The 110,759-nt window shown below is 38.0% G+C and overlaps 4 protein-coding genes across 4 annotated transcripts; all 4 read left to right on the forward strand.

Moving 5' to 3' along the window:
- The first annotated feature begins 5,925 nt into the window (after positions 1 to 5,925).
- LOC106082044 (uncharacterized) lies at positions 5,926 to 14,673 on the forward strand. The gene is made up of 4 exons (XM_013244351.2): positions 5,926 to 6,099; positions 9,195 to 9,572; positions 9,631 to 9,777; positions 14,441 to 14,673. The coding sequence occupies exons 1-4, from the start codon at positions 5,988 to 5,990 to the stop codon at positions 14,599 to 14,601; spliced, it is 798 nt and encodes a 265-aa protein (XP_013099805.2). The 5' UTR covers positions 5,926 to 5,987; the 3' UTR covers positions 14,602 to 14,673.
- A 141-nt stretch (positions 14,674 to 14,814) lies between these two features.
- LOC106082059 (uncharacterized) lies at positions 14,815 to 27,352 on the forward strand. Its single transcript, XM_013244368.2, has 3 exons — positions 14,815 to 15,773; positions 22,839 to 23,366; positions 27,207 to 27,352. Exons 1-3 carry the CDS (start codon positions 15,365 to 15,367, stop codon positions 27,350 to 27,352), a joined length of 1,083 nt encoding a protein of 360 aa, XP_013099822.1. The 5' UTR covers positions 14,815 to 15,364.
- A 9,194-nt stretch (positions 27,353 to 36,546) lies between these two features.
- Positions 36,547 to 55,900, forward strand: LOC106082057 (uncharacterized). The gene is made up of 5 exons (XM_013244365.2): positions 36,547 to 37,095; positions 51,235 to 51,329; positions 51,397 to 51,688; positions 51,978 to 52,124; positions 55,601 to 55,900. Exons 1-5 carry the CDS (start codon positions 36,888 to 36,890, stop codon positions 55,750 to 55,752), a joined length of 894 nt encoding a protein of 297 aa, XP_013099819.1. The 5' UTR covers positions 36,547 to 36,887; the 3' UTR covers positions 55,753 to 55,900.
- Positions 55,901 to 68,516: 12,616 nt separating this feature from the next.
- Positions 68,517 to 96,122, forward strand: LOC106082046 (serine proteinase stubble). The gene is made up of 6 exons (XM_013244353.2): positions 68,517 to 69,013; positions 89,626 to 90,731; positions 90,792 to 90,826; positions 95,194 to 95,329; positions 95,408 to 95,704; positions 95,860 to 96,122. The coding sequence occupies exons 1-6, from the start codon at positions 68,722 to 68,724 to the stop codon at positions 96,013 to 96,015; spliced, it is 2,022 nt and encodes a 673-aa protein (XP_013099807.2). The 5' UTR covers positions 68,517 to 68,721; the 3' UTR covers positions 96,016 to 96,122.
- The last annotated feature ends 14,637 nt before the right edge of the window (positions 96,123 to 110,759 follow it).

The raw sequence follows: 110,759 nt of genomic DNA on the forward strand, positions 1-110,759 counted from the left end.
TTTTCGAATCTTAAATACCTTTCATTTGAGTCCCATATTGTCGTAATTGGTGTTTATATATATTCGGTAGGTTTTGGGGTAGGCGGCCCCTTAGGTTCCCCATCCGAAATCCAATAAAAAAATACCAACTTTTTGTTCTTAGGTTACTGTAAGACGGCACACAAAATTTAACTTAAATCACACCACCTATCTCCGAGATCTGGCATTTTTGAAAATTAGGGTAAGGGGGAGGCTCCGCCCTCCCCCCCCCCCCCCCCCCCCCTTCAGATATCAAAAAATTTAGTACCCTATTTTTGCCACGGGATCATTATGTGAAAATTTCAAGAAAATCGGCTCAGCCGTTTTTGAGTCTATACGGAACATACAAACAAACACAAATTCATTTTTATATATAAGAAAGATTGGAGAAGACTTTCCACGGATGTTGGAAGTATCATTGAGCCTAAATTTAATTCAGATAGCACTCATTGTCATGAGAGAAGTTTATTCTGTTACTCAATGGAATGTTCATGAGCAAATTTCTATTTAAATTGATCTATGCTACTGGATATCCCAACTTCCATAGGTTTTTGGCTCGTTTTTTTATTCTCACTAATAAACAGCGTTTAAATGGCAATAATCCTGCGCCTTCGTTTAAATCACCTGCATACTACAAAGTGGATACTTACTTCGACAAGCGATCTTGTCAGAAGTGCTACTGCATAATGTATATATTATGCATCGTTGAACAATGCCATGCTTTTGGTTTTAATTGTTTTCTATAGAGTTTTAAGTAAATAATTAAAAACTTGAAATTTAGCAGTTACTCAATACACAGCATAACACAGTGTTCAACAAAATTTGTTATGACCCCTACTATTGGATGGCGGGCGTACTAACGGTGTTATTCCGTTGGTGACTTATCAAAATATTAATCTGAGTCTATATCACGATCGTATTAACATTTTATGTCGCTTAAGTCCGTATGGCTATCGGCCTATTCAGCTGTCCGGCTTTCAAACTGTCGGCTTTCCAACTGTCCGTCTGTTGGACTGTCCGCCTATTGGACTGTCCGTCTGTTGGACTGTCCGTCTGTTGGATTGTCCGTCTGTTGGACTGTCTGTCTGTTCGATTGGCAGTCTGTTGGACTGTCCGTCCATCCGAAAATGTCCATCCGTTCAACTATCCGACCAATCCTTCAACCATTTTTTTCTTGAAAGACACCAGCTTTCGCAAATACTTCTTATTAGATCAATTGGGATGGTAAATGGGCAAAATGGGTTCATGTTTTGATATAGCTGCCATATAAACTGATCTATCTAATCTCTCTCTCTCTCTCTGAACAAATGCGATTAATGGTAGAGGGTACCTAAGATTCGCCCCGTCTGAAGCTTTGGCGCTTTTACTTGTTTCTAGTACATAAGCAACTCATTTAAAACATAACACTAGACAACAAACTACTTGGGTTCGGGCTTAACTACTTGGGTCTAGTTTTTAAATCTACAAAACCATGGTAAATAAGAGTGTGATCCATCTTTATAAAAGTAGAGGTCCATTGCCTTTAAAAATACAATTGAAACCGGATGCAATTATTTATATACTAAAAAATTTGTTTTTTTTTTTTTTATTTTTTGAAATTAATTTTAATCTAAAATAGTATAGAACATTTCTGTCATCTTGTGTAATTGCAATTGTTTCAACAAAAAACTTATATGAAATTCAAGGTCATTGAGTTGTTCGCATTATTTCTATTAGGTTTTTCAATAAAATGAGTTAAGCGACTTTAGATAGAAACGTGCTTTACAGTGGTGCTGTCATAGGATCGCAATCGATTTGAAAATTTGTGTTATAATGTGGGGAAGAAATAAGATTTTGATTTTATTCTTAAATATATATAATCTTTGGATGTTGGCAGCGGCACAAACAACAGCGACAACATCTCCGATACCAAGGGATTTGTTGCAAAATCCTGATATTATAACCAAATTACGTGAGTGAGAAATGAAATGAGGCAAAAAGAAGATATTCATGATGTCATATTTTTCAAATGGTTTTTTTGTTTTGTTGCCCAATGCTGTGGAATAAACTAAATAAAAACAAGTTAAAGCTCTTTATTCCCTGTTCCTTAAAGGAATCTTCTTGGAAAATTTAGTTATAAGACTGTTAAGTACAGCCGGGCCGAATCTTATCTACTATCCACCATACATCGCGTGTGACATGTTCTTTGAATGACTTCTTCAAACATAAAAGAGCTATATGAAGCTTTGGACCGATTTAAGCTATACTTAACACAGCTATTGGAAGTCAAAACGATATACCTCTCCCGAAAGGCTTAAGAAGTCAAATCGGGAGATCGGCTTGCATGGGAACTATATCGGAATATCGACCAATTACTATTGTACTAGGCGTAGTTGTTGAAAGTTATCAGAAAATGCCAGAAAATTTCAGTCAAATCGGATGAGAAATGTGCCCCCTAGCGGCTTAAGAAGTCAAATTGTGAGATCGGTTTATATGACATGATATTTTAAGTCGAACTAGCCGTGTCTGTTCGTCCATCCGTCCGCCCAACCATCCGTCCACCCTACCATCCATCCGCCCAACCATACGTCCACCCCACCATCCGTCCACCCCACCATCCGTCCGCCCAACCAACCGTCCGCCCAACCAACCGTCCGCCCCACCAACCGTCCCTCCACCCGTCCCTCCGTCCATTTATCCATCTATCCGTCCATCCGTCGCAACCATCCGTCCACCCAATCATCCGTCCGCCCAACCATCCGTCCGCCCAACAATCCGTCAGCCCAACCATCCGTCCGTTCGTCCATCTGTCCGTCCATCTGTCCGTCCCTCCACCCGTCCCTCCACACGTCCCTCCACCCGTCCCTCCACCCGTCCCTCCACCCGTCCCTCCACCCGTCCCTCCACCCGTCTCTCCACCCGTCCCTCCACACGTCCCTCCACCCGTCCCTCCACCCGTCCCTCCACCCGTCCCTCCACCCGTCCCTCCACCCGTCCCTCCACCCGTCCCTCCACCCGTCTCTCCACCCGTCCCTCCACACGTCCCTCCACCCATCTCTCCACCCGTCCCTCCCTCCGTCCCTCCCTCCGTCCCTCCCTCCGTCCCTACCTCCGTCCCTACCTCCACCCATCTCTCCACCCGTCCCTCCCTCCGTCCCTCCCTCCGTCCCTCCCTCCGTCCCTCCCTCCGTCCCTCCCTCCGTCCCTCCCTCCGTCCCTCCCTCCGTCCCTCCCTCCGTCCCTCCCTCCGTCCCTCCCTCCGTCCCTCCCTCCGTCCCTCCCTCCGTCCCTCCCACCGTCCCTCCCTCCGTCCCTCCCTCCGTCCCTCCCTCCCTCCCTCCGTCCCTCCCTCCCTCCCTCCGTCCCTCCCTCCGTCCCTCCCTCCGTCCCTCCCTCCGTCCCTCCCTCCGTCCCTCCCTCCGTCCCTCCCTCCGTCCCTCCCTCCGTCCCTCCCTCCGTCCCTCCCTCCGTCCCTCCCTCCGTCCCTCCCTCCGTCCGTCCATCCGTCCGTCCATCCGTCCCTCCATCCGTCCGTCCATCCGTCCGTCCATCCGTCCGTCCATCCGTCCGTCCATCCGTCCGTCCATCCGTCCATCCGTCCGTCCATCCGTCCGTCCATCCGTCCGTCCATCCGTCCGTCCATCCGTCCGTCCATCCGTCCGTCCATCCGTCCGTCCATCCGTCCGTCCATCCGTCCGTCCATCCGTCCGTCCGTCCATCCGTCCGTCCGTCCGTCCATCCGTCCGTCCATCCGTCCGTCCATCCGTCCGTCCATCCGTCCGTCCATCCGTCCGTCCATCCGTCCGTCCATCCGTCCGTCCATCTGTCCATCCGTCCGTCCATCCGTCCGTCCATCCGTCCGTCCATCCGTCCGTCCATCCGTCCGTCCATCCGTCCGTCCATCCGTCCGTCCATCCGTCCGTCCATCCGTCCGTCCATCCGTCCGTCCGTCCATCCGTCCGTCCATCCGTCCGTCCATCCGTCCGTCCATCCGTCCGTCCATCCGTCCGTCCATCCGTCCGTCCATCCGTCCGTCCATCCGTCCGTCCATCCGTCCGTCCATCCGTCCGTCCATCCGTCCGTCCATCCGTCCGTCCATCCGTCCGTCCATCCGTCCGTCCATCCGTCCGTCCATCCATCCGTCCGTCCATCCGTCCGTCCATCCGTCCGTCCATCCGTCCGTCCATCCGTCCGTCCATCCGTCCGTCCATCCGTCCGTCCATCCGTCCGTCCATCCGTCCGTCCATCCGTCCATCCGTCCATCCGTCCATCCGTCCGTCCATCCGTCCGTCCATCCGTCCGTCCATCCGTCCGTCCATCCGTCCGTCCATCCGTCCGTCCATCCGTCCGTCCATCCGTCCGTCCATCCGTCCGTCCATCCGTCCGTCCATCCGTCCGTCCATCCGTCCGTCCATCCGTCCGTCCATCCGTCCGTCCATCCGTCCGTCCATCCGTCCGTCCATCCGTCCGTCCATCCGTCCGTCCATCCGTCCGTCCATCCGTCCGTCCCTCCGTCCCTCCCTCCGTCCATCCGTCCGTCCATCCTCCCTTCGTCCCTCCATCTGTCCTTCCCTCCGCTTCTCTCCTTCTAAACGTTGCAAACAATTGCACAATTTTATAATACCCTGTACTACAGTGGGGGTGTAGGGTATTAAAACCAAGGTATTGCTTATTTTGTAAGAAACAACTTTATTTACCTTTACTATTACAATGATATAACCATGATAATTAGACATCAGCAATTGCAAGACAATGTAACTGTAATTCCATTGATATAAACGTTCATTGTATGTGCCTTAAGTCTTTTGAGTATTGTTCATCGGTACAAGAAAACAAAGACATCAATCATGCGTTTCAATAAACATTGTAATAATAGCTACATAAAGTTCTTGCGAACTGTAATTAATATGTATTCAATGCAATAGTAACTAGAAACAAGGCTGTCTGGTTGCTCAATTTTCGTTTATTTATGTTTGGTAAAAGGCTATAAAGTAATTGGGAATATTTCATAAAAGTTAAAATAAAATAAAATAAAATAAAATAAAATAAAATAAAATAAAATAAAATAAAATAAAATAAAATAAAATAAAATGAAATAAAATAAAATAAAATAAAATAAAATAAAATAAAATAAAATAAAATAAAATAAAATAAAATAAAATAAAATAAAATAAAATAAAATAAAATAAAATAAAATAAAATAAAATAAAATAAAATAAAATAAAATAAAATAAAATAAAATAAAATAAAATAAAATAAAATAAAATAAAATAAAATAAAATAAAATAAAATAAAATAAAATAAAATAAAATAAAATAAAATAAAATAAAATAAAATAAAATAAAATAAAATAAAATAAAATAAAATAAAATAAAATAAAATAAAATAAAATAAAATAATATGAAGTAAAATAAAATAAAATAAAATAAAATAAAATAAAATAAAATAAAATAAAATAAAATAAAATAAAATAAAATAAAATAAAATAAAATAAAGACAAATAAAAAATTAATTGTTCACATATCGTTAACCAAGTTTTTATTATCAATTTTTATTTCCCACGTGTTTTTTCATATGGTTAATTTAATTTTAATTTTTAATTTTTTTTTATACATAACAACACTGGTTCTGAGTATATTAACTTGGCAAGGTGTCATGACTTCTTTTACAGCTTAGTAAAATACCACACCAAAAACTAAGACAAAACATGGCAAAAAAAATTAACATCTTCCGGCGTTTTGAATAACATTTTTTTTTTACTTTGCATTCAATGCATACAAAAATAAGATGTTGCTTTGGTATGGTCGCATTAACAACAATCGGATTGAGCTTCTGTTCAATAAGACATCATATTATATTCGCAAGTAGTTTTTCAAATCAGACACATACGAAACTTGGTTCGAAACGGTTGTGCGGTTCATTTATATAAAAAAATTTTAAAAAATAAAAAACTATAATAATAAAAAAAAAATTAAATTACAAACTTAATAATGTGGAAAAAATCTTGTTCATTTATATTTATCACATTGCTTGTGAGTCTGTTTAATATTTTAGTGGCGATGTCTGAGACAACAGAATCGCCAGAGTATGTGACAAAATTATGTGAGTGAGCTAAATCAATAAACAAAGCTTTGCAAAAATAAGCAATAATTAATGCCATTAATTATGGCTTTAATAATGGAATTTAAATTGTTTAAAACCGACAATACAGCAACATGGAATAAGACGTTAATTGTGTGCTTTGAGTGAAACAAATGGGATTGAAACATTAAGAGCTTTGTATGCTCTCATTACCAGAACAAGTTTGTGTCTTAAGTCTTTTGTTTTTTTTTTCGTCGTTTTCGGTTATTATGAAATCTTAAGTGGAGAACTTTATAAACTAATGTGGTATTATTAAATTCAATTGACTACTGAATTGAAACAAAAATTGCATTGTAATGAATTGAGAAGAATTATTGGATCTAAGCATTAAAAAAATATAAGAATATAAAACAAATTAACACAGCACAAAAGCAAGAAATCAAAAATTTTAAAATGAAATAATACCCGATATCATAATTTTCAATATTGTCAGTTGATGGATCGAAAACATGCCAGGGATGGGGGAAGAAGAAATAAAAAGATTTTTTTTTGAAATAAAATTTCTAAATATTTAAAAAAAAAAATTTTGGATATAAAGAATAAAATAAAATGAAATTAAATAAAACATGCAAAAAGGCATTAAGTTCAGCCGAGCCAAACTTGGGATACCCACCACCTCGGATATATACAATGACGTTCGCACTGAAATTTTGGCTAATCAAAGCATTTTATCTAAAGTTGGGCGAGAGAACTTGGAATTTATTTTATAAAATTTGTGAAAGGGATGCCACTCACTGCTACCAACAACCAAAATTTGCTCTATGTTCTGTACAACGATATCTTTGGTGACTTATGGTGTAAATTCAATATACTATTAGCAGTTTAATGTGGATTACCAGGATAGAACGCCATTAAGTTTTTGCCTCCCTACATCGTTGGGAGCAATAAAGTTTATTGAATCCTTTATGAAATGAACCTTGATACCTCAAGAAGTAATTTTAAAATAAAAGTGGATAGAATACTTTTTTGAGTTCACGGAAATGTTAAAAATTGGTGTTTGCCAGTCGAAAAGATATTTAAAAATCATCAGAAAAAGCGGACGCTGTCAAAATTTTGTTGCCTTAAAAGTATAGACTTTGAAGGATGAACGTTTTTTTTTTTGCAACAATCGGACCAAAATTGTAGTCCAATCTTAAAAGGCCAGATTGGATGAAGGTTTTAATATGGGAACTGTATCTACCTGATCCGATTATGTTCAAAATCATTGGCGTTGTCTTTGGACCAAAAAAGTGACTTGTGCAAAATTTTATGACAATCGGACAACAAATACAACATGTTCCCTGATTACAAGAATACATGGATATACACACAGACGGGCATAGCTAGTCAGGAAGTGATTCTTTGCCGATCTGTATGCTTAACAATGGGTCTAGATTTTCTCCTTCTTAGCTTTGCAAACACATGCACAAAGTTATAATGCCCTGTACTACAGCGATGGTTTAAGGTATAAAATGACAAAATTGAGTGTTCTATGTTCGGCCGGGCATAATCTTACATGCCCTCCACCGTGGATCAGATGGGATAAGTCTTTTGAATGACTTTTTCAAATATAAAGGAGCTCTCTTATGTTATGGACCAACGTGGACCATACTTGTCATGGGTTTTAGAAGCCATTCAAAACTTCAGCCAAATCGGATAGTAATTACGCCCTCTAGATGCTCAAAAAGTTTAATCAAATCAGGTAATGGACCGATTGAGACCATACTTGGCACAGTTATAAGAACTCGAAACGTACCTCCATTTATAGAGATGGATTTTAACGTGGTAAATACCCAACGCTTGGGTTAATTGGGTAAATACCCAATAAATACCTTTTTTGGCACAGTGAGTTCTGGTATACCCCTACCCATTTCTGTGCAGAGTGGTTCAGATCGGACTATTTTTGGATATAGCTGCCCTATAGAACAACCGCCCCATCTCTCGATATAGGGGCCATAAAAGATTCATAAAAGATCCTTTTATTACCCGAATGCGAAGAAATTTGGCAAAGTTTGTTCTGGTAGACCCCTATCCATTCCTGTCAAATAGCTGCCATATAGACCGATCTCCCGATATATTGTTATGCGCCTATAAAAGGAGAATTTTTCGTCCTATTTCGATGAAATTTGGCAAAGCGAGTTCTGGTACCCCTCTAAACCATTTTGTTGAATATCGTCCAAATCGGACCATATTTGGATATAGCTGCCATATAGACCGATCTGCCGATATAGAGCATTGAGCCCATTAAAGGAGCATTTTTCGTCCGATTTTTATGAAATTTGAAACAGTGAGTTTCGACACCTTTGTGTCGAACATCGTCCAGATCGGACCATATTTGGATATAGCTGCCATATAGCCCGATCTCCCCATATAGAGTATTGAGCCCATAAAAGGTGCATTTTTAATCCGATTTCGATGAAATTTGGCACAAATCGGATGAAAAATGCTCTTTTTATGGACTCAATACTCTATATCTGGAGATCGGTCTATATGGCAGAAATGACCAATTTATTGCATCAAGACTTTAAGTCTTGAAATCGGTCAATATAGCGGCTATATTTAACTAAAATCCGATTTTTTGAGATGAGATGCTTAGGTTTATACGAAATCTTAAAATTTTTTTTTGGAATATGTTTTTATACCCAAGATTATAAATACCCAGTTTTTAGGTATAAATGAGTAAGTACCCGGGTATTTACCCACTTTACGGGTACATACATTTTGGGTATTTACCCATCGCCCATCTCTACCCATTTACCATTCCAACCAACTTACACTAATAGGAATTTTAAGTGCAAAATTTCAAGCGCTTAGCTTTATTCTTTCGAAAGTTAATGTGCTTTGGACACGCGGACGAACATGGCCAAATCGTTTCGAATGTTAAGACGATCAAAAGTAGCAGCTCAATATTTGAATATGTTACAAACTGAATAACAAAACTAGTATGCCCATTCTTATGGTAAAGGGTATAGGAATTATAAAAACAAAATTTTTAAAAATTTTCTAAAAAAATCTTGGTAAAATCTCGTAAAGATACGAAGCATTTCTCATTAAACTTTTTTTGAATTTTTTTTCAGCTTCCAACGTTCCCTCTTGCCCCGAAGATAATAATGTCAATGAGTGCATTCAAAACGCCTTTAATTTTATGTTGCGCAGCACCAGCACTGGCTTGCCCGAACTCAACATACCACCCATTGATCCTGTGATGGTAAACAAATTAAATTTTCAATTTTCCAATAATTTGATAAGGGGCAAAGCTGCCGTGCGTCATGTACGGCTGACAGGGCTCTCCAAGAGTGCGGTGCGCAATATTCAATATCAAAGGAATGGTAAGGATATTAAAATGAATGTCCATTATCAAGTGCCATTGATTGAGATCACAGGACAATACAGAGCCGAGGTTTTGGTAAATAATGCCAAATTGTCTTCGAAAGGTGTATTCAATGTTTCACTTAGTAAGTGGTGACAAAGATTTTGGAATATGATTTTATTTATATGGTATGACATTTTCAGTAAATGTGGAGTCCAAATCGGAACATTATGCCGAATTATATGAAAAGGATGGTCATCGGTTTCTGAAACTTACAAAAATCAATTTGGATCCTACACTGGGTGATATGAAGATTCATGCCACTGGTTTGGTGCCAGAACCAGCTCTGAGTATGTATAAATAAATCCTAAAATCTCAAAAAATTTTTCACAATTTTAAATATTTTTTTACTATCTACCATGGAATGGGGCTACACTTATTTCGTCATTTTTTTAAAGTACCTTGAAATAGTCGTCTAAGACCCTATGCAAATGCATGAGGTACCCATGAACATTCTCTTAAGCAACAAGGGCAAAAGTATATATATTAAATTATGCTGTCTCACACTTGAGGTCGAGTGCGAGACACTGCTGCCAGAGGTACTGATATTGCCATCTGGAAGATCTTGCTACACAGAGGGATCAAAGCTAGAGAACAGAGTGGCCCTGGGGGTTTACATTGAGAAACCAGGGACCGAGATCTGTTTTCGACAGCCCGACCATAATACGGTCCTGCAGCAGAGATCCGGGCGATCATGGAATGCGTGAGTTGGTGTGGTGTTAACGCGAGGACGTTGAGTGTGAACATCTTTACAGGCAGTAAGCTAGCCATCAGGGCAATAACAACCAGGACGTTAAGGTCACACACAGTCTTGGAGTGTAAGAAGGAGATTAACGTCTTCTCTAAGGATGGCACGATCCGCATTGTTTGGGTGCCGGAGAACAACGGAGTAAGGGGTAATTATAGAGCAGTTGATTTGACAGAGACCTGCCGTCAATAAACTTGGTTAAGCCGAATTCTTTCGGGTCGACGCAGTCCGAATTAAAGGCGAGGGCGACACGCGCCCTTTATAGAACAGCGAAACGGTCGGAAGGATGGCGAAAATCCTATGTGGAGATGCGTATCATGGGAAGGTCACGCACAGATTGGAGCCTGCTTTGAGGATGGCAAGATCCGCATCGTTTGGGTGCCGGGCTGTAGCGGAGTAAGGGGAAATGGAAGAGTAGACTACTTGGCAATGAAGGCCAGAGGACTGACATCAATAAACTTGGTTAACCCTTTCAGGTAGACACATTCCGAGTTAAGTGCGTCGACGTACGGGCATGTAACACTGTGGAACAGCGAAACAGTCGGTAGGACGGCGAAAATCCGATGAGCAGATTCGAATAGTGGGAAGACGAAGCTATTACTGAAAGGAAGTAAGAAGGAGGTCAGTATAGCTTTTGCTATTTTGCGGCTAGTGATAGCATGTGTTGGACATGCCGCGAAGATGATAAGACGTTAGAGCATTTCCTATGTCGTACCCGGCTTTCGAAGGTAACAGACACCGGCACTGACATGAACCAACTTAGGGGAGTGGTATGGACTTCCTGACTTAGATTTTCTTCTTCGAGATTACTTTTACTATTAAGAGCGCACAGAAAGCGGATTACTGGCTTAGGTGTATGTCCATAGTGGCATGGGGTGGACTGATATCCACACTCTCCACCCCTCAACCTAAGATATTCGCAAAGACAATAACACTATGAAAGATTAGGATCGGCCCTTAAATATTGTGTTGGTAATCAGTACAAACTTCATTTCTTACTCTATGACCAATCGTCACCCATCAGTTCCAGTACCCAACAGCGACCACAATTTTCCGAAATAAAATGTTAACATTTTTACTAATTTCACAATAACAGAAGAATTTTGGCAATTTTCGATTTGAAAACATGTGGGGTAGGCCACCACTCCCCCCCAAATTATAATCCTGGCTACGTCCCTGTCTGCCATATAAACCATAAACAAATTTTTTGATATATTTACTAATTTCACAATAACAGAAGAATTTTGGCAATTTTCGACTTGAAAAATTGTGGGGTAGGGCAACCCTCCCTCCCAAATTATAATCCTGGCTACGTCCTTATCTGCTATATAAACCAATCTTCATATTTTTCTTCTTGAGCTTCTAGAGGGCTCAAGACTTATCCGATTTGCCTGAAATTTTTCATATAAATAAAAACTTCCAACATCGGTGCCAAATATGGTTAAATCGATTACCCGATATTTCAAAATTACAAATTTTGCCCATGAACATGCCACTAAGGAACAGGGGCCAACTTCTAACATATCAAGGAGTGCAGTCCGGTTTAAGTTTAAGCTCAATGATAAGGGGCCTCCCTTTTATAAACGAGTCCTAACGGCGTGCCACAGTGCGACACCTCTTTGGAGAGAAGTTTTACATGGCATAGTACCTCACAAATGTTGCCAGCATTAGGAGGAGAAAACCACCGCTGACATTTTTTTCTGATGGTCTTGCCAGGATTCGAACCCTGGCGTTCAGCGTCATAGGCGGACATGCTAACTTCTGCGCTACGGTGGCCTCCACCCCATATATCAGCCATATAAATTCGTCATTAAATTTTACTTCTTGGGGCTCTAGAAGGCGCATTTACAATACAATTTACGTTTTGTTATGACCTTCGAGAACTGTGCCAAGTATAGCCTAAATCGGTCCATAGCCTGATAAAGCTGCCATATAAACCGATCTCTCAATTTGCCTCTTAAGCTTCTAGGGGTCGAAGATCTTATCCCATTTGGATGTAAATTTTCAGATTGCGTTTTCTTATGACTTCCAGCATCTGTGCCAAGTATGGTCTAAATCAGTCTATAACCTGATGTAGCTGTCATATAAACCGATCCTCCGATTTGACTTGTTGAGCCTCTAGAAAGCGCAATTACCACTCGATTTGATTGAAATTTTGCCCGTTGCGTTTTTTATATGCACCACCATAGGATGGGTGTATACTATTCTAGTCATTCCGTTTGTTACACCTCGAAATATTCGTCAAAGTCCCTATTATGTATATATATTCTTGATCGTCTCGACGTCGTCTGAGTCGATCTAGTCACGTCCGTCAGTCTGTCGAAATAATGATAGCGGTCGAACGGGTAGAGCTAGCTGCTTGAAATTTTGCATAGATACTAAATATTGATGTAGGTCGTTGGGGATTGCAAATGGGCTTTATTAAGATTCAGATTGAGATAAAGCTCCCATATAAACCGATCTTTACTTTACAAGACGCAATTTTAGTCCGATTTGGCTGAAATTTAGCTTGTAGTGTTCTGCCAAGACTCCCAACAACTGTTCTAAGTACGGTTAAAATCGGTCAATAATCTGATAGAGCTCCCATATAAACCGATCTCCAGATTTGAATTCTTGAGGCCTTAGAAGCCGTAGTTGTAACTGGTATGAGTATTGAGGAATTCCTTCCAAGTTTCGTAAATTCTGGGTTAGAAATGCGTCTCATGAGCGTTCAATACATTTAATCGTAAAACAGAAGTATATGGCAGCTGCATACATATATGGTCAGACCTGGTCCAAATCACTCTTGTGGCGGAAATGGGTAGTAAATGCGCATTTCGGGGCTCAAACCCTTGAACTGGGAGATTGCTTCTTCCAAACTCGGCACCGTTGACACTACGACTTTTATAAACTCAAGTTTTCTTATTGGTAAAGGGTGATATATCACAATATAGAGCATCTTTGAACATTAAGCTGTAGAGTGATTTCAATAAACAGATGGACGGACATGTATGGATGGGCGGATCGTCTATGAAAATAACAACGACCTAGTTTATACATATTCATCCCTACAATGTATATAAACTAGGTAGTGGTTATATTCATAGACGATCCGTCCATTCATACATGTCCGTCCATCTGTTTATTGAAATCACTCTACAGCTTAATGTTCAAAGATGCTCTATATTGTGATATATCACCCTTTACCAATAAGAAAACTTGAGTTTATAAAAGTCGTCAAATAAAGCTTTTATGAGCTTCAGACCCTTAATCGGCAGATTGGTCTATAAGGCAGCTATATCTTAATATAGTCCGATCTGAACCATATTTGGGTCCTATGTTGGAAGGCATAAAACTACTTACTGTTTCAAATTTCAACGAAATCGGTTAAAAAATAAAGCTTTTATGGGCTTCAGACCCTTAATCGGAAGATCGGTCTATATGGCAGCTATATCTAAATATAAATATAACTGATCTGAACCATATTCGGGTCAGATGTCGGGAGGCCTAAAATAACTCACCGTTTTAAATCGGGTAATAAATAAAGCTTTTATGGGCTTCAGACCCTTTATCGGCAGATCGTTATATATGGCAGCTATATATAAATATAGTCCGATTTGAACCATACTTAGGTCAGATGTTGGGAGGCCTAAAATAACTCACTGTTTTAAATCGGATAATAACTAAAGCTTTTATGGGTTTCAGACCCTTTATCGGTATATATGGCAGCTAAATGTATATGAATATAGTCCGATCTGAACCATATTTAGGTCAAATGTCGGGAAGCCTAAAACTACTCACTGTTCAAATTTCAGCGAAATCGGATAAAAAATTAAGCATTTATTGACTTTATCGGCGGATTGGTCTATATATTTGGCCCGTTCAAGAACTTAACCAGCCTGCATCAAAAAGACGTATCTGTGCCAAATTTCAGCTCAATATCTCAATTTTTGAAGGTTGTAGTGTGGTTGCAACTGACGAACGGACAGATACGCGGACATTGTTAAATCTTAGAATTTTACGACGATCCGAAGGGTCGGAAATTGATATTTCAATGTGTTGCAAATGGAATGATTAAATAAATGTACCCCCTATCCTACGGTGGAGGGTATAAAAAGTCATTCAAAGAACTTTTCACATGCTATCCATGGTGACGGGTATATAAGATTCGGCCCAGCAGAACTTAACAAGCTTTAACTTGTTTCTTTGTTTACTTACTTTTTTAGACGACGCTCTCCTGGATATTATCAACAGCAATTGGCGTATTGTCTACAAATCTGTTGTGAGTTCGACCAGCTCCACTTGGGAGCCCATAGTTTTAAATTATTCCAATGAATTTTTCTCACATTTACCCTTTGATGTATTAATAACCAATGCCAAGTTATAAACTTGTTTAAGTTATATACAAATTTTAAATTTCATTTAAGTTAGGAGATATAAATCACATGAAATTGAATTGAAATTTAGTTATACTTGTATTTTAATTTTACAAATTTTTTCTAAGAAAAATGGTATTTTATCTCAATTTCTACAAAAATCTATGAAAAATTTTAAAATAAATCTTTTATCAATTTTAAAAAATATTTCTCTATAGTCTGCTTTTTCAGAGACAAAATCAAATGGCCACATCGTTTTTCAAATGACCACATAAACTACCATGAAGAACAAGTTCTTGCTGTACTCTAATAGCATGACATTGGCCTATAGTTTGGAGTCCACACTGCCCCAAATCAAGTGGTTAGACATTGAACTTAGATTCAGATAGGCATAAGACCACAAAAGACAAACAAACACCTAACTAGTTCCAAGAGTAGTTATGTACAAACATTTGGAATTGAATCAAAATCCACTCTTTTTATGTTTATTTTTTAAGCAATCATAGTGAAACCGTCAATTTAACATTGACCCTGCCTCAATTTCGATAAGAAAAACATTTATTGGGCAAAACTGCAACTGCAGCTGCAATGTTTAAGTCAATTGAAACAAGTTTTTCAAAGCTATAAAAATTTACAACAAGAATTTGAAAATGAATTTGGAAATAGTTTCACAAAGAACGTTGAACAGAACGGACACGCCTAAGAGTTAAAATATCCAAAAGCTATAGAAGTGTACAGAAAAAAAAATTTCAAACAATTTTGAAAAAAATAGCAATGTTATCCTTCAAATACGGAGTTGTAGTTATTTATTTATGTTTAAGCATTGCCTATGGTCAAGACACTTCTACCTCTGGTTTGCCCACCACTACGACAACCATATTGGATACTTCTGCAGTAGCTTCTGCAACATCTGGCATTGAAGAATCTACAACTAAAGCTGCTGAAAATATTTCTGAAAATTCTTCAGTAATAACTGTGGATGTTACTGCAACCAGTGTGTCTAATGAAATATCTTCTACAACTTTAAACTCAAATAATGGAGAGGAGATAACAACCTCTTCATGGGAACTTATATATCCTGATCCAAATTCCACTCTGGTGGAGGAAAATACACCAAGCTCTATACCATCGATTATATCTAATAATGATATCAAATCAGGAGCGAGTTCTAAATACTTTAAAGGTAAGTCGTAAGTAAGTAGTTGACACAAAATGATACCAATTTAAACGACCACATTTTTGTGAGTGGAAATTATTTTTTGTCTGCCTGCGTTTTTATTTTATTTTGATACAAGCTGACCCGGGCCCGCTCCGCTGCGCCTTCTTTTACTTTATATGGAACAAAAGTTTCCTTGGAATATTTATTTTCGAAGATCTTTTAGTGACTAAGAGTTTAACAATATAAGTGCCTTTATCTGAATCCCACACGATCTTTATTGGTCTACGAATTTAAGTTTGGATGTAAGGTGTACTCCATTCTTAAAATACTTAATTTCAGCCCGATAATCTCTTGATTTCTGATTTAGTGGTGTTTTCGGGGAAGAGGTGGTCCCCCAGATACTTGGCCCTGAAAAAATATCAGCCCATATTGCCATTGGCTTAAGAGGAGTTTACAGGATGAGGCGTCCCCCAAACACATGGCCACAAAATAGGTTATCAAATTCGTTTTCTAATCTCAAATAACTTTCATTTGAGCCACATATTGGCATGGTCGAAAAATTTTTTCCCTTTGGGGGAGTTTTGGGAAAGGGGTGATGCCCTAAATACATGGTCCTATGTTTGGATATCAAATTCGTATTCTACTCCCAAATACCTTTATTTGAGGCCCATATTGCGGTGGTCACTAAAAAATTGCGGTTTGTGGGGTATTTTGGGAAAGGGGTAGACCCCCAACAAATTGGTCCCGAAAATGGGTATCAATTCTTGCTCTACCCCCCAATACCTTTCATTTAAGCTCCACATTGACATGGTCGGTAGATAAGCCCGATTTAGGGGTGTTTTGGGGATTGGGGTGGTCCCCCAAACACTAAGCCCGGAAAATATATCAGCAACGTGCTCTATACTCATATATCTTTATATCATTTATTTGAACCCCATATTGCCATTGCCCTCAAAATTGGATATCAAATTCGTTTTCTAATCTCATTTAAACTCCTTATTGCAAAAGTCATCAAATATGTCCGGTTTGGGGTATTGGCCCTAAAAACTATGAATATTTAGCTCCACTCTCTTTAGGACCCAAATTGTTTTGGTTATCAAATACGTCCTATTTGGCGGTTGTTATGGTGGTGGGACGTCCGCTAGACAGTTGGCCCCTAATGTTGATATCAGATATGTGGTCAACTCCCACATACCTTCAATTTGAGCCCCCTATTTCCATAGTCGGGAAAAAATTACCGGCTTGAGGGGTGTTTTGGGGGATGAGCGGCCACTCAGTGAGTTGGCCTTGAAAATATATATTGGATTCGTGTTCCACTTTAAAAACCCTCTTATTTGAACCTCATATTGCAATAGTCCGAAAATACTTACTATTTGGGTGGTGCTGTGGGGCTGGCGTGGCCCCATAGACACTTTTCCCGAATATTGATATCAAAGTCGTGCTTTACTCCCAAAGACCTTTCATTTGAGCCCCATATTGCTATTGTCGTAAATTTGTGCCCTTTGGGGGATGTTTTGGTGAGAGGCGGCCCCCAAACACTTGGTCCCATATTTGGATATCAGATTCGTATACTACATTCAAATAGCTTTTATTTAAGCCTCATATTCCCATGGTCAGTAAATAAGTCTAGTTTGGGGGGTGTTTTGGGGAGGGATGGACCCCCAGAAATGTGATCCCACATTTGGATATCAGATTTGTATTCTACTCGCAAATACCTTTCATTTGAGTCCCATATTACCATGGTTGGTAAATATGTCGGATTTAGGGGGTGTTTTGGGGCTTGGCGTGGTCCCCCTAGCACTTGGTCCGACAATTGGATATCAGATACGTTTTCTTATCCTAAATACCTTTCATTTGAGTTCCATATTGTCGTGATTGGCCTAAATATATGTTTGGTAGGTTTTAGGGTGGGGCAGCCTCCCTAGGTACCCCATCCGAAATTTGGATACCAAATTTTTATTTTTAGGGTACTATATGAGAGCATACAAAATTTCGCTTAAATCGCACCACCCATCTCCGAGATCTGGCGTTTTTGAAAATTAGGGTAAGGGGGAGGGTCCGCCCCCCTTCAGATATCAAAAAATTTAGTACCCTATTTTTACCACGGGGTCATTATGAACCATCTGTGAAAATTTCAAGAAAATCGGTTCAGCCGTTTCTGAGTCTATAAGGAACACACAAACATACAAACAAACAAACCTACAAACAAACACAAATTGATTTTTATATATAAGATTTAAAATCTTTTCATGGTTTGTCGAATATATTCCAGCTCGAGGTTATATTCGATGCTTTATATTCAAAGAATAGCATAGCAAAGAATGTTGAAAAGTTAGGCAAGTGTATGCTGTTTTCAAAACACTTTGACAGGCATAGTGGATCGCGCCATCTATCTTCATCAACACCTTTGTCAAATTGATTAAGGTGCTCTACATACCCAACGACTATTGAGTACGGTGTAGAGCACGTTTTGACTTAAAACAGGGCTCAATAAGTCCTCTAACTCTCCTTAGCGCAGTTTGAGAGAAACTAATAAGCAATGCTTAGAACAAAAACCACATCAACATTGCCAAACTTTGCTTGTTCTGCACTTGAACATTCATTGAATGCCACTGCAAGCGCTTTTTGTGAGTTTGAGTTAGAGCACTTCTTAAGCCATGTTTCAAACCAAAAGCGTGCTCTACTCTGTACTCAATAGTCTTTGGTTATCTAGAATACCTTTATTAATTGGACAAAGGTATTGATGAAGATATATAGAGTATCATAAATCGCGTTCCACCATGCCAGTTAAAGCGTTTTGAAAACAGCACACACTTGCCTAACTTTCATAAGTTCTTTGTCATGCTTTTCTTTGAATAGAAAGCTTTGAATACGATCTCAATTTGTAATATGTTCGAAGAATCACGAGAAAATTATTTTGAATTAATTCAAATGACAAAAATTGTGTGGAAGTTATCCAAATTTCCGAGTCCATTCACTTGTTCTGTGCAAGTCTACATTTTGTTTCCATATTGGCTTGTTTTTATACAGACAACCGAGAGAGGGGGATATTCATTTTGTCATTCCGTTTGTATCACATCGAAAAATTCATTCGGATCCAACAAATTATGTACGTTCTTGGTCGTGGTAAAAATCAAAGAAGATCTAGCCTTGTCCGCCCGATTGTCTGTTATAATAACGCTACAGTCTTCAAAAATTAAGATAATTAACTGAAACCTATCACAGATTCTATTTTGTCCATAGGCAAGTTAAGATCGAAGATGGACAGTAATCGACTATATCTTGATATAGCCCCCACACATTCCAATCTCCCGATTTAAGGTCTTGGGGCCCATAAAAGTGGATTTATTACACCCGTAACGAGTATCAGACTATATTTGGATATAGCTGTCGTACACCTAATTTAAGGTCCTGGGACTGGGCAGTTTGATGTGTAGGGCCCCTCGACATCCGACACATGTAGCCAGTATGGTTTGGTCAGGTCGGACCAAATTTGAATACAGGCCCTTATAGATCAATAAATTGTGCTTTCTCATCGTTTTTTTATGAAATGAGATTAATCTTTTTTTGGTGATATATCGGCAATTTGGGTACCCAAAACCTGCAAGTTTATATTACAAATATAAGTAAACTAGCTGGATAGGGCCCGCTCCGCTGCGCCTTATTTCAATCTCTTATTTTATCTGAGCTTGGTTCAGGGGGGGCTAATTAGATGAGTCGTCCCTGAAACACTTGGTCACAAAACAGATATCATAATTCATAAGTATGCCCAGTTTGAGGGGTATGTAGGGTGAGACGGTCAAAAATATCAGCATCGTGCTATTCTGTTAAATTAGTTTTATTTGAGCCGCAATTGTAATTGGTTTATGGGAAGTTTAGGGAGTGATACTACCCCCAAACCCTAAATCTCAAAATTGGACGTCAAATTCGTTTTCTATTGTAAAATACCTATCATTTGAGCCCCTTATTGCTATAGTGGGCATGGCCAGTTTGAAGGGAGTTTAGGGAGCGGGCCCTGAAATGATATAACCATCGTGCTAGAGCACGACTTTAATTGAGCCCCATAATGTGAAGCATTTTGAAGGTGGCGATCAAGATATCCAGGACTACTGGTCCCGTTCAGATCCACACTAATTAATTTTTTTGTATTGGTTATGCACATTCAAAATTATATTTCAAACCAACCACTTGGGATACAACATTTTTAAAGATCGGCAGGTCCTCCTGTGTCTATCCCAACTTGAGAGTAAAAAGTGTATTCTCCTACCAAAGACCTATTATTTCTGTCCTATTCTACTCTGACCGCCCTTCATTTATTATTTTTAATTCCTTTTTTGGGTAGAATAGGGCGAAGGGGATTGCCCTCTAACAAATCCTTTAATTTGAGTACAATATATTCGCGGTCATCCTACATGACATTTTGGTATTGTTTTTATTGGGAGGAGGGGGTCGATCCTCCCGACGCTAAGACCCAAAAGACAATTTATTTCAGCCCTTTAATGTCGGGATCTACATGTCCGGCTGAATGGCAGGACGGCAGGACCAAACCCAGATACTTGAATTCTTTAGCAACGGAATATTCTGCTGTCATAAATCTTTCGTTAAATTCACATATTATCCCGATCAAGCTACACGTTCTATTGAAGGCCCACCCACTAAATGGTTGGGCCGTTCCCAGACTCTGTCCCAAATGTGTATATCAGATTCGTAATCAACTTTCAAAGAACTTTCATTTTATACCCATCTTGTACCGTTGGACATTCATGCCCGTTTTGGGGGGTTTTTGGGGTTGGAAAGGCCCGTAGACACTTTGGACCAAATTCTTTTAACAGATGTGTACTCAACTTCCAAACATCGGTAACTATATCTTGTTGAGGGGTTTTTGGGAGTGATTGGCGCCTTAGACACCAACACCAAGGAATAAATGTTTATGTCAGCTTTTTACTATACTTTTCAATACCTTCCATTTGATATCCATATTGTCCCAATCGATTCATATTTCCTTCTGGGGTGTTTTGGGGGAGTGGAAAAGACCCTCAGACACCAAAAAATAAATTTTGATGTAAGTTTTTTATTCTACTTTTAAATACCTTTCATTTGATACCCATATTGCCCAAAGCGATAAAAGTGTCCTGTAGGGTGGAGTTTTTGGGGATGGGGAACTCCAACGACATTTAGGGTGACATTTTTATGCTTATTTCTTACTCTACTTTCAAATACCTTTTATTTGATACCCATATTGTCCCAATCAGTAAACATGTCCGTTCGATTGGGTTTTAGGATGGGGCGTCCCCCCAGGTTATTTGACCCCAAAGTTTTATACAAATATAAAAACAAAATTTTAAATCGGTGCAAACATCTCCGAGATCGGGATATCATCGGGATATCGAGGGTCGGGATATCAAAAAATGTAGTACCCTATTTTCAGCGGGGGCTCAAACTCTACCATCTGTGAAAATTTCATGAATATACGGAACAGACAAACAACCTAACAAACAAAGCGCAACAATTTAATTTTTATATAATAAATTTTTATTCTGTGTGTTTCAGAAGGCACAGCGGAGCGTGTTAGGGTAGGCTCGCATGAATTAATTTCTGTATGGATTTTGTAGAACCGCAATTTTTAATTGTATAAGTTTTCCACCAAAACATCAAATTAGTCATATAGGTGAATAAAGCAAAAAATTTTTGGTTTTTCTAGTTAAAGCGTTCGTCAGCGCACTTCTGAAAAAATTTTATATAATATCTAATTTTATGTCTTTTTCTATGTGTACGGATGTTTGTCTTAATCGGTTCAGATTTAGATATAGCACCATTATATGGGTTGCCCAAAAAGTAATTGCGGATTTTTCATATAGTCGGCGTTGACAAATTTTTTCACAGCTTGTGACTCTGTAATTGCATTCTTTATTCTGTCAGTTATCAGCTGTTACTTTTAGCTTGCTTTAGAAAAAAAGTGTAAAAAAAGTATATTTGATTAAAGTTCATTCTAAGTTTTATTAAAAATGCATTTGCTTTCTTTTAAAAAATCTTTTTGGGCACACAATATATGCTCGTCCGATTTTGATTAATTCTGCAATAATTTGAACATTTATTAACCGATCCTCAAAAAATTTGCCACCAAAGCTTCTATAATGACTCTTCTTATCACTGGTGAATTTCTTAGAAATCGATTAAGACTAAGATATAGCTCCCAATTTTCAATTTTAGTGCCTTTATATACGCGTTTATCAACCGATCATCTCAAAAGCTTGCACAGCGATTTTCTATATGACGATCACAATATGTAAATATTTTGGTAGAAATTCTATATTTGTAATTTAAGTAAATTTTAATATAGACGTCTTAGCCTGTATACCCAAAGTCTTTTAGGGTATCAAAAGGTCGACTTTGTCCGACTCAGGATTGTTTTTACATTCGACTACAGTAAAGTTTCGATCAATTAAGTTGTAGTAATGGCCTATATTAGACCCTCCAATTTTCGGATATGCTTGCAGAACACAATTTATATAGACCCAAAAATTCATACCACTTTTATATAAGCCAACCACCAAATCTAGCGTCAATATGAGAAAAATGTCATTTCTACTTGTTGTTATCTATATTCCTTAAAACATTTTTTATGCTTTAAAATACTTGCTCGAATTCATTGCCATATTTAAATGACTTATTTAAAGCTATGGTTTCATCTATCATTTGATTGACAATTAAAGTTTTGGTTTAATCTCTAATAATTAGCTGACTTTTCGATGTGAGTCATAACATTTAACTCTATTGTAGTTGCATGAATGTGGTATATGTTTACATAAAAGTACGTGACGGCCTTCATTAACATGACAAACATCGACAAAGAGACGTTCTGCCTTCGACAATAAGACAATGAAATTCCCACAAGTAAACAGAGGCAAAAAACAAAAATTCTTTTAATTGTTTGAAGGAAGTGCAGGCTTTGAAATAGGAACTTAATTAAAAGATTTTTATCTATAATAAAATGTCATGCCACGAAAAAAGCAACGAAAAAAACTTAAAATATCTAACAAAACTGATTTTAATAACTATTCTCTGTTGTTGTTTTTTTTACAATTTCAGTTGATGATGTCTCAAATTGTGAAAAATATTTTGGCGAATGTTTGCGTCAGGTTTTGAGCAATGTCATGCCTAAATTTAGAAATGCTGATAATGATACCCATTCCCTGACTGGCCTGGATCCCTTCTATATCAATCGCACCTCTTTCTTGTACAATGGAGGTCCCCTAAATGGTCGTATCACAGTGGGCTATACCCATGTTTATGGCCTTACCTCAATGAAATTTCGCAAAGTTATATTTAAACGCTCCTCTGTGGGAAATTCTTTCAAAATTCGCCTTTCCACTATAATACCTAAGGTTTTGGCCAAGGGCTCTTATAAGGCCGATTTAAAATTGAATTCTGTGGCTGTTAGGCCCAGTGGAGAAATGAACATTACCTTGTATGGCTTGGCAGTGGAACAATTGGCTCGAGGCGAGATATATACTGAGGATGAGCATCGTTTTTTGAAGTTGACATCGATTAATGTAACCGCTGCCTTGAGAGATGCTAAAATTAATGCTACGGGTTTGGTAGCTGATCTGAGATTGAGTAAGTGTGGAAAAATTTTTATACATATTAAACCTAATTTTATATTAGTTTTTTTTTTTAGAAAAAATGTTTAATATTTTTATTCTATTTTATTTCAATTTGTTATGCCCTCCACCACAGGATGGGGGTTTATCAATTTCATCATTCCGTTAATAACACCTCGAAATCTTCATCAAAGACCCTATATAGTATATATGTTCTTGGTCGTCATGATATTCTGAGTCGATCTACCCTTGTCCATCCGTCTGTCAAAATCTGTATAGCGTTCGAACGAATGAATATATCCGCTTGAAATTTTTTACAGATACTTCCTATCGATGTATGTCGTTGGAGATTGCAAATGGGCCATATCGGTTAAGATTTGGACATAGCCCCCATATAAACCAATCCTCAGTTTTGACTTCTTGAACTCCTAAAGAACTCAATTTTCAACCGGTTTGGCTGAAATTTGGCAAAGACTTCAGTTCTCAATATATCAATATCAGTGCCGACCATGATCCGAATCAGTCTATAAACTGATATAGCCCCCATTCAAACCGATACCCAAATTTGAATTCTTAAACCCCTTATAGCCTCAGTTTTCGATTTGATTGAAACTTGGCACAAGAATTTCTGTTATGACTTTCAACATCCATGCCAAGCATGATCCATACATACCAATCCCTTGATTTGACTTCTTAAGCTCCTGGAGGTTTCGCCTGATTTGGCTGAAATTTGTCGCAAAGGTCTATATACTGATGTAGGCCCCTTAAATGCCGATTCTCCAATATGACTACTTGAGACTATAGGAACCGCAATAAATTTCCGATTTGATTGTTGTTAAATAATTCAAATATGAACTGAGTTAATAAAGGCAAATTTTGAGCGGAATCCATGGTGGTGGATACCCAAGATTTGGCCCGGCCGAAGATAGCACGTTAGGATAGAAGGCATATTCATTTAGTCATACCGTTTGCAACACAACGAAATATCCATTTCCGACCCTGCAAGGTATACATGTTTCTGATCGTCGCAAAATTCTAAGACGTTTGAACGATGTCCGTGTGTCTGTCCGTCCGTCTATGTGTCCGTCAGTTGTTATCACGTTGATAACAAAGTTGAGATATTAAGCTGAAATTTTGCACAGACGAGAATTTTTTCCATTCGCAGGTTAGGTTCTTAAATGGACCAAATCGGACTATATTCGAATACTAGCCGAACCGGGCCCGCTCCTCTGCGCCTTCTTTAACTCTCTCATATCTTTTTAGGGTGGCGACACTTCGCCCTGAATGCGGATATCGAATTCGTGACATTTTAGCCTATGACGCTGAACGCGTTCGAATCCTGGCGAGAACTTCGGACAAATCAGTGTTTATTCGCTCTTAATGTTGGCAACATTTGCGAGGTACAATGCCATGCATTGTCATTTAAAAAATTTTCCCCAAAGAGGTGTCGCACTGCGGTACGCCGTTCGGACTCGGCTATAAAAAAAGGTCCCTTATCATTGAGTTCAAACTTGAATCGGAAAGCAATCATTGATGTGTGAGAATTTGCTCCTTCTCGGTTGCTGGTGGTAATGTTCTTCCTAGGGTAATGTTCTCATTGGGGGAGAGATGGCACCTCAGATATTTCGACTCAATGATGGATATCAAATTCGTGATGCATTTCCAAATCTCTTTAATTTGAGCCACATATTGCCATGGCCGGTAAATATGAACCGTTTGGAGGGTGTTTTGTGGCTGGGCCTGGGGCGGCCACTGGCACTTTGCACTGAAAATAGATATCAAATTCGTTCTTTATTCCCAACGGAAATGAAGTTCAGTTAGGGGGCGCCAAAACACTTGGCGCCAAAATTTGATATCAAATTCGTTTTTTACTCCCAAATATCTTTCATTTGAGTCCCATATTGTCATAATGGGTCAAATAACCCATTTGACGTTTCTTTAGAAGGAAAAGCGCCACCTAGACTTGAACTCAAATTTTAATGTTATATTCGTAATCTACTCCGTAATAACTTTCATTTGAGTCCCATATAGCCATGGTCGGCTAATATGCCCATTTGGGGGTATTTGGTGGTGGGCGACCTCCCATTACTTGTACCTAGTGTTTTATGCCATATTTGTAATCTACTGCCTAATACTTTTCATTTTAGTCCCATATTGACATGAACTTTGAATATATCTGTTTATAGGAGTTTTGGGTTTGGGGTTCCGCTGGGTACTTGGATCCAAATTTTAATACCATATTCGTTTTCTGGTCTCCAATGCCTTTCATTTGATACCCTTATTGTGCCCATCGGACCACTTTCGGATATGGGTGGCGTTTTTGGAGTAAAGGGGAGGGTCCACCTCCACCCGATATCTAAAAATTATATAGCTGATGTTTCCTTCCAGACAAACGTACACAATCTATGAAAATTTTCATAGAAAAAAGTCATAATGGGTCTAATGGCGGTTTTGAGAGTTGGCGTGACTCCCTATACTTCGATGTGATTTTGTATGCCAGAATCGAAATCTACTCCCGAATACCTTCCATTTGAGCCCCCATGTTGAAATGAACTACCAATAGGTCTGTTTGGGGGAGTTTTGGGGTTAGGACGACTCGATGGGAACTTAGACTCAACTTTTAATACCATATTCGTATTATACTCTCCAATAACTTTCATTTGATACCTATATTGTCCTGATCGGTCCACTTCCGATGGGGTAGGGTCCGTCCCCCATCCGATACCCAAAAATTGTATAGCCTATGTTTCCTTCCAGACCAACCCACACAATATGCGAAAATTTCGAGAAAATCGGTTTTGCCGTTTTTCAGTCTATACGGAATAAACAAACCGAGTCCCATATATATCCGTGATTAGCTAATGTGCCCATTTTGGGCGTTTTTGTGGCGGTGAGTGACCCCCTATACTTCGGCATGAATTTGTATGCCAGTTTCGTAATCTACTCTCGCATAGTTTTCATTTGATACCCATATTGTCCTTATCGGTCCACTTTTGATATTGAGTGGTGTTTTTGGGGTAACGGTCCGTCCCCTTCTGTTATCAGTAAATTATAAAGCCTGGTCCTACTTGCTGACCATATTCATAATCTACTCCCGAATACCTTTCATTTGAGTCGCATATTGTCATGATAGTCAAATAAACCTATTTTAAGGAGGTTTTGGGGCTGGGGCAGCCCCCATGGTACTTGGACCCAATTTTTATTATGAAATTCGTACTCTACTCTTAAATACCTTTCATTTAAATCCCATATTGTCCCGATAGGTTCACTTTTTTTTTTGGTAGTACTTTTGGGGTAAGGGGGAGGGTCCACCCCCATCCGATATCAAAAAATTATATAGCCTATGATTCCTTCCAGACCAACCTACACAATCTGCGAAAATTTCAAGATAATCGGTTCTGCCGTTTTTGAGTATATACGGAACAAACAAACATACAAGCATATAAGCATACAAGCATACAAGCATACAAGCATACAAACATACCAACATACAAACATACCAACATACAAATATACAAACATACAAAAAACAAACAAACAAACAAACAAACAGACATACAAACGTACAAACATACAAACATACAAAAATACAAACATACAAACATACAAACATACAAACAAACAAACAGACAAACAAACACACGTACAAACATACCAACATACAAACATACAAATATACAAACACACAAACATACAAACATACAAACATACAAACATACAAACATACAAACATACAAACAAACAAACATACAAACGTACAAACGTACAAACAAATAAACACAAATTGAATTTTATATATCAGATTAAATTTTAATTAATAAAACAAATTTTATTTTTTACCATTTCTATTTTACAGACGATATCATTCTGAATGTGGCTAATAACTATTGGCGTGATATTTTCAACATCATCTTACCGGATACTAAGGACAATTGGTCACCCATAATAATGAATGGCCTCAACAAGGTTTTCTCTATGGTGCCTTTTGATTTTCTAAAATAATTTCTGACAAAAAGAGTCCTCTTCGTATATTTGTATATATTTAACATTTATTTTTAATACATTTTTGTAAATAAAATATTTTTATTTGATTTCGTCGTATTAGTTTTTTTTTTGTTTTAATTTCCAAAAAACTTGAATTTTCTTTATGGATATTTTTAGGGATAGCCAGTTTTATTTTGATCAACACTTTTTATTGATTTTAGTTCGTAGTTTAGCATTCATTGTGGCTAAGCCCATTCGGTAATGTGACATAAAGATATTTTTCACTTGGCGTTATTTTTTAATCCAATTTAATGGGTCTACAAGCGTTAACTGAATATTAAATTATTATCACTGTTTACACTAGAAGAGAGAGATTTATGAATAGTTATAACAATTCTTGTAAATGATGACTGACCATGGATTCAAAGAAGGTTTAAATCACACATAAGGTATTTTTTTGCAGTTTATGTTGCTGATTTATTGGGATATCATGTAAAATACTATTGGGTTGCCCAAAAAGTAATTGCGGATTTTTTAAAAGAAAGTAAATGCATTTTTAATAAAACTTAGAATGAACTTTAATCAAATATATAATTGCCATTTTGTTCGATAACCTTTTGCCATCTTCCTGGCAAATTTAGTATTCCACGCTCATTGAACTTCTGGCCTTTATCTGCAAAAAACTGAACCAAGTGCGATTTTATAGCCTCATCATTGCCGAAAGTTTTACCATTTAAGGAGTTCTGCAAAGATCGAAATAAATGGTAGTCTGATGGTGCAAGGTCAGGGCTATATGGTGGTTCCATCAAAAGCTCCCAGCCAAGCTCACTCAGTTGTTGGCGAGTGACCAAAGATGTGTGCGGTCTAGCGTTGTCCAGGTGGAATATGACACATTTATGATTGACCAATTCTGGTCGCTTCTCCTTGATGGCTGTATTCAATTTGTCCAATTGTTGACAGTAAACATCCGAATTAATCGTTTGGTTCCTTGGAAGCAGCTCAAAGTATACCACACCCTTTCAATCCCACCAAACAGACAGCATAACCTTCTTTTGGTGGATATCAGCCTTTGAAGTGGTTTGAGCTGGTTCACCATGCTTGGACCATGATCGTTTTCGACTAACGTTGTTGTAAACAATCCATTTTTCATCTCCAGTTATGATTCGTTTTAAAAACGGATCGAATTCATTGCGTTTAAGGTGCATATCACAAGCGTTGATTTGCTTTGTTAAATGAATTTCTTTCAATACATGTGGTACCCATATTAAAATTGACGCCAAACAAACAAATGTAAACAAAATTTCGCGCACTTTTTTTCTAAAGCAAGCTAAAAGTAACAGCTGATAACTGACAGAAGAAAGAATGCAATTACAGAGTCACAAGCCGTTGAAAAAAAAAATATAAAAAATCCGCAATTACTTTTTGGGCAACCTAGTATGCATGTAATTTCTTGCAACTCCTACACATTGCCAAGCTCAACTTTGTTTGCATTTTCTATTAACACTCATGCCAGATGTAAGATGCGTTGTATTATCATTCAAAATAAACTTTAGTTCAAGGTTAAATCAGGAAATGCAAGGAAGGCAGTATGAAGACAAAAATGAAGGCCAAAAATAAAACAAAAAGACTTAAGAAACAAACTTTAAATCTTAAGCCATTATGCACAGGACACTTATTAATAACAAAATAATGGGTGATTTTTTTGAGGTTAGGATTTTCATGCATTAGTATTTGACAGATCACGTGGGATTTCAGACATGGTGTCAAAGAGAAAGATGCTCAGTATGCTTTGACATTTCATCATGAATAGACTTACTAACGAGCAACGCTTGCAAATCATTGAATTTTATTACCAAAATCAGTGTTCGGTTCGAAATGTGTTCAAATTTTGTTCAGCGATGAGGCTCATTTCTGGTTGAATGGCTACGTAAATAAGCAAAATTGCCGCATTTGGAGTGAAGAGCAACCAGAAGCCATTCAAGAACTGCCCATGCATCCCGAAAAATGCACTGTTTGGTGTGGTTTGTACGCTGGTGGAATCATTGGACCGTATTTTTTCAAAGATGCTGTTGGACGCAACGTTACGGTGAATGAACACATTTCGAACCGAACACTGATTTTGGTAATAAAATTCAATGATTTGCAAGCGTTGCTCGTTAGTAAGTCTATTCATGATGAAATGTCAAAGCATACTGAGCATCTTTCTCTTTGACACCATGTCTGAAATCCCACGTGATCTGTCAAATACTAATGCATGAAAATCCTAACCTCAAAAAAATCACCCTTTATTATTATATAAAGAAAATCTTCCATAACAAAAAGTTAAAAAGAAAAACAAAAGACTTAAGAAACAAACTTTGTGTTAAGCATTTATGTCCAGAAGTGAAGAAAAATTTTTTGATGAAGAGAAAAAAATTAAAAAATAGAAAAGAAAACAAAAGACTTAAGAAACAAACTTTAAGTCTTAGAAAATAAAAACGAAAGGCTTATGAAACAAACTTTATGTGTTAAGCATATATACCCAGGAAACTCATTAATAACAAAATATTAGTCCTTAAAAAACATTTTGTAGATTCGTAGTAATTTTAAATAGTTTTCAAAAAAATTTTAAATTTTTTTTATTAAAAAAAAGATGCTAATTTTAATTTCTTTAAAAATTTTTATTTCATTTAATATTTTGTAAAAATCTGTTATGTATATTTTTAAGCAGCTATAAATCTGAATTGGAATTTCAAAAAAACCTATGTTAAGCGACACAGCTAATCAACACGTACTCGCAAAGTTTGTGAAATATGTCTCTAAAGCATGTTATTGTATTCGTGCGCTACACATCTTTCCCTATCATGCAAGTCAGTTGCAGTCTTAGGTCTGTATTGTTTTGTTTACCCTCAGCCTATACGTTTTGTCGTTGCCTTGATTAATTATAAAACAATTTTATGATTTAAACAGCCACCAAAAAAAGCGTTAATAAATTAAGATGTCAGTAAATATTTTATTCAGAGAAAAAAAAAACCATAACATATCTTAGAGAACTTTTTCGTATTCGTTTTATTGCATGGTTTTCAAGGCTAAACGTGCTTGACATGTTAACTAGAGAGAAAAAAAAAACAATAATGGAAGATTTTCTTTCATAAAAAACTTGGGTTCCCACAAACTGGGTTGGGAACATGCACGTTGTATTGATAACAACGCTTCAATAGGTTTTATTATTTCAAAGTCTTATTCAAGTAAACCATTAAAAGATTTCAGTACATTTAGTTTTTTATGTATTGTAAGTGGAATTTAAATTCAAATTAGTGCTTAGCTGTTTTTTTAAACATTACACAAAAGAATTATTTAAAATTTGTTTCCCGTTATGTTCCATGATTACCTTGTTTATTTCCAGATTCAGCTCGAATTAGGGTTAGTGGGGTCCGTGCAATGAATTCCATCCCGATCTGCGAGTACCGCTGCCTGCGCCTGGAGAGTGGGCCGCACTTGGAGTATTCCACTGGCTGGTATAGAATGAGAGGCTGCTGAGTTAATGATGTCTCGGAATTTCCTCTCGGCAACCAGCGCATTTGAGGGGGTTTCCGCTCACTGAAGCGGCGATTAGTGTACTCTCTGAAGCCGACCCAATCGGCCTTCCTCTGATTGCCAAATCGGACTTTATTTGGATATAACTGCCATATAGACCGATCTGGCAATTTAGGGTCTTAAGCCCGCAACATGTGTGTTTACTATCCGATTTCGATTAAATTAAAAACTGAGAGTTGTTTAAGCCTCCCAACATCCGACTGAAATATGGTTAGGATCGAATCATATTTGGATATAGCTTTCATATAGACAGATCTGCTAATTTAGGGTTTTAAGCCCATAAAAACAGCAATTATTATCCGATTTCGATGAAATTTGAAATAGTGAGTTGATTAAACCCTCCCGATATCCGTCCCATATATTGTTAAGATCGGTCTATGTTCAAATATGGCTGCCATATAGAGCAACCTGTCGGTTAAGGGTCTTGAGCCCATAAAAGCTGCATTTATAACCCGATTTTCGCCACCACACCTAAATATGGTGCAGATCGCACAAGATTGAAGTAAAGCCGATGGACCGATTTGCCGATTGAGAGTCTTAAGTTCAAAAAAGCCGCAATTATTATCCGATTTCGATAAAATATTAAATAGTGAGTTGCTTTTAACCTGCCGACATCCCACTCAATTTAGATACGGAACTAATCTGCCGATTAAGGGTCTCAAACCTGTAAAGCTGCATTAATTACCCGATTTCGCTGGAATTTGATACAGTGACTTGTATAAAGCCTCCCGTCATCTACCTAGCACATGGTCCAGATCAGACTATATTTAGATATAGACCGATTTACAATGTAGGGTCTTAATTCCATTAAATGCTAATTTGTTCCCCGATTTCGCTGAAACTGTGACTTGTATAAGTCACTAGATTAGTATACCCCCATAGGATGGGGGTATACTAATCTAGTCATTCCGTTTGCAACACCTCGAAATAATCGTTTAAGACCCCATAAAGAGTATATATTCTTGATCGCCTCGACGTTATGAGTCGATCTAGCCATGTCCTTCCGTCCGTCTGTCGAAATCTCCAAAGAGGTCTAACGCACAGATACTTAAAGTTGATGGAGGTCATTGGGGATTGCAAATGGGATATATCGGTTCAGATTTGGATATAGCTTCCATATAAACCGATTTCCCGATTGGACTTTTTGAGCCCCTGGAATTCGCAACTTTTGTCCGATTTGGCTGAAATTTTGCATGTAATGTTTTGTTTAGATTTCCAACAACTATGCAGTGTGCGATACGTATCGGTCAAGAACCTGATATAGCTCCCATATATACCGATCTCCCGATTTGTCTTCTTGAGCCTCTGGAATCCCAAATTTTTGTCTGATTTGGCTGAAATTTGGCATGCAGTTTTTTGTTATGACTTTCAATAACTGTGTCAATTACGGTCGAAATTGGTGTGTAACCTGGTATAGCTCCCACATAAACCGAGCTCCCGATTTGACTTCTTGATCCCTGGCAAGCCGCAATTTTTGTTCGATTTGGCTGAAATTTTGCATGTGGTGTTCTGTTATGGCTTCCAACAACTGTGCCAAATACGGTCCAAATCATTCTATAACCTGATATAGCTCCCATGTAAACCGGTCTCTCGATCATCCTTGTTCGGTTCCTAGAAGCTTTAATTTTTGTTGGTTTAACATAAATTTGGTATATAGAATAAAATTATGCCCTTCAACTAAATTTAGGTTAGGTTAGGTTGAAAAGAGGGTGTAGATATTAATCCGCCTCATTCCACTATGGACATACAACTAAGCAAGTATTCGGCTTGTTGTGAGCTCTAAAAACTGTAAAGTAATCTCAAAAGAGAAAATTTTAAGTTAGGAATTCCGTGCTACATACAAAATCCTTAATTGTTTTCAATACCACTTCCCTAAGTTGGTTCATCTCTGGTGTTGTGTACCATCCTAAGTGTCGGTATCTGTAAGACGCGTGAAAACCGGGCAATGGCAAAGAAAATGCTATCACTTGCCGCACCGATTTTACATAAGTGAGCTCGAAGGCCTATGTGTCCCGTTATGGTACCAATAGCTATACTGACCTCCTTCTTACTGCCTTTTAATGATAGCCACGTCGTCTCACGATCTGGATCCCCCATAGAATTTTCGCTGTCCTTCCGACCGTTTCGCTGTTCCACAATGTTGCACGCGCATTCGTCGCCCACTCCCTTAACTCGGACTGCGTCGACCCGAAAGGCTTCGGGTTAACCAAGTTTATTGATGGCAGTCCTCTGGTCTTCACCGTCAAATCGTCTGTCCTTTCATTCCTCCTTATTCCTTTATGGCCCGGCACCCAAACGATACGGATTTTGCCATCCTCAGAGAAGGCGTTTATCTCCTTCTTACACTGCAAGATTGTTCGTGACCTTACCGCCCTCGTTTTTATTGCCCTTATGGCCATTTTACTGTCGGTAAAGATGTTCGTGACCTTATCGTCCTGGCTGTTATTGCCCTTATGGTAATTTTACTGCCCATAAAGATGTTCATACTCGACGTCCTTGCGTTAGCACCACAACTTCACTCATTTCGTGATCGGCCGGATCTCTGCCTGCAGGACCGTTTTATGGCCAGGTAGTCTAAAACAGATCTCAGCCCCTGGGTTCTTAATGCAGACCCCCAGGCCCACTCTATCCTCTAGCTTTGATTCATCCGTGTAACATGATCTTCCAGATGGCAATACTAGGGTTCCGTCAATCCAAGACTGTGCTGATGGCAGCAGTGCCTCGCACTCGACTTCAAGGTTCATCTCAGGTATCCAATCGGAAACCTCTTCCCTTCCTTCCAGGTTTGCTATCCTCGCCTCCATTATACCGCGATGGTATGGGCTGCTCCCATCTTCAATCCATTCTTCTATCGCCTTAAGTGTCATATCCGCAGTTTCTGCCTCACACTTATTCTGTATGTCAATTGGTCGGATATGTAGAATAGTATCCAGTGCCCTAGTGGGCGTGGTCCTCATCGATCCGCCTATGCCAAGACAACTAAATTTAGTTTGTATATATTTTTAGCAAAATCCATAATGATGGGTTCCCAAGATTCAGCCCACCACGCTTTTACTTGTTTTCCATCTTCTTTACTTCCACTTTTTTGTAGCGTTCCCCCTAACACAATGTTGGTAGTCGCGTGCCCTCCTACCTAACCTAATCTACTCTACTTCCAAATATTTTTTAATCGAAATCCATATGGGCCCAATCGGTCAACATCTTTGTTTAGATGTTTTAGGTAGGGTACCCCCTAGCTGTCTCACTCCAATATTTTTAACAAACTCTTGTTTTTGGAATAATGAAGGGCCAAACATAATTTCGGTAGTTTGAAAATAAAGGTAAGGGGAAGATCCATCCGCCCCACCCCTTCCAATGAGAAAAACTGAAGTAATAATTTTCACAGTTTTATTGTCTATACGGTATGTGTAAAAAAATTTATTGGTCTTGTGTCTTAAGTGGTTTGTTTCTATTTAATTAATAATACATATACGTTATGTAGTTATTTAAGAAAAAACAGTAAGGAAGGACAAAAGTCGGGCGGTGCCGACTGTATAATACCCTACACCTACCCTATAAATACAATGTGGGACCTAAATCCAATTCTGAACCAATTTTGATGGACCTTGGCGAGCAAATATGTTCAAACTGCAAAAACTACGTTTGAAGAATGACAACATTATGGCAAATTATCCAAAATCTGACGAACATATGGGAGCTCTATCTACTTCTGAACCGATTTCGAGAAAAACTTCTCAGATAATGTAGTAGTCGTCGAGGAAAGCTTTGTGCACAATTTTGGCAAGATTGGTCTAACCATGCGCTTGCAGTGGCTCTTGGGGTGAAAAGCTGGCCATATACATATGTGCCAGCTATATCTAAATCTGGGCCGATTTCTATAAAATTCACCAGCAATATTGAGAGTCAAGAGAGAATCCCTCCTGCCAAGTTTCGAGAAAATCTGGTTACAAATAATTATTTTGTTGCATTATTACTGAAAATCGGACGAACATATATATGGGAGCTATATCCAGATCTGAACCGATTTTTCCCAATTTCAATATGCTTCGTCTCTAGGCCGAAAAACATGTCTGTACCAAATTTTAAGACGATCGGATGAAAATTGCGACCTGTACTTTGTACACAAGTAAACATGGACAGACAGACAGACAGACAGACGGACAGACAGACAGACGGACAGACAGATAGACGGACAGACAGACGGACAGACAGACGGACGGACGGACGGACAGACAGACAGACGGACAGACAGACGGACAGACAGACGGACAGACAGACGGACAGACAGACAGACGGACAGACAGACGGACAGACAGACGGACAGACAGACGGACAGACAGACAGACGGACAGACAGACGGACAGACAGACGGACAGACAGACGGACAGACAGACGGACAGACAGACGGACAGACAGACGGACAGACAGACGGACAGACAGACGGACAGACAGACGGACAGACAGACGGACAGACAGACGGACAGACAGACGGATAGAAAGACAGACGGACAGAAAGACAGACGGACAGACAGACGGACAGACAGACGGACAGACAGACGGACAGACGGACAGACAGACGGACAGACAGACGGACAGACAGACGGACAGACAGACGGACAGACGGACAGACAGACGGACAGACAGACGGACAGACTGACGGACAGACAGACGGACAGACAGTCGGACAGACAGACGGATGGACAGACGGACAGACGGACAGACAGACTGACAGACAAACGGACAGACGGACAGACGGACAGACAGACGGACAGACGGACAGACAGACGGACAGACAGACAGACAGACGGACAGACAGACGGACAGACAGACTGACAGACAAACGGACAGACGGACAGACAGACAGACGGACAGACATACGGACAGACAGACAGACGGACAGACAGACAGACAGACAGACGGACAGACAGACAGCACTAAACGGCAATGTCCGTTTCGACTTCTTCGGCATCTGGAGGGAATAATTTTAAACCGATGCCAGAGATGACTTCCAAAAAATTAGCTGACGCAAACAACGTTCTATTTTGCCGCTTCCAATTATATACATCTCGTTTAATTTTTACCTACACTAGTCAATACGCGCTTATATTTAATCTAGATAAACAAATTGAGGAAACTAATTTTTGAGGTCTCGTATGATGTCTCCAATTATTTATTTTATTAGTTATGCTTAAAGATTCAATCCGCGCTTTTATTTATTCTTAATAAACAAATTGAGGAAATATAATTTTAGTGGAAAATTGTTTAATAGTAAACTTTGGAAGTTATTATATTTGAATATCTTTTTCTTGGATTAAATCTCATTATTTGAATCTTTTTGCTTTAGAACAAAGCACAAGCTACGTACCAATTAAAACAATCTACAAGTGCGCTAACTATGGCATGAAATTTAACAATTTAAATTAACGTACATTTATCTCTGTAGCATGAAACTGCCGTCTTATCTTGATAAAGCCATTTTCCCATCAATAAAAGTAGTTTTGTAGTCATGCGACTAGCAAAGAAAAAAGCTTAAAAGCTTTTTTTCAATATGCCAAAGCAAAGTTTGCCAAAAACCATTTTAAAAACTTTTATAACCCAAACAACCGCAACAAAAAGGCCCATTCAAGACCAGAAGTAAAGGCGAAAAACAACAAAAGGCTCAGAAAAGCGAAACTAAAAATTACAAGAAAAAAAAACGTTGTTAATGTTTTTGACTGTTTGCCTATTTGGTTAAGACCTACCAAGTATAAAAACTATAAATAAACGTGGCTAAAGAAGCATTTCAAGATCTGCCACAGAAAAGTGAACAACAAGAGTGCAGAGAATAGAAAAAAAATCTAAAAAAATAAACTAGAAAAAAAATATTTTGTGTTTAAGAAAAAAAAGGAAATTTTAGAAAAAAAAATCGTATTAAGAAGTGGAGTTTTTATTTTAAAAAATTCTTATTAAAAAAAAACTTGCAAGAGAATCTAGAAAAATGCACATGTGTATATTGCAACCTTTTTTGGTCATTATGGCCTTAATTGGAAGTTCCCGGGCAGCTATTGCCTCAGTGCCCAATACTCAGGAATTTGCAACATCAACATCCTCTCAGCTAAATGTGGATGGCCTATTATCATTTCCTAGTGATTTAGCAGCCGGAGCCGCCTCCACCCCTGATCATGCTCTAAGGCAGAGCAGTGCAAGTGAGTGTGGTAATCAGAAAAACAAACAACAAAAAAAGAAATACTAAGAAAACGTGACCAGATTTGGCAAAAATAAAAGGAAAAAGGAAATGTGTAACTCCTAGGCCAGTTTTATGCAATTCATCCTCCCCACTTGAAAGGAAAATGCAATTTTAGTTTTTTACATAATCCCTCTGAAGTTTACATGTTTGTGTGCCAATTTTTTTTATTGTGGAGTAAAATTAAAAAAAAAAATTCAGGTTTTTATTTTGTGAATTTGGATTTGCAAAGTTTGTGGTGTGCAAATTTTTTAGTTTTGATATCTTTAGCCTATACCAAAAAAGAAAACGTAAACAACAACTGTTAGAGATGAAAATCCACAACAACAATTGAGAGCTTGATTTTGGCATTTAAGCCAGTTACGTTGCACATTCATTCAATGTGACAAAAACAGATTTAGTCGTTGTGAATTTGTGTAAGCTTAGATTTGTTGCATATTTCCAATTGTATTTGCTGCAAGTGTTGTGTCGTGTGAGGGAAAATCATATCCAATATGAATCAAAAGCAAAACCATGAGAAACAAGTTTGGGTCTTAAGTCTTTTGATTTGTTGTCAACAACTTATGCGAATTCATAATGATTTTATAATTGTGTAAATTAATAAATTAGCAGTTTTTTTTTTGGCAATTACTCTTATATTACAAAACAAAATCGAATAAATAAGGATTAAAAGTGTGGGAAATTTGAAAAAGTGAAGAATCGCAAATGGCTACAAATAATAATAATAATACAAAAATAACATGAAATAAAATAAAAACAAAAATAAAATAAAATAAAATAAAATAAATTAAAAAAAAATAAAATAAAACAAAACAAAATAAAATAAAATAAAATAAAACAAAATAAAAAATAAAATAAAATAAAATAAAATAAAATAAAATAAAATAAAATAAAATAAAATAAAATAAAATAAAATGAAATGAAATGAAATAAAATAAAATAAAATAAAATAAAATAAAATAAAATAAAATAAAATAAAATAAAATAAAATAAAATTAAATAAAAAAATAAAATAAAATAAAATAAAGTAAAATAAAATAAAATAAAATAAAATAAAATAAAAAATAAAATAAAATAAAATAAAATAAAATAAAATAAAATAAAATAAAATAAAATAAAATAAAATAAAATAAAATTAAATAAAATAAAATAAAAAATAAAATAAAATAAAATAAAATAAAATAAAATAAAATAAAATAAAATAAAATAAAATAAAATAAAATAAAATAAAATAAAATGAAATAAAATAAAATAAAATAAAATAAAATAAAATGAAATAAAAAAATAAAATAAAATAAAATAAAGTATGGCTGCTATATCAGGTTATGAACCGATTTGAACCTTATTTGACACAGTTGTTGAAAATAAGAAAAATACGTCATGCAAAATTTCAGCTAAATCGGATGGGAATTGCGCCCTCTAGAAGCTTAAGTAGTCAAGTCCCCAGATCTGTTTATATGACAGCTATATCAGGTTATGAACCGATTTGAACCATTTGAGCAAAGTTGTTGGTTATCATAACAAAATACTTCGTGCAAAAATTCATTAAAAACGGATAAGAATTGCGCACTCTAGAGGCTCAAGAAGTCAAGACCAAAGATCGGTTTATATGGCAGCTATATCAAAACATGAACCGATCTGGCCCATTTACGACCCCAACCATCCTACACTAAATAGAAGCATTTGTGCAAAATTTCATGTGCCTTTATTTACTCCTTCGAAAGATAGCGTGCTTTCGACAGACGGACATATGGACGGACATGGCTGGATCGACTTAAAATGTCATGACGATCAAGTATATATATTCTTTATGGGGTATTAGACATATATTTGGAGTTGTTACAAACGGACTGACGAAATCAGTATACCCCTCACCCTATGGTGGAGGGTATAAAAATATCTAAGCATTATAACTTAGGTGATTTGTTTGTAACACCCAGAAGGAAGGGATTATTGATAGAGCATTGATAAATATACCCATCGACTCAGAATCACTTTCTGATTCGATTTAGCTATGTCCGTCTGTCTGTTCATGTTAATTTGTGTACAAAGTGCATTTCGCAATTTTCATCCGATCATCTTTAAATTTGGAACGGGCCTAGGGACGACTCCCATTGAAATTGGAAAAAGTCGGTTCAGATTTGGATATAGCTCCCGTATATATGTTCATCCGATCTGAACTAATACTGCAATAGTATAGTCATTTGTTAATCGACTCTCTCGATATTTGGACAATGGGGTTTCTTATGAGTCTCGTCATGTCTGGTGAATTTGATAAAAATCGGTTCTGATACAGATGTAGCTCCCATTGATATCTATCGCACAATTTCAACTTTTAGAGCCTTTGCAAGCGCATGTATTAACTGATCTTCTCAAAACTTTTCACTATGCTATCTTCTACGCTGGAGGCCACCGTAGCGCAGAGGTTAGCATATCCTCCAATAACGCTGAACGCCGGGGTTTGAATTCTGGAGAGACCTTCAATGCTGAGAAAATTTTGAGGAACTATGCCATGTAAAAACTTCTCTCCAAAAACAAAACTTCTCTTCCTCAGCTATAAAAAGGAGGCCCCTTATCATTGGAGAAGCTGTTACTTAGTGGAATGTTCATGGGCAAAATTTTCAGTTGTCTTCTTCGACTACGACAAAACGTGCAAATTTTGATCGATTTGGTTCAGACTTGGATTCAATAACAAGGTCATTTGTCAACCGATTCACATGAAATTTACGCAAAGGATTCCCTTATTACTCCCGACATTGCTGTTGAATTTCATAGAAATCAATTCATATTCGGATATAGCCACTATATATATGTATCAACAGATTTTCACTTTTAAAGCCTTTGTCAGTGTAATTCTTATCAATTTCTCTCTAGCTGTTTGGCTGTCGAACGCGTAAAGCTAGCAGCTTGACATTTTGCACAGATACTTAAAGTTGATGTAGGTCGTTGGGTATTGCAAATGGGTTATATCGGTACAGATTTAGATAAACCGATTTAACTTCTTGAGCCCCTGGAATCCGCATTTGTTATCCGATTTGGCTGAAATTTTGAAAAGTTCTGTTATGACTTCAAACAACTGTGCCAAGTACGGTTCAAATCGGTCTATAACCTGATATAGCTCCCATATAAACCGATCTTCCGATTTGATTTCTTGAACCGCAATTTTTGTTTGATTTGGCTGAAATTGGGCATGTAGTGTTCTGCTATAACTTCCAACAACTGTTCCAAGTACGGTACAAATCGATGTATGACCGATCTCACGATTTGACTTCTTGAGCCCTTGGAAGTCGCAATTTTCCGCACTTCCAACAACTATACTAAGCAAAGTCAAAATCAGTCTATAACCTGATATAGCTCTCATATAAACCGATCTCCCGATTTAGCATCTTGCGTCCTGAAAAGCTGCAATTTTTGTTTGATTTGGATGAAATTTTGCACGTAGTGTTCTGTTATGACTTCCAAAGACTGTGCCAAGTACGGTCTAAGCCTAATATAGCTCCCATATTAAGCGATCTCCCGTTTTAACTTCTTTGATTTCTTGAGTCCTTACAAGCCGCAATTTTTGTTCGATTTAGCTGAAATCGGGCATGTAGTGTTCTGTTATAACTTCCAACAACTGCTCCAAGTACGGTTCAAATAGGTATTGTATATAACCTGATATAGCTCCCATATAAACCGGTCTCCCAATTTAACTTCTTGAGTCCTGACAAGCCACAATTTTTGTTTGATTTGGATGAAAATTTGCACGTAGTGTTCTGTTATGACTTCCAAAGACTGTGTCATGTACGGTCCGAATCGGTCAAAAACCTGATATAGCTGCCATATAAGCCGATCCCCCGATTTGACTTTTTGAGCTCTTACAAGCCGCAATTTTTGTCCGATTTAGCTGAAAGTTTGCATGCGGTGTTCTATTGCGACTTCCAACAACTGTACTAAGTAAAGTCAAAATTAGTCTATAACCTGATATGGCTCCCATATTAACCGACACCTGATTTGACTTCTTGAGCTCTAACTAGCCGCAATTTTTGTCCGATTTTGTTTATATTTTGCATGCAGTGTTCTGTTAAACTTCTAACACTTGTGCTTAATATAGTCCGAATCAGTCTATAACCTGATATGGCTCCCATGTAAACCGGTCTCTCGATCATCCTTGTTCGGTTCCAAGAAGCTTTAATTTTTACTGGTTTGACAGATGTTTGGTATGTAGTATAAAATTATGCCCTTCAACTAAATTTATTATGCATAAATTTTTAGCAGAATCCATGCTGGTGGGTTCCCAAATCTTGGGAACCCATTGTATTCCTATGGGACCTTGGGATCATGCCCATAAACTATTTGATTTCTTCCCTAGAGCTTCTTTTTACCAAAATAGATTTCAAATGTTCTCTATTATTTCCTAACAATCAAAAACCAAATTCCATCAAAAACCAAATAATAGCCAAATGTTGCAATAAAAATTAACGTAAAAAACTCAATAAAATTCTTCAAAATATGAGTCATTAACAATACATGAGGTGCCTCACTCATATTACATGCGAAAAATGGCTTAAGTGAGAATGAAAACATTTCGACAAAAAAAAAAACAAACTAAAGCTAAGTGCTTGTTGCCTACAAAAGCAAAGCAATGATTTATGGACAACGCTCAAAAAAATCAACAGTACAATAGTAGCAACAGTTCAGTGTACAACAAAACTCAAATTGATGTAGGTCAGTTAGCAGTCTGCTTTTTTTTTGCTTCTTTCTTGTGGTCAGATCAGTCCTAAGACTTAAGACTTGGTGATGGAAGCGAAACTTAAGTCAAAAACAAAACATTACAAAAGCTTCTGAAAAGTCAAAGACTTTTAAGACAGCTGTTTAAGCTGTGCAATGCTGTATGGATAGGTGTGCGAACATTTATGCCGGTTACTTCTGTGGCCAAAACATAAATAAAGTCAAGCTTGAAGTCATGCTTGAGGTTTCTTTACAAGCAGTGAAGTATACCAAAAACACCCTTAACACCTCACTTCATACCATGGCATGGCTAAAGACAATATTGATGGATTTCCTTTATATTGTGATTTATTTAACACAATTTTCGTAATCTCGCTTAAGGTATTTTGTAAAGTTAATCAAAGAAAAATTTATTTTTGTTTTTTGCAATTAGTAAATATAATTATTTATTTTGTTGTTGTTGTTTGATTTACCACTCAAGCAACCCTGTAAGCTTTAGTTATAGTAAAAATTGTTGACTCTTTAAATTTTTGGTATTGATGCATGGAGTGCTGCCTCAGTTTGGTGTTAATCAGTCTCAATAAGGTGTCAATAGGGTGTTGAAAAGCCCGTTGTTAAATGGCATGTCTGTCCAATTGTCCAAAAGTATGAAATTTCATCAAACTGACCTTCGGCTGAATTCACTTGTTTACTGTGGAAGATAACTCTTCATTGCAATCAATCAATTTATGAACAAAAAAAAAGAAAAAAATCAAACAAAAGACTTAAGACACATACTTGTTTTTTCTTTCTCTCTCTCTCTCTCTCTCTCTCTCTCTCTCACACCAAACTTAAATCTACTCTAGCATTGGACTTCGTAAACTTCTTTTTCTGATTTCATTCACCTGTATTGCCCTTAACTTCTGTATAGCATGTAAACTTATCTTTGGAGGCAACAAAATTTATTGACAACGATATCTGTCCAAAAGAAGTAACAACATATCTGATCTTGACCTAAATTATATATCATTTTAGCGCTTAGCAAAAATACAAAAAAAAAAAATATTAAATAAAGCCGTTTATTGTCGGTATGTTTACATTGAACTCTTGAATTTTTTTTCGTATGCTTTATTTAGTCATCAAATAGTAACAGGGCACTGAACACAAAATGCGGTTTTTATTAAGGTGAAGATTATGATGAGTTGTTTTTTTTTTTTTTAATAAAATATGAAAAAAATATGTTTGAGTACTCTAACGGGAGTCGTACCTAGGCATTACGTGATAGGCCCTGTGGCGGCATACATGGAAATCCCATGAAGTGGTTGCTGTAGATGGCATATTAATTCGAGTGGTGATACATATTCAGGGTCTGGTGCCCAGTCTTGCCTTCTCTCTTGTTTATGGGACATAACACGACGAGGTTCTAATCATTGCGGCATGTGGTCGTTCAGCCAGATTGCGAGGACGAGTTGATGCATAAGTCTCATCAGCATGGTGCCTACTATCTTAAATTGTTCCTTAGCTGTTTCACTGATACACTCACTTTATTCTATTGGGTTGCCCAAAAAGTAATTGCGGATTTTTCAGATCGGCCAAATTAAGTTGATAATGACCAAATCAAAGCATTAATCGAATTGGATCGTCATGTAACTGAGCGTGAGAGAGAAGTTAAATATACCAAAATCAACCGTTCATTATCACATAAAAAGTCTTGGACTGGTGAAAAAGCTTGATATTTGGGTACCACATGTATTGAAAGAAATTAATTTAACAAACCGAATCAACGCTTGTGATATGCACCTTAAACGCAATGAATTCGATCCGTTTTTAAAACGAATCATAACTGGAGATGAAAAATGGATTGTTTACAACAACGTTAGTCGAAAACGATCATGGTCCAAGCATGGTGAACCAGCTCAAACCACTTCAAAGGCTGATATCCACCAAAAGATGGTTATGCTGTCTATTTGGTGGGATTGGAAGGGTGTGGTATATTTTGAGCTGCTTCCAAGGAACCAAACGATTAATTCGGATGTTTACTGTCAACAATTTGACAAATTGAATACAGCCATCAAGGAGAAGCGACCAGAATTGGTCAATCGTAAAGGTGTCATATTCCACCAGGACAACGCTAGACCGCACACATCTTTGGTCACTCGCCACAACTGAGTGAGCTTGGCTGGGAACTTTTGATGCATCCACCATATAGCCCTGACCTTGCACCATCAGACTACCATTTATTTCGATCTTTGCAGAACTCCTTAAATGGTAAAACTTTCGGCAATGATGAGGCTATAAAATCGCACTTGGTTTAGTTTTTTGCAGATAAAGGCCAGAAGTTCTATGAGCGTGGAATACTAAATTTGCCAGGAAGATGGCAAAAGATTATCGAACAAAATGGCAATTATATATTTGATTAAAGTTCATTCTAAGTTTGATTAAAAATGCATTTACTTTCTTTTAAAAAATCCGCAAATACTTTTTGGGCAACCCAATAATTAAATACACATTTATACTGTCAACAGCGATTAGTTCTGGGATATCTTCCAACTAATAACTAAAACCCATAATTTTACTAATCCGAGACTTTGATTCTGCCTCTGGGCCATCGTTTGTTATTTCAAGGGTGTCAATATAGCCTTAAACTTCAAATACATGTTACTAAGGTTTATGATAACAACTAGTTGCTGATATGCAGCATACTAAAAGTTAATTTTGGTTCCCGTTTGCCAGCTATGCATTTCATTATAAATGCAAATTTTACATAAAAAAACAGTATGCCAAATATATGTTAATCAGTGAAGAAGAAAAAAAAACAATGCAGGAAGAAGACAATTTATGGTCATTAATAAAAAACCAGAAATGCATATAATTCATATCAGGTAATTAAATGAAATTATAGCTTCCAAACCATAGTAACGATTTAAACTTACCATGAAGTTGGTAAAATTTATAGCCCATTAAAAATCAAAATTTAAATTTTTTTTGTAAATATTCGAAAATATTGTCTTCTAAACCAGTAGAGATAAAGGTGCATTTCTGGCAGGTTATTAGAGGTACGCTGCAAGAAATTGATATAAATCTGGGAAATCTGCTAAATTCTATGTCTTATACTTTCATCACGTCATAGCAGCTTAAGCGAAACGCGTTACCTTTCGGTGCTGTTATGATGGCATTCCCAACCCCTCACATTTCCCGTAAGCTGTTAATGTAGGCCTTGTACTTTTCCAATACATCCACCAGTGTTAAAATGTACAGGATAGTGATAAGACCAATACTAACTTACGCCTCAGTAGTTTGGTGGACTGCTATGGAGAAAAATTGCAACATAAGGATCATAAAACAGATTCAGAGAACATGTTGACTTGGCATAGGCGGAACAATGAAGACCACGCCCACTAGGGCACTGGAGACTATTCTAGATATACGACCCATTGACATACAGATTAAGTGTGAGGCAGCCACTGCGGCTATGAGACTTAAAGCGATGGGATAATGGATTGGGGATGGGAGCAGCTCATACCAACGCGGTATAATCGAGGCGACGATAGAAAACATGGAAGGAAGAGATGAGGTTTTCTATCGGATACATGAGACGACACTTGAGGTCGAGTGCTGCCAGCGGCACAGTCTTGGTTTGATGGAACCCTAGTATTGCCATCTGGAAGATCGTGTTACACGGATGGATCAAAGCTAAAGGGCAGAGTGGGCCTGGGGTTCTACATTGAGAACCCAGGGATTGAGATCTGTTGTAGACTGCCTGACCGTTGGACCATTTACTATGGTACTTATGTGGGGACACAATACCAGACGCGAACCAACTTAGGGGAGTGGTATGGAAAGCTATTAAGGATTTTGTAAGTACCATGGAATTCCAATCTTAAAATTTTCTTTTTCGAGGTTACCTTTTAGTTTTTAGAGCGCAAACATGCCGATTACTGGTTTCGTTGTTAGTCAATAGTGGCATGCAATTTTGCAAATTTTGCACTGTTCCACCAAGGAACAGGTGTAAACTTCTCACATATAACTGAGTGCAGTCCGATTCAAGTTTAATCTTAATTATAAGGGGCCTCCTTTTTATAGCCGAGTCCTAACGGCGTGCCGCAGAGCAAGACCTCCACACCCTCTTTTCAACCTAACCTATCCTAACTGTTCATTATAGTGCTGGGACATGTCCGGGAAGAAGAATTCGAATATTATGATCGTCCTCCCAGAAAAGGGCGAACTAACCTAAGTTTTGTAAGATTCTAAGGCGACTTTACGATGTCCGTGTCTGTCCGTATGTCTTTTGTTATCACGCTACAGCCTTTACAAATTGAGATATTGAGCTGAAATTTAGCACAGGTTCATATTTTTTCCACACGCAGGTTAAGTTTTTGAACGGACCACATCGGCCCATATTTGGATATATCTCTCATATGCACCCATCAGCCGATTAAGGGTCTTAAGCCCCTAAAACCCTCATTTATTACCCGATTTCCTTAAATTTGAAACAGAGAGTTGTTTAAGCCTCCTGTCATCCGACTTGTATATGGTTAGACCATATTTAAATGTAACTGCCATACAAATGGATTTGCCGACTTAATGTCTTAAGCCCATTAAATCCGCAACAATTATCCGATTTCGCTAACATTTGATATAGCAAGTAGTTTTAAGATTCTTGACATCCGACCCATATAGATCGATCTGCCGATTAAGGGCCTTAAGTTCATAATAGCCGCATTTAATATCCGACAGCACAAAATATGGGGTGAGTTCGCATCACACCCTTTTAGTACCTCATTTCCTACTTGTTTTGCCTCCCTCAACAGCCATTGCAACTTCGGCGTAGGTGGCGGTGTCGGAAAGTCAAATTATAGACAAAGTGATGCCAGGTATGCTTCACCGTCTTCCTGTTGCATCCGATAGTGAGAAAAACTCCAAAAAACTAGTAAAAAAATATACCGTGTGAGAACGGGTAAATATATCCCTTTGGAATTTGGCTTGGTCCTAAGTTGTCCGGGCGCCTTTTGGCAGGCACCTAAAATTGGTCATTTCAGTATTTCGAAAATTTTTAGATCTGTCAAATTTTCATTAGTGATTCAACTTCTAAAACTTTTTGCTGCAAAGTCGTTGCAAATTTTGTCACAAATCCGAGCCATGCATAAAATTGAAAATAGAACTACAAATAACTTTGTAAATTGTAAAATACAAACAAAAAAGGTCTCGGTCAAAATTGCAAATAAAAAATTTAAAGTCAAATATCCCCGAAACCAGTGGAGATATTGAATACTTCAAGAGGACTTTTTTGTTGGGATTTTGAGCACTATCCTTTCTCCCCTAAGCCCATGCAAAAATTGTTTTTTCACCTAATAATATTTGTAGCCTCCACAGTAAATTTACTAAAAAATCGCGATTTTGATACCATATTTGCCCGAAAGGGGTATATTGAGGATTTTTATAAAAAATTCGGGACGAATTTATTTTTGGTTTCAGGACACTTTTATCTGCAAAATAAAGAAAGAATTAAGAAGATATCTTCATTTGCTTTTTTTCTTAGATTTTTTTTAATCGGACCACAAACGAAGATTTGGCATCCCCAACAAAATTTCGAAATTCCGAGGTGACCAACTTTAGGGGCCCAGCTCTAACCATTACAAATTTCAAAAAGATATTTCTAACCGTTCTTACACGGCATATTTTTTACTAATTTTTTTTCGACTTTCTCCAACTGTACGATGTTGGCCACTGTGGAGAACTTATACAATTTAAATTTTTATGATAAATAACGCTGGACCCCTGCCGAGTACCAGTGTTATCATAGAACAGTTGGTAGTTGATATGTTTCAACCCAGAAACTTTGTTCGCGGTTGTCCATGTCTCTTGAATCTTGCCCCTGCTGATTATCTCCTTGAGAGCGTATGTAGCCATCTCTCTCCTGTGTAGGTTTATATGGATGACCTTTATAATTGGTCTTCCATCAAACGGGCTTCTTGGGAGTGGGTGAAGGTCTCATCCCCTGCTCCCTGTTCTTAATGCTGCATTGAGTTTCTGTATCTACACTGCTTGATGTTTCAATTTCAGGTTCTTTGCATATCCTTATTTTCCGAAAGTTGATTGAGTCGTTGACGATTCCATCGTCGGTTCCCTGTTTGTAAGGTTGCTGTATTTAATATCTGGTCACTACACTGCCTGATGATTTTAATGTAAGGATCTTTGTTTATCCTAATCTGTAGGCCACCGTTGCACAGGGGTAAGCATGTCCGCCTATGACGCTGAACGGCCGGATTCAAAACCTGGCGAGACCATCAAATTTTCAATTGTGTGTCAGCGGTGTTTTTCTCTCCTAATTTTGGCAACATTTGTGAGATGCTATGCCATGTAAAAACTTCTCTCCAAAGAGGTGTTGCACCTCACACGCCGTTCGGACTCGGCTATAAACAGGATATCCCTTATCGTTGAGCTTAAACTTGAAGCGGACTGCACTCATTGATATGTGAGAAGTTTCCCCCTGATCCTTAGTGGAATATTCATGGAAAAAATTTGCAATTTGCTTATCCTAGTCTTCCCAATATTGATAAAATGGGTGATGGTCTCGTTGTTGGCCCCCTGTTCGTTAGGTGGTATTAATTCACCTACCACTGAAGTGTCTCATGTCTCAATATGAGGATCTTTGTCTTTCCAATCTTGAAAAGATAGCCTTGCTCCCGTAGTACGCCATGCCTTTTGACTTAGCCAAACTTGTCACGGAGACTTGATCAATGACCACCCTAAGGGGAGTTCCTTCCTCCTTGTCCTTTCTGTGCAAGACCCCTAATTTCTTGGCTTGAGATCAATGCCCACCCTAAGAAGAGTTCTTCCTCCTTCTCCTGCCTGTGGAAGATCTTTATTTCTCCAAGCCCAATCCTTGGCTTGCTTGCCTAAGAATTCCAATATGCGTTCCGTCGCCAATTTACTGCCCCATCACTTGATGAAAACCGTTGCCTTCGTGAGCTGGGGGATGTCCATCTTTCTCACCGGGTCAAGCTTTGCGCCCCAGGGAGTGTATAATACACACACTGTGTATACTTCCAACGAGCTTTCTGAAGGTATCAATACATTCTGCTAACTCAAAGCGTAGCATTAAGACGTCCCCTCTATACTCGAAGCTAATCATATGTATAGGTGGACCCTCTTCAGAGATCCACACATGTTCGAAAATCCGCTCGTTAACCAGATCCTTCACTTCGGACCGATGATCTGGTGGAATCCTACCGTATGCACTGCCGATATCGATGACTGCATAATTCAGCTCATCTTTGTTGTGCTACCTTTTTACTCCGGCATAAGAGGGCGGCTGCTCACCTTTTCCATCGACCACCTTCCGTGATGGGTGTGGTGTGCTTTTGGAAGTCTCTCCATGTTCTCCATGAAGGCCGTGCGCATTTCCTTCGTTCCCCGTTTTGATTTTGCCTTCTTCAGCAGGAAACTGTCTGGAGTCTCCATAGCGGGAGGTCTGGCCCAGAGTACTCTGGTCTTTCCAGAGTCCTTGAAAGCGGGGAGCTCTTTTTCTTGCTCAGCGTTCTTCAGGAGCCGTGCGCGCTTCCTTTGTTCCTGTTACGATTTTGCCTTATTCAGCAGGAAACTGGCTGTAGTCTCCATTGCAAGGTGGCTGATTTGGTATTTTCATTGTCCTTGAAGGCGGAGAGCTCTTTTTCTTCCTCAGCTTTTTAGCTGTATTATTCTCTTCGGTAGATTATATTCTTTTTTTGCAGCTTCTGTAGAAGTGCCTGGAATGTCAGTTTTATCTCTTCCAGCATCCTGCACTTTCACCCAATTGTGCTGCCTGTACATACTCCTATATCTCCTTCGTTTTGCCCCGACCAACTTTCTCGGTCTTCTTGTCCATCCCCATCTCTCGATTTTGCTGCGATGACAGTTTCATTAACACTGTAGCTGTCTGAATCTGAATCAGAAACACCACCTTTCTTTAAAGACTGGGGACGAACTGAGCAAACCTTTGTTGCATCCGTCTCTTCCTAATTTTTTAGTCTGACGATGGTTGTGCGCTTGAAGCTCGACTACCGGTGACACTCTCGACTACAGGTGCCAAGGCACCTACACCTATAGGAGGGGCGGACAACTTTCTACGATCCGATGCCACCACCGCTCCTGTTTGGTCTTGCGAATACATTTTTGAGTCTACTCCTGAAAGGCTTTAACATTTCTGCATAATAGGTTATACCTATTCCGAGATACAGATATTTGACTTTAAGGAGCGAAACACAATAGCGGCCGAACGAAAAAGATATCAAATTGAAATTTTGCACCAAGACTTCTTATTAAGCCATTGGCAATTGCAAATGGGCCATATCGGTTCAGTGTTGGATATTAGCTCCCATATAAACCAATATCCCCATATGACAACTTGAGCTCCTGGAGCCCGCAATTGTTATCAGATTTGGCTGAAATTTAGCATGGAGTGATTTGTTATGACTTCCAACAACAACTCAGTGAAGTACGGTCTAAAGTGGTCCATAATCTGATATAGCACCCATACAAATCCCGGGGGTGGGTTCCCAAGATTCGTCCCGGCTGAACTTAGTACACTTTTACTTGATTTGTTTTTCTGTTTGCAATAGAAACAGAGTATCCTACGGTCTACAGTCGGATATGTTTAGCGCAAAAGGTGTGAAATTAGCCAACCAAACATATTTTCATCCTCCCCCACTTTTCATTGCATTTTCCAATTTTACTTCAAATATACTTTTTTTACAATTACCTTAATTAACATTTTAAGATAAAAGTCCACATGTTAAAACCTTCAAACCGAATCCCCATGACATTGAACCTACAGTTACAATGCGTACTTTTGTCTTCCCATTCAAATTAATTACAATATCAATGGCAAAGATTGCTGGTGCTACCGATTTTTTTTTTTTTTTGAAAAATGATTGAAGCTAAATACTGGCATGCTCAACTCATTCAAACAAGCGGCTAAATAAAATTTTAGCTGGGTCAAAACAACAACTCCAAAGCCAAAAAGTCACGTTAAACAAAACATAAACCATGACCTACGTCACACACAACATTTGAATGGGCGTAATTAACTCTAAGGCAAACAAAAGAAAAGGTTGAGGGCATAGCTATGGGAGTAACAATTTTCCAAAAATGAGTTACAAAGAAAAAAAAAATGAATGAGAATATTCAAGTACAAGTCTAAGGTTGCGAGAGATATGAGATTAAAGTTTACAGTTTATCGAGTTAAATGGTTAAAGTGGTCGAAGGCTTCAAACAATAAAAAAAAGCGTGCATGATGTTCACAATTTTAAGGGGGATTTTTTTGAGACGCTTGTGTCTTAAGTCTTTTGTTTTGTCGTTAACATGAAATTTTGAATTAAATAATTTTTTATTTGCAATAATTTAACTTTTTTATTTTTTTTGTTTGTTACAGCTAATGGACCTCAAATAACACCTTGCTCTCTAAGTGATCCCAATAAAAATGAATGTATACGTGGTCTAATCTCTAGCATTTTGCCTCAATTAAAGGTAAGCAGTTGGTATGAGACAATCATTTCATAAATAATTATTTTTTTTTTCTTTTTTTCCCCTTTAGAATGATTTACCCGAATATGGCATGAGTTCCCTAGATCCCTATTTCTATACCCGAGGAATTTTCCGTTATGCCAATGATGGCATTCAGGGGGGACTCTTGATTAAAAATATGCAAATTCATGGCATTTCTAATCTAAAGGTTAACTCCTTCATTGGTAATTTCACCGAGAACAATCTGATTGTTAAAATGGGCATGGAAATCAAACAACTGAGAGCAGATGGACAATTTAAGGCTGATGTGAAATTTGGAGGTTTGCGTTTGGTGCCCAAAGGTCCTTTTAATATAACCATAGGTAAATATGAGAAAATTATGATGAGTAATATAAAGTTTAAACATTAATCGATAGCCATTTTAAAAAATGAGCAGATTATACCCCCCTATTCGTTAACCCTGAAAAGTCATCATTCGTCAAAAGGACAACGCGCGACGGCTATTAGTAACGAAATAAGGATGACTTTTCAGTGTTAAAGGAATATTTTTTGGAAAGTTCTGTATTTCAAAATATGAGAAACAAGTTTTTCAATTTTTAATTTAAAATTGTTTATTTTTTTCAATTTTTTTTCTTATTTCTTTTCCCTCAGACAATATCAGAGCTGTGGCTTTAACCGATGGCAAATTGCTCAACAACGAATCAGGCATGAGATTACAACTGCAACGCTTGAATGCCAATGTAGCTGTGGGTAATGCCAAAATTGTGGCCAATGGTATTTTCTCAGATCGTAATTTGAGTAAGTGAAGTATAGGAATAAGTCTTAGCCCTAAGAAGTTTGGCTTTTCGGCCTTTGTAACTAAAACAGTTAAGATTGATGGTAGCTTTTACTAGAAGTCCAGGCAAATTTGAATAATTGAAAAATCATAAATTAAAGACCCTCAAGATTTGTATACCCTACACAACTACTGCACTCATAGAAAAAAGTTTGCACTGTCTGTCTACTATAAGCAGTTAATGTTGCTGCTATTACAGGAGCAGTTCTGCTGTCTTAGCAAAATGTTTTCAATTTCCGACCAGCAGTTTGCCTGCTTAAAAATGTCTCTTGTTTGCTGAAAATGTCTACAACTTTATTTAAGAATCCACCACCATGGATTCTGCTAGAAGTTTTCTTAAAGGATTTGGACCGTATGTCACACAAATATTGATGCCGTAACAAAACCCTATGTGCAAAATGTCATCCAAATCGGATAACAACTACGGCTTTCAAGGGCTTGAGATATTAAATCATGAGATCGGTTTATACAGGAGCTATATCAGGCACCGTGCAAAATGTCATCCCAATCGGATAACAACTGGGGCATTAAGGGGCTCAAGATGTCAAATCGGGATATCGGTTTATATGGAAGCTATATCAGGTTAAACACCGATTCACACCATACTTGGCACGATTATTGGAAGTGGTAATGGAATACTATTGGGTTGCCCAAAAAGTAATTGCGGATTTTTCATATAGTCGGCGTTGACAAATTTTTTCACAGCTTGTGACTCTGTAATTGCATTCTTTCATCTGTCAGTTATCAGCTGTTACTTTTAGCTTGCTTTAGAAAAGAAGTGGAAAAAAAGTATATTTGATTAAAGTTCATTCTGAGTTTTATTAAAAATGCATTTACTTTCTTTTAAAAAATTCGCAATTACTTTTTGGGTAACCCAATATGTTGAAAGTTTCAGCCCAATCGGCTAATAATTGGCCCTTCTAGGAGCTCAAGAAGTCAAATCGAAGAACCACTTTATAGAGAAGCTATATCCAAATCTGAACCGATGTGGCCCATTTGCAATCCCCAATGACCTACATCAAAATGAAATATCTGTGCATTTCGTACAGCTAGCTCTACGCATTCGACCGCTATCGGGATTTTCACAGACGAACGGAAACGAGAACGGATGGACAGACGGACGGACATGCCTTAATCGAATTTGAATGCCAATCAAGATGACGATCAAGATTGTATATGGGAAATATATATTTATTGAATCTTTGATCAAGATTTCGAGGAGTTGAAGACGGAATGACTATATGAGTATACCCCCACCTTTTTGTGGTTTGTATAAAAATTATGAAGGAGATAATGATGTTACATATTTTGCACAAAAAAAAAACAAGTAAAAAGGCATTTAGATTAGCCGGGCCGAACTTTGGATACCCACCACCCTCGGAAATATATGTAAACCTCCTTTCATTATAACCCGCTGAAAAATGCATTATTTATGCACCCATAGCAGCTAAAGGGTGATTTTTTTGAGGTTAGGATTTTCATGCATTAGTATTTGACAGATCACGTGGGATTTCAGACATGGTGTCAAAGAGAAAGATGCTCAGTATGCTTTGACATTTCATCATGAATAGACTTACTAACGAGCAACGCTTGCAAATCATTGAATTTTATTACCAAAATCAGTGTTCGGTTCGAAATGTGTTCAAATTTTGACAAATTTTGTTCAGCGATGAGGCTCATTTCTGGTTGAATGGCTACGTAAATAAGCAAAATTGCCGCATTTGGAGTGAAGAGCAACCAGAAGCCGTTCAAGAACTGCCCATGCATCCCGAAAAATGCACTATTTGGTGTGGTTTGTACGCTGGTGGAATCATTGGACCGTATTTTTTCAAAGATGCTGTTGGACGCAACGTTACGGTGAATGAACACATTTCGAACCGAACACTGATTTTGGTAATAAAATTCAATGATTTGCAAGCGTTGCTCGTTAGTAAGTCTATTCATGATGAAATGTCAAAGCATACTGAGCATCTTTCTCTTTGACACCATGTCTGAAATCCCACGTGATCTGTCAAATACTAATGCATGAAAATCCTAACCTCAAAAAAATCACCCTTTATAAGTGTAGATCAATTTCGATTTTAAATGGCCCAAATCGGTCCATGTTTTGATGTAGCTGCAATATCAACCGATCTTGGGTCTTGACTTCTTGAGTGCTAGAGGGCGCAATTCTTATCTAATTTGGCTGAAATTTTATTTTGTTATAACTTCCAACAACTGTGCTAAGTATGGTTCAAATCGGTCCATAACCTGGTAGATCTGCCACGTAAACCGATTTGGATCTTAATTTCTTGAGCCAATAGACGCCGCAATTCTCATTCGATTTGGCTGAAATTCGGCAAGACGTTTTTCGTTATGACTTCCAATACCTAGGCTTCGTATGGTTCAAATCGGTACATAACCTGATATAGCTGCCACAAAAACCGATCTGGGATCATGACTTCATAGGTTTCTAGAAGGCGCAATTCTTATCCAATTTGGCTGAAATTTTGCACGAAGTGTTTTGCTATGACTTCCAGAACCTGATATAGCTGTCACATAAACCGATCTGGGATCATGACTTCATAGGTTTCTAGAAGGAGCAATCCTTATCCGATTTGGCTGAAATTTCGCACGAAGTGTTTTGCTATGACTTCCAATAATTGTTCTAAGTATGGTTCAAAACGGTCCATAACCTGATTTAGCTGTCATATAAACCGATCTTGGGTCTTGACTTCTTGAATCTCTAGAGGGCGCATTTCTTTCTGCACGAAGTATTTTGTTATGATATCCAACAACTGTATCAAATGAGGTTCAAATCGGTTCATAACCTGATATAGCTGCCATATAAACCGACCAGGGATCTTGACTTCTAAAGCCTCTAGAGGGCGTAATTCTAATCCGATTTTGCTGACATTTTGTACAAAGGCTTCTCTCATAACCTTCAACATACATGTCTTATATGGTCTTAATCGATCTATAGCCTGATACAGCTCCCATATAAACCGATCTCCCTATTGTGTTTCTTGAGCCCCTACAAGGTGCAATTCTTATCCGAATGGACTGAAATATTACCCAATGACTTCTACTATGGTCATCAACTTTCATAACAATTCTAATCTATTATTCTTTGTTTGCCTAAAAGGAGATACCGCGCAAAGAACTCGACAAATGCCATTCATGGTGGAGAGTGTATAAGATTCGGCCCAGCTGAATTAACACAATCAAACAAAAGTATATAATAATTACGGTGTTTTATTTTGGTTTTATGCAGTACAAATCACAATTAAACGATTGTTATTAACTGTTATCGCTTGATGGTGATAAGAATTGCAATTCTATCCAAAACATATGATATACACATTCTAGGATTAAAATAAAACACAGCAAAAATTTACAATAATTTTCTTTTTAATATAAACAGTGTTTTTTAATTCTTCCTCTTTCTTTTCCCCTATAGACACCATGATTTTGAATTTGGTCAACGAAAATCTTCCCGAGATAACTCGTGTCGGCATTCCTGCCACCCGTGAACAATGGGCCCCCATCCTGGTGGAACACATCAATAATTTCTTTGCCAAAGTTCCTTTGGAGAAATTCCTGATACCTTAGAAAGAAACTACACACACACACACACACATACCCCAACCAAATATTTATATGATACAAAATCCACATGTATTTGTTTTCTTCTTTCATTTCCACAAAATTTTTTAGTTTTTAAGATAATTTGTAGTTTTATGTTTAAGTATACCAAGATTTTTTTATAAACCCAACAGTTTCTTTATTTATTATTTTTTATAAAAAACAAACACAAGCACACACCCAAACACAAAATTAAAAAAAATAGAAATGACAAAAATTATGTTTTTATTGAAATAACTGCAAAGGTTACCGAAACCCAATTCCAGTGCATATTTTTAGGCTGCACTTGTAGTAAAAAGTTTGTTCCTAGTTAGTTAACATATATAGCATACCTTAGTGGTGTTAGCGAAAATTTGCTTGCCCAGTAGACATTATTTTGGTAATTACTAAATATGATGACAACACTATGCAACAAGAAATTTTCAAAAGACAATCCCTTCAAATTTCATCTACAATACAAAACCTAGGCTTTTTAATGATTTAATGGCGTTTAGGACTCAATACGGGTAAAATTAACAATTTGATACGCTAAGAAGTATTTAGAATGGAGGCCACCGTGTCGCAAAGTTTACCATGTCTGCCTATGACGCCGAAGGCCTGGGTGCAAATCCCGGAGTGAACACCAGAAATTTTTTTCAAAGGCGTTAATCCCCTTACTAATGCTGGCTACATTTGTAAGGTATCCTACCATGTTAAAATTTCTCTACTAAGTGGTGTCTCTGTGTGGCACGCCATTCGGACTCGGCATAAAAAAGGAGGCCCCTTATCGTTGAACTTAACTATAATCAGAATGCAATCAATGATATTAGAGAAGTTTCCCCTGTTGCTTAATGCAATGTTCATGGTAAATTCGGTTAAGTAGAAGTAAAATGCAGCCTTAACACATTGAGTGCCACGTCGTACGTTTCCGTACGATATCTAACCTGTCGTAGGGCTTTACTTAAAGCCTGTGGTTCTTTTATATACCACACTGAGTGAAATTTGTTTGCGATTTTTAAATAAAGAATCCTTTACCGAATATTTTTGCAAAAGCATGCATCAGTTCAGCTGATTGTTTGAGTTTTATTAAGTAAAAAATGACCTCCTGGGAAGATTTTCGTCAAAACGCTTGACACTTAATTTGTTAAAGGCTGAACTCTTTGGAGATTCAATATTAACGCATATTTTACATGAATTAGATTACTCGAAATTATAGTCAAATCAGACCAAAAAAAAATTCATTTCTAATATCGTGAAGTAAAAGTCTTAAAGTATTTTTCAGTTCACTTTTAAGAAAACGAGATAGCCTGTCAATGTTGCATACACAGTAACGGTTCCGCTTGGCTTTACTTAGCCAAATCTAGGCTAATTTCGCTCCCTTTCGCATCTTATCTTTGTGCACTGAATATGGGCCTATGAGCTGGTGGCATCATTGGACCATACTTCTTCAAAGATGATGCGAATTGTAACGTAACTGTGAATGGTGAGCGCTATCGTGAGATGATATCCAACTTTTTTTTTGCCCAAAATCCAAGAGCTTGACTTGCATGACATGTGGTTTTAACAAGACGGTGCCATATGCCACACAGCATGTGTAACAATGGATTTACTAAGAGGCGAGTTCGGTGAATATTTTTCTTCACATTCGGGACCGGTCAATTGGCCGCCCAGATCGTGCGATTTAACGCCTTTAGACTATTTTTTTGTGGGGCTATGTTAAAGCTCATGTCTATAAAGATAAGCCCGCTTCAATTTACGCATTGGATGGCAATATTGATGCATTTATTCGTAATGTTGGAAAGAGTATGCCAAAATTGGACTAAGCGTATGGACGATTTGAGACACAGTCAGGGTCAGCATAATCTTCAAACATTTAATTAAATTAGTGGACCGTACTATAGATTCAAATAATAATTTCATGCATTTTTCCGAATTTTATGTCTTTTTATACACTCCACCGAAGGTTTGGGGTATATTCATTTTGTCATTCGGTTTGCAACACATCGAAATATCCATGTCAGACCCTATAAAGTATATATATTCTTGATCAGCGTAAAAATCTAAGACGATCTAGACATGTCCGTCCGTCTGTCTGTTGAAATCACGCTACAGTCTTTAAAAATAGAGATATTGAGTTGAATTTTTGCACACATTCTTTTTTTGTCCATAAGCAGGTTAAGTTCGAGATGGGCTATATCGGACCATATCCTGATAAAGCCCCCATATAGATCGATCCGCCGATTTAGGGTCTTAGGTCCATAAAAGCCAGACAGCAAGTTGTGTTAGGCCAATCGACATCCTTTTTCAATTTGGCCCAGATCGGTCCAGATTTGGATATAGCTGCTATATAGACCGATCCTCAGATTTAGGGTCTTAGGCCCGTGAAAGCCACATTTATTATCCGATTTTGCTGAAATTTGGGACAGTGAGTTATGTTAGGCTCTTCGTCGTCCTTTTTCAATTTGGCCCAGATCGGTACAGATTTGAATATAGTTTTCATATAGACCGATCTCTCGATTTAAGGTTTTGGGTCCATAAAAGGCGCATTTATGGTCCCATGTCGCCGAAATTTGGAACAGAGAGTTAGGTTAAGCCCCTTGACATATTTTTGCAATATGGCACAGATCGGTCCAGATTTGGATACAGCTGCCATATAGACCGATCTCTCTATTTAAGGTTTTGGGTCCATAAAAGGCGCATTTATTGTCAGATGTCGCTGAAATTTGGGACAATGAGTTGTGTTAGGCTTTTCGACGTCCTTCTTCAATTTGGCACAGATCGGTACAGATTTGAATGTAACTTCCATATGGATCCATCTCTCGATTTAAGGTTTTGGGCCCATAAAAGGCGCATTTATGGTCCGATATCGCTGAAATTTGAGACAATGAGTTGTGTTGGGCTCTTCGATGTCCTTCTTCAATTTGGCTCAGACGGTATAGATTTGAATATAGCTTCCATATAGATCGATCTCTCGATTTGAGGTTTTGGGTCCTTAAAAGGCGCATTTATTGTCCGATTTTGCCGAAATTTGGGATAGTGCTTTGTGTTAGGCTCTTCGACATTTTTGCGAAACTTGGCCGAAATCTGTCCAGATTTGAATATAGCTGGCATATAGACCGATATCTCGATTTAAAATCTTGGCCCCACAAAAGGCGCATTTATAATCCGATTTCACTGAAATTTGACACAGTGACTTATGTTAGGTTTTTCGACATCCGTGTCTTATATGATTCAGATCGGTTTATTTTTAGATATAGCTACTAAAAAGACCAACATTTTGTTATACACAATTGAACCATGGCTTGTACTTATAAGTATTTGGTCTAAATCGGAACATATTTCGATATAACTGCTATGGAACATAAGGTATGCAATTTTCATAAGATTTTGATGAAAGGTGGTTTACGTATATACCCGAGGTGATGGGTATCCAAAGTTCGACCCGGCCGAACTTAACGCCTTTCTGTTTGATTTTTTGAAAACCTTTCTTATAGCTCTTAAAAAATCACCTTTTATATAGGTCGCCCGATTTACACTTACTATAATTTTCAACTGATATGCACGAAATTTTGTATGAAGTGTTTTATCACTCAACTGGAAGCCAAATTTCATAAAATTCGGCTCAGGCTTAGATATTGCTTCCGTTTAACTATAATACCTAATCTGAATTATTGGGCTGTAGTTACTTTAGCTAGAAAACTATGATGGGTACTATATCTAAATTTAAACCGATTTTGATACAACTTTTTTTTTGCCTGGCAAAATATTTCAAAAACAAGCATATCCATTAGAATTATAGGTCGTAAACTATATCCATCTTTGTAAAATTATGCGATGTTTTATTAAACGACATTATGATCTGCTTAAAGACAATATTAAATCATACATAGCAAATCAGGGTAAATTGGAGATATTTTGCACGAATACCTTTTAGCATGATGAGCACATGCATGTGAGTCACCAAAAAGCAATATGCGTTAGTTATAAAGTGAAAAGTTATAATAATTGATGTCTCAATCAAAAACATAACATCTTTCCATCAAACCTTTGCTCTGATTGTTGTTCAACCAACATTTCTTTAATTCATGCACGTGCCTTAAGTCTTTCGTTTTGAATAATTGACACAACAAACTATAACGATGACTAAGCACCCACAATCGAAAAGAAAATTCCCCATAAATGTTTTCAGTTGATTCATGTTTTACCATAAACGAGCAAAATTTTATCATCGGCACTTGATCTCAGTTTTTCGGCATTAGAATAATTGAAATGACCCCATTAAATAAATTAACTTATTAATTTGCCAAAGTGAAGTGTAAACAAACAAAACCCCCAAACAAACCAACCAACCAACCAACCTACCAAACAAAATGCGTGCCCAATCATTTGTCAAATCTAGCAGAGAGTAGGAGTATTCAAAAAAAAGTAAAAGAAAAAAACCAAAGGAGAAAGAACAAAAGCCATAAAGAGCTCTAAATAATACTTCAAATGACAACAGCAGCAGTTGTTGCTGCTGCTGCTGCTGGCTCCCTCCCCACAGAAAAACAATGAATCAACCCAAAAAGAAATTAAATTTCTTAATGTATTCATATTGACTGGGTACAATCACACTTAATGACAGTTATGGTTTCGCAGAATTAAAAGCAACAACAACACACAGAGCATAAAGAAATTGCTAGGTGACAGCCAGCAAAATTTTGATTGATTTTGTGGCACAAGTTTGGGATCAACATGCTATTGATTTCCAAAAGGAAACGCGTTTAGGTTAAGCTTTTAAGAACATGATATAGCAAATTATGGCAACACGGCCTTAACGCCTGGGGGCAACTCTCTTGAACAAATGAATGACAATTTATTTTGAAAGAATCCAAGATTTCTTCAAAACGTAAAACAAAGAAAGGTGTGAAAGAAAGGCAAGAAGCTAAATGGTAATTTGCCTTAAGGTTAAATCAGTATTTTTCACGCCAATTCTTTTTTTTTATCACTTAGGGAGGCCATACTCGTATGTCCTCACTCAATTCCTTAGGGGTTTCTTAATATCCCAACATGTTCCTGGTTTATGTATGTATGTGGGGCGTACAAAATTAATTGATTTCAGAAATATTTTGCCAGCATACAGAAATATTTTGCTTTTTGCAATCAATTTCAATTCATTTTTGTTTTTTGGTTGTCGTTCTGAAATTTTGACCACTCATTGTTTGTCTTGAGGTAAATGACATTGTCCGATAATTGGAATACTGTTTATATGGACAAAGAAAAACAACGGAACTTTGAAGTAACGCCTCGAATTTCTTCCAGTGTAATGTAATTAAAGAGAATTCCTTCTGGCTTACTGCTATAACTGGCTTACATAAATCAAAGTGGTAAGGTTTTGCTAGCACTATCCCTTAAGCAGTCCTCCGAATTGTGCCAACAAGTTGCAGCTAGAGCAGACATCTTCAGTGAGTTTACAATTAAGAGTAGTCCTAGAGCTGTTGGAATGCTTCAATCATTCTGTAAGTGTTCTGAAGATTCATTGCTTTTTTGCATTGACATCATGCGTTGGCTTTATAAAGAATTTGATATCATTAATCATAAGCATGTGATTATCTGCTGCTGACACCTTGCAACATGGAGTAAATCAACCAACAACTAGAACAAAAAAGTGCCAGTGATTACAACAACCACCATTAAACTCAAAAGATTAAGTTAGGTTGGGCCCAAATGGATTTACTAATGGATGAGATGCTTAAAAATCAAATTGGAAAAACGGTTTAATTGCAAACTATATCTGAAAACCGATTGACAGAGTCGACCCAGTTACAATTTCAGCCGACCTACACAAACAAAAAATATTTGTTTAAAAGTTTAAGCACCTTGCCTTACTCCTACCAAAGTTTTCATGCTTTCGACAGACGTACGGAAATGGCTTAATCGACTTGAAATGTCAAGATGATCAAGACTTAATTTGTTATGGGATCACAGATCAATATTTCAAAGCAACGACTAGATTAATATTGGGTTGCCCAAAAAGTAATTGCGGATTTTTTAAAAGAAAGTAAATGCATTTTTAACAAAACTTAGAATGAACTTTAATCAAATATAGATTTTTTTTGTATACTTTTTTTCTAAAGCAAGCTAAAAGTAACAGCTGATAACTGACAGAAGAAAAAATGCAATTACAGAGTCACAAGCTGTGTAAAAATTTGTCAACGCCGACTATATGAAAAATCCGCAATTACTTTTTGGGCAACCCAATATATAAAAACGGCTACGTACGACCGCGCCGAATCTTGACAAAAAATTAGGTATGCATATAGAGAAGCGAATATTCTTCATTTTTCCGCTTTCGATTCCAATAAGCAAAAAACGAAATAAAATGACGATTGGTTAACGTTAACACGTGCCGACACGGCGCACAGAGGAATAGAATCGAAAACAAGTAAAAAGGAGTTAAGATCGGCCGGGCCGAACTTTGAATACTCACCACTCGGGATACATATATACCCACTTTTCGTCAAAATTCGGTAAAAAATGCATACCTCATGCCCCATAGCGGCTATATCGAAATATGTTCTGAATTGGACCCAATACTAATAAGACCAAGTCATTATTCAATGGCGTATAACAAAATATTGATCTTTTTAGTAGATATATCTAAAAATAAACCGATCTGAACCAGTCACTGTGTCAATTTTCAGTGAAAATCGGATAATAAACGCCAATACTTATGGGGCCAATACTTTAAATAGAGATATCGGTCTATATGGCAGTTATATCCAAATCTTGACCGATTTAGGTCAAGTTGCAGAAAAATGTCGAAGAGTCAAACACAACTCACTGTACCAAATTCCGGCGAAATCGGACAATAATTGCGCCTTTCATGGGCCCAAAACCTTAAATCGAGAGATAGGGTCTATATGGCAGCTTTATCCATATCTGGACCGATCTAGGCCAAATTGACGAAGGATGTCGAAGGGCCTAACACAACTCACTGTCCCAAATTTCAAAAAATTGGATAATAAATGTGGCTTTTATGGGCCTAAGACCCTAAATCGGCGGATCGGTATATATGGCAGCTATATCCACATCTGGACCGATCTAAACCAAATTGACGAAGGATGTCGAGAAGCCTAACAAAACTCTCTGTCCCAAATTTCAGCAAAATCGGATAATAAATGTGGCTTTAATGGGCCTTAGACCCTAAATCGGAGGATCGGTCTATATGACAGCTATATCCAAATCTTGACCGATCTGAGCCAAATTGACGAAGGATGTTGAAGGACCTAACACAAATTACTGTCTCAAATTTCAGCAAAATCGGATAATAAATGTGGCGTTTATGGGCCAAAGACCCCAAATCGGCGGATCGGTCTATATGGGGGCTATATCAAGATATAGTCCGATATAGCCCACCTTCGAACTTAACCTGCTTATGGACAAAAAAAAGACTCTGTGCATAATTTCAGCTCAATATCTCTACTTTTGAAGACTGTAGCGTGATTTCATCATTTCTTAGATTTTTACGCTGAACAAGAATATATATACTCGATGTTTTGCAAACGGATTGACAAAATGAATATACCCCCATCGTTTGGTGGTGGGTATAAAAACGAATAAACCCATCGCAATAATTCTTACCAAATTTTGCAGAGAAAAGTGTCCTTAAAAAACCGAAAATAAATTCTGTCCGAATTTTATTACAAAAATCCCCAAAACACCCATTTCGGTCATAGGTGATTTCAAAATCGGCATTTTTAGTCAAGAAATTTTTTGCATGTATTTAGGGGACTTATGAAGTAAAACATGTAAAAGTATTCTAGGTTCGGCCGGGCCGAATCTTGGGTACCCACTACCACTTTATTTTGTCTCAAGAAGTCATATCGGGATATCGGTACTAAGGGGGCCTATATCACCATTTTGACCGATTCGGATAAATCTTGGCACTGGTATTATAAGTCATAAGATAAGGTATTGGGCAAAATTTCAGTCAAATCCGGAGAAAATTTAGACTTCGAAGGAATCAAGAAGTCAAATTTGGGGATCAGGTTATATGGGGGCTATATATGTTTATAGACGTATTCGGATCATACTTGGCATGGATGATGGAAGTCACAACGCAAGTCTTTGCTCCAAATTTCAGCCAAATCGGAAAAAATTTTAGGCTTCTAAGGGCTTAAGAAATCAAATCTGGAGATCGGTCTATATGGTGGCTATATCTGTTTATATGTGGGCTATATCTGTTTATAGACGGATTCGCATTATACTTGGCATGGATGTTGGAAGTCACATCATAAGTCTTTGTTCCAAAATTCAGCCATATCCTATGATAATTCAGGCTCTTAAGGGCTTAAGTAGTCAAATCCGGAGATCGGTTTATCTGGGGGCAATATCCAAATCTGAAGCGATACGGCCCATTTGAAATCCGCAATGAGAATTAGTAACTAAGAAGAAGGTAATAAGAAGTATCCATGCACAATTCTAATTGGTTAGCATTACGCGTTCGACGCAGTCGGAAATGGCTATATCGAATCAGAATGTTAGAAAGACTAGATTAATATACCCCCATCCTATAGATGAGTATACCCTCACTCTATGGTTATAAAAAACGTAAGTCGCAAATCAATATTTCGAGTTGTAACAAACGGAACGACTAAATTAGTGTACCCTCATCCTATGGTGCTGGGCCTGTATGTTTTACGTATCAAATTTCTGCCACGTCAGGCACAAATTGCATATCAGTTAATATGGGAGTTATATCAAGTAATTGACAGATTTGGACAGCACTTGGCAAAGTTATTGTAAGTCATATCAAAACACTTAATGCAAAATTTCATTCAAATCTGATAACTATTGCGGCCTCCGGAGGCTCAAGATACAATATCGGGAGATCGGTTTATATGGGAGCTATATCAGGTTAATGATAGATTCGAACCGTACTTGGAACGGTCATAACAAAATTTCAGACAAATCGGATAATAAATGCGGCTTGCAGGGGCTCATTCGTTCGACCGCTATCGAGATTTCGACAGGCGGACGAACATCGCTAGATCGACTCAGAGTGTCGAGACAATCAAGAATGTATATACTTTATGGGGTCTCACATCATTATTTCAAGGTGTTACAAACGCAAAAAAAGGTTTAGTATAACCCCCATCCTATGGTGCTGGGTATTAAAATTTTTTTTTAATATTTTATTACCATTAAGCAAGAAAAGTGGATGGCTTTGACATAAAACCGCACCGGCTTCCAAAGTAGTGGGCTTATCGCCATTTATTTATTTTTAAAATAGAAACCATCAAATGCAACAAGACGCCCAAAAAGTTTCCAAAAGTCTCACTCCAAAGAATTTTGAAAAATAAATTTGTTTGATTTCTTGAGCAATAAAAAATTGCCGACTTTCGACATGGCGAGAAATTTTTTTTTCAACTACTTTCATTCTTCCACTTTACACCAATGGAAATGTCATTAGATTATCTCTTTCATTACTATACCTAGAATTTTATAATGCTGAACAACTTTGAAATTCTTAAGAATGCTTTCGAACTAAGTTTCTGAGTACGGACTTTCAAACTGTTCGAAAACTGAGCTTATTCAAAAAACGGGTGCAAATTTTAATATTTGTATACCCTACACCACTACTGTCGCCCAAGGAAGAGAGATAGGCCCATTTACAAACATAGAGATAGCTTCAGAATCAATTTTTAATTCGATTAAGATATGTCAGTCTGTACGTGCGTCCGTCTATCCATCCGTCGGTCCATCCGTCCGTCTCTCTGTGTGTCTTTTAGCCCATGTTAATTTGTGCATAAATTTATCACAGGTATCCTTATTGGCCTAGAGCAAAGCCTATTTAAATTTAAAGGAATCGGTTCAGATTTGGATATAGCTGCTATATATGCATATGTTCGTCCTATTTGTACTAATACTGCAATAAAATTGTCATTTGTTAACCGGTCCTCTTGAAATTAGGCACGAGGTTTTTCTCGTAACTCTTCTGATCACTAAGATTTAGATATTGCTCCCAAACAATGTATCTCCCGATTTGCACTTTTAGGGTGTTTGCAAACGCATTAATCAACAGATTATCTCAAAAGTTTGCACAGCGATTTCCTATATGACTACCACAAATTATACCGATTGTGGTAGGAATTCTACATTTCAAATTAAAGCAAGTATAAATTTGACCATCTTAGCCTGCATCCGATTTTAGCCAGTCCTTACATGTTAAATCTAGTGAAGCTACCATGTTGCCACGAGATCCACTCAATTTACAGCAGGAAGATTTCGTTTATATCAAAGTGTGCTATCTGAATTATATATCACTGAGTGACACCTCTTCATACGGATGTTCTAAAAGAATGAAATACTGACATATTTTCCAATTCCAACAGGACTCGAACTTCTGTGTCATAGGTGGACATTCTAAACTATGCGCCAGTTAGTTATGGACTTCTATGGATTTCTTTTCACAACCAATGGTTAATAATGCCGTGAATTACTTGTAGGGTTATATGGCAACATGCATGGAAATCCCATAAATAGATGAGAAGGAATATGGCTGTTTACGACTCTATGTGGGCTATCAAAATGAACCAAAACAAGGCCTTGAAAACGTTGTCCAAATATTTTTTTGAACATCTTATATACCCTCCACCATGACCGCATGTGACAAGTGCTTTAAATAGCTTCTTCAAATATTTAAGAATTTCATCGAGTTATAAAGCGAAATGGACCAAAATGGCTGTAAGAAGTCGTAAAAAATACCTCGTTAGAAATGTCAGCCAAATTGTGAAGTAGGTATAAGAATTGCGCTCTATAGAGGCTCAAAAAATCGCATCGGGCCAACGGCTTATATCGGAGCTATATAAAGTTTAACCAATTTAGATCATACCAAGCATGGATCTTGAAGAGGAAACCAAACTCGCGCAAATTTTCAGTCAAATTGATTCAAAAGACTCAAGAAGTCAAATCTGAAGAGTGGTTTTTATGGCAGTTATATCAGCTTATGGATCGATTTGAAATTTACTTGGCACAGATATTGCCAGTCAAAACAAAATAATTTAGCCAAATCGGTTAATAATAACGCCCTCAAGAGCTTCAAGAAGTCAAGTCGTTACATCGATTTATATTAGTAGCTATTTCAAAACCTGGACAAACTTGGCCCATTTACAATCCCAACTGAACTACACTTATGTGAAGCATTTGTGCAAAATTAAAAGCGGACATGGTTAAGTCGACTTAGAATGTCAAGACGATCAAATCTATATATATAGGCTTTGTTGGGTATGTGGTTGGTTGGGTCTGACGAATTTAAACAACCCCCGTCTTATGGTGAAAGGCAAAAAAATCAATTTGTGTTAGTTCCGTATAGACTCAAGGCTAAAATGATTTAATTTTAATTTTTAAAATTAAATTTTTTTAAATCACAATGTTTCATAAATGATGGATCTTGGAGATGTGTGGGCGAAATATTGTTTGCACTCTTAAAGTATCATAAAAACAAAAATTTGGTATCCGCCAAATGCATGCATAGACCATCACTGAAATATTGGACACAAATCAAATGCATTTTAGAGCGGAAAATATTTACCCACCATGAAAGCCAAGGCAACATGGGGCTCCAATAAAAGGTATTAAGAAGTGAAAGAAGGCGCCGCCGAGCGGGTTCGATTCAGCTAGTAGCATATAAAAATATTGTTTTTAAAACGAAAGACTTAAGACACAAGAGCAAACGACTACAAAACCTTAAAAACTGTTCCTGTACCAAATGGGTAATTTCTTATATTAGAGAAAAAAAAAATAGAGCATGTGTCTTATTAAATAAAAAGATTTAAAGCACAAAGAAAAAAGGGGGAGCTGAGTCTTGGCGCTTAGACAAAGTCAGAGTTATTTCATCCGCAACTGATCTTTCCTCCATTTTCTACCAAAGGACAAAAAACTTTGAACATGGCATGTTTACCGAATGTTGAAGATATTGACCAAGATGTAAAATTAATCACAAGCCTATGCATTTTAAAGCCCCGCTAACCCAGTGAATTGTTCTTTGCCCCCAAAATATCTTCCACGCGATCCAATAAAGGCTGATTCAGTAACCAAACTCAGAGTCAACCAGTCAGCCAATCACTATTCAGCGAATGTCATCGACACCAAGCCAAGACAACATGCCGCGCACTTCTAATAATAATTATGTGTATTAAATATGTTTTGCATACTCAAATCAATACCAAATTGTTGTAATTGATTTCATGACTGGGAAGCCAACAACAAGTGGGCCTACCAATCAACCAACCATCCTACGAACACGCAAACCAACCCTGGCAGCCTGGCAAGAGAAAGAGCAACCATCCATACGTCCAGCCACTTAAGTACGTGAGCACGTTTGCCTTCCATGGATGTTGTCGATTTGGATAGAACATGAAGAAAAGAGCCATACCAGCAAACAAGCCTCAAAGTCAGACAGAACACATTCTATGTCTTTTTTTGGTTTTGTTTTATTTTCATGTGTCTCTCCCTGCTTTTTTTCCAATGAGGTGCGTACACTTTTTTTCGCCAATCTTTTACTTTTTACTGCTTTTACAGAAATTGAGCAGCAGCAAAAGACAGCTAGCGAAAAAAAGCACAATCAGTATTTTGCCATACAACGATGCGGGACCGACCATACATAACTGTAGACGTAACATTGTCAACGTCCAGTCTATCAGATACCCGCGAACCTTGAACGTAATCGGTGGTTAAGAGCGGCAGATTCATCCTCTGTCAACAATTTGGCCTTCGTCAGTGGTCTACAGAACAAATTTTTTAAGAAATAACTTCAAAACCAAAAATCCTAAAGTGACTTATTTTCAGTAAAAGAACAAAAAAAAAAAAAATATTTTTGACAAACGGTGATGCTGGTGGAATTTTAAATATATATTTTTTGTATAACGCAAAGAAAAACCACAAAAATTTGCATAAAATTGAATTTTAAAAAAGAAAATGTTAAATTGTATGAAATATGCCCTTTATGGGTTGCTTATATTACCCTTGATATATGGCATTGAAACAGAAAAAGTAAAAAATGATGCATCCTTTGTTGAAGAAATTATGGCTGAAACGCCTGCAGTTTTATTGGCAGATACAAAAAATCCTGAAGAGAGTATTCCCATTGGAAATGAAAAGCTGATGTTGGAACAAACTCCTCTGGTGGTAGAGGAGAAAGATAGTATTCTAAAGGAAATTCAAACGGAGAAAAATGACGATAAAGCATTGGATGGTGAGAAAAGTGAAGGTAAAAACTAAAATAAATTAAAAAAAAATCTTAAAACCCCAAATGTTGCTTTTAATACTATGTGGATTGCCTATGGAAGGATCAAGGATCAAAATCAAAAAAGAAATATAGATGTCATTTTGCAAAATTACATTAAAAAAATGTGTGTAAAAGACCACATGACGTTTAAATTATTAATAAAAAACAAAAGACTTAAGACACAAACTTCAATATAAATGGATTTCACATGGACTAATAGGTGATTTAAAAGATTGAAATCATAAAAACGATTTTGATATAACCAAGGCCACAAGGCATAAAAGTAAAACAAGTAAAAGCGTGTCAAGATCGGCCAGGACGAATCTTGGGAACCCACCACCATAGATTGGTGGTGGCACACTTGGCACTTGGTGGCACACTTATTGAATGTGGTAACAGAACACCGCATGTAAATTTCAGCCAAATCGTACAAAAATTGCGGGTTCCAGCGGCTCAAGAAGTCAAATTGGGAGATCGGTTTATATGGGAGCTATATCAAGTTAAATACCGATTTGAACCGTACTTGGCACAGTTGCTGAAAGTCATAACAAAACACTTCATGCTCAATTTCAGCCAAATCGGACAAAAATTGATGCTTGTAAGAGCTCAAGAAGTCAAATCGGGAGGCCGATTGATATGTGAGCTATATCAGGTTATAGACTGATTCGGACCGTACTTGGCAAAATTGTTGAAAGTCATAAGAAAACACCACATGCAAAGTTTGAAACAAATCGGACAAAAATTGTGTCTTGTAAGGACCCAAGAATTAAAATCGGGGGATCGGTTTATATGGGAGCTATATCAGGTTATAGACCGATTCAAACCATACTTAACACATTTGTTGGGAGTAATAGCAGAACACCACATGCAAAATTTCCGCAAAATCGCACAAAAATTGCAGTTTGTAAGGGCTGAAGAATAAAAATCGGGAGATCGTTATATACGGGAGCTATATCAGATTATAGGCCGATTACGACCGTACTTAGCACAGTTGTTGGAAGTCATAACAGAACACTACATGGGAAATTTCAGCCAAATCGAACCAAAATTGAGGATTGTAAGGGCTTATGAATAAAAATCGGGAGATGGTTATATATGTGAGCTATATCAGATTATGGACCGATAAGGACCATACTTAGCACAGTCGTTGGAAGCCATAACAGAACACCAGATGAAAAATTTCAGCCAAATCAGAGAAAAATTGCGGCTTATAAGGGCTCAAGAATAAACCTCGGGAGATGGTTATATTGGGTTGCCCAAAAAGTAATTGCGGATTTTTCATATAGTCGGCGTTGACAAATTTTTTCACAGCTTGTGATTCTGTAGTTGCATTCTTTCTTCTGTCAGTTATCAGCTGTTACTTTTAGCTTGCTTTAGAAAAAAGTTGTAAAAAAAGTAAATTTGATTAAAGTTCATTCTAAGTTTTATTAAAAATGCATTTACTTTCTTTTAAAAAATCCGCAACTACTTTTTGGACAACCCTATATATGGGAGCTATATTAGATTATAGACCAATCTGGACGGCACTTAACACAGTTGATGGAAGTCATTATAGAACACTACATGGAAAATTCCAGCCAAATCGGATTAAAATTAAGGTTTCCAGGGTCTGAAGAAGTCAAGAGCAGATCGCTATATCTAAATCTGAACCGATATTGCCCATTAGCAATCATCAACGACCTACAGTACAATATTAAGTAACAGTACAAAATTTCAAGCGGCTAACTCTACGCGTTCGACAGCTGTCATGATTTCGACAGAAGGACGGACGGACATGGCTCGAACGATTTATTGTAGAACGTCGAATCAATCAAGAATACACTTCATGGGGTCTTGGACGAATATTTCAAGGTGTTACAAACGGAATGACTAGATTAGAAGACCTCCTTCAAAAATTGCACAGACTATGAAAGAAGAGGCTCAAATAGGAAAAACGTGTGTCGGCATATTAAAAGTTTAAATCGAAAAGTAACTAAACTAGAGGGCGGGAAGTTCCCAAGTTTAAGACATTTTTCTAAATATTGTGTCTATTACTCGCAATCCCTTCATTTTAGGTTTATGAGGTATTTGACCATTTTACTAACGAATCTCAACCGCTTCACTAAAGGGGTGTTTTTGGTCTCTTTCTTAAAAACCCATTTAAAATAAACTTGTGGCTGTTCAAAATATTTTACAAAAGTGTTGGCCTTGAAATTCTACTATGAGTCTATGAATACACCTGAACCCCAAACTTAAACTTAACGCCAGTATTCACTAAAAATGTGATAAAGTACATTTTAGGGTTAAAGAATTACTTTGTCTAAATTGGAGCCAGACTCGTCAATGAAACTTCACTTTAGGAGAATGATGTCGAAGACAGAAATGTTTCTTACCAAATTTGATTAAAAGTAAAGCTAGACGCCTGAAATTTTGCACAAATACTACTTTGTAGTAGATCTTAGACTTTGTATGTAGATCGGTTGGGATGGGCCAAATCGGTCCATATTTTGATATAGCTGCCATAATAGCCGATCTTCCAATATGAATTTTTTAGCTCCTAGAGAGCGCAATTCTTATCCGGTTTAGCTGAATTTTCACACATGTTGTTTTGGTAGTGACTTCTAGCAAGAATGGTTTTAAGCGGTCCATAACATGGTATGCAAATCCAAAATTGCCCATGAACATTAAAGAACAGGGTTAAACTTCTCACATATCAATGAGTGTAGTGCGATTCAAGTTTGATCTCAATGATAATGGACCTCCTTGTTATAGCCGAGTCCGATCGGCGTGACGCAGTGCGACATCTCTTTTGAGGAGAAGTTTTTACATGGCCTAGTACCTCACAAATCTCGCCAGCACTAGGATGGGATAACCACCGCTATGATGGACTCCCAAGGATTCAAAACCAGGCGTTCAGCGTCATAGACGGACTTGATATAGCTGTCATATAAACCGATCTCCCGATTAAACTTCTTGAGCTTCTAGAGTTTGGTTGAATTCTCGCAGGTATCGTTTTGGTATGACTTCCAACAACTGTGCCTAGTATGGTCTAAATGGGTTCATAACCAATTTGACTTCCTGAGGTTTTATTTTTCGGTTTATAACCTTATATAGCTTTTACATATTTGAAAAAGTCATCAAAAATATTTGCCACACGAGATTTATGGTGGAGGGTATATAGGACTCGGCCCTGCCGAATTTAACGCGCTTCTACTTGTTCAATACATTTTTTAATTGCAACGATCTCGAAATTTCAAAAATTATTTTCAAAAAAAGACAAGTTATGCGACAAGACAAGTTATGCGGCAAGATAAGTTATGCGACACCAAAAGCCTACAGACCTATAAGCCTTACGTCCTTTCTACTCAAAACCGTGGAACGTATTGCGGACGCCATGAAAATGAGTAGGACATCCAGCGAATTGCTCAAATACAAACCGCATGCCTATGTCAAGGGAAGGTCGGTGGAAACTGCCTTGAACAAGGTTGTGCATAAAATAGAAGAGTCCTTCGATGCCAAGACTTACACACGGGGGTATGCAGTGAAATCTAGGAGGTGTTTAACAATGTGCTGACCGACACACTGATCCAATCCTTAGACCAGTACCGTTTGCTAAGGAACAGGTGGATAAATTGTGTCTCATGACATAAACAAAGGGTGATTTTTTAAGAGCTATAGAATAGTTTTTCAGTGTTGCCATTAAGATAATAGCTAAAAAATCACCCTTTATAAGGGAGGAAGTAAGCACGCCACAAGGGGGCATTTTATCGCCACTCCAATGGGTGACCACCATAAATGACATTTTACGGATGCTGACTGAGGAGGGATTTGAACCCGTCTGCTACGCAGTCGATGTTATTATACTTCTTAGGGGGTAAGAATCCGCACCAGCTATGCAGAAGGGCCAAAAGGGTCTTACATATAGCATATGACTGGGCTAGATCCGGGATTCAGGTCTTTCGGAGTAATTTGAATTGGAAGTGTCACATTCAGGATCATAACGAAGCGCCAAAAGGGTCTTGCATATGGCATATGACTGGGCTAGATCCAGGATTCATGTCTTGGACAGTAATTTGAATTGGAAGTGTCACATTCGGGATCGTACCGAAAATGCCCACAGATTTTGGGCACTATGTAGACGGGCCGTAGGTTCGAAATGGGGCTTGAATACGAGGATAGTCCACTGGCTCTACAGGATCATGATTAGGCCAATACTTACTTACGTCCCAGAGAACATGTTGTCTTGGAATAGCTGGAGCGATGATGACCCCTCCTACTAGGGCAATGGCGACCATTCTAGATATCCGACCCAACGACATACAAATTAAATGTGAGGCAGCCATTGCGGCTATGAGACTTAAGGCAATGGGAGAATGGGTAGAGGATAGGAGCAGGTCATACGATAGAGGTATAATCGAGGCGACGATAGGAAACCTGGAAGGGTTTTTTTCCGATCGGATACCTGAGACGACACTTGAGGTTGAGTGCGAGGCACTGCTGTCAGCGGCAGTCTTGGATTGACGGAACCCTAGTATTTCCATCTGGAAGATCATGTTAAACTGATGGATCAAAGCTAGAGGACAGAGTGGGCCTGGGAGTCTACATTGAGAACCCAGGGACTAAGATCTGATTGAGACTGCCTGAACATAATATGGTCATGCAGGCGGTGATCCGGGCGATCTCGGAATGCAGGAGGTGGTGTGGTGTTAACGCGAGGACGTCCAGTATAAACGTTTTTATGGACAGTAAACGGACGGTAAAGTTTCGATCAGTCTTGGAGTGTAAGAAGAAGATTAACGCCTTCTTTAAAGATAGCACGATCCGCATCGTTTGGTTGCCGAGTCATAGCGGATTAACTGGGAATGAGAAAGCAGATGATTTCGCAGTGAAGGTCCGAGATCTTCCGTCAATAAACTAGGCTAACCCGAAGCCCTTCGGGTCGACGCAGTTCGAGTTAAGGGCATTAGCGACAAATGCGCCTGCAATCCTGTGGTACAGCAAAACAGTCGGTGGGACGGCAAAAATCTTATGGGGAGATCCAGATCGTTAGAAGACGAGGCTATTACTGAAAGGTAGTAAAAAGGAGGTCGGTATAGCTCTCGGTATCATAACGGGACATATGAGACTACGAGCTCACTTATATAAAATCGATGCGGCAAGTGATAGCATTTGTAGGGCATGTGGGGAAGATGATGAAACGTTGAAGCATTTCCTATGGCATTGCTCGCCTTTCGCGTCCAAGAGATACCGGCACTTAGGTGGGGACACAATACTAGACATGAAACAACTTAGGGACGTGACATGGAAAACAATTAAAGATGGTGTAAGTAGCACTGAATTTCTAACTTAGATTTTCTTTATCGAGGTTACCTTTTTAGTGTTTAAAGTGCACAACAAGCCGATTATTGTCTTAGGGGTATGTCCATTGTGGCATGGGGCGGACTAATATCCGCACCCTTTTTTGAACCTAACCTACAATTTGAATTGTCCAATATAAGGCAATAAAACTGAATTCCTCTACTTCCTCCTCAACTCAAACAAAAAAGTTTTCTAAAAGAGCTTTTTTTCTGGGAAGTTTTCTAGCGATTTGGCGCCAATGGACAACAATTCTATACATTGCGATTTTTAAAAAGTATTATCCTAACATAGACAAGCTTATAATTTGATATTAAAAGCTTGGCAAAAAATTTTCCAAAATCAAATCATTTCTCAAGTTTTGTTTTTCTAGCTATGTATCACGTGGTCTATTTCATCTCCAGAACAATCCCTTATTACAAACTCTACAAAAAAAAATAAAAACAAACACAGCAGCTGGTTCCTAGGAGACCATTGAATAGCCAACTTTGGCAATTATGTGACTTCAATTTCAATTAAAACGAAATTCAAATAAATCGATATTTGCCTTCAATACGCCAATGAAGTCAATGAACTTGAAAAGGGAAATGGCTGTGGCGTTGTTAGCCATTTTTTTTTTGTTTTCGCTTTATGGTGTTGCTACATTTCGTGATGTTTTCTAAACATAAACACTAGAAGTAAAAGCATAAGTAATACATTTTAAACGTGAAATGGAATTTCAATGGTGTCAGCTAGGCCGTTCTGTTTTGGAAATTTATTTCAAATTAACAACGATATTAAAGAGGTGATAAATCATGCTTATGTCCCATTTAAAACACTTGTCATTATTGAAATGCTTTGACCCATTATATGCTCCCACCAATAGGCAAACACAATAGCCGTCTGTCAGCTTCTAGGAAAGAATTTTTTGGGTATACAAAACAGAAAATAGAAATATTTAACACATTATGTGCTAAAATATGTTGTATTGCTTTCTTTTGCCTAGAATTGGGTGTTGTTGTTATTTATTTTTTTTTTGAAGATTTTGTAGCCACCAAAAAAGAGCAAACAAATCCAATCACCATCGATCTCTTGGGTTAATGGCAATGGCAACATAAATCTTTCATCGGCCAGATCAAGCATCGCAGCAGGGCCTTTGTTTACATGTGGCCAAGATAGCAACCAAACAGCGGGTGGTTGTTGATGGCATTTTTTTCTCTATGCTCTTTTAATTTTGCGGCAATAACTCAAAAAATCGGATTTTGGTCTTTGGTGGTGCTGTGACACACAGCAGTTTTTGAAGAAACTATTATGGATATGAATTAAGTTGAGTTCTGTTTACTCACCAATAAAAAATACAAAAAATAGCACATGTTATATGATCTTAGACTCATTTACATTCAACCAACATTTTAAAAAGATGAAAATACCGGGAAAGTAAAGCATTTCATTTCTTCCAGGTAAAAAAAAAATTCACAAAGTTGGTTATTTTTTTCCAGCAGCATCTCATTATCAATGGCGTTGGTATAGCAGTTGCTTATTTTTGTACTCGTATAACTATTTGTAAAAATTATAGATTTTTTCGGCTTGGCATTGTTTGCTTCTTTTATTTGCTTGAGAAAACCAATATGTCATCTGTGTTTGTCTACCCATAACTCACAACTCGCGTGAGACTTGAAACCTAGGATCAATGAACTTCTTTCTTTGAGACACATTTTTTTCTAGAGAAAAAAAAGTTACCTATTTCTCCTTTCTACCGATGAATATGACAATTTCTGATTTAAGGCGTTGTCTGCTTAGAGATTTAGAACACTTAGTCATAGAAAAAATTTCTTTGCTCTATTTGTTTTCTTTGCAAGGTTTGTGTCTTAAGTCTTTTGTTTAGTATAATGAGGCGGAAAGTATTAAAATAAAACATAAGGCATTGAACAACAATTGTTTTGGGTAATTTTATGCTACTGGGAAACCAAATGAAACGAATTGCGAAATTTTAACTAAATGTTGATTTACTAAAATAAGTGTTGTTGTTGAACACATGGTAGTTTGTTTTTAGATCATATGTGGTACTGGGTATTATGTCTTTGGTAAACAAGAGATTATCCTTATAAAAAGTTTATCTACCGACTTTTTTTAATCAAATATTTAATTGTAAATAGAAATGTTTTCAATTAAAAAACCAGAAAGGAAAAGCAAAAGTCGAACGGGGCCGAATATATAATACCCTAAACCACCTAGTATACTTGCTACTTTTAATATATAAAAGTTATCTCAAAATCTAGTCAAACTTTAATTTTGCATGTCTATTGAAATATTGACATACCGGATAAAAAATATATATGGGAGTAACATATTTAAATCGAAACCGAATTTTATGAAATTTTGCACACGTATTGGGACGTCAAATTAAACACATCATGCTAAATCTTGTTAACATCGGACTAAAATTGTGGTTTCTGCAGCCTTAAAACTTCATATTGGAGGAAAGATATATATGGGAGCTATATCTAAATCTGGGCCGATTTTGATCACATTTACCACAAATATTAAGAACTTAAATAAAACACCTCATGTTTAATTTTGTAAAGATTGAACCAAAAATGAGGCTTCTACAGCCTTAAAAGTCCATATCTGATGAAAGATATATATGAGAGCTATATTCAAATCAGGACCGATTTCAATGAAATTTTGCACACGTCGTTTGGGACGCCTCATGATAAATTTTGTAAACATCGGACCAAAATTGGAGCTTCCAAAGGCTTAAAACTTGGAGGAAATATATATATGGGAGCTATATCCAAAGCTGAGCACACATAAGAAGACGCAAAAAAAAACACCGCATGCCAAATGTTGTAAAGATCAGACCAAAATTGCGGCTTTTACGACCTTAAAAGGTCATATCGGATGAAAGATAAATATTAAGACGTCAAATAAAACACCTCGCGCAAAACCTTTTAAAGATCGGTCTAAAATTGTAGCTTCTACAGCCTTAAGTCTACATCGGATGAAAGATATATATGGGAGCTATATCTAAATCTGGACTGATATTTATGAAATTTTGCACACATTTATAGACATCAAATAAAATAACTCATGCCTAATTTTGTAAAGATCAGACCCAAAATGTGGCTTTTACAGCCTTAAAAGGCCATTTCGGATGAAAAATATATATGGGAGCTATATCTAAATGTGGACCGATTTTCATGAAATTTCCCACGCATATAAGGACGTCGAATAAAACACCTCACGCAAAATCTTTTAATGATCGGTTTAAAATTGTAGCTTCTACAGCCTTAAAAGTCTATATCGTTTGAAAGTTATATATGGGAGCTATATTTAAATCTGGACCGATTTTCATGAAATTTTCCACACATATTAGGACGTCAAATAAAACACCTCGGGCAAAATCTTTTAAAGATCGGACTAAAATTGTAGCTTCTACACCCTTAAAAGTCCATATCGGATGAAAGATATATATGGCGGCTTTATCTAAATCTGGACCGATTTTTGTGAAATTTAGCACACATATGAAGACGCCAAATAAAACACCCCATGCCAAATTTTGAAAAGATCTGACCAAAATTGAGCTTTTACAGCCATAAAAAGCTATATCGGATGAAATATATATATGGGAGCTATATCTAAATCTGTACCGATTTTCATGAAAATTTCCACACATATTAGGACGTCAAATAAAACACCTCTCGCAAAATCTTTTAAAGATCGGTCTAAATTGTAGCTTCTACAGCCTTAAAAGCTTTATCGGATGAAAGATATGTGTGGGAGCTATATCTAGATCTGAACCGATTTTTTTTTTCAAATCAATAGCGGTCGTCTTTGAACCAAAGAAGTGACATATGCAAATTTTCATGACAATCAGACAATAAACGCGACCTGTAACTTGATCACAAGAATACATGGGCAGACAGACAGACGGACAGATGGACATAACTCAATCGAATCAGGAAGGGATTCTAAGCTGATCGGTGTACTTATCAATGGGTCTAGCTCTTCTCCTTCTTAGTGTTAAAGAAATGTTAAATAAGTGTTAAACAAATGCACAAACTTATAATACCTTGAACTACAGTGGTGGTGTAGGGTATAATTAGTTGAATCAATCATTTGTATACACACCACCTTAGGATGGAGGTATACTAATCTAGTCATTCTGTTTGTAACACCTCGAAATGTTGATCTTAGACCCCATAAATTACATATATTCTTGATCGACTCGACATTCTAAGTAAATCTAGCCATGTCCGTTCGTCTGTCGAAATCACGATAGCGGTTGAACGCACCAAGCTAGCCTCTTGAAGTTTTGCACAGATACTAAATATTGATGGGGGAATGTTGGGGTTTGCACATGGTTCATAGTTAGATATAGCTCCCATCTAAACCAATCCCCCGATTTGATTTCTTCTTGTATGACTTCCACTAACCGTGCCAAGTACGGTCCAAATCGGTCTATAACCTGATATAGCTCCCATATAAAACCATCCAGCGATTTGACTTCTTGAGCGACTGTAAGCCTCAATTTTTGTGCGATTTAGCTAAAATTTTGCACATAGTGTTCTGTGGTATGACTTCCATTAACTGTACCGAATACGGTTCAAATCGGTCTATAACCTAGTACGGCTCTTATTTAAACCAATCTGCCAATTTGACGTCTTGAGTCCTTACAAGCCGCAATTTTTGTCCGATTTAACTGAAATTTTTCATGCGGAGTTCTGTTAAGACATATAACAACTGTGCCAATTATGGCCCAAATCAGTCTATAACCTGATATGGCTGCCATATAAACCGATCTTGAAACTTGACTTCTTGAGGCACTAGAGGGCGCAATTCTTTCCGATTAGCCTGAAATTTTGTATGACGTGTTTCGATATGACTTCCAAGTATTGTTAAAATCGGTTCATAACCTGATATAGCTGCCATATAAACCGATCTTGAATCTAATTTAACTAACTTTAACTAATTTAGCCGAAGAGGGCGCAATTATTACCCGATTTTTGGAATTACCCGATTGGAATTTAGCATGACGTGTTTTTGTTATGACTTCCAATAGCTGTGCCAAATCTGGTTCATAACCTGATGTGGCTGCCATATAAACCGATCTGGGGTCTTGACTTCTTGGGCCACTAGAGGGCGCAATTCTTATCCGATTTGGTACAACGGCTACTTCTATGACCTTCAACACACGTGTCAAATATTGTCTGAATCAGTCTATAGCCTTATACAGCTACTATAGAAACCGATCTACCTATTTTACTTTTTAAGCCCCTAAAGGGCGCAATTTTTATTCGAATTTGTTGAAATTTTACACGACGACTTCTACTATGGTGTTCAACATTCAACTCATCGGACTATAACTTGATATAGGTCCAATAGCATAGCAATTCTTCTCTTTTATCCTTTGTTTCCCTAAAAAGTGATACCAGAAAAAAACTCGGCAGTTGCGATCCATGGTGAAGGTTTTATCAGATTCGGTCCGGTCAAACTTAGCACGCTTTTGCTTATTTTATTTTTTTTATTATACCCACTACCGAAGGATTGGGGGCTTATTTATATTGTCAATCCGTTTGCAACACATGGTAATATATATTTCCGACCCAATAGTTATTAGTTATATACTTGATCGTCATAAAAATATGAGACGATCTAGATATGTCCGTTCGTCTGTCTGTTAAAATCATGCTGGAGTTTTTGAAAATAGAGATAATGAGCTGAAACTTTGCACAGTTTTCTTTTACTGTCCATGAGGAGGTTAAGTTCGAAGATGGGCCGATATAAACTATACCCTGATGTAGCCCTTATATATACCACTCTGCCGATTTAAGATCTAAGGCCCCTTAAAGCCCAATTTATTATCCCATTTCGCTGAAATTTGGGACAGAGACAACTATCTTCAATTTGGCCTCTATCGGTCAAGATTTGTATATAGCTGCCATATAGACCGATCTCTCGATTTAAGGTTTGGACCCATAAAAGCCGGATTTATTGTCCGATGTCGCCGAAATTTGGGACAGTTAGTTGTGTTAGGGCCTTTGACATCCTTCTTTAATTTGGTCCAGATCGGTCCACATTTGGATATAGCTGCCATATCGACCGATCTCTCGATTTAATGTCTTGGGTCCATAAAAGGGGCATTTAGTGTCCGATTTCGCCGAAATTTGGGACAGTTAGTTGTGTTAGGGTTTTTGACATCCTTTTTCACTTCGGTCCTGATCGGTCCACATTTGGATATAGCTTTCATATAGACCGATCTCTCGATTTAAGGTCTTGGGCCCATAAAAGGCACATTTCGTACTCGATTTTGGCAAAAATTTTGGACAATGACTTATGTTAGGCTTTTCGACATCCGTGTCCTATATGCTTCTGATCGGTCTATGTTTGGGTATAGACCGTTTTAAGGTCTTGGGCCCATAAAAGGCACATTTATGATCCAATGTCGCTGAAATTTAGGACAGTGAGTTGTGTTAGGACCTTTGACATCCTTTTCAATTCGGTCCAGAATTGGATATAGCTGCCATATAGACCGTTCACTCGATTTAAAGTCTTGGCTCCATAAGAGGCACATTTATTATCCGATTTTCCTGAAACTTGGGACAGTGAATTGTGTTAGGCCCTCGATAACCTTCTTCAATTTGGCCTCGATCGGTCTAGATGTGGATATAGCTGCCATATAGACCGATCTCTTCTTTGAAGGCCTTGGGCCCATAAAAGGCGCATTTAGTGTCCGATTTCGCCGATATTTGGGACAGTAAGTAGTGTAAGGGACTTCGACATCCCTCTTCAATTTGGAGTAGATCGATCCAGATTTGGATATAGCTGCCATATACACCGATCTCTCGATTTAAAGACTTGAACCCACAAAAGGCGCATTTATTGTCCGATGTGCCGAAATTTGGGGGATAGTGAGTTGTGTGGATCTTTCGATGGGCCCAAAAAAGCGCATTTATTGCCCGAATTTGCCGAAATTTGGGACAGTGGGTGGTGTAAGGCCCTTCGACATACTTCTTCAATTTGGCTCAGATCGCTGCAGATTTGGATATAGCTTCCATATAGACCAATCTCTCGATTTAAAGTCTTGGCCCCATAAAAGACTCATTCATTATCCGATTTTCCTGAAATTTGGGTATTGTGTTATGCCCTTGACAACCTTCTTCAATTTGGACCCGATCGGTCTAGATGTATATAGCTGTCATATATATATAGCTGTCATATAGACCGATCTTTCGATTTAGGGCTATGGTGCAAAAGAGCATTTATTATCCGATTTTCCTGAAACTTGGGACAGTGAGTTGTGTTAGAGCAGACCGATCCAGATTTGGATATAGATGCCATATAGACCGATCTCTCGATCGGTCTTGGCCCCATATAATATGCATTTATAATCCGATTTCGCAGAAATTTGCCACAGTGACTTTTCGACATCCGTATCCTATATGCTTCAGATCGGTCTATGTTTCGGTATAGCTACCAATAAGACTAATATTTTGTTCTACAAAATTGAACAATGACTTGTACTTGCGCTTATTAGACCACTCAATGTCCATGCCAAATTTGGCCCAAATCGGACTATATTTCGATATGACTGCTATGGGGGTATAAATTATGTGATTTTCACCGGGTTATGACGAATGGTGGTTTTTTTGTTGTTTTATTTCATTTTATTCTATTTTTTTATTTTATTTGTTATCATTTTATTTCACTTTATTTTAAGGAATGCCTCCTAAGGCGTTCATATTGATAATTTTAAGCTTCAAAGTTGACTGAACTCTAATATCTCATTTCTTAGTCATATCAATCAAAATTCATAACAAATACCAATGAGAAATTATATGGTTGGGTGTTTTTTAATGGTTTTTTGAGGTTTGTGCCATTAATGGCAAACAATTAAAACGCATATTCTCGAAAAATTGGAAAATAATCTGCATAACAAACATTGAAAGTTTTTTTTTCTTCAATTTTCTCTTTGCTTTAAATAAACAAAAAATGATTTTGAAAGTTGTCCAAGAGATAAAAATGAATGTTTACCTTAACACCTCATTTCTTACAAAATAAATTAACATTTCAAATTAAGCAGAACGTTGATATAAAAAACTAATTTTCCTTAAATCTTAAAAACAAATTTGCAATAACAAGAATATTTGTCTCTCGAAATTGACTTAAGGCTACGTGAATCTGCACTGTCCACGATCGCTCTGAAGGGGGCTTAAGAGGAATGCGTTTACACTTTTTTCGCCTACGTGAAGAGCATGTTATGCATGTTTAATGAATGTCTTCATGAAGAATTTTTGTCTTTGTGTATTTCAATAAATTTTTCACTTTTCTTCGGAGTTTGTTTTTGGAATTTTATAATTAAAATTTTAAAAGAACAATATTACTCATGCTCTTTGTTATGCATTTTGTAAACAATGTTGTCATTTTAATTTTTCCGTACGAAACTTTCTTTAAGTCTATAAAAATGGGTTATTTCGGTTGCTCCAAATTTTGGCGAATGATTGACAAGTGTAATTATGTGCATTTTTTATTTTACTCCGACAATTCGTGCGAATTGTCTTGGAAACCGTTAAGAATTTTTGTTGAATATTAAGGATGTCTTTAAGAAAATTGGGTCAATATATTGCAGGTGCAATTTTGATATCATCTCTTTTGTTACAATCATAAACATTTTAATTGAGATTGGTTTAAACTTTCTTAGGGATGTATAGGCGTTCAATCAGTTTGCTTAAGAATTTCATTCGGGATATATTTTCAATATTTTCTTTGAGCTCCCCCTGATTTTGTTCAATGCAAATGCAATTTTGCCCATGAACATTCCATTAAGGAACTGGGGTAAACTTCCCTCTAATCAATAAGAGCTGTCCGGTTCAATTTTAAGCTCAATGATAGGGGCCTCCTTTTTATAGCCGAATCCGAACGGCGTGCCGCAGCGCGACACCTCTTTGGGGAGAAGTTTTTACATGGCAAAGTACCTCACAAATGTCGCCTGCATAACCACCGCTGAAAATTTTTCTGAAGGATTCGAACCCAGGCGGTCAGCGTCATAGGCGGACATGCTTACTTTTGCGCTATGGTGGCCTCCTAGTTCAATAGTAATAAGAATTAAAAAAAAAACAAGTAAAAGCGTGCGAATCTTATATACCCTCCACCATGGATCGCATTTGTCGAGTTTTTTCCCGGCATCTCTTCTTAGGCAAAAAAGCAACAAAATTTGCTCTGCTATTAGATCGATATTAAGATAAGGTCCGGTTTGAACCACAATTAAATTATATTGTATGTTGGAGACCTGTGTAAAATGTCAACCAATTTCAATAAGAATTGCGCACTTTAGGGGCTGAAGAAGTAAAATAGGGTGATCGGTTTATATGTGAGCTGTATCAAGCTATTTATCGATTCAGGCCATATTAGACACGAATGTTGAAGGTCATGAGAGAAGCCGTTGTACAAAATTTCTTCCAAATCGAAAGAGAAATGCGCCCTCTAAAGGCTCAAGAAGTCAAGATCCCAGATCGGTTCATATGGCAGCTGTATCAGGTTATGTACCGATTTGAGCCATACTTAGCACAGTTATTGGAAGTCATAACAAAATACCTAATGCAAAATTTCAGCCAAATCGGATGAGAATTGCGTCCTCTAGAGGCTCAAGAAATCAAGATCCAGGATCGGTTTATATGACAGCTATATCAAAACCTAAACCGATTTGAACAATACTTAGCGCAGTTGTTGGAATTGATACCAAGACACGTCGTGCAAAATTTCATTCAAATCGGATAAGAATTGCGCCCTCTAGAGGCTCAAGAAGTCAAGACCCAAGATCGGTTATATGACAGCTATATAAGGTTATGGACCGATTTGAATCATACTTGACACATTTGTTGAAAGTAAGAATAAAATACGACATGCAAAATTTCAGCCAAATCGGATAGGAATTGCGCCCTCTAGAAGCTCAAGAATTCAAGTCCCAAGATCTATTTATATGACAGCTATATCAGGTTATGGACCGATTTGAACCATACTTGACACAGTTACTGAATATCACAACAAAATACTTCGTGCAAGAATTCATTCAAATCGGATAAGAATTGCGCCTTCTAGAGGCTCAAGAAGTCAAGACCCAAGATCGGTTATATGACAGCTATATCAGGTTATGGACCGATTTGAACCATACTTCGCACAGTTGTTGGACATCATAGCGAAACACGTCGTGTTAAATTTGATTCCATTCGGATAAGAATTGCGCACTTTAGAGGCTTATGAAGTCAAGACCCAAGATCAGTTTATATGGCAGCTATATCAAAACATGGACCGATTTTAACCATACTTGGCACAGTTGTTGGATATCATAAAAAAACACGTCGTGTAAAATTTCATTCCATTCGGATAAGAATTGCGCACTCTAGAGGCTCAAGAAGTCAAGACCCAAGATCGGTTTATATGGCAGCGATATCAAGACATGGACCGATATGGCCCATTTACAATCCCAACCGACCTATACTAATAGGAAGTATTTGTGCAAAATTTCAAGCTGCTAGCTCCTTCGAATGTTAGCGTGCTTTCGACAGACAGACGGACGATCGGGCGGACGGACGGACTGAAGGATGGATGGACATCTCTAGATCTACTCCAAATGTCGAGACGACCAAGAATACATCTACTTTATGGGGTCTCAGACGAATATTTCATGGTGTTACAAACAGAATGAAGAAATTAGTATACCCCCTTCCTATGGTGCAGGGTATAAAAATAATTATTAATCTTAACGATGTTTCAGTTCTCAAGCTCAATTTTTGGAAACTGTTCTTTTTAAAATTTTTATTTAAAATTTTTGAATTTTAATAGTTCTATGACATTCAGAGCTTATTTGTTTTGAAGACATGCCCTATGTTCTTTATCTCTCTTTTTTTAACCAACTGCCATACAATTTTTTTATTTTGTGATTAAATTTTAGAAAAATTTATTGCCATTTGATGAATTATTTATTATGATTTTATGGCCGAACAGCGTTAGTAACGAGCCATCAGCAAATCTGGCCACTTTCTTTTCGCAAAAAAAAAATAAATTTTAAATAAGCGCTTAAATGATAAATTTGCTCTATTCCAGCCATTCGTTCGAATTTAAAATTAATGTTTACACGTTTATTCGTTTATTCTCAGAACATAACTCTGCTGGAGCAAGGGAACACACATTAATTAAGACAAAATCGTTGATTAAACGTTTTTGGCTACCCAGCGAACGAACAATAAAGCGTTGCCTGCTCTTCTATTCTGTTTGCTCGCCATAAATCATGAATTTATTGCGCATTTCCCGCCCCTTTTCGGTCACACGTTTCTGGGACTTCTGTCTTACACGCACTAGCTGGCCAAAATGATATGAAAAAAATAAACATCATTAAAAAAAGTCCATAAAAACCATGGAAAGAAATTTCAATTAACATTGGATAAACGTTTTGGTATGGGTCGTGTAGGCAGGCGTATGTTTTTTTATCTACTTCCAAATTCGTGCCCAAAAGTTTATTAGCCGGTATCCATAAATTTCTAATAGGGCAATGACAAAAAAATTTGGTATTCTATCACAAATCAAAAGAATTTGAAGGTCGTTGGGAGAATTTTACAGAAAATAAATCCAGGATTTTCACAAAAATGTATTGACAAGAGATGAACTGCAAGTTTATCAAGTAAGAAAGCATTCCATAGCATTAAGCTCGAAAGAGAAATTAACGATATTATGCCATAAATGATCTTTGCCTATTCCATTGCATGAAATCTTCGACCAACATATTAACAAAAAACAAGTAAAAGTTCGGTCGGGCCGAATCTTGGCAACCCACCACTATGGATTCTGCTAAAATATGGGAGATATATCTGATTATAGACCGATTTGGACTGTACGTGGCGCAGTTGTTGAGAGTCATAACATAAAATTTCCGCCAAATCGGATAAAAATCGCGGCTTGTAAGGCTCAAGAAGTCAAATCGGGAGATCGGTTTATATGGGAGCTATATCAGGTTATTGATCGATTTCGATCGTACTTTGCACAGTTTTTTGAAGTTATAACAGAACACTATGTGCAAAATTTCAGCCAAATCGGACAAAAAATGCGGCTTCCAGGGGCTCAAGAAAAATCGAGATATCGGTTTATATGGGAGCTATATCCAAATCTGAGCCAATATGGCCCATTTGCAATCCCCATCGACCTACATATATACTAAGTATCTGTGCAAAATTTCAAGCGGCTAGCTTTACGCGTTCGACCTCTGTCATGATTTCAACAGACGGACGGACGGGCATGGCTAGTTCGACATAGAATGTCGAGACTATCAAGAATATATATACGTTATGGGGTCCTAAGTCAATATTTCGAGGTGTTACGAACGGAATGAGTAGACTCGTATACCCCCATCCTATGGTGGTGGGTATTTAAAAGGATTTAAGTTCGGCCGGGCCGAACTTTTTATACCCACCAACTTTTCGATCTTTTTATGTAAACCACCTTTCGGCATAATCCGGTGAAAAATGCATTATTTATGAAGCAGCTATATCTAAATATGGTCCGATTTGGACCAAATTCGGCACGGGCATTGAGTGGTTTAATAAATATAACTCACTGTTTAATTTTGGTTTAATATTGGCTTTTTTGGCAGCTATATCCAAACATAGACCAATCTGAACCATATTGGACATGGATGTCGAAAAGCCTTACATAACTCACTGTGTCAAATTTCAGCGAAATCGGACAATAAATGCGCCTTTTGGGGGGTCAAGACCTTAAATCGAGAGATGGGACTATATGGCAGCTATATCCTAATCCGGAACGATCTGAGCCATCTTCAAAAAAGAAAAACTGAGCCTTTTATGGGCCCAAGACCTTTAATCGAGTGGTCGGACAATATGACAGCTATATCCAAATCTAAACCGATCTGAGCCAAATTAAAAAAAGGTGTAGAAGGGCTTAGCACAACCCACCGTCCTGAGTTTCGGCGAAATCGAATAACAAATGCGCCTTTTAGGGGGCCCAAGACCTTAAGTCGAGAGATCGGTCTATATGGCAGCTATATCCAAATCTGATCCGGTCTGAGCCAAAAAGAAACAAGATTTCGAAGTGCCTAACACTGTCCTAAATTTCAGCGAAGTCGGACAATAAATGCGCCTTTTATGGACCCATGACCTTAAATCGAGATCGATTTATACAGGAGCTATATCCAATGTGAACCATTCTGGATTAAATTGAAAAAGGATGCCGACACGACTCACTGTCCCAACTATCAGCAAAATCGGATTTTAATATGGGCCTAAGACCTTAAGTCAACAGACCGGTCTATATGGGCGTTATATCGAGTTAAAGTCCAATGTAGCCCATCATCGTACTTAACCTGCTTATGGACAAAAAAAATCAGACGGACGGACATGGATAGATGATCTTAGATTTTTACGATGTTCATGAATATATATAATTTATAGGGTCGGAAATAGATATTTCGATGTGTGGTTATACCCACCACCATAGGATGAGGGTATACTAATCTAGTTTTTCCGTTTGTAACATCTTGATTGATCTCGGACCCCATTAAGTGTATATATATTCTGAATCGTCTCGAAATTCTGTTTCCAACTAGCCATGTCCGTCCGTCCGTCTGTTGAAATCACGTTAGCGGTCGAACTCGTAAAGCTAGCCGCTTGAAATTTTGCACAGATACTTTATATTGATGTAGGTCATTGGGAATTGCAAATGGGCCATATAGAATCAGATTTGGATAGAGCTCCTATATAAACCGATCTCACGATTTGACTTCCTGAGCCCCTTGAAGCCGCAATTTTTGTCCGATTTGGCTGAAATTTTGCACATAGTGTTCTGTTATGACTCCTAATAACTGTGTTAAGTACGGTTCAAATCGGTCAAGAACATGATATAGCTCCCGTATAAACCGATTCTCCGATTTGACTTCTTGAGCCCTTACAAGCCTCGATTTTTATCCGATTTGGCTGAAATTTTGCACATAGTGTTCTGTTATAACTTACAACAACTGTGCCAAGTACGGTTCAAATCGGTCTGTAATCTGATATAGCTCCCATATAAACCAATCTCCCGATTTGACTTCTTGAGCCCTTGCAAGCCGCAATTTTGTGCGATTTGGCTGTCGTAGTGCTCTGTTAGGACTTTCAACAACTGTGCCAAGTACGGTCAAATCGGACTAAAACATGATATAGCTCCCATATAAACCGATCTCCCGATTTGATTTCTTGAGCCCTTACAAGCTACAATTTTTGTCCGATTCGACTAATTTTCAGTGAAATCGGTTCAAATCGGTCTGTAATCTGATATAGCTCCCATATGAACCGATCTCCCGATTTGACTTCTTAAGCCCCTACAAGCAACAATTTTTGTTCGATTTGACAGAAATTTTGCATGTGGTGTTCTGTTATGATTTCCTACTGCTATGCTAAGTACGGTTCAAATCGGTCTATAAACTGATATAGCTCCCATATAAACCGGTCTCTAGGTTATCCTTGTTCGTTTCCTAGAAGGAAAAAGGTCATCTCCATAACAAAAATGTTCACTACCAGAAAAATTTTTCTTCTGCGTTTTCCTACCTTTTCCTACTACCAGAAAATTTTTTCTACGTTTTCCTACTACCAAAAAATTTTTTCTTCAGCGTTTTTCTGCGGAATAATGCCATACTTTGTGGTTCACCACAGAAGAAACTGCGCCGTTGCCTATAATAAAATAAAACCTTTTACGGTCCTCTTCAGCAAAGGCCCACTCATGTTATCCTTTACCATTAGCAGGCGACTATATATAAAAGAGAGAAAACTTTTAGATCGTCCAGACCCCTATGGTCCCTAAGAAAAATTTTCACTGCCAGAAAATTTTTTCTTCAGCGTTTTTCTGCGGAATAAGGCTATTCTTTGTGTTTTACCACAGAAAAAACTGTGCCGTTGCCTATAAAAATATATGACCCACCTTATGTTATCCTTTACCATTAGCAGGCGTCGTCCAAACTACCCGCTATGAATCATCCATTTGGGGTCGTCCATAGGTAATATATGATCCTTGGTGGCCGTCCATGAGGATTTGACATCCTTTGGAAATCGTATAAGACCACTTTTGTTATCATTCATTGTAAAAAAAGACCTATTGCAAACCATCAGCCATTGGGAATATTACCCTCTTAGCTATCCCTATTCTATTATAAATTTTATTTTCATAAATAGCTTATTCAAAATATGTCATAAAAAGTAAGCAGAAATATTTTTAATTAAAATAATTTGATTCTATTTCAGAACCCCTCATGCCATTGGCCGAGGACATGGGTCCTCCATCTCATAATCGCACAAGTCGTCAACTCTTTTATAGACCCAATTTCTTCTACATACAAAATATCGGTGCCGAGGGTTCAAGGTGCATCACCTCCCGTGGTCTAGTTGGAGTATGCATGGGTTTTAATAAATGCAGCCAAGAACACAGAAGGCGTCGCCGCCAATTGTCTTTCTACGCTTTGCCTCAATACCCGCAGTTTGTGCCCTACCAGCAACAACACCCAGATGAGTTGTGTACCTATTTCGATCAATTTGCAAGAACCAATTCAGGAGTGTGTTGCACCAGCATAAATAACATAACACCCATAATGCCTGGAGAGCAGCCCTTGGAACCAATGGGGCCTTCCCAACTACCCGAAGAGTCCAGCACCATGGTAGTGGATGTTGATCAGCAGAATGGTAATGGTGAAGAGGAATCCAAACCCCAGGATAGTTCAGAAGATTCGGACATTTTAGAACCTCCTGCTAATTATAATGATTTCCAACCCGAACCTCCTAAATATGACAATACAGACTTCCAAGAGGGCAACAATATAGGCTACGATCCTGTAGATGAGAATCTCAAACAAGCCCAGGTTTTCAATAATTTCATACGCTATCCTTGGCCAGCACAATTTGGTGGATTTTCTGGTGTACAACAATGGCCACCACCATTGCCCACTCATCCACCCTCTTCAGGCAGTTGGCCTCCACCATTGCCCACACATCCACCCAATCATCATTATCCCACACACCCTCCCTCATCTGGAGGGCAATATGTGCCACCAAATACCACAAAAAGACCTGTTACCTCATTGACCACAAAGAGACCCTCATACCCTAGTTATCCCAGTTATCCGACATATAGACCAGTTGCCACCAGCCCTCCGACAACCACACGTAGACCTACCACTGTTGCTGACAGCAGCGGTGTTAGCTCTTCCACTGGTTTACCCTTGAAGTGTGGCATGGTTGCTCCCGATCAGGAGAGAATAGTCGGAGGCACCAATGCTAGTCCCAATGAATTTCCCTGGATTGCTGTTATATTCAAATCGGGCAAGCAATTTTGCGGTGGCAGTTTGATAACAAATGTGAGTAAAATACTACTTTCAAAAAAACTGTATCTTAGAAACTTTGTTTTTCTTCTGCAGAACCACATTTTGACAGCGGCCCATTGTGTGGCAAGGTAAGCTATGAAAAATCCATTGGTCAGAATTGTGTTTAGAAGGAGCTATAGGGCACTTATTTAGGGTTTAAGGTTAATAAGACCCCTGGCAGGCCACCATAGCTCAGAGGTTACCATTTCAGCACTTATGGTTTAACGCAAAAATATATGAAAAAATTTTCATTAATGGATATCCCCACTTAGTGCAAACATATGCACAGTGGGAGGAAATTAAAAAAAAAATAGGCAAAAATATGCCGTGTGAGGAGGGGTTGAGATATCTCTGAAATGCGATATTGTAGACCTCAAGCTGACTTTTTGAATTTTTAAGCACTATCCAGCAAATGGAGATTTGGCAGCAAGAACAATTTTTCGAAATACCGAGGTGACCAACTTTAGAAGCCTACCGAAAGGCGCCCGGACAACAAGGGCCTTAAGATTTATCACACGATCTGCTTTTTTAAGAAATATCTCGGCATATTTTTACCAGTTTCTTTCGATTTTTTTGCCGCTGTGGCACACCTACTACAGTTTGTAAAGAAATGGTACGACCCCTAGCGGCATGTTTTGCGAATAGTCGACACCTTGCGGTATATTCATAGAACAGTCGACCGCTAGCGTTATAGACGATCCTTGATAGCAAGGAATAGACAGCCTTTTGCAAAGGTCTGTGGAATTAATGACTAATTCTTCTTTGAACCGTTGAGTGGAGCGGACGTTTTGTTATTTGGCTTCTCAAACATTTTTCGGTCAGCAGGGGCTTTCGACGAAGACACCTGGTTCGAGTCTTCAAGACAAGGCCGAACCTATTCTATCTTCGCATGCCTAAAACGTTGGAGGCCACATTTGTAAGGTACTATGCCATGTAAAACTTCTCTCTATAGAGATGTCGCACTGCGGCACGCCATTCGGACTCGGCTATTAAAAGGAGGCCCCTTATTATTGAATCGGACTGCACTCATTGATATGTGAAAAGTTTGCCCCTGTCCCTTAGTGGAATGTTCATGGGCAAAATATGCAGTTGCATGCCTATAACGTGCCTAGGCCATCAGCCTTCTCCGGCAAACCAACACGCTCTTTTAGAGGTTGGAATAATAGAAGATGCATCGCTCTCAGGTTTATTAAGAGGCTTGGCGTGAATGATCCTAAGACGCTCACTATTAGGGAGAGAGACTCCCTAAATTGGGTTGGAGGATGATGACTACAAATCTTGAATCGAATACAGCGTTCACCTGGAGTGATTCCCAAGCCTAAAGGAGAAGAACCTTTGCTAATGTCGCTGGGGAAAGTTTGGTGAAGGCAGTTGTTGACAAGGAAGAAGAAAAGGGCTGCATACCTAGGAATAATTGGAGTGGGATAGTCAATGGACTGTCATCAGTATACTCCGATGTTCTTGTGGAATTTTCTAGGTCCCCTTCAGTATGTAACGATGCAGGCTGTTATGGGGGCCGAAAAAACTACATGCCTTGGGGGATCAACGCTCAATTGAAATGTATCGTTACACCCTAAAAAAGATTGGTGAAATCTGGCCTTGGAAAGGAATGTAAGCCCAATCTTTCAACCACTGACTGGAAGATTGGCTGAGGCTGATTGTGACGGGAGATATGCAGTTTTTGTACTAAACATCGGCTGTCTCGTAAACCTCAACAGGTCTGAAGGAGTTGTTTTCTATGCATTCAACAAGTTGAAACTGAAGGTCTATAGAAGCGGTGGATCTGGAGAATCAGGAGACCACTCAGCGGTTGTTACTGAACACTTGCCTGAGGAACTATCGACCATGGTCGTGAGACTAAGCGAGCTTTCTCTTTTGTCATGTGGCAGCTCCGGACACTGTATTGTCCTTGATACAATGCCCGATGCTCCAGGCAGTGTTGATAACGCGCTGCCTGTGCCGCTTTTTTATAAAATGTACTGTACCACTATTTCTGATAGAATCGATTGGAACTACGATATGGTTCCAATGGTGGTTCCAAACAAGACGACCAGTTGGGCTTTGGGGTGTACTCTGGTCATATCGAAAAAGTTAACCGACCACTACAGTGTGTATCAAGCGGAGATCCTTGCAATTAAGGAATTGGTGGAATGGCTAAGATATAATGTCATAATGACGATTGGCTTAAATATCCTTTAGACAGCCAGGCAGTCATTAAATCCCCGGAGAACGCATTTCCGAACACAAAAACCGCCCTCGGCTGTCGCGGATCTTTTAACGAGATGGCTGAACAGTTAAAAAAGCACCTGTTCTGAGTGCCGGGTCACAGAGATATCCCAGCATTCCAAGACTACGGGGCATAATCTAAACTTGAAGAGTTCTACCGTTTTGCTGTCACTGGCTAGAGCAGACGTCTCAGTCATAGGGTAGGTCATGATAGGTCACTGTCTAATCGGAAAACATGCTGACTAACTTTTGCAGAAGCTGTGAGGACATCGAAGAAGAAGAGACTATAGAACCCTTAAATATGTCTGTCCAACACTGGCAGTTAGAAGTTGTTTTTACTTTAGGTTCTCATTTCTTTAAGAACCTGTCTGATTTAAGGGATGTAAACATTCGCAAATTGTTGGGCTTTTTAAAGCGATCTGAATGGTTCAGCGTTAGGAACTAGAAGGCATCTTCCTTCTTCCGTTTCAGTGGTATCACAATGGACGAAAACGTCAAAGTGAGTCTGATAGCAGACTACCATTTAAACCTAACCTAACCTAGACGAAAAAGTGGTCCACAATACTCTACAGGAAATAGTATTTGCTTCTGTAGTTATCAATATAGGAAATAATACACTTAGTAGCCTTCTACAGATGATAGCATGAAAAGGCTTCTGTATGTGCTTGTATGAGAATGTGCCTTCGAAGCTATCAACATAAGAGAGAATACACTTAGCAGTCTTCTGCAGAACATATTATAGCATGAAAAGGCTTCTGTGCACCCTTTAAGCTCCTCTGCAGGAAAAAACCACACTGGATGGTCATTTTCAGGAAGAAGTCGGTCGGGCTTTCAAAGGTAAAAGGACTCACTGTGTTGTTGTTTACATGAAAACGCCCTCAGCAAGAATAAAATCTAATCTTTGCTGCCCTCCATGTACTGTCGTAGGACAAAATTAACACTTTAATGTATTCTATGCGACAAAAAGAGAGCCGGGTGGTAAAATGGGCGATGCCCAAGACTTCTTCAGATGAAAGGTCTTTATGAGAAAATAGACTACTCTTAACTATCTATTAAAGGAAAGAGATGACCCTTAATTAAGGTTGAGTTGAAAGGCACGCGGCTAGAAACCTCGGTCTCTTCACCCTAAGACCTTGAGTCCATTGTTTTCACCCTAGAAGAAAGCAAAAGAGTAGATAAACAAACACCACAGAACTTTTCATGGCAGCAAATAAGGGCAGAAAAATGAAACGTTTAGAATATGATCCAGTCAGCCAATTCAGGCCTCTACAAACTCCAAAATGGCAATAGGGCTAAGAACCTGTAGGGAATTCAGGCTCGGAAAGAGGTGTTTAATCATTATCCTTTGTCTTCTCCTCACAATTGTCGCTGAGTGACACAACAGCTGCTAGACTGTTTTCAACTCCAACTCCTCGTCATCGCATATCCTACAGAAGTTTGCCTCTCCCTGTGCCCAACGCAACGTCAAATACTCGACGTTGCAATGACCATCCAGGACTCTTTCAAGCAGTCGTTAGTCATGCTTTCTCAGCCACAGGATAAGTGACGTCCAGTTTTGCGAAAATCTCGGCCACAGGGCCTTTGACACCTTATAGCCAGGTCTACCCCCTTGCTTTTACTGGCTAGAACAGACGTCTTAGTTATTATGTACGTCATGACAGGTCACTGTCTGCACGGAAAACATGCTAAAAAACAGACTGAAGGTTGCCAGTAACAACTTTTGCCGAAGCTGTAAGGATATCAAGGAAGAAGAAACTGTAGAACATCAGATGTGTGTGTGTGTGTGTCCCGCACTGGCAGCTAGAAGGACTTCTGCTGCTTGTTCCTGTGGTATCACAATGAACGAAAACGTAATGGCAGACTGACATATTAACCTATCCTAACCTAACCTATAGCAACAACCCTTTTCGCACAGAAGTTGCCCACCCTACCAAGGAGCTTGCGCAGTGGAGGTCTTATTGATTCCATAGCAAGATCTGCGGCAATCAGCGACCAATTCCTGGCCAGCTGTTAGGTCGTTTCGTTTCCCGCCACACCTTGATGACCTGGGTAGAGCTTGACAACTTTTCTCATGGTTCGAAGAAGCTCTTTGCACCTTCCAACCAATTGCCCCTTAGCATTCCCCAACAGCATTACATGTTAGCCTTAGAGCGGTTATATATAGAGATTGCCTGCTCGTTACTTACTTTCTTCAGCTTAAATTATCCTTTGTCTTTATTTTCTTAATTAGAATGACTTCCTGGGATGTAGCCGCTTTAACCGTTCACTTGGGTGACTACAACATACGCACCGATTATGAGGTACAACATGTGGCCCGAAGAGTCAAGCGTCTAGTGAGACATAAAGGATTTGATTTCAGTACTTTGGTGAGTGATGCAATAATTTAACTTCAAAATTTAAACCAATTTCTTGTCCTTCTTTCCATATTTATGCCTTTTTTACAGCACAATGACATTGCCATTTTGACCTTGAGTGATCCGGTGAAATTTACCAAGGAAATACAACCAGTCTGCTTGCCCACTTCACCTGCTCAACAAAGAAGTAGCTATAGTGGTCATTTGGCCACAGTGGCTGGATGGGGAAGTTTAAGAGAAAATGGTCCTCAACCTTCGATTCTGCAGAAGGTGCAAATTCCCATATGGAATAATGCCGAATGTGCCTCAAAATATGGACGAGCGGCTCCGGCTGGCATTATTGACTCTATGGTTTGTGCTGGACAAGCAGCAAAGGATTCTTGCAGTGTAAGTAATAAAAATTATAAATATTAATTTTAAATATAATCAAATTAAAATAGAAAATAAAAAAAGATTTTGTTTTTTTTTTTATAAAAATTAAAAAAAAAAAAAATAAATCAAAATATTTTTTTATAAAATTAAAATTTTTCTCTTTTTTCTAGGGTGACTCTGGTGGTCCCATGATTGTCAACGAAGGTGGCCGTTTTGTTCAAGTTGGTGTTGTTTCCTGGGGCATTGGCTGTGGTAAGGGTCAATACCCTGGTGTATATACTCGAGTTACCTCTCTGCTGCCCTGGATCTATAAGAATATTAAATAAGAACCTGACGACTAAAAACGAAAACTTCAACGAATTCACATGACATCACATAGTGAGAATCATGTGAATAGGTTACTGAAAAAAAAATTTATGCGAAATATGTTGTAAGAGTGATATTTTTCTAAAAAGATAAAAAAGTAATAAAAAAACTATTTGTGACAAAAAAATAAACATAAAATTAATTTTTTTAGATGAAGCTTAGTGAGCCACTTTATGAAAGAAATAAAAATTAGTCAAAGCGTGTTAGGTTCAGCCGGGCCGAATCTTATATACCCTTCACCATGAATCGCATTTGTCAAGTTCTTTGCCCGCAATCTCTTTATAAGCAAACGAAGGTTAATAGATAAGAACTGCTATGCTATATCAGGTCATGATCCCATTCGATCCAAACTTGACTTAGATGTTGGAGATCTTTGTGCAAGAAGCAAAATCGTTAGATCGGTGTATATGGGAGCTATATCAGGATATGGGTCGATTCAGGCCATACTCGGCACGTATGTTAAAGGTCATAGAAGAGGTCACTGTGCAAAGTTTCAGCCAAATTGGAAAACAATTGCGTACATTAAAGGTCATAGAAAATGTGACTGTGCAAAATAACAGCCAAATCGGATAACAATTGCTCACTATAGAGGCTCAAGAAGTATAATCCGGAGATTAGTTTATAAGGAATCTATATCAGGTTTAAGACCGATTCAGGTCATACTCAGCACGTATGTTGATGATCATTGAAGAGGTCACTGTGCAAAATTTGAGCCAAATCGGATAAAAATTGCGCCCAATAAATGCTCAGGAAGTATAATCGGGAGATCGGCTTATATGGGAGCTATAGCAAATTTAGAACCGATTCAGGCAATACTTTACCCATATGTTGACGGTCATTGAAGAGTTCACTGTGAAAAATATCAGCCAAATCCGATTATAATTGCGCCCTAGAGAGGCTCAATAAGTATAATTGGGAGATCGGTTTATATGGGAGCCATATCATGTATTAAACCGATTCAAGTCATAATTGGAAGGTCTGTTGGGGGTCATAGGAGTGGGCACTTTACACAGTTTCATACAAATCGGATTATAATTTCGCTCTTTAGGGTCTCAAGAAGTAAAATCAAGAGATCGGTTTATATGGGAGCTATATCTGGTTTTTGACCGATACTGGTCATACTTGACACGTATGTTAGAGGTCATAGGGGAGGTCGCCAATTGTCAGTATTATGTATTATGTCAGTATTTCAATTGCGTATCCTATAGAGTACAATCGAGAGATCGGTTTATATGGGAGCTATTTCAGGTTTAAGTCATCATTCAAGTCATACTTACGAATGTTGAAAGTCATAAGACAGGTCACTGTGCAAAATTTCAGAAAAATTGGATAACATTTGCGCACCATAGATGCCATTTTACTTATGGGCATTTTACTGTCCGTAAAGATGTTCACATTCGACGTCCTCGCGTTAGCACCACACCACCTCACGCATTCAGTGATCGCCGGATCTACGCCTGCAGGGCCTTATTATGGTCAGGCCGTCTAAAACAGATCTCAGTTCCTGAGTTTCTCAATGTAAACCCCCAGGCCCACTCCGTCCTCTAGCTTTGATCCATCCGAGTAACATGATCTTCCATATGGCAATATTAGGGTTCCGTCAATCCAAGAATGTGCCGCTGCAGGAGGGGAAAACCACTGCTGAAAATTTTTTCTGATGGTGTCGCCAGGATTCATGACAAAGGTGGGCATGCTAACCTTTGCGCTACGGTGGCCTCATCAATAACCTTCTCTATCTGTTCCAAAAGACTTATTTCTACTTATTTTTTTCCTTATCCCACTGTGCGATGGCAGCAGTGCCCCGCACTCGATCTCAAGTGTCGTCTCAGATATCCGATCGTAAACCTCTTCCCTTCCTTTCACATTTTCTATCGTCGCCTCGATTATACTGCGATGGTATGAGCTGCTACCATTCTCAATCCATTCTACTATCGTCTCATAGCCGCAGTGGCTGCCTCATACTTAATCTGTATGTTAATGTTAATATTTACGTCATGGGACCCGCAAGTTTATCCAGTCTCTAAGGACCCGGTACTGGTCTAAGGATTGGATCAATGTGTTGGTCAGTACACTGTTACAAGCCCCCTCGATGTCAATGCAAACCGCCAATGTGTATGTTTTGGCATCGAAGGACTCTTCTATTTTATGGACAACCTCTTGCAGGGCAGTCTCCACCGACCTTCCCTTGACATAGGCATGCTGTTTGTATTTGAGCAGTTCGCTGGATGTCCTAGTCTTTATCATGATATCCACAATACGTTCCATGGTTTTGTTTAGAAAGGGCGTAAGGCTTACGGTCTGAAGGCCTTCGATGTGGCATAAATTTTCTTGCCGAGCTTGGGTATAAACACCACCCTTGCCTCCTGCCAGGATTTCGGAGTATATGCAAGTCCCAGGTACGCTGTGAAAATATTGGTCATGTGAGGCACCAGATAGTCGTCCTCCTTTTGTAGCAACGCCGGAAATATTCCATCAGGTCCGGGTGACTTATATGGTTTGAAGTTCCTCATGGGCTTCCTAGTGCATAAATGCCGTTATGATAAACCTTCGATCAATCTCATTATTCCAAGATTCCGGTGTCTCGGTGATTCCCGTCGTATTCTGCAGAAAATGATTTTTCATCAAAAGCCTCAACATGTTCTCCGTTGTCTCTGCTCTCACTCCCATGTCGTCTACTAAAGTTTCAGTTTGGACATGGGTTTTTGAGAGAAACTTTTTCATCTTGGCGGCGTCATTAACGCTTTCGACCTGGTCGCAGAAAAGCTTCCAGGAGGCACTTTTTGCCTCTCTGGTTATCTTATAGTATTCCTTGAGCCGTGTGTAATACACATCCCAATAAACTTCCGCATTTTTACGACGTGTCTGTTATAAAATTTGCTGACCTCTTTCCCAATATTGCGTATCTCCCCGGTCATCCAGGGTTTTCCTTGGGCTGATTTCCTTTCTCGAAGAGAACAACTATCTTCGAAGGACTCCACCAGTGCAGTCATAATCCTGTTGATATTTCGTCAGTGTCTTCTATGCTTGGACAATCTTAATTATCTTTCCAAGTCTTCTTATGAGTAGTCTCCCGAATTTTGGCCAATTGGTTTTCAACTTATTACGGAAGCTTGTCGGATTCGGTGCTGGCCGTGCTATTCTAAACCTAATGTAGCGATGGTCTGAAAAGGAATGGACCATTGAGACCCTCCAATCCTGAACATCGGCGATTAGATTTTCCGAACATATTGTCACATCTTAAACCTCCTCCCTAATCCTAGTAACGAAGGTAGCGGTGTTAACAATAAAAAGTTTTAGTCGTTAGTATTCAAGAATTCTGCCAGGGCTTAGCCCCGCTTATTAATGTTGGTACTACCCCAGCAAATGTGGTGAGAGTTCGCACCACATCCTATTAGTACCTCATTTCCTGTCTGTTTTCCTTTTCTCACCAATCGTTGAGGCTCCGACGTAGGTGGCGGTGTCAAAACAGACAGGAAATGAGATACTAATAGGGTGTGGTGTGAACTCTCACATTTCGTGGGGTACCAACATTGATAAGCGGGGCTAAGCCCGGTTAGAATTCTTTAAGACTAACGAGTATCGGCTTATATAGGAGCTATGTCAAAACATAGACCGATATGGCCCATTTACAATCCCAAAAGACCTATTGTAATAGGAAGTCTTTGGGCAACATTTTAAGTGCCTAGCTTTACTCCTTCGAAAGTTAGCGTGCTTTCGACAGACAGACGGACGGACATGACTATATATACTTAATGTGGATGTGTTACAATCGGAATGATGATGTTAGTATCCCCCCATCCTATGGTGGAGGGTATAAAAATGTATTTAAGGTGAATATATCCTGGCCGTTAAGCATACTCCATGACACATTCAAATTCCGTATTGAATAGAAATCCCTATATTTATATCTGGCAACTCATATTTTCAGAAAATGTTCTTCATCAAAGCATACTTTTAGGGATAAATTTTAATACTTCTAATATACGCCGCCTAGAAGTTTGCTAATAGATTTCTGTGTGTGACCCCATAGTTGCTTCAGTTGCGTATGGAAATGGTCAATTAACCCATTAAAATCCCCAAGTCATTGTCATCATTCCATGCGTAGTATACATCCATCAATATGCACACACAAAAAATGCTACTAATTACCCCCAACAACAATTATGGATGAGGTGTATATGTATCAGAATGATTTGTTGTTATTTTTTGTTTTTGTTTTTGTTTTTTTTCTTTTTATTTCGTTTTACTACCAAATATGAATCAAATGTGACGAATGCATGGATAATGGACCATTGAACCTTTTGATTGTCAAGGCTAATAATAATTTGGGGATCATTAATTTCGTACATCGAGCAGTGTTTCAAAAATAGCATTAATGCTTCATTGGTGATGATTTTGCTATTGCCATTCAGCAAAGAGCCAACAAAAAAGACAAAACACACACAAAAACAATACAGCACAAAATTAGACAGTCAGACAAATGTACGTAAAAACATGCATGTGGGAGAAATGAATTCTAACCATTAAAGCAAACTGAGAAATTTCCATTGAAATAGATTCAATCATCAAAAGAAATTTAAATGTGGAAAATTATATTTCACAAACCATTATTGTGTTTAGTAATTTTTCAATATTTGAAAATTTTGTAAAATGTGAAACTTTAACAAAGAAAATTGAATATGGTCATTGTTTCACGTTAAGTGTGGAAAAAAATATTATTTTCCAAAATAGCTTTTACATTGTCATCATCAATGGGGTTGAAGGCCAAAAGATTTCTTTGAAATTCAACAGTAATACCGAGGGTCATAAGAAACTTTGTAACTTTGTTCGGGGTTGGGGGTGTTTTTGGGTTTGACGTGGACCCCTATTTTAGATTCGTGCTCTAGTCTAAAATACATTTCATTTGGGCCTTGGATTGTCTTTACTGGTTCAAATTTCCATTTGGCGGGCTTTGGGGGTGAGGCGACCCTTTAAGGTGGCCAACAAGATATTCAGGGCTACGGAGCTCGTTCAGATGCACACTAATTAATTTTTTATGCCCACCACCGAAGGACGGGGGTATATTCATTTCGTCATTCCGTTCGCAACACATCGAAATATCCATTTCCGACCCTATAAATTGTATATATTATTGACCAGCGTAAAAATCTAAGACGATCTAGCCATATTCGTCCGTCTGTCTGTTGAAATCAAGCCACAGTCGTTAAAAATAGAGACATTGAGCTGAAACTTTGCACAGATTCTTTTTTTTTGTCCATAAGCAGGCTAAGTCCGAAGATGGGCTACTTGATATAGCCCCCATATTGATCGATCATCCGATTTAAGGTCTTAGGCCTATAAAAGCCTCATTTATTATTCATTTTGCTGAAATTTGGGACAATGAGTTATGTTAGGCCACTCGACATCTCTTCTTCAGTTTAGCCCAGATCGGCCCAGATTTGGATATAGCTGCCATTTAGACAGATCTCTCGATTTAATGTCTTGGGCCCATAAAAGCCACATTTCTTTTCCAACTTCTCTGAAATTTGGGACAGTGAGTTATGTTGGGGGAACTCGACGTTTTTGTTCAATTTGGTCCTGATCTGTTCAGATTTAAATATAGCTGCCATATAGACCGATTTCTCAATTTAAGGTTTTGGGCCTTATGGGCTATCATTGATTGTCCAGTGTCGCCGAAATTTAGGACAGTGAGTTGTGTTAGAGCCTTCGACATCCTTCTTCAATTTGGCCCAGATCTGTTCAGATTTAAACATAGCTGCCACATAGACCGATTTGTCGATATAGGGTTTAAGGCCCATTTATTGTACGATGTCGCCGACATTAAGGACAGTGAGCTGTGTTAGGCTATTCGACATCCTTATTCAATTTGGCTCAGATCGGTCCAAATTTGAATATAGCTGCCATATAGACCGATCTCTCGACTTAAAGTCTTGGCCCCATAAAAAGCGCATTTGTAATCCGATTTCGCTGAAATTTGACACAGTGGGGGCATAAATAATGCATTTTTCACCGGATCATGATGAAAGGTGGTTTACATTAATACCCGAGATGGTGGATATCCAAAGTTCGGCCCGACCGAACTTAACGCCTCGTTACTTATTTTTGGGTTGGATGGGGGGAGGGCGATGTCCCTCTGATACGTCCTTTAATTTGAATACAATATATTCTGGGTCGTTCTACTTGACAGTTTGGTGTCGCTCCCTCCTGCGCTAAGAATCAAACGAAAATTTATTTCAGTCCTTTATTGTCGCGATTTACATGTCCTGCTAAACGGCTAGATGTGACCCAGATTCTCGAATTCTTATATCAATATTAGATTCGAACTCTACTGACATACACCTTTCTTTTAATTCACATATTACACATGGGTGTGCCGGTCCCAGACTATCTCAAATATGTATACCAAATTCGTGGGGGTGGGGAGGGCCCTCAGACACCAAGAAATACATTTTTATGTCAGATTTGAACTCTACTTTTAAATACCTTTCATTTGATTCCCATATTGCCTAAAGCGCTGAAAGTGTCTTGTTATGGGTTTTTTTTTTTTTTTTTTTTTTGGGGGGGGGGGGGGGGTGGGATGTGGATGGGTGTAAAAAAAACATTTGAATGACATGGTGGATCTCGATTTCCGATACGCCATGTATCTTCATCAACGCCGATTAAGGTATTCAACATACCCAACGACTATTGAGTACGGTGTATGACATCCTTTTGTTTTGAAACAGGGCTCAATAAGTCCTCTAACTCTCCTTAGCGCAGTAAGAGAGATAATGAGAAGTCCTTTTTTTCTGCGCTTAGGAGAGTTAGAGGACGTATTGAGTCCTGTTTCAAAACAAAAGCGTGCTCTACAATGTACTCAATAGTCGTTATTATGAAGGACACCTTTTTTTGTATGAAAGATGTAAAAAATTTTAATCTGTAAGTTGTATACTCCAAATTTTATATCAATGAAAAATTTTTACACCATTTTACTTCCACAAAAAATTTTGCCTCAATTTTATTTTTAAAAAAATTTCTTTAAAATCTTATTTTGTAAAAATTTTGTCAACATTTTGTTTTTATAGCCACCACCGAAGGATGGGGGTATATTCATTTTCTGATTCCGTTTGCGACACATCGAAATATCCATTTCCGACCCTATAAAGTATATATATTCTTGATCAGCGTAAAAATCTAAGACGATCTAGCCATGTCCGTCCGTCTGTCTGTTGGAATCACGCTACAGTCTTTAAAAATTGAGATATTGAGTTGAAACTTTGCACAGATTCTTTTTTTGACCATAAGATGGTTAAGTTCGAAAATGAGCTATATCGCATTATATCTTGATATAGCCCCCATATAGACCCATCCGCCGATTTAGGGTCTTAGGCCAATAAAAGCCACATTTATTATCCGATTTTGCTGAAATGAAGAACAGTCGTAATGTTTGCTCACCCGACATCATTCTTCAATTTGGCCTAGATCGGTCCAGATTTGGATATAGCTGACACATAGACCGATCTCTCGATTTAAGGTTTTGGGCCCATAAAAGGTTTGGGCCAATAAAATCTAAGACGATCTAGCCATGTCCGTCCGTCTATTTGTTGAAATCACGCTACAATCTTTAAAAATAGAGATATTGAGCTGTAACTTTGCATAGATTCTTTTTTTGATCATAAGCACGTTAAGTTCGAAGATGAGCTATATCGGACTATATCTTGAGATAGTCCCCACAAGACCGATCCGCCGATTTAGGATCTTAGGCTCATAAAAGCCACATTTATTATCCGATTTTGCTGAAATTAGGAACAGTGAGTTATGTTTGCTCACCCGACATCATTCTTCAGATTCCAGATCCAGTCCAGATTTGGATATTGCTGCCATATACATAGATAGATCTCTCGATTTAAGGTTTGGGGCCCATAAAAAGCGCATTTATTTTCCGATTTCGCCGAAATTTGAGACAGTAAGTTACGTAAGCATCCTCGACAACTGTCTTCATTTTGGCCCAGGTCGGTTTAGCTTTGGATATAGCTGCCATATAAATCGGTCTCTCGATTTATGGTTTTGAACCCATTAAAGGCACATTTATTGTCCGATTTCGCCGAAATTTAGGACAGTAAGTTGTGTTAGGCCACCCGACATTCTTCTTCAATTTGGCCTAGTTTGGTCCAGATTTGGATATAGCTGCCATATAGACCGATCTCTCGACTTAAAGTCTTGGCCCGGTTTCCGATTTTTAATCCGATTTCACTGAAATTTGACACAGTGACTTATGTTAGGCTTTTCGGCATCCGTGTCGTATATGACTCAGATCGGTCCATATTTGGATATGGGTTTTAAATTTTGAAACAAAACAATCGACTTCTCCTTTAAATCGCACAAGTCCGATTTTTTTTCGAAAAATTTTCAAAATTTTTTTCTATGGAAAATGACAAAAAATTGATTCTGTAAGATATATTCTCCAAATTTAGTATCCTTGAAAAAAGGTTGACAAAATTTTATTTCTAAAAAATAAGTTGCCAAAATTTTTTTTTTAAAAATATTTCTTCAAAATCTTATTTTGTAACAATTTCGCCAAATTTTTTTTTATTTCTATGCAACAGACCCAAATCTTATTTCTATAGGAAATTTTTCTCAGCATTTTATCGGAAATTCCATACAAATTTCTGGTACCTGTTACACTTTTAGGTTGATTTTAAATGCTACGAAACGGTCTGCTACTCTAAAGGGTGCGAATCAACAAAAATGTGTGGCAAAAGTGCACTATAAATAATTTGTTTTTTTTTTTCTCTATTTTCCAACGTTGCTTTTGTCACTAACAAGAGCACTGCAACAAATGTCAATGTTCTTTAAAAATGCTGTGAAGACCAGTACAACACATATTTTATGCATGGTCCATACATAATTACAGACATGCACGCAAACACACTTTGAGACAAACATATTTAACCAAGTGAAATAAACTACTATACTAAAAGCATAATAAAAAACTAAGAAAAAAATCCAAAAAAAAAAAACACGAATTTGGTATTGTATACGAAAAACGAGTAAAATTTCCTTTGACGCACATCATAGCAATAGCAGTGGCCCAAGTACGCAAAATACAGCATGGGGCATTAAAAGAGCCTCATTCAATAATTTCCTCTCTAGTGATGCTGTGGCTAACTATCTATAAATAGAATTTCATACTAAGTGTAGATTGTATTTTTGTACCATCATTGTCTATGACTGACAAATCGCCATAGGTACACAGATAGACAGACAGGGAGACAGAGAGACGGACATTGTGGTGAACAATCTTCGATTCATAGGCTTATGAAAATTGTTATAAACGACGGATAGATAGAAAGATAATATGAAACAATCTATTGTCATGCGCCATCATAGGCATCAATCAATTAGCGGTGTTTTCAAGCTGAATGGACATCGACATAAACTGCAGAGGTACTTATCGTATATGATTTTGAGCAGCATTCTGTCAATTTTATTTAACATATTAGTTTTGCACTAACCTACTTAGAACAAATTGGGTCACATATATATACATACATATAGTAAACATCAAATATATTAAGTAATTAGCATTGAAATAGAACATATTGTATAGACCTCTAACCCAAAGACAAAAATTAATGAATGGTTTTATACTTAAAATTTTGAAAAAAAATTTCAACTAAATAAAATTTTATCAAAATAATCAATAAAAAAAATCGATAAAAATTGCAATGGAAATAAAATAAGTAACATTTTCTTGAGAAATAAATAGTTCACTCAAGTAAAACCAGTAAAAAGGCACTTTGAATACCCTACACCTCGCGTATATATGTACACCACCTTTCGTCACAATCCGGTGAAAATTGGAAAAGTTATGCATAGAGATGGGTTTCTACCTGGTACCCAACGCATGGATATTTTTTGGGAAAATACCCAATAAATACCTTTTTTATACCCTTCACCAGAGGATGGGGGTATACTAATTTTGTCATTCTGTTTGTAACGATTCGAAATATTCGTCTGAGACCCCATAAGGTATATATATTCTTGATCGTCGCGACATTTTATGTCGATCTAGCCATGTCCGTCCGTCTATCTGTCGAAAGCACGCTAACTTCCGAAGGAGTAAAGCTAGCGGCTTGAAATTTTGCACAAATACTTCTTATTAGTCATATCGGTTCATAACTTGATATAGCTGTCATATAAACCGATCTTGGGTGTTGACTTCTTGAGTCCCTAGAGTGCACAATTCTTATCCGAATGGAATAAAATTTCACACGACGTATTTTGTTCAATTTCAATTTTCAATTTCATCTTTATTGGTTCATTATTATGTTCTTATTTACAAAGCAGAGTTATGAGATCTTATGTTTTGGATATTACTGCATATAAGACTTAGGATCAAAGATATTAAATTACAATAGCACAGTTAAGATAATGAGTTTAAAGGAAAAATAAAGGGGAAAAACCTTTCTATGAAATTCACACAATTGGAAGAAAATATATACATACTCAAAAATATAATAAAAATACTCAAGGTAAGCATACGATTTCCATGTGATGATTAAAAGGGAAAAAAGAAAAGACCGTAAATTTATGTTAATTCGTTGCATGACCTTATCAATTGATAAGTCGAATATTTTACTTTGTTGAAATAATTATCATTAAGTCTATCGACAAATGTATCCAGTTTTTCGTAGCCTGTTTCGTCATGAAGTAGTGCCGTAGAGTACCTCCAGTGCCTCCTATTTATGATTTTTAAACATTTGTTTTGCAAAATTTGTAGTTTTTTCCAGTGTGATTTTGCAGTCCTATACCAAACAGGACATCCGTAAGTAAGAGAGGGCCTTATTACACTCTTGAATAAAAGATTTTTGTTAGCATAGTTGAGTGTGGACTTCTTGTGGATTAAAGGCCATAGTGAACGAACCGTTCTTAATGTTTTTTTGCAGACTTCATCGATCTGCTTTCCAAAGTTAAGTTTTTTATCGAGCGTAACTCCCAAATATTTAACGCTGTCAGCAATATCAATTCCTTCAGTACCGAAGTTAAGTTTTCTGATAGGCAATCTTTTAGGAGACTTGTTAAAAGGAAAAATAATGGCCTGGGTTTTATTCGGGTTAATCTTAATTTTCCATTTTGAAAAATATTTATTACAAGCCAGCAACCCGGTTTCCATTTTTTTAAGAAGTGCAGTTGTTAACTTGCTTGTAGTTATTATCGCCGTATCATCTGCGTAGTATGCTGTTTTCACGAAAGAAGGCGCTTTAAAGTCAGCAGTGTAGATGGAATAGAGCAAGGGAGATAGCACTGATCCTTGGGGTAAGCCTGTATTCAACAATTTTGGGGAAGATCGGGATTGGTTTACGGTTACAATAAAAGATCTTGATTCCAAGAAGTCCAAAATAATTTTGCATAAGTATTTAGGCACATCATTTTTTAGCAACTTGTGGATTAGACCATTATGCCAAATTGTGTCAAAAGCCTTCTCTATGTCCAGTAAAACAAGGGCATTTTTAGGGCAAAGTGGCGGAATGCCAGACCCAGCCCCAAAAACGTCCTTCAATCCGTAAATATATTGGTTTGCCCAAAAAGTAATTGCGGTTTTTTCATATAGTCGGCGTTGACAAATTTTTTCACAGCTTGTGACTCTGTAATTGCATTCTTTCTTCTGTCAGTTATCAGCTGTTACTTTTAGCTTGCTTTAGAAAAGAAGTGTAAAAAAAGTATATTTGATTAAAGTTCATTCTTAGTTTTATTAAAAATGCATTTACTTTCTTTTAAAAAATCCGCAATTACTTTTTGGGCAACCCAATAGATGAACCATAGCAGATTTGGGCTTAAATGAAAGATATTTGAGAGTAGAGCACGAATTTGACATCCATATTTGGGCGGAATATCTGAGATTCCGTCCCACCCCTAAATGGATATATAGACAAACCACGACATTATAGCGCAGAAATAAAACAGGACTTTTTTTTACCGACTATGGTAATATAGGGCTCATATAAAAAAGTATTTGAGAGTTTAGCACGAAACTTATATTTACTTTAAGAGCCATGTGTCTGGGTGGCCATCTCACTCCCAAAATACACCCCAAACCGGACTTGTTTTTTACCCACTACAATATAGGAGTCCAAGGAAAGGTATAAGGGAGTAGAGCAAAAATGTCCCATTTAAAGAACAGGGGCAAACTTCTCACATATTAATGAATGCTGTCCGATTTAGGTATAAGCTCAATGATAAAGGACCTTTTTTTATAACCGAGTCCCAACGGCGTCCCCCAGTGCGACACCTCTATGGGGAGAAGTTTTTACATGACTTCTATGAATGGCATAGTACCTCACAAATTAGGAAGGTATAACCACCACTAAAAAAATGTTCTCCCCAGCATTTAAACTCAGGCGTTTTGCATCATTGGCGGACTTGCTTACCTCTGCGCTTCAATGAAACAAATTCGATATCCACATTAGAGGCGAAATGTTCCCATTTAAAACTCTACCAAAACAGGAATTATATAGCGACCATTGCAATATAGGGCTCAAATTAAAAGTATAAAAGCGTTAAAGAAGGCTCTGCGAAGCGGGCCCGATTCGTCTAGTTTTCTATAAAAATAAAATTTTAACAAAATTTCTTTAGAGAACAGGTTTTGATAAAAAGTTTCATAGAAACAAAAGGTTTTATTTCTTTTTCCCCTTTAATAACTTCACAATAACTTAAAATGCTTATATCTCCTTAATTAATCGAGAGATTAGAATAAATTTTAATACAAAACCCCATAACCATTTGCCTTGGTATAAAATGTTCCCCATATGCTTTTGCACTAACACATAGCTGCTTCCAATTTCAATTCCAACACAAAAAGCGTTGGTAGTTGTTTTGCTGCTTTTCTAATTTTCAATCGCAAGCAACAACACAAATCTTTAGTCCAAGCATTAGATTTAAAATAAGCATGAAACAAGTAAAAGTTTATATAAACATAAAATAAACTTAAGTACATTGTGTTTAGTATGGTGCTTTTTGCCTCATCATCATCATCATCATACTCATTATCGTCATCATCATCATCGCCATGGTTACGCTAGGTCTCGGCACGAACTCGGACTATTTGTCCGCACATTCATACATTCATCCGTTCGTTCGTCCGTCCTTCCGTCGTTAGTGCTGCTTGGTGGTGTTTTGGTGCCCCAAACGCAACAAATTGGTATTAGCCCAAGTGAATTTTGTTTGGATCCTATTTTATTTGCATTGGACAGATAAACTTGCACACACCCATATGGGTACTGACACTGGCACTCGTACACGGGCCATTTCTTATTTCTAAAACTACAACAACAACAACTAAAAGGCAAATTTCAATACGAAAATTGAAAAAAAAAACAACAGAAATTTCAACTTAAATCTATCTCGCCAACAAGCAGGCTGCCTGGTAGGTCGTCAGCCAATCAGACAGACGGACGGACAGAAGTAGGGACAGACGCACACATGTGACTCTTGCGATTTGCTCAAAGAAAATTTATGCTAAATTTTATTTTGTATAAACTAATTGAAATGTGAAAAACCCATCTCCAACTACCAAAGGAAAATGTGGTGGCAATATATTTCAAATCGATTCGATTCGTGATTTAATAAACAACATCTATTTTACGAGCACTGCAAAGGATTTTCCAACTACAATTCCAACAAATATGAACTGGCGAGGGTATTTCGTTCACTGCTTATGGTCAAGGCTACAAACAATTGACTAGCGAAATTAATTGAAAATTTCACAATTTCTCCTCTGTCTACTTGGTGAAGACATATTGGGAAGACTGAAGGGATAAGACCACAAAACAAATGCGGAACTAAGCGTTTCATAGATCACTGAACTTTTTACATGACCAGAAAATGTTGCTGCCTAAGCATCTGCTCTAGACCCGGAAATATATCTATGGATATCTGTCATTAATGAATAGACATATATCAGTGGCTCATCAAACCCACTTCCACCCCCTACCGCTAATGTGTGATACATCTTTTATCTGTTTTAGACAACTTGTTATTTATGACTAATTAGGTTAATGTCTAAGGGGACTATTGACACAAGTTAACAAATTTTCGGCAAACATTTTTAAACCCGTGTAACAAGGTGACATCAGAAGTGAAATATTTTTCTCCCCCATAAACCATGTCTACTTAGTGAAAATACTCTGAATGGTCAAGGAACAACGCATGGGAATTAGATTATATGCCAAAGGTATGCCTAAAAGGTTATTGGGCTATGACAGAACATTTGTTCCATTAGCTGAACGTAGAATAGCGTTTCAAGCGCCTTGATCTTCTGCGCTCCTTCTTAAATCGTTGACACCATCGTGGAAGGTGCCTTCCATCATTTGATCTTTCCATCGGGCAAAGATGAGCAAGAATCCCGGTTTATGTATACCACTGTGATTTCCTTCAAGAACTTTTTTGTTGGGGCTTCTCCATCCATTCGGACAACATGACCTAACCAACTCATATTTTGAAGCTTTTGTTATCGTCGTCATACAGCTCCTTTTTCATACGACCCCTATATTCTCCATTAACGCAATCTTGTCCATACATTTTATGAAGAATTTTTCTCTCAAACACTGCTTCATCTGCTTTTAGAAGTACATATGGCTCGGAACCATATAACAATACTACAATGTCTTGCATAGTTTAATCTTCGCCTGTCAAGAGGTGGCCTTGTTTCTTAACTGTTTTCTCA

This window comes from Stomoxys calcitrans, chromosome 3 (assembly GCF_963082655.1).
Source record: "Stomoxys calcitrans chromosome 3, idStoCalc2.1, whole genome shotgun sequence".
NCBI classification, from domain to species: Eukaryota; Metazoa; Arthropoda; class Insecta; order Diptera; family Muscidae; genus Stomoxys; species Stomoxys calcitrans.

Coding starts and splice junctions, on each gene's coding strand:
- LOC106082044 (XM_013244351.2), top strand. CDS start 5,988: ATGTGGAAAAAATCTTGTTCATTTATATTTATCACATTGCTTGTGAGT. Junction 6,100..9,194: donor AGAGTATGTGACAAAATTAT/GTGAGTGAGCTA, acceptor ATTTTTTTTCAG/CTTCCAACGTTCCCTCTTGC. Junction 9,778..14,440: donor GGTGCCAGAACCAGCTCTGA/GTATGTATAAAT, acceptor TTACTTTTTTAG/ACGACGCTCTCCTGGATATT.
- LOC106082059 (XM_013244368.2), top strand. CDS start 15,365: ATGTTATCCTTCAAATACGGAGTTGTAGTTATTTATTTATGTTTAAGC. Junction 15,774..22,838: donor GAGTTCTAAATACTTTAAAG/GTAAGTCGTAAG, acceptor TTACAATTTCAG/TTGATGATGTCTCAAATTGT. Junction 23,367..27,206: donor GGTAGCTGATCTGAGATTGA/GTAAGTGTGGAA, acceptor TCTATTTTACAG/ACGATATCATTCTGAATGTG.
- LOC106082057 (XM_013244365.2), top strand. CDS start 36,888: ATGCACATGTGTATATTGCAACCTTTTTTGGTCATTATGGCCTTAATT. Junction 37,096..51,234: donor TCTAAGGCAGAGCAGTGCAA/GTGAGTGTGGTA, acceptor TGTTTGTTACAG/CTAATGGACCTCAAATAACA. Junction 52,125..55,600: donor TTTCTCAGATCGTAATTTGA/GTAAGTGAAGTA, acceptor TTTCCCCTATAG/ACACCATGATTTTGAATTTG.
- LOC106082046 (XM_013244353.2), top strand. CDS start 68,722: ATGTTAAATTGTATGAAATATGCCCTTTATGGGTTGCTTATATTACCC. Junction 90,732..90,791: donor GTGGCAGTTTGATAACAAAT/GTGAGTAAAATA, acceptor TTTCTTCTGCAG/AACCACATTTTGACAGCGGC. Junction 90,827..95,193: donor GCGGCCCATTGTGTGGCAAG/GTAAGCTATGAA, acceptor TTTCTTAATTAG/AATGACTTCCTGGGATGTAG.